General features: G+C 48.2%; 1 protein-coding gene and 1 long non-coding RNA gene across 3 annotated transcripts in view; one reads left to right on the forward strand and one right to left on the reverse strand.

The window, feature by feature from the left end:
* The window catches only part of LOC146335923 (uncharacterized), a 3,667-nt gene extending 751 nt beyond the window's left edge, over positions 1-2,916 (reverse strand). The window contains exons 1-3 of the long non-coding RNA XR_014785821.1: positions 2,881-2,916; positions 2,657-2,756; positions 2,018-2,155 (exon numbers count right to left, since the gene is read on the reverse strand). This is a non-coding gene — a long non-coding RNA (uncharacterized LOC146335923). The remainder of the gene's footprint in view (positions 1-2,017; positions 2,156-2,656; positions 2,757-2,880) is intronic.
* A 7,420-nt stretch (positions 2,917-10,336) lies between these two features.
* Positions 10,337-80,179, forward strand: CMKLR1 (chemerin chemokine-like receptor 1). Of its 2 annotated transcripts, XM_084820487.1 has the most exons (5): positions 10,337-10,451; positions 19,075-19,154; positions 36,617-36,862; positions 43,367-43,574; positions 74,366-80,179. In XM_084820487.1, the coding sequence occupies exon 5, from the start codon at positions 74,369-74,371 to the stop codon at positions 75,455-75,457; it is 1,089 nt and encodes a 362-aa protein (XP_084676613.1). In that variant the 5' UTR covers positions 10,337-10,451; positions 19,075-19,154; positions 36,617-36,862; positions 43,367-43,574; positions 74,366-74,368; the 3' UTR covers positions 75,458-80,179. The 2 variants fall into 2 exon arrangements, with proteins under 2 accessions (XP_084676613.1, XP_084676614.1); XM_084820488.1 differs by lacking the exons at positions 10,337-10,451; positions 19,075-19,154; positions 36,617-36,862 and adding an exon at positions 42,798-42,997.
* Positions 80,180-118,772: the final 38,593 nt, after the last annotated feature.

Consider the following 118,772-nt stretch of genomic DNA (forward strand, 5'->3'; position numbering starts at 1 on the left):
TCCAGTTGTAACGTCCCCTGGCTCTGAGGCTCTGCAGCACCCTGAGGATGACTTGGATGCAGACGGGTCACAGGTAACCCCACTTCAGGGGGAGCCCTCAGCAACCCCTTCTATACCCGCTGGGCCAGAGGACGTTGCTCTCCCATCATGCGACTCTGAGGATGACTCCCCTGCAGCTTGCCCTGCTCCTCAGCCAAGCTAGGAGCAGGAGACGACAGAAAGTGACTCTGGGCCTTTAACAACCGCAGTTGGTACCCAGCAGAGGCAGCGCCACTGAGAGACCAGGCTGTGCCGGCCTTCTTAAGGCCTCAGTTGACTGCAGTCCTTTGCTGGGACAACAACCCCTTGTGGGAGAACCTTCCAGCCAGCACTGCGCGCCGTGCGCTCTCCGCGGCCCTGCCTCGGCTCCAGCCTTGTCGCTGTGGATCCTGCCTTGCCAGGTGTGGCCCAGAACAGGCAGGAGCCACCGTGCGCAGACTGCCTCCCCTGGGCCCCACGCCCGGCCAGGACACCAGCACTCTCCGCCAGGTCCTCCGGCATGGGGGCGGCAACAAGCCCCAGTGAAGCTGGGGTTGCCACGCTCACTGGGCAGCATGAGGCGCCCCATGTCAGAGTCCTACATAGGGGCAGAAACCGCGGCTGCACGCACAGTGGGCATCTCAGCCCTACTAGTACAATAAAGTGGGCAGGGCAGCCAAGATGAGGATAGAAACCAGGGGTGTGGGATCCCTTTCAGCCTGAGGGCTGAATTCTGTTTTCCTTTGGCCCCGAATTCTTGGGGGCCATGTTCCAGGGGTGGGGGTGGGGCCAAAAGCAAAAGGGGCAGTGCCAGAAGTGCAAAAAATGCCTGCACATTTTATCTTAAAGCTCCTCCTGCCAACTACAAAGCTATAGGAGAGGCTATAGGCATCCTCTATTCTTTCTGAAAAGAACCAACCCTGTAAGGTAGGCCTCTCAAGTCCATTTTGCAGCTGGAGAGCACAACAGAGAGGACATGGCTCACTTGAGGAGGCTGCTTCATGGCTCTGTGGCCAAGTGATGCAAAACACCCAAATGGCCTTCTCCAAATCCCTGACACTTTTCTCCTGTGAAAGTGCACCCTGGCTGATTTGTGTCTGGACTGTTTTGATTTTTCCTTTGGAAAAGGCCCTTCTGTTCTGCTGCCTCCCCGGGACTTCCTGCTTCTTGCGGCGTCTACCGGGGCGGGGGCGGGGGGACCGGTGGGGCTGACTCAGCTAACCGCTGGCTGCCCGTTCAAGTTTCAGGAATCTGGCACTGCCTGCCGCAGCCTTTGAATGCAAATGTGGCTGGGGCTGAAATGGTTCCAGCAGCCCCTTTCAGCCGGATTTTCTCTCCCTTTTGCAAAGCTGTTTGTTGCATATGTACACAAATGTGTACTGAGACTGTCAAGCTGAATGTCAGTTGCTCAGAGGGAGATGCCAGGAAGTGGTGGGACAGGAGTCTGAAGCATGTGGTGGCAGTGATGCCGAGGATGGGATGCAATCTATAACAGTAACAGGGGATCTCTGTCTGTCAGCACCAGAGCTCTCAGCCCATGGAACTCAAACACTTGAAACTTGGCATGCATACTAAGCCGACTCTAGGGGTGTGCACACTGGATTTAATTTGTTTTTACAATGCATTGATTAATTTTAATTAATTTAAATATGTCCATGTGGTTGAAGCCTGCAGCACTGCCTCCAGTCACTAGGTGGCAGAGTTCTGCAACCAATGCATGGCTTTGCAGTTGATAAGTGTGAAGCCGGGGATGGGGGGGACTCTGAGGGGACGGGCTATACAGCTGCCTCCTCCCCCTGCGGTGGGGACCCCCCCCGCTGGGGAATAGAGCGATGCACCCTGTGGCCCCTCCCCCCTGAGTGAGAGGTCTGCAGCTTGTTGTGTCATGGTGCCGCAAGGCTCAGAAACATCATTTTGCATTTATGCCATCTATAAGGGGACATGAGCCCCGCTGCCCTCAGACGTATTGCTGCGCCCACAGGGGTGCCCTCACGCCAACCTGGACGGTGTCCCTTTGAGCCTGATCTGGGTGGAAAGCTGAGCCGGAGACCGGAGGAGTGGGCATTCCGCTTCTGTGCCTCTTCTGTGAAGGGAAATCATCTCTCAAACCCCGAATAATGATGATAATAGCAGCGCTCTGCAGGAGAGTATAAATCCTCCGTAACAAACCACTGGGAGGAAAAAGGGAGAGAGGGGGAGAGAGAGGGAGAGAGAGAGAGAAACCCCTCCTCAACGCATCTGCAAGCCAGGTAATTTGACATTCTGTTGCTGGCAACCCTGTTGCAGTATTAATAATCTTTGGGTGTAAAATTACTGCATTTTAAAATTTCATTACGTCTTTATGTCACGGGACATAAAGCAGAGGAAAACCTAATTAAATTACCTCAAATTATTGCCTCTGCCGCTTGCCAGAGGAGATGGGGAAGCACAATAGGGAATTTGGGTGCGTGTGCGCGCGTGTCGGAGAGGGAGAGGGAGGCGGAGGCGTGTGCGCGCGGTTGGGCCTTTTCTGGGAGCACCCGGCTCGATTTGATCTGTGTGGCTGTGGAGCCACAGACCTTCCTCGGGGTGGGCCGGGGGAGCAGGCGCGCAAGTGGGGGACAGTAGGGAAAACGACCGCTTTGCCACGGGGCCACACCTCGAGGCGGGTCCCGGAGGGCCTGTGTCGAACCCGGAAGGACCCTGGCTTTTCTGGCCGCCGAGTCGCCCCAGCTGCCTTGTACCGGCCGGCAGGGGGGCTGGGGGCGCCGAGGCCCGCGGGGCAGCGCTCGCGCCTCGGAGAGCTCCTGCAGCGTTCTGGCTGAGGCCCTTGGCAGATGCGCTGCCCCACGGACCTCGGAGCCCCCAGCCCCCCCGGCCGGCCGGCCGGCCGGCTTCTGTCTGTCCGCTGCCTGCTCTGGCTGGCAACGGCGCCTCGGGCCTCAGGCTGAGAGGCAGGGCCAGCGCCCGCGTGGGGGGGCCCTGCCCCCCGGGCCCCCTCCCTCGCTCGCTCGCTCGCTCGCTCCCTCCCTCAGTGAGCCCGCCATCTCATCCGCCACCGGCACCAGCACCTGCCCCTCCCCCCCCCAGCACCCTTGCCTGGGCCAGAGCGAGAGGCAGGTGGAGAAGCAGGTGGCCGGGGGGAGGAGCGACTCCAGGGGGCTCTCCCAGCGGGCCCTGCTGGGGTGTGGGCCCTTGGCAGGGCAGGGCCGGGCCGGGCCGGCCCTCGACGTCAGCCCTGCTGGGCGGGGCCTTTCTCCCATCAGCTGCTGCTACCGGATCCCTCGGAGATGCCAGCGACCGAGCCGGGCCTTCTGTGCGCAGGGCGGAGGCTCTGCCACGGAGCTTTCGCCCCTCCAGGCTCGAAGGGCTGTGGGCCACCGCATGGCAGGCGCATGTGTGCGTTTATGCCGGGGATGGGACGGAGAGGCCCGTGGTGCCGAGCTGCCAGCGGCCCAGGTGCTGCTTCAGCTGTCTGGCCGGGTCCGGCGAGGGTCCGAGCCCGGGGCGACCCGCCCCCTGTGCTGCGCCAGCGGCACTCACTTCTCCCCCAGCGTCGCGCGCCTGCGGTGCGGTGCGGTGCGCTGCGGTGCGCTGCGGCACATCCCCTCCTCGCGTCCTCTAGCGGCGAGGCGCCCTCTCGGCCCCAGGGCCGCCGCCCGGCCAGGTGGAATAGAAGGACCCGCCCGCTCGCAGACGCCCCGCTTGTTCTCCGCCGCCGTTCCCCTGGCCAGCCAGAACATGTGCCGGGGAAGCAATTTCTTTCCCACAGTCCATGCAAGATGTGGCTTCATGCACCGGATCAGCGGGTCTTGCGTGCGTGTCCATTCCCTGATGGGTCTGAATGGGAGGCTGCGCTCTTCCGGCATGCCGCCATGGCGGGATGTGCGGAGGCGCACGGAAGGAGCCGCCGCCAGCCAGAGTGGCTCCCTGCCAGTCAGCTTTGCCTGAGCTTGTTCTGGGGGGCCTCCCCTCATTTTTATCAGGCCCCCCCAGCAGATCTGGGCGTGGCGTCTGGCCTTCCTGGAGTGGAAGAGGGCCGGGGGGTCTCTGTGGCATCGGCAGACTGGCGACATTCCATGTCAGGCTCTTGTTGTTTCTCTGGTGCCGACAACTGGGGCAGCACTGTGGAGCAGAACTCTGCAGCCCTCAGAGAATCATGGAATAGCAGGGTTGCAAGCGGCCTATGAGACCCTCAAGTTCAATCCCCTGCTCAGTGCAGGGATCCAAATCAGAGCCTCCCCGACAGATGGCTGTCCAGCCTCGTCTTGAACGCCTCCAGTGTGGGAGAGCCCACCGCCTCCCTAGGGAATGGGTCCCATTGTCGTATTGCTCTAACAGTCAGGAAGTTTCTCCTGATGTCCAGCCGGAATCTGGCTGCCTGTCACTTGAGCCCATGATTCCGTGTCCTGGGGCCATTGAGGAGAGATCCCGGCCTTCCTCTCTGTGACAACCTTTCAAGTACTTGAAGAGCGCTATCCTATCTCCCCTCAGTCTTCTCTTCTCAAGGCTAAACATGCCCAGTTCTTTCAGTCTCTCCTCACAAGGCCTTGTTTTCAGTCCCCTGATCATCCTCGTTGCCCACCTCTGAACCCTCTCCAGCTTGTCTGCATCCTTCTTAAAGTGTGGTGCCCAGAACTGGATACAGCCCTCCAGTTGAGGCCTAACCAGTGCTGAGAAGAGGAGAAATAGTACCTCACGTGATTTGGAAGCGATGCTTCTATTAATGCAGCCCAAAACAGCACTTGCCTTTTTTGCAGCCACATCACATTGTTGGCTCATATTCAGCTTGTGATCTACCACAGTTCCCAGATCCTTCTCGCTTGTAGTGTTGCTGAGCCACGTATCCCACGTCTTGTAACTGTGCATTTGGTTTCTTTTTCCTCGGTGCAGAACTTGGCATTTATCCCTATTAAAAGTCATTCTGTTGTTTTCTGCCCAGTGCTCCAGTCTATCCAGATCACTTTGAATGTTGTTTCTGTCTTCCAGGGTATTAGCTATCCCGCCCAATTTTGTATCATCTGCAAATTTGATCAGCATTCCCTGCACCTCCTCCTCCAAGTCATCAATCAAAATGTTGATAATAAAAATCCTGTCCCAGAGATGCAAGTTACACCCAGAAGGCTCCTTGTCCCCTGGAACTCCTGCTTGGCGCATCTCCCTCGTCTGTGTCAGCACCACCTGTGACCAGCATTGGAATGAGATAAGATCCCCTTGGTACTGGGACCAGTGGGAATCGGCCTACCCAGACAGACACCCTACTCAGGAAGCATGCAGAGCAGAGGGATCTGGCGCACCCCACCTGGTCACACCTCCCATCCCAGAACTTACATTCCCCATGGTATCCCAGGAGCAGACACTGTGACGGGCCCACCCCAAAGAGCAGACTACAAAGCACAGCGTGCATCTGGCAGCATGAGGCTTCCCATCTCTGAACCCTACTTGGGAGGAGAATTAATGCGCATATGATCAGGGCCCCACTGTTCCTCTGGGATGGAAAGCAGCTTTGGCAGCCGCTGCAGAACCTCCCTCTTGCTGCCTGGCTGGTGCTGGTGTGATCTCACCTTCTGCCTGGTCTTGCACTCTATCTCTGACTCCTCGGCTGGACAGCTCCCCATAGCGCTTCAGCAACCAGACCTGCTCTTTGGCCTGCTGGGCAGCTCCCAGGCCCCCCAACCTGTAAGCCCAGGGAATTCCAAGCCATGCTGGGATTCTGGATTCCAGTGTGGATTTCTCTGCATGCGCAGCAGAATTGCCTAGGGCCCTGTCTGCAGAGGCCATTTCGAAAAGAAAACCTTACAGTCTAAGAAGGAATCTAGACTGTAAGCCGAAGGAAGGGTCTGTGTCTACCTGGCTACCTCATCCTCTCTCTGATGATTACCGCACTCTTCTTACGTTCTTACACCGTGTTCCTCTTTGCATCCACCCTCTTCGCTTCTCATCTTAACACTCTTCACTGCTCCCAGTTTTAATAAACACACACAGGCCTCGTTTGCCTTGTTCTTTCAATGGCTTCTCTTGGTGTCTACTGCGTGGTTATATATCATTCACCCAAAGCAAGCCCCCTGCCCCCCATGGCAGATCTGACTGGCCTCTCCATGTCTCCCTGGCCCATAGTCAGGAGGCTTCACAGAGCTTCAGCTATTGGGTAGTACAGAAATATAATAAATAAATAAAAATAGTCCTCCGCCCCCACCTAAAGAACTCCCTTGTTTCCAGTCCATTCCTTTTCTTACAACATCTCCTCTTATTTCATCGAATAGAGGGTTTCCCCTACTTGTTGTTGGTGGTGAGATCTTTAACTTCACTCACAGAGGTTTAACAGTTGGTCAACATTCCATTGCTGATGTTTTCACTGTGAGTAGCCTAGAAATATTTGCGAACATTCTATGACACCACTGTGGTGGAAGCCAATGTCTTCAGGGGGCTTGCAGGTGACAGCTAGGATTTGAAGCCTATTTGAGATGGATTTGAAGCCTATTTGGAACCCCAAGATAACTTGTGTGTCTCCCCCGCCCACCGCCCCCTGGGCATGATAAAAATGACTAATCTGTTTCCATTCTCTTTAGGACAGGTTTCTTCCCCCACACTTGACACCCCCCTCCCCAAGGGAAATGCCTCCTACTCTCTTTTTAAGGAGGGCTCGCGCTATTGCTGTAAAGCCCTGCTGGTGTCGTGTGTCACCAGCAGCCAATCCTGCCGCTGCCAGGATGATATATGACCACGAAAGACGTTCCGCTCCGAAGAGATGGGTCTTCCAAGAGGAGATTCAAGAGCAATTACAGAACTGAAGACGGAGAACATGCAGCATCTCAGAAGGCACTTCTCCAGTGCCAGGTATAAATGCTGGGAATAAATCATAGGCAAACACCATGTCTGTAACCCTGCCTGTTGCAAAGACTCTCTGCTCTTCCCCCCAGCCCCCCTCCACGCACCTCTTCCTATTGTCAACAGCTCTCCAGCTTTATCCAAAAATCATATGCGGAACCTCTCCTGCTATTGTATCAAACCCTCCCTGTCATGCTCTGTGTTAGATGCAGGTATCTAGTCCTCAGCTTTTAAAGCGCTGTGCCTCTCCTTGCCTGCCACTGTCTACTTACTTATCTCCCCTGATCAAACTTGCTTTCCATGTTCCACATAAGCTCATTGCCAGGAAAGCACCCCCCCCCCCGAAACACCTACAAGGGGTCTCCTCACGCTCTCTCCTTCCACATCCCTCCGGATACCCCACTCTGCTCAGGAGGCCTTTCCCTTTTCCCTTCAGCCCTTGAAGCGAAGTGTGAAGGCCCGTGTTTGTATTGGCTCTCCGCCTTCGTAGCTCCCACTGCTGTGCTTCCTGGGGCCTCAAGCAGCCAGCGTTTCCAGCCCGCACAGTGCACGGAACTTTTCTTATGAGGTGGAATATAAATACTGAAATAAAGAGAGGTGACAAGTGGTTCAGGCTGCAACCAGGTTTCCGGTGCAAATGTGAAACTGCCGTGCCCATCAGCACTGCAAACAGCAGGGCTGCCCGACATCTCTGCAGCAGCTCTGCTCAGTCCTGTGATGTGACACACCAAGGACTGGAGCCAGGGGCCTTTACACGCTGCCAGCATTTCTCACTCAGAAGCAGGGAGAGGGTGAAAGTTTTCATGAAATTGTCCACCCCCATCTTTGCTGCCACTACTTGTTTCAGGATGTGGGCAGTGCTGGCGGCAGCAATTAGGTTCTAACTTTCTGGGGAGCGTCGTCTCCCCCCCCCCCAGCTTCAGAATGAGGATAGGAAACATCGCCTTCCCTGTGAACTGGCTTTAGGACCATGCCACATCATCACATGGTGTTATGAAGCCTTATCGGAAGGACGACAAGGCTCCCCTGGGGGCCTCGTGCATTGTAGATGAAGGAGGCTGATGGCTCTGATTTCGGTGGGCTGTGAATCCATTCCAGGTTTCAGTCAGAACCAGCCAGAACTCTAATGGAGCTATCCCAAGTGCTGAACCCATTTTGTGGGCTTCCCGTAGGCAGCTGGTTGGCAGGTGGTTGGCCTCTGTGTGAACAGAATGCTGGACTGGATGGACCCTTGGTCTGATCCAGCAGGGTTCTTCTTATGCTCTTTTTGTCCTTCCCTATCCCCCCCAACAAATGTTCAAAAATAAATAAATTGAAGACGTCAGCACAGCACTAATCTTGATAGGATAAACGAGTCCCTAAAGTCTAGTGAGTGAATTTCCCTGGAGGGAATTTGGGTGCTTTGTCTCCTTTTGCTGTTCAGAAGCTACCTGCCTCTTTCCAGCCACACTGCACGCCCTCCATCTAGCAGAGCCCTCTTTTGACTGCAAGGCTCTGATGACGCCTGGGGGAGCATTCATCGCAGGCACCGGGGTGAGGAAAGGAACCCAAAGTGAAATTGCTGAATTACTTTTCCGTTGTCTCTTGATGGCAAGCCATAAATCACACCACAGAGTTTATAGAGACTTTATGTATCCTGGGTTAGGAAGAATACAAGGGAGGGGGGAAAAATCCTGAAGACCGGTGACAGATTCATAATAGCCTGCCTGGGGATAAGATTAGCGGAGGATTTGGGTACCCTTGGTTACTGGTGTCGAAGCTGGACTCGGGCCCTTCAAGAGAGACAGGCACCCCCTGGACACGGCGAGCTGCTGCTGGGAAGTTTGGGACTTATCTTGGCAGGCTTTGCATTGCATGTCCAGGAGGACATCTGGGCTCCTCTGCCTGTCAGAGCTGCAGAGACAAGGGAGTTTATGAGGGGCATCTTTGCCCAGCTGCTTTGTAAAAACCAGCTTCTCCTTTTCCTTGGGCAGATGAAGCCAAGTAGCTGCTTCCCTGCTCAAATTAGGATGCTTTTAGCCCCCCCTTTTCATATTTTTTTATTGTACAATTCTTCCTTCCTCTTGCTCTCCCCCCCTCCCTGAGATAAGAACATCAGAAGAGCCCTGATGCTGGATCAGACCCAGGGTCCATCCCGTCCAGCATTTTGTTCACACAGTGGCCAACCAGCTGCCCAGGGGAAACCCACAAGCAGGGCAGGAGTGCAACAGCAGCCTCCCGCCCATGTTCCCCAGCGACTGGTATACGTAGGCATGCTGCCTGTGATACTGGTCATGACGCCCAAAAAAGGATATTGTAGAGCTGGGAAAAGTGCAGAAAAGGGCAACCAAACTGGCTGGAGTGTCTCCCCTAGGAGGGAAGGTTACAACAGCTGGGATTGTTTTATCTTGGGAAAAAAGGTGAGTGAGGGGAGACAGAACAGAGGTGTACAAAGTTATGCCTGGCGTGGAGAATGTAGAAAGGGAGAGATTTTTTTCTCTTACACTACTAGAACCCAGTGGGGTCACCCATGAAGCTGATGGGTGGGAGATTTCAGGACAGATAAAAAGAAGGCCTCCTTCACACTGCGCAGAGCTAACCTACAGAATTTGCTATCGCGAGATGTAGTGATGGCCACCCACTTGGATGGCTCTACAAGGGATTGGGCAAATTCCTGGAGGAGAAGGCCAGCCATGGCTACTGTGCTTGAGGGCTATGTGCTACCTCCAGAACCAGAGGCTGTATGCCTATGTACAGCAGTAGCTGCAGAACATGGCAGGAGGGTGCTGTTGCACTCATGCCCTGCTTGTGGGATCCCGGTCGACAGCTGGTCATCCACTGTGTGAACAGAATGCTGGACTGGAGGGACCCTGGGTCTGATCCAGCCGGGCTCTTCTTGCGTTCTTATACTGGAGGCGGCATGTAGCCATCGATAGCCTTCTCCTCCATGAGATCTCAGAGCACCACGATTCCCACAGCTGCTGGAGGAAGTGGGATGCTGGACTGGATGGACTTTTGGGCAGACCCAGAAGGCCTCTTCGCCTCATTCTCTTTTTTTCGGAAGCACAGCACTCCCTGATGTGCAGCGAGAGCGAGCACGTGCCCTCCTTCCAGCTGGTGCAGGGGGTCTCTCTTCAGCCACGCTGCTGCGGGGGGAGGGGGGCGCACGTCCTCTTGGGAAAGCGCTGCTTTCCATCCATGCCTCCTACAGCCTCGCTGTTTCGGCCCGAGGTGCTGCTCGTCAGCGGAGCTTCCCTTCTCTTCCTCGCTGATGCCACACCTGCATGTACTCTCCACAACCCTGGCGTCTTGGGAGCCTGAGTAGCTAACGCCCGCCCACCATCAGAACCGCGTTATTCATTTTTAGCAAGGACTTGGTGAGCAAAACTGTGTGTGTTCTGACAACCCCACTGCTGCTTCTATTGTCTTCCTATTTTTATCCCACAACTTGCCCAAATTCCTGCACAGCAGCCCATTTCTTGGTTTTTAGTTGTTTCCCCTGTGGATATCCAGGGGTGCACCTGTTCTGCATGAGGGACAGCATCTTTCCTTGAGCCAAATTTCGCCAAGGTGACGCACAAGATCATGAAACAACTGACAGCCCATCCGTAAGCGATTAAGGCCCCACGCAAGCCTTCCCCAGCAAGGTGAGTAGTGAAAAAGTCCATTTCGCATGAAACTCTAAGCCCTGCCCTTTATTCGTACGAGACCCCCTGCTGGAAGTCCCACCCCATCCCCAGAAGTCCCCCCTCTGGACGTCCTGCCCCAGATGATCACCTGACGGGGGTCATGTGACCCCTGTACAAACTCGTCATGCCACCATGGACCAATAGGAAGAGGTTTTAGACCAGTGCCATAAATGGGAGCCCAACCCCGTCTGCATTGGCCCAGTGGGCTCTTGTGACCCCTCTGTGAAACTGCCCTGTCACAACAGACCAACAGGGGGAGGTTTTAGTTTTTACTATCCCACCCTACCAAATGGGGGGTGGGATAGTACTAAAATAGGGCTCCTTTAGATTTTTTCCCCTCCACTTTATAAGGTAGCCACAGCTTCCCCATGCACCAGGGTTATATGATTCAAAGTGTAGCAGATTTATTTCCCATTGGGAAAAAGTAAGCATATGGGGTTTGGGGTTTAGCTGGAGGAGCTGAGGGAGTTGGGTGGTTCTTTGCAAAACCTAAGTATTTGCAGAGGCTTTATTTAACCATTTGTTTCACTCCCTAATCCAACCTCCGCTTTTGCACCCTGTTTGGAGAGGTTTGATTGCTTCCTCCTTTGCCCCATTTAGGTGCCAGGGTTAGGTTTTTCTCTTTAGCCTCTGAGATACATTTGGCTGATCTTAACTGAATGTTGTCTCGTGGTGTTTCATTGTAGTTTTAGCAGTTGTTGTTCTTTGTCTATGATATGATTGTCAGCCACCCTGAAATCAACCAATATAGGACAGTATATAGTTTTTAACACACAAATAAGGAATATCATAAAATATTATATTTTTCCTTATACAAATGCATAAATAGATTTGTCCAAACTGGCCAGCTCTCTGTCCGTGGCGTCTTGGAGGGTGCAGAGAGAATTTGGCAGTGGGTGGGAAGACAGAAGAGGTTTCTTGCCCTGGGCTGTCTTACAGTATAATTTTGGGCGTCATTCCCCTCATGCAAGGGAGCAATTTCCACATCTCGGACTTGGAGAAGCTCCGAAGGCATCACGCCTCAAGTGCTAATCTGTGGAGGCAGCCCCTGTGCAGAGTATTCTTCCTTGCCCCCAGTCCTTTCCGGTTGCAGGCAGGGCACCATTAATTTGAGAAGTTCAGCTTCTAGGAGACATTGCAATTATTTGTCCTTTTGCGTGAGTGCTGAGATAATGTCTTGATGAGTTTTGCTTGGAAATAGGCTGAAAATAAATTAAAATTAAGGGATTGGATGTGAGGATCGGTGCGCGGCTTAATCAAAGCCTTTTGTTCATGAATTGGAGCAATCGGGCGCCCCTCCTGTCTTCCTCCTCCATCCTTACTGAGGCGGAGAGTCTCTGGTTTTGTCAGATGCCGTGGGATTCGAGCCACGAGCCACGTGGATCAAGGCACTGCTCCTTGTGCCACCCAGTGGCTTAAGGGGGGAACCCGTAGTTCAAGCCGAGGCATAGGTACCACAGTGTCCCAGAATCCTCCTGGCCCTGGGGATTCAGGTGACCCCAGACAGCCCATCCAGAACCTCTGTTCGATATAAAGCTCTCAGATCTGAAGCCCTCAGCCCTGAGGTCACCTTGCTGGCTGGCAGGACTATTGGTCTTCCCGCGGTCTGCCTGCTGGCCGCCCAAAGATAGCCCCCTCACCTCCCCAGGCCTGAGAGCCAGACGTGTTGTCATGAGCGATGTCTCACTGGGAGATATTAAATGTGCCGAGGTTAATATTGTCCCCGCAAAGGCTTTGAGATGGGTGGGGGGTGTACGTCAAATCAGTCTCAGTCCCAGCTTTTTGAGGGCCCGTGGGCAAGGCACTCTCGGTGGGCCCCCTCCCTCACTGCATCTGCCCGCTCCTCCTCCTCCTCTTCCTCCTCCCCCCCCCCGTTTGGCCCAGAGCGAGAGGCAGGCAAACAAGCAGGTCGCAATGGGGAAGAGGAGGAGCAACTCCAGGGGGCTTTTGCCTGTGGGCCCCTGCTGGGGCATGGGCCCTCGGGAGGTGCCCAACCACGCCTACCCTTGACTCCGGATCTGCATGAAATAAGTGTCTTGGTTAACCTTTGGGGAGAAACCTGGACAGATCTGGTGCCTAGATTAAGAACGTAAGAGCCCCGCCTGCTGGATCAGGTCATAGGTCCAAGCAACCCAGCATCCTGTCTCCACCACACTGGAGGACAGCGCAGTCAGATGCCTCCGGTGAGACCAGCCAGCAAGGCACGAAGGAAGAGCCCTCCTCCTCTTGCTGTCTTCGCTATGCCACCCTTCCTCCAAGGAGCTCAGGGAGGTGTGCATGGCTGCCTCTTTCATAGCAACCCTGCGAGGTAGGCATTGCAGAGAGAGATTCCCCCCCCCCCCGTCGGCTTCATGGCTGTGGCCGTGGGGCCCCCCCCCATCCTGTCCCTTCTCCAGCATCAGAGTTCTGGTGCTGGAAGACTGAGGGCTGCGGAACTTTCTATGGGGCAGGGATGGGGGAGTGTGAGGTTGGACTCCCCCCCCCCCCGAGGCTGGTGCTCTCTCTCTGTCTCTGACCTTGGAGGGAGAGGTCCAATCGATGGCCCTTGGAAAGGCCTCCCAGGGAGCACGGGATTGTGCCAAAAGTTAGGCAGTGGAGGCGGGTGGCTCTGATGTCAGTGGGGCGGTAAATCCACTACGGGTTTCAGTCAGAACCAGTCACAACTCTGAAGGAGCCATCCAAGGTCCACGCATATAAGACCGACTCTGGTCTGCTTGCACTGCCTATATGCTTCTGAGCTCAATTCAAGGTGCTGATTTTAACCTATAAAGCCCTGCACAGCCTGGGGCCTCAATACCTGGTGGCAGCCTCTCCCGAAATGAACCTACCAGTATGCTAGGATCAGCATCTAAGGCCCTCCTCCAGGTGCTTCCTCCAAGGGAAGCTCGGAAGGTGGCAGTGAGGGAGAGGGCCTTCCCAGTGGTGGCCCCCCATCTGTGGAACAAGCTCCCCAACGAGGCCCGCCTGGTGCCAACATCGTTATCTTTTCAGCGCAGGTTAAGACCTCTCTCTTTTCCCAGGCATTTGGCAGCACATGATGAGTTTTGATCGGTCCTGGATGTGTCTTTAGCTATGACTGACAGTTCAAAGCTGTTTTTAGCTATATGCTGTTTGTGTATATTGCCTGTGTGCTTTCATGCAAGTGGCGTTTAAGCTTTTTAGATTGTGGCTGTACTGTTATAGTGTGGTTTTAAGCTTTCATATTTTACATTGTTTTATGCTGCACTTTGTGGTTTTAATTTTTGTGAACTGCCCAGAGAGCTGCGGCTATTGGGCAGTATAGAAGTGAAATAAACGAATGAATAAGTGAATGGCATGAATGTAATCAGGATACTGGTTACAGGATGCTGATCTTGCCTTTGAAGAGTCTGTGAGCCTCCCTCCCTTGCTTTGGGGTGTGAGATCGCCTGGGAGCCAAGGTGGGGTACCATCAGCCAAGGAAAAAGCGCCGAAGGGGAAGGGATTCATGCTAATAAATTCCTGTTAACAAAGGACGGGGCAATATATTTAAAATCTCTGAATATTTATGGGAAACTGCTCGGTGGGTTTTCTTCACGTTTATATCAATGTCCCAAGGTGAAGAAGGCATTAGATATTCACCATTAATCACGGCACCACTGAACACATGGGAGGGCCCCCCGTCTGGGAATTTAGATTAACTGCTTGTAGCGTTGGAGAAATAGGGGATGTGTGACTGGTTCAGAAGAAACAGGGATCCTTTGTGCAGAAAGAGCCTTTGTTTTATTATCGGAGCTGGCCAAAGGTGTGACTTTAAGCAGCTGAGATTGCACCAGCCATTGTGCATATGCGTTCAAGACTCTCTCTCTAGCCATGAGGACTAGGATCTTACTTATTTTATATAAAACTGAAAAAAGGAATTCTTAGGATGGTAGTCTGCAGGTTTTGTGCAGTTACCTGGCATCATGCAATATGTATAGCATGCCCCCCTACAAACCTAGCTGTCTGATCTAAAATAAGTATGGCTCAGCTGTTGAAGGCAACAATTCTTTCTGTTGAGGAGTATGACAGAAGTTTATAAAACTACAAGCGGGAAGAGCGGTTCCCCTCCTCTCAGCACACTAGAACACCAGGGCCAGATCTACACCTCATGCTGTATAGATACAATCCCATCATGGTGACACTATATCCCTCCTGTGCATTTATACCCCGTAGCACACACAATGACATCTGTTACGGTATTTTGGATAAGACAGAATAAAGAGCAGGAAGTAACGCTAGAAAAGTGGTGCGCGGAATGGGTAATGTGCCCCAACTTATCAGTGCACTTCAATACCGATGAAAAGCGCGAGTGCAGATGTGGCCCAGGTCAGCCAACGAGACCGATGAGCAGTAAATCCAGGGTTGTCAGCCAAGGGCAGGAGGGACCTGCTTGCTCGATGGCTGTCACAGACGAGCAGCTGTCAGAGAACAGAGGTGGCAACACCAGCTCAGCGCCACAAACATGATGCTACATGGAGATTCAAAGCCAGGCTTTGAAGAGCTGAGCACCCCACCCCCGGGACAAATGGGTCAGTTTCACTCTCCCTAATATTCTACATTTAAAAAACCCCTCAAGTTCTTTCCAGCCTGAATATGAAGAAATTTGCACATTTTGGTATGTTCTTATAAAAAAAATGAAATGCAATTCTTGCCCATTTTATGGTTTTCAGTTTTGGTTTGGGGAGCCTTCCAGAGAACTTCAACTACTGGGCAGAATAGAATCTTAACAAGCAAACAAAGAAATTCTCTTGTTCTGGTTTTCCCGCGTCAAGTAAGGAGGTGGACTAGATGGTCTGGAAAGTGCTCTCTGACTCCGTGATTTTATGCTGGGGGAAACTGTTAGATCGTCCTCAGCCTCCTGCTGTGCCAAGGAGCTGCTCTCCTGTTCCTTGGGCGTAAGCAATGGGTGAGAACAGTTGTATTTGCATGTGGCATTTAGCAGGAGTCTGCTGTTCTGTGGAATTTATGGCTTGCACCACGCATGAACTTTAAAGCCAGCCAGGTGCCCAGTCTTAACTTCTGAATGTGGCGAGTTCACCTTATCTATCTGGATCCAGAAGTGCATTAAAAATGGCAGGTGAGTGAATCTCCCCTTGCAACACAGGGAAATAATTTATTCCAAAGCTTCTCCTGGAAGTTGTTTCCGCCATCCTTTCCTTTCCCTTTCTTTCTTTCTTTCTTTCTTTCTTTCTTTCTTTCTTTCTTTCTTTCTGTTTTATTTACTAGTGATGGATCATCAGCTGTGTCCTTAATACAACTCATGGCTGTGCTGTTTAAATCCTAGAAATTAAAAACACGACAGGGGAATATAAATTACATTCTGTCCGGAGCCAAACACCCTGCTGTGCCGGTCTTAATGCCACCTGGACCCAGCAACTGCAATCTCCTTGAAAGGATAGTGGAATTTCCTAGGCAGAGAATGCAGCTCAAAACAAAAAGACTCTTGAAACCCGACTCTAAACTTGGAAGCAAATCCTACTGATTTCACTGGGGCTGTCTTCCAAGTAAGGGCAGCTGGGGTGGCAGTTCTCACCCCCTCCAGTGAAGTAGAGCCCATCACCTCCTGAAGTGGTCTCTTCCACTGTCGAACAGCTCTTACCCTTGGGAAGTTTCTCCTAATGTTTAGCCAAAATCTGTTTCCTTGCAACTTCCACCCGTCTGTTCTAGGCTTGCCCCCTGGAGCAACAGAAAACAGGACTAGAACCAATGGGCAGAAATTGCAGTACAGGTTTCCTCTAGGATGCTTTGGAAATTCTACTCCTCCAAATTTCACTCTAGATCTTGGAGTTCTGAATTAACTGGTTTTCTATCCGAAGTGGATCTGATGCATTAGGAATCCCCCCGCCTTTCCTTCTTGATTCCTGGAATTTCCTATAGAACGTTGTGCATGTGCAGTTTGTGATGGTTTTCACTTCCTTCATTTCATCTTTGTCTACATTACTGAATCCCGATATGCATGTGTGGATGAAGCACTGCAGAAAAACAAAGCAAAAACCAACCCCTGTGTGATCATAGGTATACAACGCCATTGAAATATATGATGTATGATAGCACACGAAGAGACGTCTCTGTCCCAAGGAGCTTGTTTGTTGTTGGGGAGAGAACAGGGGGAAGAGGTAGCGAGGGATAACTGGGAGCCATTGTGGGTGATCCATATAGAGCTGGTGGGCTTTATATCATCTAGTGGTAAGAAAGAGGAACTGCAGTTCCTGTCCGCTTCTGGCACTTCCTGTCTGCCTCATTTGCATAGCCCTGGCCAAAAACATCAGCAAAACATTTGGGGACTCCGTGGCCAGGGTGGCTTTTGAGGAGGGATTGGAAGGAATGGAACATTAGTACCAATCAGTGCTCTGGAAAGGAGTTCCAAAGTGTAAGGGTCAGCCAGAGAGAATGGAGGCATCCCATTTAGGGGGCTTTGTGGGGTTATTTATTTATTCATAAAGACATTTCTAAATCTGTACAACCTTTCTGCCTTAACAAGGCCCCCCAAGGCTGTCTACAACTCTGTGCATGCCTAGAGGCACTTTCTTCATTGAATCACATCTTCCTCGGTTGTTCCCGCTATGGAAATCATGGTGCTGGGGCTTGAATAGGAGCTGCATTTCTCCCCAGTAGATCAAAATCTATGGTGGCTGTACCTGTGTTTCACGGTGCAGGGCAGCACATGCCAGATCAAGTCCCCAAGGGTGAAGGAACAGGATGTCTCACCATCCGGGGAGATCTTCTGGTTAGAAAAAGGAGCGGGCATATCCCTTCTCTGGACTTGAGCGGCCAGGCTCGGATGGCAGGCGACGGAGCCCGCTTGCAGCGCGTGCCGTGAGTGCCTTTCCCTGGCTTGCCAGCTCCACCTGGGCTGGTTGACCCGACTAAACTCAGAACAGGCAAGTCATTTGAATCTGCTTTCTTGGGGTCGTTCAGCTTGACATCGCTTCCTCTAAGGCCTGGTCACGTTGTGCTGTCTCTCTGGTTTTCGCAGCACATCGCCAGCCAGGGCTGCCGACTCGGCAAAGCGCTGTCTGGCATCAGGGGTGAACTTGGCCACAGCGGGCAAAAAAAGCAGAAGCTCGCTTGGCTGCAGAAGTGAGCTTTTGATTTAAGTTTTTCTATTCAGCACAATTCCGGCTGCCCCGGAAGCCTCTTAGAACTCTTTCTGAATTCCAATAGGAGCCAAGGCCTTTAAAGTGTGTCTTGTTCTACTGCCGATCCAATTGTTTATTATTATTATTATTATTATTATTATTATTATTATTATTCTTATTATTATTACATTTATGTCCTGCTTTTTTCCCTCTTGCAAAGAACCTAAGTCGGCTTACATGGCCCTCCTCCTCTCCATTTTATCCTCACAACAACCCTGTGAGGTAGGCTAGGCTGCGAATCAGTGACTGGCCCAAAGTCACCCAGTTGGTTTCATGGCCAAGTGGGGAACAGAACCCAGGTCTTCCAAGTCCCAGTCCAGCACTCTAACCACTACACCATACTACACCACACCAAAGACAGATGTTTTTTCTGCTGTCCTTGAGTGTCGATTATGTACAGTGCTTCCGTCGGTGCTGCGCTCCCTTTAACTCAGGCCAACTCTGAGATTTTTGAAGGACAAGTTCTTCGAAAGGACGATTAATCAGAAGGTGCAATACCCGACCTGCAGAGGGCTTTAGGGTGTCTCCACTCCATCTCAGTGTTCCCCCATTTTTACCCTCTCTGTTTCCTCAGTATTCATTGCTCCTGGTTCCCACAAACCTAAGCATGCTGGGTGGGATCTCTGTTATCAGGAGACAATAGGGACAGAACTGGCAACTCTTGAATGTGTTCTGAATGTGGCTGCCCTGTGCAGTGAGCCACCAGGATGGAAGCTTGGGCATCTTCTTGGGCAGTCATAGAATCGTCGTTTGGAGGGGTCCCTAAGGTCATTTAGTCCACCCCACTGCCAGTGCAGGAAATCTACTGTTAAAGCACCCCTGTTAGGTGGCTATTCAGCCTTTGCTTCAAGATATCTAAGGACGGAGAGTCCATCACCTTATGAGGAAGCCTATTCCACTGTTGAACAGCTTGTTCAGTCCAGAGTCCGGACATTTTCCCTAATGTTTAATCTCCTTGTAATTTGAACCCATTGGTTTAGGTCCTGCCCTCTGGAACAATAGAAAGCAAGAAAATGGAAAACAAATTTGTTCCATCACCTGCATGACAGCCCTTCAAACATTTGAAAATGGCGGTCATGCCGCCTCTTAATTATCTCTCCTCCAGGCTAAACATGCCAACTCCTTCAGCCTTTCATCATCATCGGACCTGATCTCTAGACCCCTTATGGTCTTCGTCACCCCCCTCTGGACACCTTCCAGTTTGTCGATATACCAGAAATGGGCACAGTACCCCAGGAGAGGTCTGACCAGTGCCAAACACTAGACTTCTCTTGAGGCAGCCTAGAATTGCATTAGCCTTATTAGCTGCCGCATTGCACTGCTGGCACATGTGTCACTTGTGGTCTTCAAAAAGTGTCAAGTGTTCTCAGGCTCTGCAGACTTTCCTCGGTAGAAAGAGCCATACACAAATTTTATCTCTGGCCCTGCGCTTTGTTTTTCAGCTCTGGCTCCTAGTTTGACTCCTGGTTCCTGGCTCTTGGCTCCACTCTGACAGCTGGCTCTGACTACCTTAGAGGAACAGGTGAGGGGTTCTTCGCACTTTGCTTTGGTCCACAGGAAGTACAAAAAAGGACCTAGGAACCTAGGAAGCTGCCTTCCACTGAGTCAGACTAAGTCCATCGTAGCCCAGTATTGTTGACACTGACTGGAAGCAATGGCTGTCCAGGGTTTCAGGCAGGATTCTTTCCTTGCCCTACCTGGAGAAGCCGGGGATTGAACCTGGGACTGTCTGCATGAGCCACAGGGGCTTTACCACTGAGCCACGGCCCCTCCAAGAGGGTGTGTGGTGCTTCTGAGCTACCAAGGGCAACATAAAAATGGCAGTGCAGTCAGTGCCGGAGGCCCCCTGTAGACCAATAGACTCTGGGGTTTGATCCAGTTCAAAGTATTTTTATTCCTGGTCCCCTGGAGAGAAAATGACCAAACAGTAGTATGGATTTCCTGTTGCTGAGCCAGAGTCAGTCTTTGATTGTTGCTGAAAGCATGTCAGCACTGCCAGAGGAAACTGGTTTAAGTGTCATGGCTTCCGCCCCTCCCCACGGAATTCTGGGAATTGAGGGGTCAAAGCAGAGGCTGGCACAACAGAACTGTAACACACCCAGCCACCTGGAAGTCCCCTGGGGGAAGCCAGGACAGGGAAACCAGTTTCAGACCTCTTTTATTCTCTCTGTGTGTAAGAAAGACAGAATTAGCCAAAGTGGAAGGAAAGAATTTAAAGGTATGTCTTCATTACAAATCTAACCCATTTCAACTGTCATGGTTGTTTTCTCCTAATGAAGTCTGAGAATGATGGTTTGATGTGTGTGTGGAGGGTGTGTGGGGGTGGGGTGGGAGGAAGAGGTGCTTCTTTATTTGTTTATATATTTATTTAAAATATGTCTAAACTGCCCATCATCCTATGAATTCCGGGGTGCTGAATGATACGCATACAGATGATTTAAACGACACCCAAATACAGCAAAACAATGTCCTTCACCACAAAATACAGACTGAAAAGCAGCCAAAAACTACAAGCAGACTGAGGCAACCTAGCCATTTAATTACCAGTTCTTCACTACACTGCAATTCCCAAAGTTCCCTTGCAAGGGGGTGGGCAATTTAACCAGTTGCAAACCACTTTCATGTTTGCAGTGCAGGGCAAGATATAGAAGATAGTTTTCTCAGAGAGCTGATGGTGGCTTAAAAGAAGGCTCCTTGCATGCAGAGCATATACTCATCCTACTTTTGCCTCTGCTCAAAAAGGTTTGGTAGGTTTTTGTGTATTGCTTCCAAAAACCTGCAACACCTGTTTGAGCAGAGGAGCCAGTGAGACCAAAGGGGCATGGACATACAGTCTTTCAAATCCTTTTCAACTCTCCTAAAAACAATCGTTTTTTTCTCCAGCCAAACGTGCCTTTAGAAAGTCTGAGTTGCAGATGTATGGAATGTGCTTTATAACTCAACTTTGGATCCAGCTGCCTCTACCTACTCAGCTATAGAAATGCAAGCGCCAGAGCTAGTTTTTGGCAACATCATCAAGATCTCAGACGTGCCTCGACTTGATTCCCAGCTCGTTTTGCTGGTTGAGCTTCTTTTTTATAGGTCAGCGATTGCAACAGTCCTTATGTCTCATTCTGCCCACCCCACATCCCATCTTGGTGAAATCAGCAAAACGGCTTCTTTTGTTCTGGCACGTGGGTTGTCTCTTCTTGTGTGTCAATGCTTTATTTAGCATCAGAGCCAATTCACACGGCTGTGCGTGTTTGCTTTGAAAAGGAAGGTAGCTTTTGGGACGGCGCTTTCAGCAAAGATTCACATGAAAGCCATTCTTGTCAAAGAGCTCCTAAGAGGAGCCCTGCTGGATCAGAGCAAAACCTATCTAGATCAGCTCAGCCACGATCTTCCAATGGTGTCCCGTCAGACGCCCACGAGGAGTGCAAGAGGGCAAGAGCTGAGTTCTCCGCCAGCCTCAGCTGTCCAAAGGACTTCTGCTCCCTCAGAACTATCTAGGGAAGTACAAGAATTTCAGAGAACATCAGAATTTGCCCTGTTTGCACCCTCCAAGTGCAGATTTATGCATTTATCTATTATAGTTTTAATCTTCCCAATAACCAGTGCCTCTGGGTGAATGTGAGCGCATTTTCCAGGCAAAGCTCACATATTCCCGAGCTTGCAATTGCTTCCGCAATCGATCCGTTTATTGATACACAATGCCTGAAATTATTATTATTGTTACTATTGTTATTATTCATGTAGAAAATATTATTAACTTGAAGCGAGAGTACAATTAGTATTTAGAGAACATGATGAATGGGCAGAAAAAGCCATCATAAAGCAATCAACAAAGTGACAAAACTATATACAGTATGTGGTTTAGGAATGGCACAAGAACGGTATTGATATTGAAATGTCATTGACAAAGCAACGCGAGGCCGTGTGGTGTGGTGGCTGAAGAGCTGGACTGGGGACTGTTAGTAGTTTCTTGGCAATTTTCCCCCGGTCCCCTGTCAAGATGAGCTCTTGGGCCTGGCATTGTCTTTTGGCGTCTTTCCACCATCCCGGTAATTCCAGGGGATCGGAGGAGCAGTGTGGCTCTGGGAAAGGGCCTGTCTCCAGGCAGAGTGTATTCCTTGCACTCAGAAGGTTCCAGGCCCAAGCCCATGAGCCTCCTGTAAGGAGGGTGTCGCGCCGAAGGCCTGGGAAAGATCGCCGCCTTTTGATCTCGTGGAGGGGCCAGTCAGCACTCAGCCATTGGCCTGACTCAGTGTAAGGTATGTATGTGGTTAAATATAACTCTCCCACAGTTGGAAAACGTTTGTTTCTATTAAAATGGAGGGCAGAGTTTCTTCTTGGCAACAGCCTGGGTAATTGCATCAACTGTTTTCCTGATATTCTTTTTAGGAACATCCCCCAAGTTAGCATTTGGGAGGATCAAAATCCATCCACCCAAATGACAACAGTGTTTTGAAATGCGAAATAGCATCTGTCCAAGTGTCTCTGTTGTTGGCATTCAACATTTTGCTTTTTGTTTGTTTGCAGGGCAGAGAAAAAGAAGTAGGGGAAAAAAGAGATAACGATTGTCAGTCCTGAAAGCAAATTCCATTTGGGTAGCTGTGTTACAACAACAGTTAAAATGTCAGTTAGCAGCTTTTTAAAGAAAATGTGATTCAAATGACATAGCTCTTTCCAACCTACATAGCTGTTTCTGACCTCACTAAAAGCACCCTCTTAATGTGGTATGCAAGGATCAGAGGATAAATATTTCCGAAGACTAGTTTGAAGTGAACATTTGCCATGTTTTTCGTCTGGTTCCATAGTTACCAAGAAATTTATGCATAAAAGAAATGGCAATACTAACTTAGCAAGTCATAGTTTCCCCTTGGTCTCCTCCACCTTTTCACAGAGTCAAGGGTGGGCCATTTCAAGCTTCCCATTAAGACCTTGCTCAGCTGGATGTCAGAGGCATTTTGACAGGCGGCCCCACGTCAAAGTGGATTTTGCCTAGGCCGACTGTATTCAAAGTGCTTCTGTCTTTCTGAAATGTAGTATATTTCTAGTTATCCAGGTGTCAAATAATCAGTAAGGCATAATGCTTCAATAAAAGTAAGGCTGGCCTAAAATGCCACCCCCCCATGGCCCAATTGTTTTGCAGGGGGGGGGGGATTTCAGCAGACTTTCAAGGAGGGCACTATTGAGTGGTACAGAAATGTAATAAATAAATACATAAATAAATGTGTGTGTGTGTGTGTGTGTTGCACACCTGCTGTGGCAAAAGGCACTTCTCCTTCTGGCCGCCAGCTGGTAGTTGTCATTCTTCCCCCACCCACAAGAATTCTCTTTGTGTGACGGTGCATCATGGCACCGTTGGGAGAAATGGTTCCTGCTGGTGGGGGTGTATGAGACTTTAGTGTTGCTTGCAAAACATGCAAATGTGCCCCTTTCGAAGCTCCGAATGTGAGCACGAGCATGAGCACATATCCACCGAAAACAGATGCGAATTGTCGAACGCATGCTTGCGTTGGTCTCATTCTCAAATCAGCCACACTAGTCTGTGGAGGAAAGTTGCACAAATCAGGGGAGGTTTGTGCAAATTTGGGGGAGAGTTGTGCAATCCCCCGTTCAATCGCTGCTCAATTAGCGCAAGTTTCCCATTATTGGAACGAGACAAGCGGCAGGATGATAGCATTGTATGGAAGACGGTGACCAGGAGATGGGTGTGCCCTGCTCAGCCTGCTGTCCAGGGGCAGTTGATGGGCAACTTCAAGGCCCTCCAGCTCTTCCTCCTGAAGGTTTTTGATCTTTAAACTGGACTTGGGCCAGAGAAGGCCTGTCTGCGTCGTCGCCAAATGGAAATCCAAAGGCCTTGGCTCGGACAACAGGGCCTCCCCTGAAGATCATAGTGGCCTGGGAGGCTGACATGGGAGGAGACGTTCCTGGAGGTCACCTGGTCCTCAGACATAGAGGGCTTTGTATACTAATGCCAATGCCTGCAACGTAGCTGGGTGATGGACTCGCAGCCAGGGCAGACACATCAGCACAGGCGTAATATGTACGTGGTGAGGCACCCTGGGCTATAACCTTGCTGCTGCATTCTGCACTGGCTGCAGCTTCCGAACCAGCCTTAAGGGCAGCCCCACACAGCACATATTGCAGTAATCTAAGCATGACTATCCAGTGGCTGTCGAGAATGGTTACCCGGTGAGACAGCTCCTCCTTTACTCACCCTGCATTGCTCCTCATGCCCAAAGACCCACAGACACTCGACAAATTCCTGTCGAGTTACCTGGCCCTGCCACCCTAATTCGACATGATGGAAGCGGCAGACCTTTAAATGTCAGTGCTAACAAGGCACAGCTTTCAAAATAGCATGGTTTCTTTGGGAGAAACCCAAGGGAGAATGGCCCTTTGGCGATAAATGGAAAATGCCTCCCTCGGTTGTCACTGTGAGCTTCAGCTGTCGGAATCTAAAGGCATGCGTGTTTTTGGCTCAGCAGCTGTGCCGTTCACACCTTAGGACAGGGCTGGGGAGCCTCAGGCAGGGGGCCAACGCTGACCCTCCTGGGATCCTGGTTTTGGCCCCCCAGGTTCCCCAGACAGCCGCACCCACTTTCCCTGGGCCTCCGCCCCTTTCTCCCGTGCACCGATTGTTTGGCATTTTCCCAGCTTTTGTGCAGTTTTCTTCACAATTCTAAAAGGTGGAAATTAGTGGGAGTAAAAGCTTTAAGCTAAAACATGCTGGTTTTTAAAAATATTTTTGCACCACCCCCTTTGCCTTTGATCGCACCCACCGCTGGAGCTTCTTAGGAAAAAAAAAATTAAGACAAATTAAAACAGGACCACGTATAGGGTTCCTAGGAAAAATTAAAACAATTTAAAACCTGGAAAAACTGGAGTTCTTTGAAACACAGCAAACTGCATGGCCACCACCTTGGCTTGGCTTTGGCAGCATCAAAAATTCATGCAAAATTCATTTCTGACAATGCAGCAGACTGTTTTGGGGAGGCCTTGTTTTAATGGCCTTTGAGCTGTTTTAACTGTCAGATTGTAATTATTTATTTAAATGTGGAAGTAGTATATTTTAAATGAATTTAAATGAATTTTAAATAATATGCTCCTTCTTAGAAATTGGATTTAATCCTTGGGCCAAAAGAGGTTCAGTACCCCTGGCTTAGAAGAAGCAGCAACCCACAGAACACAATTTGCCTATGAGCTGAGGTTTGTTGGACTCCCCTGAGCCAGGGCTAGCGTGCCCTCTTGTGAGTTGCCCCCAAAGAGGACATGCATCATCAAAAGGGAGGGGGAGTGGTTTCCCTGGTGATGGGATGCGGGAGGTGTGTGCCTCCTCTCCGAAGGGCATCCTCTGCTCCCTGCCCCGCCCTGCTCACTGGCTCTAATCGAGGCTACCCTTTCCTTCAACTCCTGGTGCAACCTGAAATCTATTTAGTACCTAGCAGACCAACATTCCCCAACCTGCTGCCCTGGCCATGCTGGCTGGCAGTGATGGGAGTTGTAGTCCAACATGTCTGGAGGGGACCAGGTTGGAGGGGGCTGGATCCAGTTAACTCTGCACAACTGCTCAGACTAGCAACTCCATCAGAAGACTGGTGCAGGCCTCAGGGGTTTCACATTATTCACTCCCCCCCCCCCCCACGCACACACTTTCTGGCTCATTTGACATCCAGCCTGTCAATGGGTTTTGGAAGGATTTGCTCACACCTTTGTGACTTTTTGGTCACTCCGTATAAAGATATTCCCCTACTGTGGCTTTTGCATCCTTTTTTCTAATGGGCCAGCGAGGCTTCATATGACTTTTGCCTCCTTTGGCTGGCAGAATCCTTTCTGGTCCCCCTGTGCAAATCCACTCCCCCAGCAGGATTTGGCTTGTGCCTGGACAATTCTTTGTGTTTACTGAAAACTAGGTGTGTTGCCAGGGGGGTGGGGAGAAGGAAACATTTCAGATGGATCTTTCAATTGCAACCATGATCATGAGTGGAGCCTAGAAACCAAACCCTATGAGGAACAGTTCAAGGAACTGGGTATGTTCAGTCTGGAGAAGAGATGATTAAGGTCATTGGAGGTGGGGGGATTCAATTAACATGGGGGGGGCACACACATGATACAGGTCTTCACTTTTTTTTTAAACTACAGTATAAACTAAAGATAGAACCAGACTAAAACTTGGGGGCAATGCAAAGATTTAAAATAGAGTAAAGGTGTCCCCAACCAGTCGTGTCCGACTCTAGGGTGCGGTGCTCATCCCCGTTTCTAAGCTGAAGAGCCAGCGCTGTCCGAAGACGCTTCCGTGGTCATGTGGCCGGCATGACTGAACTCCGAGGTGCACGGAACGCTGTTACCTTTCCCGCCGAGGTGGTACCTATTTATCTACTTGCAATTTCTTGCTTTCGAACTGCTAGGTTGGCAGGAGCTGGGACTGAAGACGGGAGCTCACTCTGTCACGCGGCACTCGGGTCTCGAACTGCTGTCCTGCCGACCTTCCGGTCTGCAGTTCAGTGTCTTAACCACTAAACCACCACGGCCCTCTTAAAATAGAGTAACAGATTTTAAACAGCAGAAACTTTCCATCAAATTATCTGGGCACTTCATGATAAAATAAAATCTAATATCACCATATATATATATAGATCTGGGTTCTAGACCCCACTTGGCCATGGAAGCTCACTGGGTGACTCTGGGCCAGTCACAGACTCTCAGCCCAACCTACCTCACAGGGTTGTTGTGAGGATACAACGGAGAGGAGGAGGATAATGTAAGCCACCTTGGGTTCCTTGCAAGAGGAAAAAAGGCGGGATATAAATGCAATAATAAATAAAAAAATAAAAAATATATAGTCAAAATGTAGCCCTGCATCCACATATGGCTGGGGGCAGGGGTTCTACTGTCATAATGAAAGCTCGCATCACCACCATCGTGCCCTCTCACAATGCCCCAGGTAAGGTAATGCCCAGGTAATAAGCAACTTCTTATAAAAAGGCCAGGTCCTGAACTTAAACCTGCACACAGCCGGAGGTGAAGACTGCCGGAAGACATTCGACGACCAGACAACGCATAGAAGACTGTCTATGGCAGCCATCATGGATCATGGTGAGGGGTGCCTCCATTGCGGTTGCTCTCTGTCAGCATGGCACCCAGTGGGACCCGCTGTGACTCAATGATGGCAACCACTGCGAGGAGTTCTAGGCCCGTTGATTAGCCAGGCCCATCTGTGTTTGGGCTGCACGACGGGGAGGGGGCTTCTCTCAGCCCAGACTCAGACTTTCTTCAGGGAGGCCTTGGATAGACTTGACTTGGGAAGCTCTCTTTCCAGTGGATCCTTGCCAGGCCTCACTGAAGGACTGCCCCCCCCCCCAACCTGGCAGTGCAGGCACAGCTGGTTGCCTGAGCTGGAGCCGGGGAAGGCATTTTCCCCAACTGAACTCAAACTGGCCCTGGGCGGGAATTGTCTTCTCTGCACTGCTGTGCCTTGGTCTGTAGCTCTAGACAGGTTAAAGGGGGTGCTTTAGTGTCAGGATTAGATCTTAATAAAGTCTAAATAAAAATTTAATAATCTAAATAAATTAATAAAATCTAAACAGAATTTAATAACACCTAAATAAAAATTGTCTGAACGTACATATTGTTTTGTCTTGGGTCTGGGGGCAAGCCTCTTTTGTAGTCTGTACATAGGATTCCAGTTGGGGCTTGTCCATTCCAGTTAACTTAAGGGTACTAGCTGTTACTTGAGGGAATTCCTCTCTTGGCTCACCCGTAAAAGTTGGCCGCCTTGAATGGGATTTGGTCATAAGACATGATTAGCATTCAAGAAAATGTTTTCCAGTGCTCAGCTCAACGCGTGCGTGCGTGAGTTTGAAATTAATACCTCATAAGTGAAAGTAATCCAAACACAGAAAATGTTTTTCTCTGTTCCCCAGACAGCCACATCCACTTCCCCGGGCCCTTCTTCAGTTGGGCCACAGATCAGGGGCTCAGAAGTTCTTTAGAGGCGGCCTACAAACATTTTTAACAAAATCCAATAAATAACTCAATGTGGTGGCTGCCTGCCACAGAACGAAGCCAAGAACTGGCTCAGCACCCACAATACATGCTGCCTCCCCACCACCCACCGCCATGTAAACACACCTGCAGGGAGGAAGGGATGAGCTGAGCGACTGCCCACGGCAACAGCATGCGGCAACGATGACGCGTGGCGGGGCTGTGAGGGCGGCAGGCGCCCCGGCACTGGGCGGGGCCCTAGTGGTGGTGGGGCCGGCAGTGTCAGTGACGGGCCCTTCGGAGTCCCTGGAGCCTTAGCAGCTGCCTGATCATGGCAAGCCTGCCCCTGCTAGGTGGATTTCTGCTGTTCCGTGATTCTCATTTTGACTAAGTTGAATGTGCATGTGAATTTGAATGCATTACAATGTTTTGTAGAATGGAGTCAGAAGCCACTTTGGGAGCAGTAGCTGGAAAACCTCTGCAGATCCTGTAAAGCAACAGCGCCACCAACAAACAGCTGTTACAGAAATGCCCAGACTTCCCCAAATGCCCCATGACCTTGCATATCTATTCTGGACGTGTTCGTGGTTTGGGAAATTGGGAAGTACAGACCAATATTGTGTCTGAAGGTCTTCGGCTTTTATATGGATTTGGAGAATTTGTTGGAGGGATTCCACCATCTCCCCGCCCGACTGTATTCATATACTTTTGGATCCTTGAGATGTTCAAAAGAAGCATGTTGGAAGCGGAGTATTCTGTCAGGGTAGCCCGTGTTGCTGGAAACAATGACATTTTGGGGCTGCTCATCTCTAGGGATGTACGAAAGTCACTTACCTTTAGCGAAATTTGATTTGCGGTGGGGGGGAGGTGCTCTGTCCCTCCCCCCGAAATTCTGGCCGGGGGGGAGGCGCTCCGTCCCTCCCCCCTGAAATTCTGGCTAGGGGGGGAGGCGCTCCGTCCTTCCACCCCCGAATCCTGGCCGGCTGGGCCAGCAAATGGCGGCCGTAGCCACTGCCGTTTGCGTCCCTGCAGTCAGCTGTGATAGGCTACGTAAATGTTTACGTAGCCTATCACGGCTGAGTAAAAAAAAAAAGCGTGTACACAACGCTACGTAGACGCTATGCTATTTGTGTTCCCCTTATTTTCGCCATAGTCTATGTAAATGTTTATGTAGACTAGACGTGCCAAAATAAGGAACGCAAATGGCGGCGCCCATGGGTGCCGCCATTTGCGTACACGCGGTTTGTTTGTTTTTTACTCAGCCGTGATAGGCTACGTAAACATTTACGTAGCTTATCACGGTATTTTTTAAAAATCTAGCCGTGATAGGCTACGTAAATCTTTACGTAGCCTATCACGTTTTGTTGTTGTTTTTTACTGGAAATGGCGGCGGCAGCTGGTCAGAAGACCCGCCGCTGCCGCTGTCGCTGCCACTGCCCCACTGCTGGAGCCGCCGCCGCCAGGAGGATTCGCCCAAGGTAAGTCCCGTCCCGGGGGGGGGGTGGCAGGGGGGTGGCAGACCGTTTTGCCACAAATTTTGGGGAGCCGAATGCGCTGGCATTCGGCCTCCCCGAGATTCGTAGCGAAATTCTCTGACATCCCTACTCACCTCTGTCCTGGGAAACGTCGCATATACTTCTTCAACCTTTCTCTATAGTGGAGAGAAACCCATAAGATGTTGGCTATTGACACTCTAGAGTTTGCTTTCCAAATATTTTGCAGTATTTTGCAAAGATTGCATTAAAAAATGGATGCGTTTTAATACTCTCTTCTAGCTCGATTTCGTGTTGCCCTTCAAGAATTTGTTCCTATGGAGGTGGGGCTTCAGTTAAAATACCATTTTTCCGATCCCACTGCAAAGAGTAGATAGGATTGGATTTAAACTTAAGAAGCAATTGCTTAATCAGATTGATCCCAGTGTAGAGTTTTCCCCACTGGCTGCATTGTAAGTAGACATTGATTTCCCCAGTAATGGCAATGATGAATTTTTAACTGAGATCTTAGGGTTAACAAGCAATGGGTTTGACTTGCCTATGGGAGTTCCTAAATTGAAATTGCCACAACCAGAAATTAAAACAACAGCTGCCCACAAAACTCTTATTAAGAGTTGTTTCCACAAGTAAGTTCCTCAAATATCACTCAAGAGCACTCTAGGGACCAGTGGCTGATTTCCTTCAGAAGAATTTAACAGGAAGAATTTGTCTGCTCATTAATATATATTACCACCCCTACTGTCTCTTAACATGGATGTTCCCAAGATAAAAAGCATCCTTCCAGTGAAATAGGAACATATATGTGGATTTCTGCTGGATCAAACCAAGATGGCATCTTGTCTGGCATCCACCTTCTTTCTCACAGCAGTCAAGCAAATGTCCTGAGAAGACCAGAAGCAGGACATGAAGATGGCAGACATCTTGCTTACCAGCAGCTGGGATTCAGTGGGTTTCTGCTCTGTATCCAGAGGTCTGATCCAGCTGTCACAGCTATGAGGCACTGATAGAGCTATCTGCCAATGACTGCCATGCATTTGTTGAATCCCCTTTGAAAGCTATCTTTCTTGATGGCAAATTAGTAGGGAAGGATGAATTTCTCCACAGTGCGCTCTCCCACACTTGATTTTTAAAAATTCTTTCCATCCTGTTTATGAAGGATTTTGTGCATTTTGGAAACTTCTTATCCAACAACAAACTGACCCAAATTCTGACCCATCTGCACCAGACAGATTCAAGAGGCACAGCTCTCGACAGGATAGAGAGGATCATGATGTATCTGCCTGTCATGTCTTTGTTAAAGAAGAGGTGTCAATCCTAACTCAGCGCATCATGGATGAATACACAGAGATTAAAATCCAGATTTTTAAGAGCTAAGCCCTCAAAGCCCTGGGCCTGGATGGACGAATCGGCCAGTTTCAGTTTCTGCCATATTCAATTTTTCTTAAAATCTCAAGTTCTTTTTGTTCCAAGTATGGAGATGTTTGCGAATGTTGACGAATTCTTATCAAAATCGAACTGAAACAAAATGTTCACCCCTCCCTAGGAATGCCTCTCCTGAGGAAGTATATTATGATGGAGTTGGAATACAGCACTCTTCATCCCCAGCCAGCATGGCCATCAGCCTGTGGCTGGGGATGATGAGAGTTGTAGTGCAGCACATCTGGCAGGCCCCAGGTTGGGGAAGGCTGATGTAGATAGATAGGGAAGATGGTGGCTGAACAGATGTTCTTCCCTTTCTACAGCCCACCCATGCCTCAAGGAATGTAGGAGGAGGGCTTCTTCCTACCAGATCTGCCCATTAGCCCAGCATGGTCCTACATCAGCCTAGCTCAGTGTGGTGCCCTCCAGATGGGTTGGACGACTCTCAACATCCCTGATCATTGGCCTTGCTGGTGGAGGCTGATGAGTACTGTAGTCCTAAACATCTGGAGGGCACCGAGTTGGGCAATGCTGGCCTACCCTGATGGACAACGGCTCTCCCAGATCTCAGGCAGAGAAGGGTCACCTTTGACCCCATCAGCTGGTACTCATTCTTTTAACGGGAGATGCTGGGACCTTCTGCATGCAAAGCTCCACCCTGAGCTATGGAAGGTGTACAAAGCCTCCCCAGAGTATCTGGGTGTCACATAATTTCCCTCCCTCCTCAATCCATGAGGACTAGTAACATTTTTTTAAACTACTAAACTAGGGAGTCAGGTGTTTTTTGTTGTGATTTGTAAAGGGTTTTAAGATATTTTGGAACTTCCTTGAAGAGCTTGAAATGACAATTTCTATGGAATGACAAGCGAGACGTGTCATTAATTGCACGCATGGAGAGAGCTGAATGTTGCAAGAAGAGGGTCATGCTGCTTCCCATGAAGAAATGTTATTTTTGGCTCGCCTTTCAATTCTAGAGAAGAAAGGCAGGTTGGAGAAGAGCATCTGGAAATTGTAAACCTGGCTGTTTGGGAGGCTGTAAGTGAGTGCGTGTTACTGGCAGCAGAAGAGATGCTTTTTTTCTTTGTTCTTAACCCTTTATGCCAGGGGTTGCCAACATTTTTGGACCTGTGAGGTGTGGGGTTCCCCTGCTCTATGCAACCCTTTGTGTAAATTGTGGCACATAATCCTACTTTGGTTACTTGGTCAATCTCATCAAGATAACAGGTGGGACCTCTCCCCCCTACAAGAAATCAAAATGTTCTTCAAGCAAAGGGCTGGATGTGCCTGATCTCGTCTGATCTCAGAAGCTAAGCAGGGTCAGCCCTGGTTTGTACTTGGGTGGGAGACCGCCTGGGAATCAGTCTTCCTCCATTGAGCAGGGGGTTGGACTTGATGGTCTTGTAGGCCCCTTCCAACCCTATGATTCTGCATCTGGGTTGAATGTGGGTTGTCCAAGGCACTGCAGTTCAAAACAGGAGCCAATATTTGGTCCTCTCTCCCAAAAGTCTGCAAAGGACCCTTGGGTTTGAACTCTCAGAGAAGGAGAAGACCTCTTCCTGATGGAACAGACGAGATGGAGAAGAGAGTGCCAATGCAAGAATTTCTGGCTGTTGCATGCAGAGGCATGATGTGCTGCATGGGGAGGTAAGAGGAGGGGGCAGAGGTCACCGCTGACGGGCTGCGGAAAAGCTCAGCTGGGGGCAATGTGGAAGAACGCTTAACGGCCAAGTGGCAAAGGCGGAGCAGAAGAAAGACAAAAGGCTGTGACTCATTGGCCTTGAAGATGGCAATCAGCTTATCTGGACTTCCTGCTCTTTGATGCCTTTGGGGAAAAGTCAGTGGGCGAGAGCAAGCGGACAAGACTTCTAGGGTGGTGTCATCACGTGCCTCGGCACAAAGTGGGAAGAGTGTGGCTCAGGCATGTCCTCTACTGGGGTTGCGTGTTGGAGAAGGGAATGAGGGATCATAGCACCTGGGCAGAGTAACCCATGATCCTCCTGGCTTGAGAAGTCAGGTGGTGCTGGAGGGCCAATCAGATGCTATGGCAGGATACAGACTTGTCCAGGCCTGATGGTTGCCTTCAGTCACAGGAAAATGTGAATTGACCTTATACTGAACCCAGTACTGCTCACTCCAGGATATCAAGAAGAAAGGGGCTTTCTCACCCTTGCTACCTCAAATAGGATGGTTACAGCAAAAATGGACTGTGAAGAGCTCCAGACGGATCTCTCCAAACTGGGAGAATGGGCATCTAAATGGCAAACGTGGTTCAGTGTAAGCAAGTGATGCACGCTGGGGCAAAAAAATCCCAGCTTCAAGTTTGGCCTGATGAGATCTGAGCTAGTGGTGACCAACCAGGATAGAGATCTTGGGGTTGTGGTGGACAGCTCAATGAAAATGTCAACCCAGTGTGTGGCTGCCGTAAAAAAAGGCAAACTCCATATTAGGCATAATTAGAAAACCAATTAAGAATAAAACTGCCAATACATACTGCCCCTATACAAATCTATGGTGCGGCCACACTTGGAATACTGTGTCCAGTTCTGGTCACCACACCTAAAAAAAGACTATGTAGAGCTGGAAAAAGTGCAGAAAAGTGCAACTAAAATGATCGCGGGGCTGGAGCATCTCCCCTATGAGAGAAGGTTACAACAGCTGGGCTTGTTTAGCTTGGAAAAAAGGAGGGTCAGGGGAGACACGGCAGAGGTGTACAAAATTAAGCGTGGTGTAGAGAATGTAGATAGGGAGACATTTTTCTCTCAGAATACTAGAACCCAGTGGGGTCCTCCCATGAAGCTGACTGGGGGGAGATTCAGGAGAGATCAAAGGAAGGGCTTCTTCACACCGCACAGAGTTAAACTATGCAATTTGCTACCACAGGATGTAGTGAGGGCCACCAACTTGGATGGCTTTAAAAGGGGGTTGGACAAATTCCTGGAGGAGGAGAAGGCTATCAATGGCTACTTGTCTTGATGGCTATGTGCTACTTCCAGTACCAGAGGCAGTGAGCCTGTGTACACCAGTTGCTGGGGAGCATGGGTGAGAGGGTGCTGTTGTGCTGATGTCCTGCTTGTGGGTTCCTGGTCAACAGCTGGCTGGCCACTGTGTGAACAGAATGCTGGACTAGATGGACCCTCGATCTGATCCAGCAGGGCTCTTCTTATGTTCTTGAAGTTCTTCAAGAGGAGAAAGCTTACCACAGACAGCCTCATGAATTATGTGGGGTATCATCATAATAAATAATGCATTATTATTTTGATTAAATTTATATCCTGCCTTTTTGGTCTGCAAAAGAAGCCCAAAGCTGTATAAATTATGCAAATCAAATACATTTGCTTCAGGTTCCTTCTTTTGCAATTAGGTCATGCTGCTAGTTATGGGAGGGGAGCAAAACCCTAATGCACCCATGCTCTGCATGCCTCCCCCCAGCTTCTGCGATATCACCCAGGATCGCTTGTCGACTTTGTGGGATGTCCACACCACCCAAAGCAGAACCTGTATCAGGTGCCAGAGCAAAGAGCAAAAGGGGAACGGGATTGCGAGATTGGAGAGAAAGGGAGATGCATCAGGTCCTGTGCGCGGGGGTGGCTGTGTTGTGCAAGGCACTTGGCACCAGCGCTGCCGAGATCTCTGCTTGCCCATTTGTGGAAATGTCACAGTTTTCTCAACACATAACTTTTAGAAAGATACATGCGGCAGCCAGAGGCAGAGGGGCATTCCGTCAGCCCAAATGTCTTTGGGACATTTCTTTTCTGAGGATAAACAGAACGTCTTGGTTGCAAGCATCAGGTCTTTTGCACGGCTTTGGTCCAGAAAGAGCAAACACTTGGGACATCCGGCCCATGGCAGACACCAGGCAGGGTCCAGCTCGCAGCTATCCCAATCAGGTGCACCATTTAGGGAGGGTCCACAGAGGTGCCCCCCCAGTGGGATACACACCACAAATGTCTATTCCTCCAGACCACCTCTGTTTCTGGCCCGGTGTGTACGTTGAGGGCCAAACTAAGGGTCAGTACGGACTTTATTTTAAATGTGTGCTTAGCAGCTATGGCTTTTGTTCATTTTTAGAGCAGGCACAGGAGGTCAGATCCAGATCTTAAAAGCCTCCCCTGCCACACACACACACACACGCTAGGGTCTTGATCCGGTTCGGCCCCCCTGTGCCCATTTGAAAGTAAGAATGAAAGAACACATGGCTGCTACAGTCAGATTTCAAATAATGTCGTTTTGGCCCCAGATGTGAAGTCAAAAGTGTGAATGCATTTGAAGCAGTAGAGGCTGGTGGCTCCGATTTTGGTGGGGCTGTAAATCCATTCTGGGTTTCAGCCAGAACCAGGCAGAACTGGACAGGAGCTATCCAAGGTGCCAGACCTATTTTAAGGAGAGGGGTTAACATATTGGTTAGCTCCTTTAGAGTTCTGGCTAGTTTTAACTGAGACCCAGAATATATTCACAGCCCCACCAAAATCAGAGCCACCAGCCTCCATTGATTTGAAGTATCTAGTTATTCCCCCCCCCCCCGCCCGCCCGCCCCCATCTACATAACAGGTCAGGATAAGAACTGGGGTGCATAGAAAGTTTTTTCTTAATCCTCTCCCACTCAGGTTCCTGATGAAAATCCCCTATTCCCAAAACTCTTATTTTTAGGAGAAGAAAAAACAGATACATCAAATGCATCCACATCTTTAGTATCAGCTCTAGTTTGTCCCTGAGTGGGGCATGATAAACAATGACATGATCTTAGATCCACCTTCCCCGACATGGTGATGTCCAGATGTTTTGGACTACAACCCCCAGCATTCCTGACCATTGGCCATGCTGATGGGAGCTGAAGCCCAAAACATTCGGAAGGCAGCAGTTTGGCAAGGCTGGCATAGGTACTTGGTGCGTACCCCTGTGCGGTTTTTGTTAAAAGATAATTTGGCCTGTGTTGGAACATTGCTAGATGTGTTGAGCCATACCCAGCAGGGTTGTTGTTGTGAGGCGAACTCAACGTTTGCAAAGCCACGCGGCACATTTTAAGAGGGGAAATGATTAAGAGCATTAATGAGCAAATCCAGGCAGCGCTCTATGGCAGGTGCAACTAGAGCTAATTTTGCGATTGCTAATGAACTTCCCGGTAGTTTTGCCGCCCTCCTTTCACCATCTCACATATCAGCTCATCTTGTATGCACCTCGGGGCAGAGGCTCCTCCCATGGGAACGTCGGGCGTAGAGGGCGTGTAAGATCAGCTAAGTGGTGTGCGGAAAGGAAGATCGGCTCAAACGTGAAATTCCTCGCGTTCGAGGAATGTGTGTGAAAAACGGATGAGGTGCGTGCAGCAGATATTTCCCGCTGGCTTGAGGCTGGGGTGTTAGATCTCTCTCTCTCCTGCTCTGCAGGCCTTTGTGGAACTTGAAACCCATTGCCTCAGGAGGCTGCCACCTTTGTCATGCCAGTGTACACGCGCTCGATTCTCAGGCACAAACACTGCAATTTTAAACATCCTTCATTAAGAAGTAATTGAATACGATGGGACTTACTTCCACTGAACACTGCGGGACTTCCTTCTAAGTCAACATGCACAGGAATACACTCAAAGGCTGCAATCCTATGTTCACTTACCTGGGAGTAAGTCTCATTGAACTTACGGGGGCTTACTTCTGAACAGGCACATACAGGAATGTATGTTGTTCTTGTCCCGAGGCACCTTTAACCTTCACAGCTCCTCCCTTGCTATTGTCTCACCCCACCTGATGGATAGGTGGTTCTTTTGAACCCTTGTCTGATAAAACGGGCCAAACTCTCTTCAAAGGTTCTCTCTATTCCTCTGGGTTTTTCCTGAACACAGCCTCAGGCGAGAGTCTGGCAGTAACTCTTCCTTTTCCTTTAATGAAGCAACCGCTCATTAGCTCTCGGGGCTTGCTTTGCCAGCAGGACCATCGCCAGCTTTCCTAGGTCACTGGGTTACACCCTCTCTCTTCCAGCTGCTGAAGACAAAACCTTGCCAAATTCTCATCCTGAGATTTTGGTGTGGCTTGTTTCTCTCCACACTATATCCCCACCGTTTCGTCTTCCTCCGTAGAAGAAACGCATTCTAAAGCATGCCTCTTTCCCCTTGTAGAAGCCACTTCACAGACCATGTGGAGACAGAGAGGAGACCCAAAGGTTTTCTGACCACGTGCAAAGGGTACTGGCTGCGCTGAATGATTTCTGGCACTGGCATCTTTGAAACCACCGGAAAAAAATCCCCTTTCGGTTGTGTCTACATTTGACAGGCGTTTAGAGAGATCTACACCATTTCTCCTTCTCCTGGGAAAGAAAGGTGTGAGCAGCAGCGAGGCAGAAATGCGACTCATCTAATCCAAAGGTATTTCTCTCTCCTGAAGAACCTGTTTTTCTTTGATCTAGGAAGCTCGGTATATTTAGACCTTGATCAACCCTGCAGAACATGAGCTATTGGATCAAAAGAGAGCTTTGCAAGACTTTAGCTACCCTAATAATTAAGCAAGGCCAGCGTTGCTCAGCCGGAAATTTGGAAAGCGAAAAAAATAAGTCTGAAATGTGGTGATTTTGCCATTTAGATTTTGATCTTGAAATTTGTTCCCTTCTCCCAAATTTAACTTTTGAGTTTCAGAATCAAGATGTGATATTAAACGTTTGCTTGTTTCTCTGTCCCACCACACACGTTTCCTGATTGAGTGAGTGAGTGACTGAATGACAGAGTGAATGAATGAAGTACAAATTGGACTCAATGCTACTTCAAGGTAACTGTCAGATACTGTCAAATGTTGTCTCCTATTGAAACGTCACTGGATGTCAGGCACAGCCAGATGTTGAACAACAAATGTATGGAGAAAACTATTTGCCATCAAGCTTTGCAGAGCAGCGTGTGGAGAGTGGGGAGTGGGAAATCTGTTGTTGGCTCTATAGCAGCCACTGTGTTGCCGCAGGCCCCTCTCGAGTAGACCTCTCTTTAGCATTCCTGTGCTCACATCTGTTTATCTTGGCTTCAGAATCAGTTCTCCTTCTCTCCCCCCCCCCCGCACTTTCCCAGAGCTGCTGTCCAGATCACCAGCCAAGTAAGCACGTTTTCTCCTGTTTTGGCTTCTTGTGAAATAGTTAGTTGGGCAAGAAATCTACAGAAGGGGTGTAGGTCCCAGACGCTCAGCTGGTGTCTTTGCTGTGCTGCGTGCAATGCAAAAGTGTTTCCCTCTTGAAAGCTGAGCCGGCTGAACAAGTGTTGCAAAGGCATTCCCACAAAGTTCCCAGGTCGCTGCAGTCGTTTAGCTCTTGAGCTCTTTTTAGAATACAGAATCACAGACCTGGGGAGAACCAAAATATCACTTAGTCCATCCCTCTGCATTTTTTTTCTTTTTTTGTATCATTCACTCTCTTTCTGACGATCATATGTGCAGGCAGGGACAAAGAGTTATGTGGAAGCCCCTTCCCTGGCAGTTGGGAAATTCTTTCATTCTGCCTTCTGAGATGTCCAGACTGATGCACTTCCAAGCATATCTTCTGAATCATAAGAGCTAGAAACTGGCTTTTTTTTCCCTTTAAAGCAACAACAGTGAGCATCAGCTGACACAAGTCCTGCTTGTGGGCTTCTCATCACCATGTGATTGGCTGCTACTGAAAACAAGATGTCAGGCTAGATGGATCCTTGTTCTTATGTGGCTGGCTGGGGAATGCTGGCTAGGGGTGAATGCTTGGAGTTGTAGTACTTTTTCTGTCTGAACATGCATAGGATTGTACCGTTAAGAAAGTTATATCCCATCTTTCCGTTTCAAAACAGCTGCTTATAAACAGATGCATTGAAAACAGTATGACACACCTGGTATTCCCAGGACTTTAAATCGTGCATCCACTACAGTGTCTGTCTTGTCTATCTATTCATATATCTATATGTATGTAGCCATTGATGTGTCCGGTGCTTTACAAAGTATAAGAGGGCATGTTCTGCCCCATGGAGCTTACAATCCGTCATTCAACACAGGTACGCTGTGCTTCTGTAGTATCATGGAGCTGCACGCAGCTGTTGAATGGGATCCAGATGTCAGAGTCAGGGAAGGGCCACAGCTTAGTGGTAGAGCACCTAGATTGCATGCAAAAGGTTACAGGTTCAAGCCCTGGTATCACCAGGGACGGAAGGGACGGAAGAGACCTTTCTCTGTTGTGATGACAAACAGATGATGAAAAGAGATGCTGTGGTCAAAAAGAGGATTGTCCATTCCTCACCTCCTGCAGAATTCTCCAGAACATCTGGGGCACTGTGGGTAAAAAAAAATAGTGGCTGCCAACTGGGAGCTACTGAGAAGAGCTCTGTGCTCCTGCCACCACAGGTGATGACAAAAAGAGGTCTGTGGTCACTACAGAGCAGGGTCTCTCCCATCCCTTGCTGAGACCCATGGAGAGCTGGTTCCAGTTAATGCAGACCAGCCTTCCTCAATTTGGTGTTGTCCAGATGCATTGGACTAAGAACATAAGAACAGCCCTGCTGGATCAGACCCAGGGCCCATCTAGTTCAGCATTTTGTTCACACAGTGGCCGACCAGCTGTCGACCAGGAACCCACAAGCAGGGCATGAGTGCAACAGCACCCTCCCACCCATGTTCCCCAGCACCTGGTGTACTACTCACTGCCTCTGATTCTGGAGGTAGCACATAGCCATCAAGACTAGTAGCTATTGATAGCCTTCTCCTCCTCCAGGAATTTGTCCAACCCCCTTTCAAAGCCATCCAAATTGGTGGCCATCACTACATCCTGTGGTAGTGAATTCTACAGTTTAACTCTGCGCTGGGTGAAGGAAGACTTCCTTTGATCTGCTCTGAATCTCCCCCCAGTCAGCTTCATGGGATGATCCCACGGGGTTCTAGTATTTTGGGAGAGGGAGAGAAATGTCTCCCTCTCCACATTCTCCATACCATGCATAATTTTGTACACCTCTACAAAAGGTCTTCCGTTACCCCCCTTTTTTCCAAGCTAAACAATCCCAGCTGTTGTAAACTTCTGTCATGGGGGGATGCTCCAGCCCCTCAATAATTTTAGTTGCTCTTTTCTGCACTTTAGTTGCCAGGTGATGGAAGATGTAGTCCAACACATCTGGAGGTTGAGGAAAGCTGGTGTAGAACCTCTTTTAGCCTGAGAGCCAAATTCCATTTTGGAGAAGCTCTCCAGTGCTGGGGGCGTGATCAAAATTCCCCCAGTACCAGCAAACATTAGCGTAAGGCTGTTACTGCCAGTAACTAAGCCTTAGGAGGGATATTTCAAGTTTTAAGACTGGGGGGAGGACCATGCAAAGGCCAGGGAACTGCCAAATGTAGGTGGTCAGGGGAGAGGTGGCAGGGCTGGGAAAGGGACATCCATTTGGAGGTGCCAGGAGGGTCATATTGTCATCCCAGGCAGGCTGGATTTTCCATGTGGGACTGAGGTTCAACCAGAGAGAACTAGATGGGCCAATGGGCTGTTGCGGAGAAATAGCCACGAGCCAGGAAATTCTGCCGTTGCTGAGGCCTAAATGAGAAAGAGCTGAAATATGACGACTTTTATAGTCCTCCCTTTTGAGAACAGCCAGTGGCTGGCCTGGGTGGGTGGGTGGAGCCAGTCTGGCACCTGAGAACCCGCTCCTGCCCAGGGAGATGCTCCCAGAGCCACCCTTCTCCGTCAGCCACCAGCAGCTCATGGCCTTGGCACAAACACAGCCTTAGCAGAAAGGCAGGCTGGCCACAGAACATCTTGCTGCAAAGCGGAACATTCTGGCCTCCCTCAGCCACTGTGGGGGCGAGAGACACCTTGAATCCTTCACCCTTTTCATCTCTGCAACATAGATGATCCACCAGGCAGTGCCAAGAATGCAATTATTGTCCTCATCTTCCCCAGAGCCCGCTTGGCTTTGCGTTCTCAACTCTGCGGCTGCAGATTGTGCAGAGGCAGCATTCATTCCCTCGGCAGTTTTTCATCACAGTTTAGGTTCTCCGCCTCCCCCCACCTCTCTCTCTCTCTCTCTCTCTCTGTGTGTGTGTGTGTGTGTGTGTGTGTGTGTGTGTCCTCCACCTCTGTTTTGGCAGGTGACGGAAACAGGGGCCAAGGGCTGAAGAGCTTATCCCTGACGGGTCTAAGTGAGGAGGCTGGATGAGATCAGCCTTGGGAGGGATCAGATGCTCTGACTGCTCGCTTGGACCACCTTGGTGTGTTTAATGAGAAGGACTGGTGTCCTATGAAAGCCAAACTACCTTCAGCAACTTCAGCTTTGTCCAGCCTTTATTGGATGGTTAATTCCTTTTCTAAAGAAAATACCTCCCTTCTTCCAAGAGGCTGGAGGTGGTGTATATGGTTCTCCACCTACACTCAGTGGCTCAGTGGGGATTTGTACCGCAGGTCTCCCTACGTTCTTGTCCAACATGCTTGAACCTCTGGAATGTCTTGGCATGCGCTTGGAGTGGACAGGAACATCTACTGAATGCCTTACCACAGTGGGTTCCCTGCCCTGCCTTTACAGGTGACTCTTTTCTGCCAACCCCATGTCCCAGGGTTATGGCAGGATGCCCTGTACATCTAGGCCCCAATTGTCCATTCCTCACCTCCCCCAGAATGCTCCAAAACATCTGGGGAATTGTGGGTAAAGAAAATGCCGGCTGCCAACTGGTAGCTACTGAGAAGAGCTCTGTGCTCCTGCCACCACAGGTGATATCATAAAGAGGTGCTGTTACCTCATAAGAACTGGATCACATAAGAAATGTCAACCCCTAAATCACCCCTTAGTTCACCTCCTCAATTTCGTTCATACCCATGTGAGAACTTTTGGTTCAGCTCTAGTTGGTACTTGAAATGGAGGTTCATGTCAGAAATGCGCCTACCAAGGTTGACCAGTGGAGGCTGGTGGCTCCGAAGTCAGTTTGGCGGTGGATCCACTCCGGGTTCCAGTCAGAACTCTAAGGGAGCTGTCCAAGATAGGAAAGCTGGTGCTTGAACATGAAATAGAGAATCGTGGTTCTGAACATGTTCACCAGTGTTCATCCCAATGTCTCAGTGTTCATCAGAGATGCCACACAGTCTTTTGCATTTTCCTCCCCTTGTGAAAGTGAGTCAAGGTGGTATTTGATGAACCTCATACATAGAATGTTGCGTCTTGAGCATGGGCACCAAATTCCAGTCCAGTAACCCAATACTGAAGAGAATTACAGACAAATGCCACAGAGGTGAGTTAAACGAAAGGCCCTATTTCATTCATTCACACAAACATTGAACAGAAGTTCATGTAAACACTGAATGGTCTTTTGTTAACACAGAATCGATTTTTCTCTCTGGGCTGAACAATTGAACTGAACTGAGTTCCTCTTTGCTTTTGGAAATATGTGTGCTATTGCTGATGGTAAACAAAAATTAAAATCATTTCCTACTCCCCAATCTTAATTCCCCTTTCTATAACAGTCCTCTGTACTCATGTGAAGGAGATAAAACAGGAAGGCACAACAAGACAATAAAATCTTGTTTCCCCAGGAAGCCCGCATTTCCTCAGAAGATTATTGGGGCCCTCAATGAAAAGACCCACATTTTCTTAACCCTCTGTTCCTCCCCTCCCCCAAACTATCAATCAATTAAAAAAGTGTATTTATAAATAATATTTTTTTGGCCTAAATAGAGCCAGCAAGATGACTTACAATTAAAATGTAAAACAATTTGCAAGTTTAAAAACAATTTGAAAACTTAAAAAAAAAATATGCCTCAAGCGGAATTAAGAGCTGGAGAGAATCTTAAAAAGAGAGTGTAGAGCTAATCCATTTTAAATACCCCGAAGCCGTATGGAACACAAACGGTTTTACAGCTCACCTAAAACTGAACAAAGAAGGGGTCAGCTTAACTTCCTGTGGGAGAGACTTTCATGGGTGAGGTGCTGCCACAGAGAGGGCCCAATCCAGTGTTCCCACCAACCCACTTCCTCTTGGTGATGGAACACACAGAAGGTCATCTGTAGAAGATTGTACGTTATGGCCAGGTTCATATGAGAGAAGGCAGTCTTTCAGATATCCTGAAAGGAATTAGCCAGAAAAGAATTCTGTTTCAAGATGGAGCTGGAAACAGCATTTCCTCCATCTTGCTCCAGTTTAATGACAGTTGGATGACTTGCTTTGTCAAGAACTCCAGCTTCATCTGAACCACAGCTGTCTTGGTGGCTGGCATGGCACACACAGACATGGTGGTCCAAGGAGACCATGTTTGTCTTCTTAGCTGACAAAAGCCACCCTCACGCATGACTCACTACTAGATGTGGCTAGCAGGTTTCTATTCCTGTAGGACTCCAGCAGGCCAGGTGGCACGCACGGCCACTCGCTCGTCCAGGAAACGAGAGAACATTTCTCCTGCCTGGTGTCTTCCTTGAACGCAGGCAAGAGAGCTGACGTCGTTGCGGAGAGGGGGGATGCCACTTTGTACCAAGTCTTGTACCAAGACCTCTTGCTTTACAATAAGTGAACTATGTACTTCCTTCCCCTATATACATATGGTAGGTGGAAGTTTAAATTGGATTTTAAGAGAAAAAAAACTTGCAAAAATTCCTGGATTTCAGGAGAAAGCTCCTGGCTTGGTTCGCAAATGCAAACCAACCCAGGGGCTCCAGGAAAATCTGGCGAGCTCAAAAAGGGGCGAATTTGCCTGCAATGGCCATTCCTGGCTTGGGGTTGGAGGAAGGCTTCTTCCTTGTGCTAAGTGCTGAATCTGCATGGCAGTGATTGCAAGGAAGGATGGGAACCCCTCTGTGGTTTCCTAACAGACACTTCCTCCCAAAGCGAGCAGAAGGGCGCTTCAGCCAGCACTGTGCCAGGCTGCGCCAGAAGCCCTCCTCGCCCTCATCCCTCTCTCTTCTTTGATAAAGGGACAGCTGTCACCACTGCTGGTCACGCCAAGAGACGACAACTAGCGACGTTTCTGGGAACCAGACAGTGAACATTGACTTTGCCCACCATTCCATGAAGTGCTGATCGCTTTCAAACCAAGCTGGGCGACTCCAGGAGGTTGTTGACAGAACCCAGAAGCAATTCCTCTGAAGGGCGGGCCCAGAGCCCAGAGGTGCCGTGCAACAGGTGAGCTGATTCCCAGCCGCTCCCCCCACCCCACCCCCCACCACCATTGATCCTACGTTCCTTGCAAGGCCAGATCTGCCACCGGTGGCTTGGCAGTCAGTGGGGTTGGAGGAGGGCTGGGCTGGTCCCCAGCACAAACAAACAGAGAGATGGAGGCAGGGGTCTCCAGCCGGGTTGGGGCCAGGGGCACACTGGGCAATTTGAAACAGTGCCCTGGGCAGTGCCAGAAATGGACTGCTGTAGGGGGCTGGGGAGCCAGTTGCATCAATGCCTGGAGTGCCCCCCCCGATCTGTGTTAGTGTGTGCACGCGCATGAAGGTGCACCCTGTGTGTGTGCTGCCCACTCTGGCTTCTGTCTCTCCCTGTCTTTCTGTCTCTGTGTGTGTCTTTGCTATTCTTCTTTTCTTCTTTCCTTTCCTTCTCTCTCTCTCTGACTCCTTCCTTCCTTCCTTCCTTCCTTCCTTCCTTCCTTCCTTCCTCTCTCTCTCTCTCTCTCTCTCTCTCTCTCTCTCTCTCCCTCTCTACCCATCCCAACTTATCCATTTATTTGCATGGGCTGAGAAAAGCCCCCTGCTGAAAAACAGTTGGAGGGAGGAGCAAAACTCATCCCTGCCAAGGACCCTGTTGGCTGAAGGGTCCTTGGTGCGGGGTGCACTTGCCCCCCCCCACAGCTGCCCAGGGGGCTTTCTCACTCCCCATATAGGCCTGTAGAGCAATTCCAAATAGGCTTGTATAGGGAGAGAATAAGTCCCCCAGCCGAAAATTGGCTGGAAGGGGGAAGGACAAAGATCACCCCCCGCCAAGGACTCTGTTGTCCCAAGGGTTCTTGGTGGGGGCTGCCATTTTGGGGGGAGGGGGGCTTTTTTGCTCCCAATGCAAGCCTGGGAGGCATCGCTCCATGGCTTATAGAGGGAGTGGAAATAGCTTAGCAGGTGTTGTGCTGGAGACCCGCGGGTGGGGGCAATGCCTGTTAATTGATGGCCGGCTCCAGCTGGTGGTGATCTGGGGCCTTTGCCGGTGTCCCAAGATGGGCCCCTCCCTCACGCCCCAACATTGCTTGCATCCCCACTTTGCGTGGAGTTCCCAAGAAGCTTGGCAAAAGCAGGGCAGGGCCTCCATTTCTGCACCCAGCCTGTTCTGGGTACCGAGGAGCTCATGGAGTGTGCTGGGGCTGACCCCCCCCAATCCAAGGTCTGGAAAGCAGAGATGGGAAGCCTTAGGGCCCTAGGCCAGGACAGAGCACTTACCCTGCATGCAGATGTCCCCAATTCAATCCTTGGCGTCTCCAGGTACAGGCAGATCTCAGGTCACTGGGCCAGGGAAGAGACCTGCCTGGAGCTGATGGACAGCAGCACTCAGTCAGCGCAGAGAACAATGGGCTCTCTCAGGGGTGGGCAACTTGTGTCCCTCCGGATGTTGCTGACAGCAGAGGCTGGCGGTTCCGACATCGGTGGGGCTGTGAATCCATTCTGGGTTTCAATCAGAACCTGCCAGAACACTAAAGGAGCTACCCAAGGTGCTGCACCCTAGCACCAAAATGGGTTCAGCACCTTGGATAGCTCCTTTGGAGTTCTAGTGGCTTCTGACTGAAACCTAGAATGGATTTTCAGCCCCACCAACATCAGAGCCACCAGCCTCCAATGGTTGCTGGACTGCAACATCCACCAGCTCCATTCATTCATTCATTCATTCATTTATTATTATTAAATGTCTCACTCACCCATCTGGTCAGTCTCCCAGCAACTCTGGGCAATGTACAATAATAAAAACAGTTTAAAAACAATAAGATTACACATTAAAACATCACTTTCTAAAATTACCCTAACCCACCCCAAAAGCCTGCCTGAACAACCAAGTTTTTAATGCATGGCAGATGCTCATTAAAGAGGGGGCATGGTGGAGTTCCCTAGGGAGGGAGTTCCACAGAGTGGGGGCCACCACATAGAAGGCCCTCTCCCTCGTCCTCACCAGCCTAGCTGTCCTGGCTGATGGGAGAGAGAGAAGGCCATCCGAGGCTGATTTTGTTGAGTGGTATAGTCAGTATAGCCAATCTAGTCAGTATAGCCAATGATGAGGATGATGGGAGGTGCCATTCAAAGGCCCCTGGAGACCCCCATTTTGCCCCTTCCCCTGGGCTAGCTGGACAAACAGTTGGACTCAGGACAAGGCATCTTCATAGGTAATGCCATCAAAATTGATCCTAGACAGAATTGTTATCTCCAAGGTTTATCTTAATGAGATCTTAATGATATAGGGTGGGATACAGATGTTTCGAATAAATAATAATAAATATCTCCTGCACTGCTAGTCCATGGGTTGATTTTCACACCCATCCAAGAGCCCTCCCTACAATTAAATGCATTTCTTTACATTGCTGGCTGAAGCTTTTTCCACAGTTTGAGAAAGATATGGGCCAATTGGAAGGTGTCCAGAGGAGGGTGGCAAAGATGGGGAGGAACTGGAGGCCAAGTGTTGTGAGGAAAGGTTGAAGGAAATCGGCATGTTTAGCCCAGAGAAGAGATGACTAAGAGGCAATCTTCCAAATATTTGAAGAGCAGTTGCATATGATAGTGCTCCTGAAGTACTTGAAAGGTGGTCACAGGGAGGAAGGCCAGGATCTCTTCTCGATCATCCCAGAGTGCAGGACACGGAATAATGGGCCCAAGTTACAAGAAGCCAGATTCCGGCTGAACATCAGGAAAAACTTCCTGGCAGTTAGAGCAATACGACGATGGAACCCATTCCCTAGGGAGGCGGTGGGCTCTCCCACACTGGAGGCGTTCAAGATGAGGCTGGACAGCCATCTGTCGGGGATGCTCAGACTTGGATTCCTGCATTGAGCAGGGGGCTGGATTCCATGGTCTCATAGGCCCCTTCCAACCCTACCATTCTATGATTCTATGTTTTTAAGCAGAGGCTGGATGGCCACCTAAGGACATAAGAAATACCATGCTGGATCAGACCAAGGGTCCATCATGTCCAGCATTCTGTTCCCCAGTTGCCAAACAGCTGCTTGTGGGAAACCCAAAAGCAGGACACAAGTGCAACAGCACCCTCACACCCATGTTCCTCAGCAACTGGTGTCCATAGGTGTACTGCTTTTGATACTGGATTAGTAACCACTGACAGCCTTCTCCTCCATGAATTTGTCTAACCCCCTTTTAAGGCCATCCAAATTGGGGGCCATCACTACATCCTGTGGTAGCAAATTCCATAGCTTAACTATGCACTGTGTGAAGAAGTCCTGCCTTTTACCTCTCCTGAATCTCTTACCACTCTTCATAGGGTGACCTATTCGGGTGCGTTCTAGGATTATGAGAGACAGAGAGAAATGTCTCCCTATCCGCTTTCTCCACACTAGGGATGTACGAAACTCACTTACCTTTTCGTGGATTGATTTGCAGGGGGGGAGGTGCTCCGTCCCTCCCCCCAGAATCCTCGACGGGGGGGAGGTGATCCGGTCCTCCCCATCGGAATCCTGCCCGGCCGGCTCCGCTCCGCGGTGGCTCCACAGAGTAGCTGGCCAGGGCCGTCCGCAGCTGGATTTCCAGCCACGGACAGGCTGGTGCAGACGCAAATGGCGGCTGCCGTAGTGGCCGCCATTTGTGTCCAGCCAGGCTGCTGTGATAGGCTACGTAAGTATTTACGTAGTCTATCACGGCTAACCCCCCCCCCCCAAAACCCAGCGTACGCAAATGGTGGTGGCTACGGTGGCTGCCATTTGCGTTTCCTATTTTTCGCCGTTCTAGCCTACGTAAATATTTACGTAGGCTATTACGGCGAAAAAAAGGGGAACGCAAATAGCGTAGTGGGCGCTATTTGCATTCCTTTTCCCCCTGCTGTTCTAGCCTACGTAAATTTACGCTCCCTGGAATTCATGGCGGAATTCTCTGTCATCCCTACTCCACACCATGCATAATTTTGTACACCTCTATCATGTCTCCCCTTACTTGCCTTTTTCGAAGCTAAACAGTCCCAACTGTCAGAGATGCTATAGTAGTACATAAGAAGAGCCCTGCTGGATCAGGCCAAGGGTCCATCTAGTCCAGCATTCTGTTCACACAGTGGCCAACCAGCTGCCTGTGGGAAAACCCCAGGTAGGACATGAGTGCAACAGCACCCTCCCGCCCATGTTCTCCAGCAACTGGTACTGAGTCTGATCCTGGACATAACATACAACCATGAGGACTAGTAGCCATTGATAGCCTTCTCCTCCATGAATTTGCCCAATCCCCTTTTAAAGCCATACGAACTGGTGGCCATCCCTACATCTTGTGGTAGCAAGTTCTATAGTTTTACTCTGCACAGTGTGAAGAAGTCCTTCCCTTTATCTGTCCTGAATCACCCATCAGCTTCATGGGATGACCCCACTGGGTTCTAGCATTATGAGAGAGGGAGGAAAATGTCCCCCTATCCACTGTCTCCACCCCATGCTTAATTCTGTGCACCTCTCTCATGTCTCCCCTCACTAGCCTTTTCTCCAAGCTGAACAGTCCCAGCTGTTGTAACCTTTCCTCCTAGGGGAGTTGCTCCAGCCCCTTGATCATTTTAGTTGCTGTTTTCTGCACTTTTTCCAACTTCCTGCACGGGCAGGGGTGCAGCCTAGATGAGTTTTGGGACCCTTCCAGCTCTATAACTCTATGGTAGAAAGAAGCTGCTTATGCTTTTCAAGGGGAGGGCCACTGCTCATTGGTAGAGCTTTGCATAGCGAAAGGTGACAGGTTCAGTCCCCAGCACGTCCGAGGAGGGCACGGATAGGTCCCGATTTGAGAGCCATTGCCGGTCATCGTAAGCCAGGCTTCCTCAACTGTCTGCCTTCAAGATGTTTGGGCTTCAGCTCCCAATAGTCCCCGCCAGCATGGCCAATGCTCAAGAATGGTGGGAGTTGTAGTCCAAAACATCTGGAGGGCACCAGGCCAGGGAAGGCTGGTGTGCCGAGTTTGATGGGTCAATGGTCTGGCTTGGTGTAAAAAACAAAGGGGCAAAAGCAGGAGAGCATCCAAAATAGAGCCATGAATAGCAGAGCAATGCCTCAGGATGCTGAAACAAATACGTTATTTTTTAAAAATCCAGTGAAAAAAACTCACCAGGGTGACCAGAGTCACCAGGGAATTTCAGTAGGAGATATTTATTATAAGAATTTCTGCACACATTTTTATAACCCTCTGAAGAAGGTGTTACAATACAAATAGACTGAAATGTGTTGGGCTTTTTTTTTTTTTACAAATAAAATCTTTGCACACCTCTACACCACCCTATAATCCTTCATTTAAAATGGGCCTTTCTGCTTCCATTTTAAATGCAGGATCACAACAGACTCCCTTTACACACGCTTCCTTTCCCCCCTCCCCTTCCCCCTCCTTCTCCCCCTTCCAGATGTTTCATTGATCTCACTCCTCTTCTTGTGGCTTTTCCTTTTTCATGGAGGGAACTCAAGCGGAACACAAGCGGGGTAATTTGATAGCTCACTATCTCCGATCTATTTAAAAATGGAATAGAGGTCATTTAGCATGGGAGACGCCCTGGTGGTTGACGACGTCATCTAAAGGGCCTGCAAATTTCTGCGAGCGAGGCATCTCAATAGCAGGATGAAAGCTCCGTGTGAAGAAGCCCTTTGTTTCAGCATCCTGAGACGTTTCTCTTGTATTCATGGGTCTGACTTGGTGTAAGCCAACCCCTGTGCTTGAAATCCACCATGCTGGGTTTTTAATCTATCTATCTATCTATCTATCTATCTATCTATCTATCTATCTATCTATCTATCATCTATCACATTTCTATACTGCCCCAGAGCCAAAGATCTCTGGGCAGTTCACAAAACTTAAAACTTCAAGGTACAGTGTAAAGCAGCATAAAATATAAGAGCTTAAAACTACAATATAAAAGTACAATGAGCATGACACTTAGCAGCAATGCAGAGATTTAAAATACAGATTCAAAACAGCAGAGCTAAAAGACTAGAATGCCGAAACGCTAGGAAAATGAGAAGTCTTCACCTGGCACCAAGAGGACATGTATTTATCTTATTTTGTTCCCTACTGTGAAATAATTCTTTAAAATTCCCTCTTTAAAGATAGGGAAGTTGAAGTGAAGTGTAACTTTTCCAAAAACCACCCAGAGAGAGGTTGGCTGAGTAGCAGCTGGCACATGCGTGTTTCCCAATCAAGGTCCAGTCGCTGGACAATTAGGTCTCTGTTAGCGGTGGGTGAGCGAGTGACGTTCGAGGTCACCAGGATTTCCTGAATGTCGTCTCCCCACTAGTCTTGTGCCTGATTCCCATTTGCGTTAGCGACCGCTGTTTGCTATGTGCAAATGGGAAACTTGCACAAATCGAGCAGTGATCAAATGGGTGATTTGTGCAACTCCCCCAAATTTGTGCAAATTTCCTATCTTGTGCAAATTTCCTCCATAGACTAAAGCAGGGCTGATTCAGTCTATGGACGAAATTTGCGCAAATTAGGAAATTTGCACAAATCCAACTGGGAATTGGGAACGAGACAAATGTGAGCATGTGTTTGACAAATTGTGAATATTTTGGGTTGACAAAGGCTCATGCTTGTGTTTGGGGCTTTGAATGGGACATGCTTGCATGTTTTGCGAACAGAAACAAAATGCTCATACATCGTAATATGAAAGGTCATAGAGGATAGAGAGGTGAAAAAAGAGAGAACTGGGGGGGAGTCATTGTGGGGTTTTTCCTCTGCAGAAGTGACAAATTCCTTTGCAACATATATTTGCAGTGGAGGGCAGAAATTAAGGAAGTGCCACAGTTTCTGGAAACTTGGCTGTGACAATGATTTCCTTTCTTTCCTTGTTCCTGTTGTTACAATGACATCTGTTTGTAGCCCCCCCCCCCTTAAATGGATTCCTCAGGGCTGGTTTTCATCATGGCTTTGGCATTGCAGAAACAAGCATTTCCTCATTTAACATGAACATGCTGTTCGCGGATTTCAGTCCTATGACATTGGGGAATTTAGACACGCATGGAAGAAGAGAGAGTTGGGAGCAATTCTGCTTTTCTCCAGCTGTGCCTTTTTAAGTACTTCTTTTGGAAGGCAGGTTGATGTTTACACAAAAGATGGTTACATTTTGTCAAGAGAGTTGAGGATGGCTTGAAAGAGGGATCGCTACATGTGGCATGAGACACTCATCCTGCCTTTGTTGCTCTGGCAAACAGGTGTGGCAGACTTTTGGTGAAGCCTCCAAGACCTCTTTGACCAGAGAGGAGACAAAGTGCCAAGAGAAATGCATATTTGTATATCACAGGAAGAGATGTCGCTGTCAAGCCACTTTCAGCTGGGGAAAGATGGTAGTTCAGTGGCTGAGGAGATGTTTCCTTGCAGAAGGTCTCAGGTTCAATCCCCCTTGATCACTTCAAAGCAAGGTGGGGGACATCCAGCTGCTGCCATCTCAATTTCCCATGGGTGCCTCCGGCCCACAGCTGGGACTTTCTTAGGAAATAAAGATGGTGGCTGATGCTTTCCTTTGCAGCGCTCTCAGCCACCAAGAAACAGAAGGGACATGGAAAAATGCCCTTCTGTCACTCCTGTCTGCAGAATGTGGGTTGGGGGTACTAAAGAAAGCAGCAAACAGTGCAGTGTGTGTGTGCGGGGGGGTGATGGCCAGGAAGAGCAGCAGCAAGCCAGCTTTGGACGGGGGCTCGATGGAGTCGGTTTGTGCTGGTGCTGGAAACTGGGTGCACAAGAGTTGTTCGTTGTGTTGGAGCTCAGAGCCTGCCTCCGTCTTGGCCTTGGCCTTTGGGGCAGGTGGCTGGTCCTTTGTGATGAGCCACGCCTCTGTGGCAGCTTCTGTGGTGGTGGTGCCGCCGAGGATTGTTCCTCAAAGTGCCAAAGGTGCCCACAGGCCCCCAAAGGTGGCCTTCCCTGGACTAGAGGAACCCTCTGTTGTCTCTCTGCAGAACACCACTGAACAGCAGATGTGGGGGGGGCAAACAGCGCAGCAGGGCTGCAACATTCCGACTCTGTGTATGGGTTCCCCGGAGGCATCCAGTTGAACCCCATGGCAAGCAGGATGCTGCACCAGTTGGCTTTTCTTCTGACCAGCGCTTATGTTCCTTTGCACTGGTTCTGGGAGCTGGCCTCAGCTCCGCACTAGGGTAGCCAGCATCGGAATTTGGGAGTTCTTTGAATAAGCCGAGGCGGTGGTGCCTGAAGAATGGCACCCATCCTCTTTGATTGCTCACTCTTGTCTAGAAGACAGAGACAAGAGCCGCCATCCCCAGGCTGAAGGGCTTTTTGGTGCAAAGTGCACCGTTGGTCATCGGAAGTGCGGGGGAGGAATGCGTGGGGTTGGACTAGTCCTCTGAAGCTCAGCCTGTCCAAAGCAGCTGTGATGACTATGTTACAGCTGTTGGTTTCCTGGGAGCCGTTCCCTGCTCCACTGGAATTTCTCCTGGCTCTGTGACTCTCCTCAGAGGGAGTCCAGGGTGCTTTTCCACCGCACAAATCTCTTAAGGCTCGGTGAGGAGAACAATACAAAGCTTACTAACAAAGAAAGAACAAAGCACATCTTCAGATATACTCCTTCCCCTCTTAGCTGCCTACTCAAAATGTGTGCTGTTTATGTTGATCAGCCAGTTACAGAAAGATCACTCAGCTGAACAGGCTCCTTCCTTTATGAGTTTTTATTTGATTAGGCCCCAGGAATTCTGCACTGTTGCGCCCCAAATTCTGCAATGAAAAAGCTGAATTTTGCAACTTGTGGAAATCGTGCCCATGCGTGTCTATTTGTATACTTTTGCTTAATTTATGCTGGGAGGTTCCAGACCTTAAGAACTACAAGTAAATGTTAACTTCCACCAAATTGTGGATATTGACAAGGTTTTTTTCCCTCTCTATTTCCAGTCAGTGTCATTTTTGCGTGTGTTCACACATTAGTCTATTCTATCCTATTTCCATGTAAATCTGCATTTGAAAAAAAATCACAAAAATTTAATTCCTCAAGTATCCCGGTGTGTATATATATGTGCATCTATGAGAGAGAGAGAGAGAGAGAGAGAGAGAGATTCCCATGGCCCACCCTGAGTGGGTCTAGGCAGCTGCCAGTTGTCCAAATGTGCTTCCTTCTGTTAATGGAGGAGAGGATTTGCCCCATCCCAGCCTTTTAGGGTTCTTCTGGTTCGCTCGGCCACTCCTTCTGAGCTGCAGCTTAATTAGAAGAATTAAAAACCAACCCCAACACCGAAGTGGGCACCGTTTGCTGCAGCTTTTGACTCCTTCCGTTCCTTTGCATCTCCTCTCACCGCTACCTAGCCCATGTGCACGAGTGCACTGCTAAAACGTTGCAGAAGTCTTGATGCGATTGTATGTGCCTGATTGCACCAAGAGTTTTGCTGCTGTGTTTTGCTGATGCCCACGACTTCTCGAGAGCACTTTTAAAACACCCTGCAACAAGAGTTGCGATGCAGCCTTATGTATAATCTCTCCAAGAGTGCTTTTTTGGCAGTGTTTTTACTCAATGGGCACTTGCCCATCGGCAGTATAGGGGTTGAGAATGGAGACACAAATGAACAGAAGGAACTAAAGCTGCGGCACAACAAAATTCAAAAAACAGAACAGAGGTTTCCTAATGAATGCATCAATTCCTCTTTGTGTCAAAGACCCAGTACTTTGGAACTTCCCAATCCGGGGAGAAATTTGGATGAGGAGAATTTTGTCTCCCATGAGAGCATGGTTTAGATCTCCGTGGAACTAGAGCCATATGTAACAACGCCCTGCTTCTTGCACTCCAGAAAACCCACTCTAATCCTTATATGCCTTCATTGCCCTCACATGTTCGGGCTCTTTCTTCATAAGGTCTAGAAACATGCTATTGTGAAATGAAAGCTGAGGTTCTAGGAGTGCCCTCGACACCAAATCTGGCACTTGTGCAGGATCCTAAAATACGCTTAAGCCTTCTAATAGGACCCGTGGAAGTAACCAGGCTTGACAGCACCTATCTTGAAGTGGCAAATCTTTTCACTGACTTAGCCCATCCTGCCCACATTTGTGGGGAGAGATGCCCCCCAAAGAGAACCATTGCAATGACCTCGCCTCTGAGACATTCAACAACCTTTTGTTGCCAATTGTTGGGTGGTGACCTCCACGAACAGCTGCCCTCTGAGAGTTGGAGCCCTCTCTCCCTTGCAAATCTCTGAGGTTCGATTTTGCAAGAAAGGTTACCTGCCCATAAAAGGCAGACCCACGCCTGCATTTCTCCCTGTGCAGCAGACGGCAGAACGGAGGATTGAAGATGGATCTCGGGAAGTGCACGGTGTGCAGAAAAGCAGTGCATTTTATCAGCCTCTTTTACAGTCTGCAGAATGCAAGGCAAGGCTAAAATTAATAGCAGCCAATATAACAAGATAATAGAAGATGAAGGGGCCTTTAACGATCTCACGAGCAGGCTGGGGCTCGTTTTTGCTCTCAACCAATGTATCGCATTGCTTGCAACTAGGCATGTCGAAGAAATCCAGAGCAGATTCATATGACTTTGGATTTCTATGAATTTGACCCAAAGGTTCTGCAGTGGGCATCTACTGAGTCACGTGGATTCTGTGGACCTGCAAACCATTTTTTTTACTGGAATTGTACACAAATTTAGTCATATGGAAATATGGATGCTACTGGAAAATCTGCTAATATATATATGCCATTTTTTGACACACACCCCTCACAACATTGGATACATCTCTGAACTCTCTTCAGCATCTACTGTGTAGCTCTGTGCATTGCTTGTATGATGACCTAAGAAAAATATGCAAAATGTCACGTGCCAGGTAAATGTTACGTCAGTTGCAGTAGACCTTTCTGCATACTGTTCTTAAGGGGGGAAAAGGTCAGATTCAGACGCCTGACAATCTACGAAACGCACTAAAGATGCCTGACAATTTATGAAACACGTACGAATGGATTAAACGAAATCTGTGCAGGCCTACCAACGACCCAGCGTTATCCTGTTAAGGAATGTGTGTCTGGAGGCTTAGCCAAGTCCATCTCTTGCAGAATTAAGCTGGAAGTGTATCTGATAAAACTGATCACTGATCTTTATGAGACCCAGTGCTCTGGAAATAAGTCCTGCACTGGCACTGGAAGGCAACATGCTGAAGTTGTTTTCACAGCTTGTCCGGTTCTGGCACTCCTCCATGTTCCTTTGTTTCTGTGGGTGCCACGACAGACTGCAACACTTCCTTGGTGTTCCAAGTCCTGTTTGACCTAACCCCAAAGGCTGGACTATCAGGCAGCTGCCTAGACCCCCTGTGGCCCGCCGTTCCCCAGGGACTCAGGGCAGGTAACAGCAATTTCTGTCTTTCAGACTGTGTATGAAAAGTCAGTGAAAGGAGAGCAAAGAGGTCACCTGGTGGGTTTCCCAGGGTTGGGCATTTCAGAGGTGGCTCTGTGTGTGCCACAGCAAACAACCTCACCTCTGGGAAGGTGGGGATATGGAGCAAGGTCTTCCCTTTTCCTCTGAGGGGTTGGGGATACACCCTAGGGTATGGAAACAAGTCAGAGCATTGTAACACGGCCCCTGGTGAGTAGGGGTTGTTACAAGTATGTGTTGTTGCATGTGGGAAGGAGAGTCTCAAGTAACGCACATGAACACCGTTCATTGAGCCAGGGGTGTTGAACGCCTCTCAGCCCGAGGGCTGAATGCCATTTTGGAGAAGGTCTCAGGGGTTGCATTCCAGGGGAGGGTGGAGTCAACGGCAAAAGGGGCATGGCCCAAATACAAGTATATTGTTGCTTACTGCTCTTACAGCCAGTAATCAAGCCTTTGGAGAGGCATTTCAACATTTTAGGATGGGGAAAAGCATGCCCAACCTGGGAAGCCACTGAACAATCAGAGGTTGTGGGAAAGGGCATGAGAGGAAGGGAAGGGGGCATGGAAACCCCAGAGGTTTCCCCTGGGCCTGAGCTTCTAAACCCTTGTGCTAAGCCAATACACTAATTGGAGAGAGTTTGCAAGGATTCCATATTCAGCATAGCTGCTGAATAATCCAGAAGTCTTCTTTGCACATCAGGGACTACTTGGAGGGGTTCATTGACTCTTGTGGGGTCTGCAAAAGATGGTGTGAATACCGTTCCCTAATAGTCAAGGCCAGGGTGGTCAACTGGCACCCCTCAGCCTAATATCAAAAGCCCCCTCCAAGTGATCCATTCAGAACTCTGGAAAGAGTGATCTTCCTCATTCCCCCCGCAGCCTGCTGAGCAGGAAGGAAAGGAGAGAGAGAGGGAGATGGAGAGAGAGAGAGAGAGAAAAGGGGGTGGCCCTGCCCACTTTTGGCATGCGGCCCCTGCCAAACTACCCCGGTATGAATGTAGCCCTCAACACTACCCCCAGAAGGCTGGCCATCCCTGTCTTCGTAGTCTTTATGCTGAGCATAGAGTTCACATCCTTGTACAATAATTAAGGATGCAATCGCTAGACAGTGTCTACATGGCCATAGGATTTGTCATTTTCTGGGAACCGGCCTCGGAGCCAGCCCTGTGAGGTCAGTTCCCAGAAAACCAACTCCCTGCCCCGATGCCTCATAGGCAGCGTGGTTTGTACCCAGCTCTGAGCTTGCAAGAGCAGTGTGGAGCAGCCAAAAGGGGGGCATTCCTGGGGGCGAGGAGGGAAGGGGACAGTGGAAGCACCATCACGGTGCTTCCTGGGCATTGTCCGGCCTCCCCCCACCCCGCTCCGAGGCACCCTGGCTAGACAGCCGAAATAACTGCATAGCTATGAATGCTGGGTGGCCAGAGCACTCAGGAGAAGTCTCCGAGTTTGGAGGTGTCCGACTATCCCCATAGGATTGCGCTCTAACTTACTGATCCAACAATACCCAATCAGAAAATAGAGGCAGGACACTTCTGTAATTCATAATTACATTCAGTTGGGTGTAGGGGTGTCCCATAAGGTGCCACCCCTACAGCCAATTAAGTGTGATGGTGGACATTCTCCCAGGATGGCCGAAAGCTCCCATTTCAGCAGTGAGGGGGTTGTTTGTTTTTAAATAATGTATGATCAGGGCAGAGGGCTACAGGTCACGATGCGTCTGTAATGGGTAACTCATCATAGGAAGAGTTCTTATAATTTGTATACATTTGGCCTATTTGTTCTGCTGGAACAACTCGCATCTCTTTGTCCGCGGATCTCTTTGGAGTCAGTCTGCCCTTTGCGGCACTTTTCTTGGAACAGGAGCATCCCAGGCCAAATCAGCGATATGGCAAATGTGGGCATGCGCGGAACATGTCTGGTTTTTGTTATTTGAATGCTAAGCGTGTGTGTTGTGTGTATATGGGGTGAATCAGGACTGCGGTGCATAGGGGGCGGGTGAACCCTCCCCCCCGCCCTGTTGAAGTCCCGATGTGAACAGATCCTTCTGATGCTGCTCTTTTGTCCTGGGAGAGAAGCGGCCATCAGCTTTCGGATGGAGAAGGTCCCTGGTTCAGTCCCCGAGATCCCTATTTAAAGGGATCTTGGGAGCAGCTGCTGTGAAAGACCCCTCTCTCAGGGGCTCCAGGTCATTCCCTGAAGAGAGGTCCTCCATAGAGGATGTGACAATCACCTTCTCTCCTCTATTGTCCCACCTTGACTGGCCTGTTAGCATCCTGTGGTGTTTGCCTCCTCCTGTGACCAGTCTCTGGGGAAGAACCCTAACCCAGGCATGCAAAGGGGAGGCCTGATGCTGAATTTGCGTGCAGCGTGGCCTGCGCGTAAGGTGAAAAGCAGAGCTGTTCCCTGATTGAGGATCCTTTTTGAGAAGGGGGAAAACCTTTTCTCCGTCAGCACAGAGCCCTCACCAGGGGCTGGTACTCATCCAGGGAAGCGTGAAACAACATTTTGCCTCCCCGTATCTTTCCAGCTGGCGGGCCGGGGCTCGGATAGCACTTGGCCGATGCCAGCAGCTTACAAATACGCAGCAAGCGCTCTTGGGCACAGAACGTGCAGGAATGACAGATGTTTGTTCCCAAAGGAGCACCTGGTGCTGAGTCAAAGGGCCGTCTCTGCAGAGATACGAGCAGGCCTTCAATTACACTCCTCATGCCATGAGCAAAGTGGTTCTTTCAAAGGGTGTCTGCGGTTTTTCCTTCCGTCTCTTTTTCCTTTCCTTTTGCATTTAGGGCTTCTGCACAAACCCAAATCCAACAACCAACTTGGGAATCGAATGGCTTGGCTTGAAAAACATGATCCAATTTCAGTTGGGGGGGGCGCTGGCCAAAGAGGGTGTTGCCTTAGGCAAGAATAGATTAAGCAGTCTAGAAGGGCCGCATTTTACAAAGCCTGCACCATGGAGAGATGGGCGAAGCCTGGGGGGCTGATCACACCCACACCCCCCATGACTGACTCAGGCCCATGGGCTGTATGGGCACTGAAGGCCACATTCACGGAAGAAGCTGCCCTCTAACAACCCAACAGGAAGCAGGCGGGATAGCAAGGCACTGCAGGAGCAGGCGAGCGCTCTGTGTCTCTTTCCCAATCTCGAACGCTTTTGGTTCCCCTTCCTTCCAGCTCGTAAAAAGCCAGCTGCTTGGTCACCTCTGGTGAATATGAATAATCTCCAGGTGACCAGGCAGGAAAAAGCTTCTGAATATTGGAAGATTGCAGTCTTAGCTGGTTGGAATCTGCAAGGGAGGGTCAAGCGACCAGGAGGCAGCAAGCAAGACCCGTTTACTTGCTTCCTGCATGAGGCCTGGCACCAAAGGACAGTCGGGAAGCAAAACAGAGACCTGGGGAAGAACCAAGGACAACTCCTAGGCAGATAGAGATGTTTGGACGTTGTTTGATCCATGCCACGTGTGTTCCGCATATTGTCAGGCATCCTTTGTTCCATCATCTGCTCATTGACGGAATCAGATATTTTTTCCCCTTTGGAAAAACGCGCAAAAACGTCTGCTGCAATTTATGTAGCTTTCCCTGGCTTGTAACATTTTCTGTGTTTTTCTTAGCTCAGTGTACTATCAGTGAACAGAGCACATACACACACACACAGTTGCTACGCAGCAGAGGCTGAAGAGACATTGGAGATGTAGAAGAAGTTCGTTTTTTTAAAAAAATTGCATAAACATTAGTGTATTTTCTAGTAGGTTTCATACGACTAAATTTGCACAGAATTCCAGAAAGTTAAAAAAGGATCCGCAAGTCCACAGAATACATGTGACTTGGAAAATGCCAATCTGCTGCAAAGTATGTGGGTTGAATTCATAGAAATCCAAAATCATTTGAGTCCATTTCAGATTTCTTTGACATCCCTAGTGACAGACAAGGTGTTCTGAGTTCCAGAGCCAGAATGGAGTCCCTGTATCGCCATGCCTGACTACTTCCTGTCCTCCTGGAGGAGTAGAAATCGTAAAGGGGTTTTTATCCCCACCTGGTTCTGCGCTGTGTTACCATCCACTTGTCACCTGATGAATCTTTTGTTGTGTTTTGATGAGAGGGGGAGGGATGGAGATTGGGTCACTGAGAGCTCAGCAGCCCCTCAACAGGATCAGGGGACAAACACACACACACGGGTCCTGGCGATGGAGTCCTGGTTTGGAATCAGTCTTGAGGGTTCTTCAGCATTGGACAGTGGAGAATGGCAGCTCCGATGTCAGTGGGGTGGTGAATCTGCTCTGGGTTTCAGTTGGAACCAGTCAGAACTCTAAAGGAGCTCTCCAAAGTGCTGTTCCTCTCCCCAAAATGCATTCAGCACCTATCCGCTTCTCTCCCTCTTTAAAAGATGGTGTCTGGACTATTGACACCACCCACTAGGCTGCAACCCAGGTGTGGGCGGCGAGGGATCCCTTGAAAACCAGTGCACGGATTGCTCCAGCTCCTGTGCAGCCAAGATATCATGGTGGCCGTGGTGGAAACAAGTCAGAACCCCACCTCCCTTCTCCTGCGTGTGCTTTGCAATCCAAGGCTTCTTGGGAGAAATCAAGCCAGCCTCTGGGAACAAAACCGGCGTGGCCATAAAAATGCATGCAAGCCGCTTACACTGCACACCGAGCTGGACTGATGAGATCAGCGTCAGAGGGTTTTAATTAATGCCTGGTTCGGATATTTATTGAAGAGGAAATTGCTGCTTCCAGCCAGTCACTTGCTGCTGATGGCTGCTGAATTGGAATTGGGGAACGGTTAGGAATTCAGCACAGGTGCAACACACCTGGCATTGGCTGGACTGGAGTGGCTCATTCTGCAGAGAGGTGCCCCATTTATGCCTGCAAAATGCTTGCCGTGACCTCTCGGCTCTTCTGAATCTAAATACAGCCTCTTTGCATGCCCATGAGGTGCCATGGATTCTCTGCTTTTGCTCGTTTCTTGAAGATGAAAGCAGGTTTGCCCTTCTGTTGGCGCTGGCCCGTGGGCCGCCAAGCTCACAGGAAGCCGCATACGAATCCCAGGCACCATCTGGACCAGGGCAGGATGGAACTCTGGGGCAGATCCATGACAGGATGACTTTGCAGGCAGCAGCAGTTGCAGGCTAGGATCAGAGCCCCAAAGCCTGCGCGAAGGCCCACCTGGAGCAAGGGTGCAGGCAGAAAGAGGGGCACCTTGGCAGGGAAGCTAGCAGAATGGAGGAGAAGCAGGTGGAGGTAACGTGCTGGACAGGGGTGCCAGGAGCAAGGCTAGCATCTAGGCATCATCCAGACCTAACCTGGAAGCATTTATAGGGTGAGCAAGAGGAACCAACAAGCTGCCAGGGATGACTTGGGGTTGGATCCATGCTAGGGCCTGAAAAAACAATACCGTTTCTCCTTCTTCCACTCTGTGGCCTTGAGTGGCTCACGCATGCACAGAACAGGAGGTTCTGGGTTCAAGTGCTGGCACACACACACACCCCCTTTGGGGCCAAATCACACATTATGTTCATGATTTTTTATAGAAAGCATGCTTAAATTGGCCAGTTCTATTTCGAAGAAAAGAAGCTATGGAATCTGATAAGAAACCAGCTAGATTCTGGTTGAAAATCGCCTCTCCCTGGCTGCAGGTTGCCTCTAAAGTTAACAGTAAACAGCACATTTAGGGGCAAATAGCAGACTGGGGCCAGATTCAGTAGGGATCTTGTGCAGCCTCCCTATCTGGATTGAGAGCACATTTTGGATTGGGTCCCTTCAGCTGCCTTTTCTTCAGGATCAAAGTGACCGATTTAAGCATGCTTTTAAGAAATGTAATGCGTAGTTTGGCTGTTAGGTCCCTAATCCAGGAAAGGATTATACAGGCTTCCCCTACAGTGCCATAATTAGTAATGGTTCTGGGACCAGTTAGTAAGTTAAATGCGAAAAGCAGGAGTTCAAGTGCTCCTTGCTTATGCCTGTATCCACATGGGAGTTAAGGGGCAGAACTGCCAATTCAACCTTGGCTGGGTTCAAAATATGGCAGGCGTTAACAACTTATCCCTGACTTGGGATCTGGGAGCTGTGTGAACTAGTCCCAAAATGGCCAGCCTGGATTGAAAGCAGCAGCAGCAGAAACTGGTTGAATATATCGGCACAACAAAGCAAGACCCAGATTTGTGTAGGTGGAGACGATATCTGCCAGACCCCCAAGGCAAGGAGAGATTTCACAGATGGGTATCTTTGCGCCATTTGCGTAGCCTTGTCCTGACCTCACAACCCTGGGTTTTCCTGTTTTTCCTTTTGTTCTTCCTCCAGCTCCCAGATATCATTTGTGTAGAGCTGTGATGCTGAGTACACAAAAGCAGCTCGCCCCGTACCAACTCTACACACATCCTTATCTCCCTTCTGGAAAGTAATGGCTTTGTAAAACAAACATAGAGAAGTGTATAATGCATCTGGAAAGATAAATGGGCTTTTGGGCTCAGAGAACTGCGCCAGATTGCTGGTCCCTGGTGGGGCAGTGGGATGAAAGCGGCAACTAGGGAGGAGATGGTGGGAGAATCAGGCAGACCCATAGTTGGGGGCAGGGAGAGGATCTGGGGCTGCGATGCTTGCTGCTTCCTCCCAGATAAATAGAATGAAGATTTGAGTCCTCTGAATCCTGCACTGCACCACTTCAGTCCCAAGTTATGCAAATTACAGCCACAATTTGTGCAAATTATGCAAGTTGCGGCCATACTTTGCACAAGTTTCTATTCTTGAAAAAATTTTAAAAACTGAAAAAAAAGTTCCCCAATTCCAGAAAAACGTGCAGCTGAGCTCATAAATGCAAGCTGAGCCAGGGGCACCATGGAAATTCGGTGAGCCCCCAAAGGGCCGGATTTCCTTGTGACAGACATTCCTAATGGAAATACACATGAATTTCATGTGAACAATTCAAGAGAAGAATTGACCAAATTTGCAACTTTTTTCCTCTTCAAGAGAGAAAGAACATAAGATTTTTTTAAACAATTGAATGTGGGAGAAAGTGACACAGACAGATTTGGTAATCCCTAGGTATATTTGAAGAAGTCTTTGCAGGGATCTGAACACCAGACCCTTCTTTGATCTTTTCAAAATGAGAATGGAGCCCGGTGTCCTTGATGGAGTCAGGGAGGGACGATCATAGCATACCGGAGGGAAAGTGAGCAATTGCCAGGAGAGCCAGATGGAGGGAAATTAATGGAAATGTTAATCCCCAGCTGTTTATTTGGGGAACGCATCACGCGGCTCTTGCGGTCACAGCGGCCCCACGTTCCTCCACATGTGCAATTTGTTTTTACTGCTTTGTCCTTCATTGTGTGCGTGGGTGAGTTTCCCTCTCTGGGGAAGGCCTGGCCTTCACACTTCTTCTGTCTGAACCTGGGGAGACTTCTATAGGATTCTCCTAAGACTTCAGTCCTCGGGAAGAAATGGATCATAAGATCGCCAGGTCCTTGAAGTCCAAATGGGATTGTAATTTTGTAGTCCAGAAGCAATGCACAAGATAGGGGTGGGTTTAGTTTTTGCACTTTTGCACTTCTCTCCTTCCACCCAAGTGAGGGTTTTTTCCTTCCAGCTTTGGAAACACCCCAGGGTGGGAAAGGCCGGCTCCCGACCTACCTCATTTCTCCATGCACATTTCCAAGGAGATGGCACAGTAACAGAGTTAGTCTTGAAGGCGCTGCCAGATGCTTTGTTTCCAGGGTGGACGCCCTTTGGATATATATTCACCTTAAGAGGCCACTCAGCGAGTCCTCTTGCTGCATGGATCTCGCCTCTCCTCTGGGACTAACTCAGCCGAACTAGAGGCCTCCAACCAAAGCACTGGCTGCTTATTTCAAATTCATCCGTGAATGTTACCCTTCCTCACCTCTGCAGCTCCTGGGCACATACGCTTCTCCTCTCCCCAAGCTTTCCTTGCCCTTCTAGACTCCTTCCTCTGGCCTCCCCGTCTTCCTTTCATTGTTCTGGGCCACCCTCTGTTCTTCTTCTCCTGTCCTACCCCCCCCCCCCCGTCTCTCGGCCAACACATCCTACTTCATCTATCTGCTTTGGTCTTTCTGCCTGCAGCATCGCTCCGTAAGGTCAGCTGTTTGGCAGGCTGCGGAGAGGACAGTGCACAGAAATGACCGTCCCTGTTGGCCTGGATAGGGGGGATATCACTGTGATGGGAAGGAGGATGCGGGGGGCAGGGAGTTCAGCCCCACACACCATCCTTCCCAAGAATATAGTACTCTCCACAGCCTTGGAGAGTGTGGTTTATATGGAGAGGACAACGTGAACCATCCTGCTCATGAAGGCGTGTGTGTGAGTCGAGGCCGGGGTCTCTGATTTCGGCGGGGCTGTGAATCCATTCTGGGTTTCAATCAGAACCAGCCAGAACTCTAAAGAAGCTATCCAAGGTGCTGAACCCTATCCCCGCACTGTGTGCAGGCATGTGTTTGAATGGGAAGAAGGTGGCAGTGTGTGTATATGTGTGTTGGGGGTGTGTGTGCCAGTGCCAGCCCTTTCTGTGCTCACTGCCAGGTGCTGGCTCTGGCCACACCCACTGGCATGTGTCCCCTGACTCTCTGTCCACCACCACACCTGACCCTTAGGGGCAAAAATGTTGCCCTCTTCTGCTCTGGTCCAGCGTCCTGTCCTCACCAGTGGCCAGACAGATGCCTCGCGGTCAGGGCTCCCCAACCTCTTTTGGGTCAGTGAGTACATCCGGAATGTTGATAGAGTATCGTGGGCACTGTCACAAAATGGCTGCCACAGGAAGGCGCATGCCCTTTCATAAAATGGCTGCCATGGTGGTCATGGCTGGTCACAAATGCTCATTTCCCAGAAGGCAAAGTGGTGCGACTAAAAGAAAAGTAACTTGCCCAAGAACCGAAGTACGAGGCAGAGATGGCGTCTGAATTCCAAAGCACAAAACCGCACTTTTGAACCCAAAGAAAGATGGTGCTGAAGGGCAGCCCTTTGCTTTGTAGCATGCCCGCCTCCCAGTTAAAAAAAAAGATGAATGGAAAACCTTAAGAAATAAAATAAAAATCAGGAGGGGCAGGGCAAGTGGTAGGCACCAAGAGAAGACTCTGAGGGCATGTTGATGCCCATGGGAACCATTTTGGGCACCCCAGCTCTAGGTGGCTTAGAAGCAGACTAGTAGGCCCAGTACTGCCTCGTTGTACGTCCCATCTGGCATTTCAGAGGTAGATTTCCACTGAACATGGAGGCTTAATTTAGTTATCATGGCACAATACCTGCTGAACCACTCTTGAACCTGGAGGGAACTTTTAGTGGTTGGTGTCAAAGCGTGGGCAGTGGGAAACACGGGTCATGTCTGCCACTGAAAGGGAAAGAAGTCAGAAGTCCCATCCAGCTTGCTCAAGTTCTCTGGTGTATCTGGCATAGCTCTTTGGGTTCCATTCAATATTCCTCATCTTAATAGATGCCATATAATAATTAGGAAACAAGATCTTACATGAGCTTTGATGCTTGTCTGGTCTTCAGTCATTGACTTTTCTGAGAAGGCCAATATAAATATAATCATGATTTCTTTTGCTCATACAAAGGCTCCATTCATTAAGGAAGGTGATGTAACTGTTGGAGACAGAGTCCATGCTTTAGCTTCTAAATATGAAGCGTTGACGACAGAAAGTCTGAAGGCAGATGGGTGTGAAGGAAGAAATGCATTGGCTGCATCCAGCTGCAGGAAGGAACTTGGCCATCTCCACGTTTGGGAACAGCACTGTCCCACCAGCCGCTGTGTTTTATGAGTGTTGTCAGGATCACAGGCTAGCTAGCAGGAGCTTAAGACCTCCAGCCAGATGTTCCTTCCACATCTGCTTACCATTTCCATTAATCACATGCCCGGACCGCCCTGTAGCCAAATTCCAAGAAAAAGCCAGTTTGCATGCTAAATCTGGATTGTCGCTGTTCTCAAGTTTTGCCGGCGGTACCTTTTTCCTCTGCCCCACTCCACCCATCAAAGCAAACTCTGGGAGGTTGCCGGGTCATAGATGCAGAAGGAACAGGTTTATGCAAGTCTGTGTTGTTTCTTGTTAAAAAAAAAAGGCCTTCTGTGCACCAATCCAGCTTGACAAGGAGGGAGCAGCCAAAGCAGAAGCACAAGGAATAGTTTCATACTTAGCATTTATACCATTATTTGTCGTGTTTAGATCCCTTCTTGTGAATGTTCTGTGTTGGATTGTCATTGTGGTGGTGAAGTCGTCTCCAGTATGGACTGGCTGAGCTGGCAGCGTGGCATTACGTGTTCATGCGTTCAGGGAACGGAGGCACACAGGGGCAAATTTGTGAGGGAACTCTGAGGAAATGTCACAGCGCTTAAGGGTACGAAGGGCTGTATGTTGGAGCACGGGGGTGGGGGGAGCATCTGGTTAAGAAAGACAGGTTGGGACAAACTTGGCAGTGGTGTCAGAAGCAAGAAATAAGGTGGAGAGAAAGAGGCAGGAGGAAAAAAGACAACTTTTTGTCCGGGGTTACTGAGGCAGCCAAGGGGGCGTAGGGTGCTAGATCCACCCCTTCCACGAGTGGGCAATTCTTCCACTTGTGATTCTGAATGTGGCTGAAGACACAGCGATCCTATAAGGGGGCAAAAGGAGGCAATCAGTGGTGGGCTGATTTTCACACGCTGACTTGAACTAACCAGCAAATGTTTAGCTGCGGTCTTCTAGTCACGTGGCTTGCAATCCCAGCAACGACCCTGTAAGGTAGGTGAGTATTATTACCCTCTTATTGCAGGTGGGGAACAGAGAGCGAGAGAAGGAGGGAGGCTTGCCTAATGGCTCAGGGGACCTCATGGCAGAGGGGAGATTCAAACCTCCCCCAATTACAGCAAACTCCAGCCAGGCACAGCTGTCTCTCTGTGTCCTGCCCTGTTCATGCTGCGATGTGGCAATATGCTGTTTCTCTCTCTCTCTCTCTCTCTCTCTCTCATCCACTGACGGTGTGAGGCAGTAGTAGGATCACACCTGAGGATCACACCTTGCACTGACACACCCCTGTGGCAAAAATTCTACCCTTAGTAAAAAAAAAAAAGGGTCTCTACATGCATAGGCCTCCCCACTTCGCAGAATTCTAATTGGCCAGGACTCCTAAAAGCATGGAGGAGCTGAATCTATTGATCTGTATTCTTGTTTCTGTATTGCTTTTGTCTCATGAGTAGGGATGTCAGGGAAATATGCAATGGAACCAAATGAGTTTGGGTTCTGATGAATCTGACTGGTGGATCCTGCAGCAGACCACTTGCCTCTCTGCTGGGTGGATTCCACCAACTCGCGGACTGTTTTTCTAAGTTTCCTGATTTTGCGCACATTTTGTTGTCAAAAATACACATTTTTTAAAAAAAGAACCCAGCCCAAAATGCATATTTCCCCATAGGCTAATGTGTGAAAATGCACATTTTGGGGGATTTTGTGCATTTTGGGGAATTTGCTCAAATGCGCATTTGGGCAAATCCGGGAACTTGAACAAATAGATTTCGTCCATGGGCAGTCTGTGGACTGAAAGGCGCCCGACAATCCATGAAACACAGGTGGAATGGATTTTACACCATCCCCACATCCCCACTCATGAGCCACTTTTTGTGGAAAAGCAGCATAAGAATTAAAATGGTGACGGTGATGTCTGCATGGAGGGGCCCTTTCTTGCCAAATGAAAGAACCCATGCCACCCATACCAAATGGACGGTCATGGTATGTGTGTGTCTTCGTGTGCAGCTGGCAGCCACAATTCTGCTTCTCTCATGTGTTCACTGAATGCATGGGGGGAGGGGCTCATATGCACCCCCACTCACACAGCATGCACACAGCTGGCAGAGCCCAGCCCGAGCCTCCCCCCGCAAGCCAGTTTCCTGTGCAGACCACCATTCACCACGGCCATTAAAGGAACACTTGCACTATTATTTCTCCCCAAGGTCCTCCTCCTGATTACAGGGTGGTCCAGGGATGCCCAGCCTTTGGGTTTTGAGAATGTTGTGGGTGTTTGCACAATGTGGCTGCCATGGGGGGCCTTTCCCATTCAAAAATGGCTGCCATGGTGGGCATGGCTGTTCCCAGAAGCCAAACTGGTGAGACTAAGAGAGAAGTCACTTTCCCAAGAACTTAAGTACAAGGCAGAGGTGGGGGTCTGAGCTCCAGAACACAAAACTGCTCTTTTGAACCCAAATAAAGATGGTGCTGGAGGGTAGCACTGTGCTTTGCTACATGCCAGCCTCCCAGTTAATTTTCTTTTATTACCAAAAAATCTTGAGAGATAACATACAAATCAGGAGGGACAGAGAGCCTGATGGATGCCAATGGAGGGGGCTGTGGGCATACTGGCAACCAAGGGAAATGTGTTGGAAACCCTGGGGGTAGTCCATCTCCGGTTGGCCTACTGGACTAGCAAGCTAGAGGACAAGCTGGGAAGAAGAAGTTCATGGTGCTTTAGCTGGATGTCCATAGGTGAATCTGGTTCTGGAGGCAATCAAACTGTCCAGCATTTGTTGCCTTGGGTTCTGTTATTTCAGAGGGTGCCTGTGCATTGAGACAGAACAAGTTGGTATCAGCTGGGTCAGTGGAAAAGGTCTTGCGGTCTCACCTCTCCCTTGGATGTCTGCCTGGTTGAATGGTGTCAGATGGAGTCAGTCTTTCTGCCCATGGTGTGGATGGCAGAGTTTAATTGGGAGAAGGGGTGAGGAAAGGGGTAGCTCCATCTGCAGGCAAGGCATGGCTCAGCAGGTTTTCAGTGCCTACCATTCGCTGCCACGGAGGTGAGGGACCCTGTCTGCTTTGCCAGCCGAGAGGCCTGCGTTGGGCGGTTCCACTGGAAAATGGGAAAATGAGGGATCTTTCCTTACAAAACCACTTTGGAGTTATTCCCTGTCAGACGGCCACACAGCCTGCCCCGTTTATTCCAAGGTGAGCTGTCCAAATTATTAGCTGTGCAGCCTGTGGGATTGTTGTGGGAGGGTGAATGTGGTGCGCTGTTGTTGTTTTAGCTAAAAAGGAGAGGTTTGGGTGCTTGCTTGGTGGCCAGCAATGGTGGTGAACATAGGCTGAGTCAGGGAGCTTCTAAATCGGGACATCCTGTCTGGTGTTTGAGCGAACGTGCTGAGGCAGCAGCCCACACCGCTCAGCAGATGCAACGGAGCCTTCTCCAACTTGGTCGTAACTCTCAGCAAACAGTCGCAGCACTGGATGGCAGAGCCCCCAAGCAACTTCACCTGCCGCAATTCCACTTGTAATGCTTTCATTGAAAATCGCCGCTCCTGTCCTCTGATCTTGTGGTGTCTCTCTATTGCTTCACATGTCAGATTCGCAGAGCCTCCAATGTCTCCTAAAAGAGGTATGGGGCATACTCGTAATTCCCCCCCTTCTCATCCTTTGGATCACTGGCTGATCCCCTTTCTGCCCCGGTACTACGCATCGCAGGAGGCTGTATTCTGCTTCTGTATGCGGAGTAACAATATAACGCCCCCGCCCCCCGCCCCGCTTGCCTGATAAAGGGGCTGCTTAGAACGCCTCCTTAAACAGGAGCGCTGGTGGTCAGCTGCATCACACCCTGCTCTGCTGATATGGTTAGATCAGTTCAAGGCCATCATCGACTCTTCTTTAGCACTCTTGGCAGAAGAGATTCCAGGAAAGCCGACGCTGCTCACGCTCATCCCTTCTCACTATCCTGGCCTTACTTCCCTTCTGCTCTTTTTGTTGTCTCTTCTCCTAGTGCCAAATTTAGATGCTAAGCTCCTTGGGCACAAGGACTTGTTCTAAACCCCATTTGTTTATCAGGCTTTTGCAAGGTTAGTTGTAGAGAGCTCTGCTGCAAGGTTGCTGGCATATAGTCCAGCAATATTGGGTATCAGCAATATTGAAGATGGTTGGAAGTCAGTCCAGATATTCCTGTATCCATTTGGAGCACTGTCCAGGCAGATGTGATTTTAAGTGGCACCCAGTGAGAACAAGAGGGGATTATGGGTCTAACTGAACAACTGTTTGTGTGGACGCACAGCCCAAGGTCTGCAAGTCCGTACATGCTGGGTTTGCCTTGTGATAGTCATGCCAATGAAGGGAACTTGGTTCTTGAAGATGTGGAATCATATTCCAGCTTATCCATGAACCAGAGGGCCTTGAGCCAGCCATCATCTGTCAGCCTCAGTTCCTCATCTGTAAAATGGCAATAAGATCGAGGCATATTCTAGGGTTGTCATAAGATTAGGAAGGAAAGGCGAATGAAGTGCACTGCACAGTAAAAGCAGAGATAGCAGATAGGTGGAACCCCTTTGAGAAATTTTACTAGTCTTAGTGAAAGTCTCTTTTCTTCAATCAAAAATGGTTTTCTCCAAGCACAAACCTCCACATTTACTTTTCGATTTCATCTTTAAGGTGATGTATTTCACTTTAGGTGACATTTTGCTTTAAGAAGACGTTTGCCCCCTCCATGGAAAAATCCTTCATCTGCCCTAGACTCCCAGCCAGATATACCCAGTGCTGGTGAGAAGGCAGATGAAGACACCCACACCTTAGCTAACAACCAACATTAAAGTTTTCTGTGGGCCCAGCTTGGGGTATGCAGACCCCCCTGTCAGAGTCTCAGATTGCTGACTTTAGAACCAGGAGCCAGATGTCTTACTAAGCCTCCCCCAACCTCGTGTCCTCCAGATTCTTTGGACTACAACTCATAGAATCATAGAATAGTAGGGTTGGGAGGGGCTTACAAGGCCATCGAGTCCAACCCCCTGCTCAGTGCAGGAATCCAAGACACAGCATCCCCAACAGATGGCTGTCCAGCCTCGTCTTGAACGCCTCCAGTGTGGGAAAGCCCCCCACCTCCCTAGGGAATGGGTTCCATTGTCGTATTGCTCTAACAGTCAGGAAGTTTCTCCTGATGTCCAGCCGGAATCTGGCTTCCTGTCACTTGAGCCCATTATTCCGTGTCCTGCACTCTGGGATGATCAAGAAGAGATGCTGGCCTTCCTCTCTGTGACAGCCTTTCAAGGACTTGAAGAGTGCTATCCTATCTCCCCTCAGTCTTCTCTTCTCAAGGCTAAGCATGCCCAGTTCTTTCAGTCTCTCTTCATAGGGCCTTGTTTCCAGTCCCCTGCTCATCTTGGTTGCCCTCCTCTGAACTCTGTCCAGCTTGTCTGCATCCTTCTTAAAATGTGGTGCCCAGAACTGGACACAGTACTCCAGATGAGGCCTAGCCAGTGCTGAGTAGAGGGGAACTAGTACTTCCCGGGATTTGGAAGCGATGCTTCTATTAATGCAGCCCAAAAGAGCATTTGCCTTTTTGGCAGCCACATCACATTGTTGGCTCATATTCAATGCCAAGATCGTTCTCGCTTGTAGTGTGGTTGAGCCACGTATCCCCCATCTTGTAACTGTGCATTTGGTTTCTTTTTCCTAGGTGCAGAACTTGGCATTTATCCCTATTAAATGTCATTCTGTTGTTTTCTGCCCAGTGCTCCAGTCTATCCAGATCACTTTGAATTTTGTTTCTGTCTTCCAAAGTATTAGCTATCCCGCCCAATTTTGTGTCATCTGCAAATGTGATCAGCATTCCCGGCACCTCCTCACCCAAGTCATTAATCAAAATGTGGAAGAGCACTGGGCCCAGGACTGAGCCCTGCGGTACTCTGCTCATTACTTCTTCCCAGTTTGAGAATGCCCAACATCCCTGACCATTAGCCATGCTGGTTGCAGCTGATAGGATTTGTAGTCCAAAACATCTGGAGGACACCAGATTTTATTTATTTATTTATTTATTTATTAAATTTATTAATCATCCATCTGGCCGGTCACCCAGCCGCTCTGGGCGATGTACAACAATAAAAACAGTTCATACAATAAAATTCAACATTAAAAACACCACATCTCTAAAATTAACCTAGCCCACCCCAAATGCCTGCCTGAACAACCACGTTTTTAATGCGTGGCAGAAGCTCATTAGAGAGGGGGCATGGCGGAGTTCCCTAGGGAGGGGGTTCCACAGAGTGGTGGTTTGGGACGCCTGCCTTCCTCTCTTGCCGGCTGGACTGCCTTCTCAACTGTGTGCCAGCACCGCCACTGTGGATGTCCAGAGGGTGGTATTGCAGCCCCCAGTCCGGAGATCAGGCTGCAGGGGGCCAGTAGGGTTCCTTCCACTTAGCCCTATAAAGCTGCTGACTCCATTCTGAGATCAGCTCATTGCTAAGGGACAGGCTGCTCTTGGACCCCTAATCCCCTGCCTACATCCGGGCCACAAATGTGAAATTTCAGTGCTTTCATTGGAACTCTTTTCTGCCTGAGAAAGTCCTTGTGACCCTCACAAGAACTTCCAACTTCAACTCAGAATTTCCCTTTAGGCAAAATTCAGCAGAAAATTGAAGAAGAAAGGCCATTTCTACCAGTAAACTAGAAACTTTTCTGGCTCATTTTCCCACTTGCGTTGTTCTGTTTTGAGCAGGGTATAACACTATTTTTTTTTCACATCTGTATTGTCTTGGACATCAGTTTTGCGTATTGCAAGTGATGCTGTTAGTTATCCCTATTAAAATTTCAATGCTCACATGGGCCTTTATTTTAGCAAAGTGCGTGTGTGTTTCTGTGTGTGTGTGTGTGTGCATGAAACATATCACTCTTCTATTTATTATGTATTGAATTATTTAAACAATGTGCTCTGCTTGCCAAAGTATTTTTCCCTTTGTTAAATGACAGCTGGAAAACATTCCTCACGATCCAAACATCGTTTTACCTAAAACAATATTTAGCAGACTTTCTGGGTTACCCTGTCTGTATTGACCCATCTGCCACAGAGCCCCTCCTGCAAAGGATTCTGGGGCATGCCCTAGGGGGATGCTCAGTTCTTAGGAGGCATCGACCAGTCCTGTTGAGCCTCACTGTAGCATGCACTAAGACTGTTACCTAGAACACCTCTGTTACCTGTGTCTTGCTGGAGGAAATCACTAGTGATCAGAACCCGGCGTCCTCCCATGAAGCTGACTGGTGGGAGATTCAGGACAGATCAAAGGAAGGACTCCTTCACACAGCGCAGAGTGAAACTATGGAATTCGCTACCACAAGACATAGCGATGGCCACCGATTGGATGGCTTTAAAAGGGGGTTGGACAAATTCCTGGAGGAGAAGGCCATCAACGGCTACTAGTCTGGATGGCTATGTTCTACCTCCAGAACCAGGGACAGTGAGCCTATGCACACCAGTTGCTGGGGAACATGGGCAGGGGGGTGCTTTTGCACTCCTGTCCTGCTTGTGGGTTTCCCCTGGGCAGCTGGTTGGCCGCTTGCGAATAGAATGCTGGACTGGATGGACCCGCGGCCTGATCTAGCATCAGGGCTCTTCTTATGTTCTTAAGCTGCCCTGAACTTGGCCTGCAGCTCTGTGCTGCTGGGTGCCCAGCTCACCGTGCAGGAGGTCTGAGGTTCAGTTTCTGGCATCTCCCTTTAAAGTAGGAGTGCACACCTTTTTGGCCCCAAGGGGCTGCATGCATGTCAGGGCAGGCGTCAAAGGTCAGCATGGTTGGGCACTTGCCGGGGGCCCACACCGCAGTGGGGGCCCACTGCCAAGAGCCCCTGGACTTCCGGCTCCTCTTCATCGTTGCAGCCTGCTTATTCGCCTGCCTCTTGCTCTGGGCCAGACAATGGTGGTGGGGAGGAGAAGGAGCAGCAAATGCCTCTCCCTGCTTGCTCCCTGGCTCTCTTCCTGCCAAGCAAGCAAGCAAGCAAGTGGTAGCACTGATGGGAAGGAGGCGGAGGACCAAGAGGAGCTGGTGACCCTGGTGGGGAGAAGGTCGACTCACTGAGGGTGGGTGTCTTGCCCAAGGGCCCTCAAAAACATGGAGTTGGCACATCTGCATGTAATGCTGTCTTGGAGGTTGGTGGATACAGGCACAGGCACACAGGCACAAGCACACACCAACATATATGTTTATTCCTATTGCGATTCAGTCTCTCCACAGCCTTGGAGACCCCCTGACAAAGGAGGTGAGGCGGGTGGCTACTAAGAAGAGGGCCTTTTCTGCTGTGGCACCCTGGTTGTAGGATGAGCTTCCCAGAGAGGCTCGCCTGGCGCCTACATTGTGTTCTTTCTGGCGCCAGGTGAAGACCTTTTTATTTTCTCAGGCATCTTAGTTCTTCAGTTTCTGTTTTAAATCTCGTGTTGTATTTTAAATCTTTGCCCTGCAGCTAGGTTCTATTTGGTCATCACTTGCAGTTCAATGCATCTGGAGAGCCCCAGATTGGGGAAGGCTGATATAAGGCTTGGAATCTTAGTTATAAACATGTAGGTTCTATTTGGTCATCACTTGCATTTTGATACTGTAGTTTCTCTGTAGGTTTTTAATGTGAACCGCCCAGAGAGCTTTGGCAATTGGGCAGTATAGAAATGTAATAAATAAATAAAATAAACTGTACATACATATGCATACCCACCCACCCACCCCATATCAGTTGTGATACACATTGGTCCTTACTCACCGTGGTGGGTAAAGTGCTCTCAGTATGAGGATCTCTCAGGCAATCTACTATAGAAGTCTGCCAGTTTTCCTCCATTAAAGGTTGGAGGACATAATCCTACATGTTTATAACTAAGATTCCAAGCCTTATATCAGCCTTCCCCAATCTGGGGCTCTCCAGATGCATTGAACTGCAAATCTTGTTATCATATAGTCTCCACAGCTGTTTGGCTAGAGTGTTTCCGAAGCTGTCTGGGCTTGAGAGTTGCAGGTTCTTGTGCCGCCATGGCTGAATTGTAAGTGGATTCTAGGTGTTTTATTACATTGGTTTTATTTGAATGACTATTTGAGCTACTGTGACAATCACAACTACAGCGCTGAAGAAATCCATAACAAGGGATGAGTCCATGACTTGTAGTTAATGGAGCACCTCAGATGTCTAAGAGCAGCTGAGATGACAAGCAGCATATGGAGGAGAAATTCATAAAGGCAGCACATAAATACATAAGTACATTTGCCCTTGTCAGGGACTCTGGAAATATATTTAGGGTGGTGGTGGGGGAGGCAGCTCAAGGCAGTCTAATATTAAATTAAAAATCGAAATCTAAAGGGATCTCAACTCTATTGAAAAGATACAGGTAATGATATTACGGAATGGTGGAAGAATTAGAAGCTCACTATTCAAGGTTCTCCACTCTCAGTCACAACTCTGTCTCCCTCTCTCTCACTCAGCACATCAGTTCAGCTCCTCCCTCCTTAGCAAAATTCTGCTCTGAAAGTACAGAAAAAGAGAATGGGTTGCACCTGGGTCCTAGAGAATGGGTTGCACCTCTGCCTCTTCTTTATCAATTAGTCTTGACTTAGAATGGCCATATTTTTTGCCTGATTGCCCTTGGGGGGACGCAGCCCCCCAGCCAATCTTAGGAGGCACCTAGATGTCTCAGCCCCCCCCCTTTTCTGGGGTTTCTGGTCCTAGTTCACTGTAAGTTGTGTTGGCACAAAGTTAACATTTTGACCAATCTGTGTTCCAACAGGTCATGGAGGTTCTTGAAAATAGTTCGAATGGGTATGACTATTACTATGATCTGGATCATTTCTTAATCACTGAAGTCATCCCTACCGCGGAACCAGCCTCTGACGCCAAGCCTATTGTTCAAATCCTCACTGTTCTCATCTACAGCGTGACCTGCCTCCTAGGCCTACTGGGCAACGGTCTGGTCATTGCAATTATCACGTTCAAGATGAAAAAGTCAGTCAACACCATCTGGTTCCTGAACTTAGCAGCAGCTGACTTCCTGTTCAACGTCTTCCTGCCCTTCAACATTGCCTACACGGCCATGGACTACCACTGGATCTTTGGCAAAACCATGTGCAAAGTCAACTCCTTGCTTCTCAATCTCAATATGTACACCAGTGTGTTCTTGTTGACTACCATCAGCTTTGATCGGTGCATCTCAGTGGTTTTCCCAGTCTGGTCTCAAAACCACCGGAATCCAAAGGTTGCGTGGTTGCTTTGTGTTGTCATCTGGGCTCTTGGCTTTTTAATGAGTTCTCCCTCTCTTGTTTTTCGAGACACCAGAGCAGTTCTCAACCATGTCAGTTGTTTTCACAACTTCTCCTTGTCCAGGTCTCCCTCTGACTACCAGCTTGGTGAAATGAGACATACAGTAGTAACTGTCACTCGGTTCCTGGTTGGTTTCATTGTACCAATGACCATTATCACAACATGTTACGTTGTTATGATTTTCCGGCTGAAAAGGAACCGCCGCACCAAGATCAAAAAGCCCTTGAGAATAATCATTGCCATTATAATGACCTTCTTCTTATGCTGGTGTCCCTACCATGTATTCAACCTCCTGGAAACACAACACCGCTCTCTCTCAAAGGACAGGGCTCAGGCTTTATTCAGGATTGCAGTGCCTATTGTCACTTCCATTGCAGTTTCCAACAGTTGCATGAACCCTGTCCTGTACGTCTTCATGGGCCAAGATTTCAAAAAGTTTAAGATGACTATGCTGTCCAGGCTGGCTAATGCACTGAGTGAGGACACTGTTCACTCATCTCTCCCCCGTAGGACCTTCACAAAAGTCTCTTCAATGACTGAAAAGGAAACCATTTTACTCTAAGCTTGGGAACATGTGTATAGATCATGAGCTTTTGGTCTGACCACAGAGACAGAGAGAAGCAGTTGAGTGATGTGTAGTGGTTTCCAAGTAGAAGCCAGTGCTCCCAGTGGGGGCCTTGTTGCATTATTTTCAATGGTTCCTAAAGGAGCAGCGATTTGTCTTCATGATTCTGTGTATTTGTGATCACAAGATGGGATTTGGTGAGCTGGTTGTCCTTATGAAACATATCTGTACAGTACTCTCTTTTATTCTCATAATAGCCTTGTAAAGGTTGTATCATAAGCACTTGCCCATATATCCACATAAGCAAGCTTCATGGCTGAATGGGGATTTGAACGTGAGTCTTCAAAATCCCTAAACTCTGCATTGCATCCTACTAGTCCTCAGTAATAAAAGTGTAGGAACTATGAAATAAACACCCTGTTGTTCATGCTGCCCTTTCCAGGCAGCCTTACAAAGGGTCAGTTGCCTTCAAAGCAAAGAGAGCACTAGAGGGTTAGGATTTTATAAAAATAATGACAGTAATCTGTGTATTTGCAAATCTGCATGTGGAGCAGGTTGCAGAAACAAGCCCACAGGCTGGCAACGCTGGTTCCCAAACAATGCCAATACCACAGATTCATACTACCACAGACCGCTTAGGAAGCCCACCAGATCACATGCAGCTGGTGTCAACTGGAGCAAACCCGCTCAACAAACCTGTATTCCAAAAATCTGTAATGTATTTTTTCCCCTAAAGCTTTTTTGCACTTCAAAATTGGACTTTCCTCAAGCCCGCTGATACCTCCCGTTGGTATGCAGTCGCTGCCATTTTGGCTATGAAGGGATCCTCACTTGGAGGATAAGCTTGCCATTAGTACAGAGGGTGGCTCAGGTGCCAAAGAGTGAAAAATGAGATTTGGGGGCAGGAGGGGATGTGCTAAATGGATATATGGTGCTTTGGTCCTCCACCAAAGAGTTTATAAATATCCTTCAAGATCTCCTTCAAACGTTTAACCAGAGACTCAGGCTGAACCTTATGCCTGTACCCAGACAATTCTAGAATGTTATATTTTGTTCTTCTGAAAGAGCTGGATGGAGGCAAGAGGAGAGGCATAGGCAATACATTAGAGAAATGATATATTCGTAGCCAATAACACAGGACTTGTAGCAACACGGAGTACAGCACCGTGATTCTCCAGACACCAGAGATGTACTCTGCCCGCTTGTTTTCAAATGCATCTGTCAATGCATGAGGACTAGAAACTTGCCTTTTTTAAAAAAGAAAGCTAATATTCACAGATTTCTGAGCTAGTTCTTACATTCTACCATGTTCCATGTGGGCAGAGACACAGGAGATGAACATCCCTGGGTTCCCTAATACATATTCTGGGGTATGCCATTTTTCCCAACAGAAGATTCGATTCTAATGGAAGCTGTGTGTCTGTGTTGTTGTTTTTCCACTCTATAAATTGTGCTTCAGGGGTTCATTGTTTCATATAGCCTGTCAAGCAACTTTCTTGCTCTTCTTGTTGTCTTTTCTGAGAGATTTCATAGTCCATTAATAAATCTTTCCTATAAAAGGTGGGCTGAGCCATTCTGGCTATCCAATTTCATGCACAGTTAATTTGGGAGATAATTCATGATTTTTCCCGCCACTGACTGGACTGACGCAGTGAGCAGAAACCAGCATTGGACTTCCATATAGATAGGTCGATTTCATTGGCACAATATCCAGCAAAATCACCTTGAATTGTACATGGAAAGAAATGGGGAGTTAGGCCGGCCCTGTGAAATGCTTCTGGTGTCCCACTCCCACCATGTTCTGCATCAGCTCCAACTTCTGAACGGTTCTCCAGTACAGCAGCCCCACATCACCCCCTTTCTGTTTCAGCTTCTTCTTATTTTGCCCCCAGAAAGCAATATTTTAAAGTGCTCATGGAATATACTTCTGGTGAAATGGGACAGAATTCCTGATGGACCAAATCGATTTCCTCTTCTTCCCCACTTCCTATGGGGTAAATGTCCCTCTTTGAAGCTTCTTTGAGGTAACTGAGGGAAAAGAAAGATCTGTAAAGGCTTTTTCTGAGATACGCGTTTGCCTTGTAGAGATTTAAAAATAATAATTATTATTATTTATATAGTGGCTACCCCACCCTTAAGCAACTTACATAACCTACAGTGAAGGAGTCGGACAGGCACTGACTGCAGACTCATAATTGAAAAAGCTGACAAACTAAAAAGCCTCTTTACCTCTTCTAAGCTAAAATTTCCACTCTGAAGAAAAAGAGTTTTTAAAGCTTCTTCAGAGGTAAATGTTCTTCTTTTTCTTCAGAATTCAAAAATATCTTTTGAGGAAAAATGTTCTTCTCTGAAAGAAAAGTGTTCTAAAGCTTCTTGTAAGGTAAAAGTTCCTCTTTTCTTCAGAATGGTAAGTCCCCCCCCCCCCCGAGGTAACCCTCTCTGAAGGAAAAGAGTTTTTAAAGCCTCTTCTGAGGCAAAATTTTATTTTCCCTTTGGAATATTAAAGCCTGTTCTGAGGCAAAGGTTTCCCTCAGCAGGGAAATAAAGCTGTTTCAATGAAGTCTCTTCTACGGTAAAAGTTCTCTCCGAAGGGAAAGGAAGACCCAGTTTGTCCGGCCTTGTCCCTTAATTTATGTGGCCACCTTGCTAAGCCAGTCCAGGCTAATTTGGGGGTTAATTTTTGGGGGTGCCGCTCTTTCTGGTGGCAGCTTCTGACAGCAGCGGTCATAGAACCTGCTGGGCCTCCGTGGGGTGCTGCCGCTCACTCCTCTGTAGCATGCGAATGACGACGACGACCAACCATTAGTGCGGTGGTGCTTTTTAATCTGCAGAGTGTTTAGCACATTTTAGCTAATTAACCAAAGTGCCATAGAAAAAGGGCAAAGCCCATTCCTGGGAGGGAGATGAGAAGGCGACAAATGCTGTCATGCACTGAGGCAGCTGGCTGGAATTCCACTGGGGGACCAGAGTTGCTTCAGGATAAGGATGTTGGAGAAATCCACAACAGATTCAAATGTGTTTGAATTTCTCTGAATTGGACCTGCGGATTCTGCAGTGGACTGGCTTTTTCTGAATCTCACAGATTCCACAGATTTGTGGACCGTTTTCTTACATTTGGGGGGGGGGATTGTGCTAATTCGCATTAGCGCTACTGTGCATTAATGCAAATATGCACTCGCGCTAATGCACACATGCACAAATGCATATTACTTACTGTGCATTAATGCAAATTGTTGCTAATGCACACTTGTACAAATGTGCATTAGTTCATGTGCATTTGCACAAGTTGCATTTGTGCTAATGCACACTTGTGGTAATGCACTAATGCGCATCAGCACTAATGTGAATCAGCATAAGTAGAATGAAATTCTGGTTAAAAAAAATCTGATTTCGTCAATGAGCAGATGATGGAATGAAAGACGCCTGACAATCCATGAAATACAGATGGAACGGACTTAACAAAATCAGTACATCACTATTCAAGGATGAGGGGAACCAATTCTCTGTTGGGCCACTACACAAAACTGAGAGAAAGATGGAAGGTGATTTTCTGGCGAGGGCTGGTAGGCATTTTGTGTGCACAGATAAGCAGATACTCCTGCCCCCCACCCCAATTCTGTTCTTTTAGTGTTCCATAGCTTTGTGCTACCTGGTGTTGCAATCCTCCTCAATTCCAGTGAAAAATATTTTTTGAATTGGAGGATGTGCGGTTCACTGCAGCTTTTAGATCCTTCATTTCCTGCACCTTGGTAAAACACTGCCAAAAAAAATCTCAGTACAAATGTACCATGTACAATCATATCAAGATGGCTTTCTTTTGTGTGTGCAATGCTTTATCCATGTGCATAGCTAATGTACAGGGGAAGGAAGACACAAGCCAACCGAAAGCTGTAGCAAACGGCACCTGCATGATGCTCAGGATAAAATTCGGAAATGAAAAACTGAACAATGGAGGATTTCTAATGCATCCCTATATTGTGGGTGATGAGTAGAACTGCTGCAGCTCTTGAAAGATGTCTACCTCATAAAATAGTGCATTCTTTGTATTTTTTAAATGTTGTTTTTCAAATAATTTAGTCTCTCCTAAGATATTGGGGTGGGCAAGTGTTGAGGGGAGGAGAGGGACTGAAGCATGCAGGAAATACTTTTGCTGCAAAAATGCACCTCTGGTCTCCGTGTCTCAAGACAGTGGGCCATGCCGAATTTCAAACGGTTCCCCACAAACATGAGGACTAGGTGCTTCATTACTTGACATGAAAGTGGGGATTGGCCCAAAGCCAAACTGCATGATGAGTGGTGTCACATGTGCATAAGTTAGGTGGCCTGGGTGGAGGTTTGTACTTGTCTACATGCAGGCTGTCCTTGTTCATGGGGTGCAGTGGGTGACTGGAACACAGAGACTGAAAGAACTGGGCCTGTTCAGCCTTGACAAGAGAAGACTGAGGGGAGACATGATAGCGCTCTTCCAGTACCTGAAAGGCTGTCCCAGAGACGAAGGCCAGGATCTCTTCTCCATCATCCCACAGTGCAGGACACGGAATCATGGGCTCAAGCTACAGGAAGCTAGGGATGTACGAAAGTCACTTACCTTTTCACAGCTTGGCTTCGCGGTGGGGGGGAGGCGCTTCGCTTTCCCCCCCGAAGTTCAGGTGAAGGGGGGGAGGCTTCCCGCCTCGCCCGGCCGAAATTCAGGCCGGGGAGAAGCACCCCGTCTCCCCGGCCACGAAACAAAAAGTAAAAAAAAAAAAAGAGACCCCGTGATAGGCTACGTGACGATTTACGTAGCCTATCACGGCTAGATTTCCAAAGTCAGCCGTGATAGGCTACGTAAATCGTCACGTAGACTATCATGGGTGACTTTGAAAAAAAAAAAAAAAGCACGTATGCAAATGGCGGCGGCCCATGGGCGCCGCCATTTGCATTCCTTATTTTGGCACGTCTAGTCTACGTAAAGATTTATGTAGACTACGGTGAAAATAAGGGCAACGCAAATAGCGTGTCACCCGTGATAGGTTACGTGACGATTTACGTAGCCTATCACGGCTGACTTTGGAAATGTAGCCGTGATAGGCTATGTAAATCGTTACGTAGCCTATCATGGGTGTGTGGTGTTTTTTTTTACTTTAGTTTTTTTTTTTTGCAATGGCGGCGGCAGCAGCTGGTCGGGAGACCGGCGGCCGCCCCCGCCCGCGACGAACCGCCGCCAAACCACCGCCGGGAGGGACATCGCCAAAGGTAGGTCCCGTCCCGGGGGGGTGGCGGGGGGGTGGCAGAGAATTTCACCACCGATTTCGGGGGGCCGAATGCGTTGGCGCTCGGCCCCCCGAAGATTCGGGGAGAAATTCTCCGCCATCCCTACAGGAAGCCAGATTCCGGCTAGACATCAGGAGAAATGTCCTGACTGTTAGAGCAATACGACAGTGGAACCAATTGCCTGGGGAGGCGGTGGTCTCTCCCATGCTGGAGGCGTTCAAGACGAGGCTGGACAGCCATCTGTCAGGGATGCTCTGACTTGGCTTCCTGCACTGAGCAGGGAGTGGACTCAATGGTCTCATAGGCCCCTTCCAACCCAACTATTCTATGATTCTATGATTCTGCATTGATCTACAATGTTAAAGAAAATCTGCATGGTTGGTAATTCACATGAAATTAAACTGGGCTGAACTATTTCATCTAGAGTTTTTATTGATTGGAGGTGGGGCAGGGTGGGGCGGGGCAGGGTGAAAAGTGAATTAATAAAAAGGATGTTTTCAAGGAGAATGGGGGAGGTGGAGTTATTTATTCATTTTTGAGGGCTGTTCCATTATTCATAAGATGAGGCGGTGGAGGCTTTTATACCCTGCCCCCCCCCGTCCCAAACAACTACAACTACAGCAACTACAACAGCTTTGCTCCCGTTGCTTCAAGCAATGGCAGAATTGTGTTCCGCATTTGCCACGGAGTGGTCCAGTGGCATAAGTTCCACACCATGTTGTGACTTCGTTCATAGCATAGGGGAAATTGTAGGAAAACAAAGATGGCTGCCCCTACTGTTCTCTGCCATCTCGCCTTACAAAAAACAGTACTGCCTGCAATTAATAGAATTCTCACATAAACACACATTTATCTATCTATCTATCTATCTATCTATCTATCTATCTATCTATTATTACATTTCTTATCCACCCAATAACTAATGTTCTCTGGGCAGAAACTAAAATGCCATAGAAGAATTAAAAATATAAAATACCACGCAAATATTTTAAATAATAAAATACAATATCATTCAAAACAATAAACAGCACAGGAATGGACAAAACAACCATAATAACCTAGATTCCTCTAACATCCCTACATCACTTCTGCATATTCTGATTTCCATGTATAGATGCACATTTAGGAACAATGACTGCAGTTTAAATAGAAATACGATCCGTTTCACCGTAGTGGGGAAGACTGTGATTGGGTGACTTCTGAGTCTGTTATCCAGGAGCTGCTGGGGCAACGTTAAGGCCCCTGCTCTCCTTTCTGATGGTTCTTCATCTTTAAACTGGACTTGGACTTGGACTGGACACAGCCCTTCAAATAAAGGATGCTTTCAAAAGAGGACTGTCCCCAGGCAGCCCTTCAGAGACAGAACTCTCCTCTGTGAAGTAGGACACATGGTCTCTAAAATGCCTGGGAGAAAAGAAAGGTCTTTGCCTGGCACCAAAAAGACATCAAAGTAGGTGCCAGATGAACCCAATGGGGAGTTTATTCCATAACTGGGGTGCCACCTCTGAGAAGACCCTCTTGCTTGTAGCCACCCACCTAGCTTCCTTTGGTGGGGCCACACAGAGGAGGCCTCTGAAGATGACCTAAGACTCCAAGTAGGTATACGTAAGTGAAAAAAATCCCCCCATGAAAGTGTGTGTGTGTGTGTGTGTGTGTGTGTGGAGACATTCAGTCCACACTAATTTAAATACATATTTTAAAATGTTTTTGCTCTTAATACCATGCTTAAAACATACTTTGATACAGGTTTTGAGCCAAAAACCATGGGTTGTATTCAATGGTGTTGTTCCATCAGCGGAAGGGAATTATGGGCAGAACAGATTTCCCTTCCCCTCTGTGGAACCTTGCATCCCCCCACCCCCATCTGCTCAGGAGGGTTGGAGGATCTTCCACAACAGATCTGAGCATGTGAGGTGCCTCCAGGCGGGAGGAGGGGACAGAGATGTTCCATCATGCAGAAGCCCCATTTGTGCCAGCGAAATCCACTTGCACAAGGGCTGGATCCAGCCCTGTGTCAGAACATTTGGGACATTCAAAACTGGATTTATAACAAAGTTCCCATTCACACATTATGGGAGGTGTGAATTAGGTCTGTTTGTACTGGAATTTGCAGAGATCAGGTTCCGCATGCGTCCCTACCTCTGCTGTGGGGCCATTTTGTACCTGACTATGCTTCATGGCCCTTGAGGCTCTTGCAATTTGCAAAAGGCCAAAGTAGATTCCTTAAGCCTGAAATCTTTCCAGGCCTGATTTAGAACAGCACAAAATGGCTCTTTACCCAGCAGGATTAAGCTCCTCGTGCCGTAGCATCACCTTAAGTGCATCGCCAAATGTTTTTGTTTGTTGAGCGCACTTTTTACAACCCTTTTACAACAGCCACCGGAGCTGCAATGGCAGCATATAACCGGCCAAGTTAACGAGCAGATTGACTGCTGGGGCTGGATCGAGGGGGCTTTTAAGCAAGGAAAAGCCCATTGTCACTGTGTCTTGGGTGCTGTAAAACCACGGGCAGAAAGGAGCCACGTGCGCCAAATGGCAAGCAAAAGCAACGGAAAGGACGTAACAAGAAAGAGGCTTTGGAGAGAGATTAGCACAACAGACAACCAGAGGAATCAATAGTTGGCTCTCTCTCTCTCTCTCTCTTATAGATAGGCACTTGCTGATGTCTGGGTTTAAGAGACTGCTGGGCTGGAGATGGTAAGAACTGGTCTTTGACTGAGGCGATTGTACGACTCCAGTGCAAATTGGCTAGGTGATTCTCTGAGCAAGAATAATTAGTGCTCCAGGAAACCACAAGCCTGGCTTGTGGTTTCAGTGCCTCCTTTAAGGCTTAGTTGTGGGCAGTAAGCTCTAGGCGGCAACGCGCTGGCATTTTTGGCAAGTGCAGGCTGCATTGGGTTCCTTAGGAGGAAAAAAGGTGGGGTATAAATGAACTAAATAATAAATAAAATAAATGTTCTGATTCGTGTTATTGTTATTATGGTTAACTACTTTGAGAATTGTGTGAAGATGGGGTATATAAAATGAATTAAAATATATATTATTATTAATTACATTTATATCCCACCTTTTTTCCTCTTGTGAGGAACCCAGGGCAGTTTACATGGTCCTCCTCCTCTCCATTGTATCCTCACAACAACCCTGTGAGGTCGGTTAGGCTGAGAGTCAATGACTGGCCTGAAGTCACCTAGCGAGCTTCAGTGGGGCTGGAACCCAGATCTCCCGGGTTTTAGGCCAACACTCTAAATGCTGCCCCACTCTGGCTGTCAAAATGGCTTCACTCAAACAAACTTAATCATTAAGGTTATGTAAGGCAAGAGAATTCTGTTAGAGATCTTTAGTCCCTCCTCATGAGATTAAAATTCTTAGGGTTCCCTGGGGGGAAGGAATTACTACTAAACCAGTTTAGGTCTGTAGTGTACACACCGTAAAGAATCTCAGAGATACAGAACCTGGGGTGTTGCTTACCCACAGCTCAATATCACAATATGTATATAGAGCTCATTACAGGTTCTTGTGGCAGAAAACAAAACAGCGTTGACTTCAAATTTTCAACGTACGTTCTTAGTTCTAAGTTGTATTTTCCTGGGGGTTGTGATGTCTAACCCCCTACCCCCAAGTAGAACTGTAGGGCATAATTGACATTCTCCAAAATACAGTCATGCTCCGGGAGACCACTCTAAATTATGCTCTCAGTGACAAGCAGAACTAAAAGGTGCCACTTATTCCCCAGAGAAATGAACCCAAGTGCATGCAAGATATAGAGCATTTCTACTTGAGGCTTTTATTGCACGTTCATGATTGGTCACTCACGGAAGTTTGTGAGTCTTTTGCACAACTTCATCAACCTTCAGGGTGTCTCCTCGCTTTCTGACCTTTATCCCAGTTGTAAAAAGATCGGGGATAATGTGGTAATAAGCGTCATTCCACTTTAATGGCCATGTGAAATTGTGCTGTTCCGCTATATCACAGCACCATCTAGTGGCTGTGTAATGAAACATGTACAACTTGCAGAGAAAGGAAGTCCTGGAAAAAAAGCCCTTGTCAGCCTGTGTAAGGAGCCAATTTTAATCCCGCAAAGAATCCAGAAGTAGAAGCTGAGGTAAGTTGCGGGTCAAAAAGCCTGGTGTGGAGAAGCCCATAATCTCAAGCTCTTACTGCTAGAATAGCTTTCTGCCACCTGGTGCCCTCCAGATGTATTGGACTACAACTCTCATCATCCCCATGGCCATGCTAGTTGAAGATGATGGGGGTTGCAGTCTAACACACCTGGAGGGCACCAGGTGAAGAAAGGCTGTGCAAGGGGATGCTGACTTTATTATAGAACCCGGCCATTCGTGGGTAGGATAGGTATTTTTGGCTGCTGGTCTGATGTCTGGAGAATAGAATGGCTCTTGAGAATACCAATTCCATTCACCCCCCTTTTAGATCAAAGGTTTTCAAGGACAAGATGGATTTTCTACCTTGTTCCTGGTAAGGAGGGAAAACAGGCGACTCCTGGATGCACACAACGTTTCTTCAGTCACCTTTTGTTTCTCACAGCATCTGCCTCTGTTCTCTGTTTTTACAAGGTTTTGAAGCATTTGTGCTCACGTGCATCACCAGAGCGCATCTTGGGAACGTGGTATGAATAACGTGGTGTTCTTTTCTACTCTGAGCATCATGACATTGCGGGTAATAACAACACATTCCTTCTCTGATTGGCGGTTATCACCCATGTTTCGTTTGCAATGGTAGATCGAGATGGAGTCACAACAGGCAGAAGCAGCAGCTATGGAAGCAGAACAAGCCAGAAAAATGCCTGTTTCTTCCCTGCAGGACCACTGCTGATGGTGTCAAGGAGGAGACGGTGGTGTTTAGCTGCTTGGGCATGCCAACTGTGAAGACCGTAGAGGCGCAGAAATCCACAATCAATCTTGGTTTGAATTACAAATATATTAAAGTTTGTTTGATCAACATCAGGATCGTTACGCAGTCAAGAATTGAAAACCTACCAGATTTGACTTACAACTAGTTTCAGGTTTCCGCAGCACCACTAAACCCAGCATGTGCAGGAGCTGGAAAGAGACAAGGCCTCTTGGTTTGTGACGCAGAACTGTGGGAAGATGATAGACTTTGATAGTACATGGCCAAGCATCACACATCTTCTTTCTGTGTGGGCTTTTGATGAAAGGAATCAGTTCACACATGTCCTCAAAGAAGAGGCACAACCCCCCCTTTGACACTAGAGAAGGATTCAAATACATGAATTCAAATACATGAATCCTCTCTTCAACTCACAACCCGCTTCCCCTGTTGCTGCAGTCATCATGTTGCAATTTTACCGCACACCGTCTATATGCTTTCAGACAGATCCCTACAGTCATAAAGGCTAGAAACATGAATTTAGAATGATGAAAACCAAGATTTGTCAGGGTGCTGAATACTACACGTAACCCAGTTGCATGGCGTGATCACAAAGACAGAGAACAATACAGCTGGCTGCCTAGTTGTAAGACAGAATATGTCCCCATTAGGGATGCTGGAGAAATTTGAGACAGACCAAAATGAGCTCAGATTTCCAAGCATCCAGCCTGCAGAATCTGCTGCAGACCAACCTTTTCAGGCTGTGCAGAGTTCGTGGACTTTTGGATTTTTTTTTACTTTCCCCAAATTTACACATATTTATTTGTAGGAAAATACACACATTTCTCCCCTTCATGGATCACTGCCTTGTTGTGGCGAAGGGGCTTGCGTAAGTCAGTGAAGCCATAAGCTATGCCGTGCAGGGCCACCCAAGACGGACAGGTCACGGCAGAGAGTTCTGACAAAATGTGGCCGACTGGAGAAGGAAATGGCAACCCACTCCAGTATTCTTGCCAAGAAAACCCCATGGAACGTATCACCAGGCTAAAAGATATGACGCCGGAAGATGAGCCCCTCAGGTCGGAAGGTGTCCAATATGCTACTGGGGAAGAGCAGAGGGTATTTCCAAGTAGCGCCAGAAAGAAGGAAGCGGCTGGGCCAAACCCGAAAGGACACTCAGCTGTGGATGTGTCTGGCGGTGAAAAGAAAATCCGATGCTGTAAAGAACAATACTGTTTAGGAACCTGGAATGTCAGATCAATGAATCAAGGTAAGCTGGAGGTGGTCAAACATGAGATGGCAAGATTGAACATCGACATCTTGGGAATCAGCGAACTAAAATGGACAGGCATGGGCGAATTTAATTCAGGTGACTATCATATCTACTATTGTGGGCAAGAATCCCTTAGAAGAAATGGAGTAGCACTCATAGTCAACAAAAGGGTGGGAAAAGCAGTACTGGGGTACAATCTTAAAAATGATAGAATGATCTCAGTACGAATCCAAGGCAAACTATTCAACATCACAGTAATTCAAGTCTATGCCCCAACCACTGATGCCGAAGAAGTTGAGGTTGATCGGTTCTATGAAGACCTACAACACCTTCTAGAACTAACACCAAAAAAAGATGTCCTCTTCATCATAGGGGATTGGAATGCTAAAGTAGGAAGTCAAGAAATCACCGGGATAACAGGCAGGCATGGCCTTGGTGTACAAAATGAAGCAGGACAAAAGCTAATAGAGTTTTGCCAAGAGAACATGCTGATCATAGCAAACACTCTTTTCCAACAGCACAAGAGGCGACTCTACACATGGACGTCACCAGATGGTCAATATCGAAATCAGATTGATTATGTCCTTTGCAGCCAAAGATGGAGAAGCTCCATACAGTCAGTAAAAACAAGACCTGGAGCTGACTGTGGCTCAGATCATGAGCTGCTTCTAGCAAAATTTCGGCTTAAATTGAAGAACGTCGGGAAAACCACTAAACCGTTCAGGTATGACCTAAATCATATCCCTTCTGAATATACAGTGGAGGTGAGGAATAGATTTCAGGGATTAGACCTGATAGACAGAGTGCCTGAGGAACTATGGACGGAGGTCCGTAACATTGTTCAGGAGTCAGCAACTCAATCCATCCCAAAGAAAAAGAAATGCAAGAAAGCCAAGTGGCTGTCTGAGGAGGCTTTACAAGTAGCTCACGAAAGAAGGGAAGTGAAAAGCAAGGGAGAAAGGGGAAGATATACCCAACTGAACGCAGAGTTCCAGAGAATAGCAAGGAGAGACAAGAAGGCCTTCTTAAATGAACAATGCAAAGAAATCGAGGAAAACAACAGAATGGGAAAGACTAGAGATCTCTTCAAGAAAATTGGAGATCTCAAGGGAACGTTTTGTGCAAAGACGGGCATGATAAAGGACGAAGAAGGCAGGGACCTAACAGAAGCAGATGAGATTAAGAAGAGGTGGCAAGAATACACAGAAGAACTATACAGGAAAGATCTGAATGTCCCTGATAGCCATGATAGTGCGGTCACTGAACTTGAGCCGGACATCCTCGAGAGTGAAGTCAAGTGGGCCTTAGGAAGCATTAGTAACAACAAAGCTAGTGGAGATGACAGTATTCCAGCCGAGCTATTTAAAATCCTAAAAGATGATGCTGTTAAAGTGCTGCATTCAATATGCCAACAAATCTGGAACACTCAACAGTGGCCACAAGACTGGAAAAGGTCAGTTTACATTCCAGTTCCAAAGAAGGGCAACGCCAAAGAGTGTTCAAACTACCGCACAATTGCACTCATTTCACATGCCAGCAAGGTGATGCTCAAAATCCTACAAGCTAGGCTTCAGCAGTATGCGAACCGAGAACTACCGGAAGTACAAGCTGGGTTTCGAAGAGGCAGAGGAACTAGAGATCAAATCGCCAACATTCGCTGCATCATGGAGAAAGCAAGAGAATTCCAGAAAAACGTCTATTTCTGCTTCATTGACTATGCTAAAGCCTTTGATTGTGTGGATCACAACAAACTGTGGCAAATTCTGAAAGTGATGGGAGTACCAGACCACCTTACCTGTCTCCTGAGAAACCTGTACGAGGGTCAAGAAGCAACAGTAAGAACCAGACATGGAACAACCGATTGGTTCAAAATTGGGAAAGGAGTACGACAAGGCTGCATATTGTCACCCTGCTTATTTAACTTATATGCAGAGTACATCATGAGAAATGCTGGGTTGGATGAATCTGAGGTCGGAATTAAGATTGCCGGGAGAATTATCAACAACCTCCGATATGCAGACGATACCACCCTAATGGCAGAAAGCGAAGAGGATCTCAAGAGCCTCTTGTTGAGGGTGAAAGAGGAGAGTGCAAAAGCTGGTTTGAAACTCAACATTAAAAAAACGAAGATCATGGCATCTGGCCCTATCACTTCCTGGCATATAGAAGGGGAAGAAATGGAAGCAGTGACAGATTTTACTTTCTTGGGCTCCAAGATCACCGCAGACGGTGACTGTAGCCATGAAATTAAAAGACGCTTGCTCCTTGGGAGGAAAGCTATGGCCAACCTAGACAGCATAGTAAGAAGCAGAGACATCACCTTGCCGACAAAGGTCCGTCTAATCAAAGCTATGGTTTTCCCAGTAGTAATGTATGGCTGTGAGAGTTGGACTATAAGGAAGGCTGAGCGCCGAAGAATTGATGCTTTCGAACTGTGGTGCTGGAGAAGACTCTTACGAGTCCCCTGGACTGCAAGGAGGTCAAATCAGTCCATCCTCAAGGAAATCAACCCTGAGTGCTCGTTGGAAGGACAGATACTGAAGCTGAAGCTCCAATATTTTGGCCACCTAATGCGAAGAGAAAACTCCCTGGAACAGACCCTGATGCTGGGAAAGACTGAAGGCAAAAGGAGAAGGGGACGGCAGAGGATGAGATGGCTAGATAGCATCACGGATGCAATGAATATGAACTTGAGCACGCTCCGGGAAAGAGCGCAGGACAGGAAGGCCTGGCGTGCTATGGTCCATGGGGTCACGAAGAGTCGGACACGACTGAACAACAACAACAACAACACACATTTCTGCTGAGGAAAACTTGAATGGAATGGGGGACAATATGCTAATTGTTACGTGCTAGGGTAAATTATGTAAATTGTTGCAAACCCTCTTACGGAATTATTTGCATATTCTTCCACATAACGAAAACAATCGAATCCGTCTGTGAGCAGATGACAGAACAAAAGGTGCGTGACAATCTGCAAAACACAGACGGAGCGGATGTCACAATCTGTACAGCCCTAGTCCCAATGTGGGTGCAAGAGTCCACCCTGCAGCCTCTTCACACCTAGTATACAGTTGGAGAGGGCATATCCAGCTCGTAAAGGACGCTGGGAATTTTAGTTTGATCAATACACTGACTATCCTCAGTGCTGTTGATCCCCAGCTTCACCACTCACAGAACCGCGATCCCCAGGGTTCCCTGGGAAAAGTGAATGACTTTTAAACCAGGTTAAGTGTGTAGCATGGACAGATACACACATAATTGTAAAGCTGAAAATATGATTTTGTCCCTTCGTTATTATTTTTTCACTGACACTGAGAAGTTTTCAGGTGGCCAGGACTTACAATAGCGAGACTTCATCTGTGAAAAATCTGAGTGCTGTCAGGGAGGAAAGATATTGAACTGTTTATGCTGCTAGCTTTGGCTAGAAAATGAAATGGGCTCCGCTTTGAACCAAAAGCATTCAGGACCATGCCCAGGTCGTACGCTAAGTGAATAGCAGAGAGATGAGTGCCACCTGTTGGATATTCTGCCCAATAACATGGGGTTGGGGGGAAGCATATTTTGGGAACACAAAGCTGCCTCTAGCAGTTCATCAAGTCCAGTATTCCTTGATGTATTGCCTACTCAGATTGGCAGCAATGGCTCTCTGGGGTTTCAGGTAGGAGACTTTCCCATGCTGGGGATTGAACCTGGGACCTTCCTCATGTAAAATAGGGGCTCTACCACTGAGCTATTGTCAATTCTCTAAATACAAAGTAAGATTCTAGTCCTCATGGTTCTGAATAAACAGCTGGTTTAAATAGGAACAAAGGAAGCTGCCTTACAAAGTCATACTGTTGGTCCATCTAGCTCAGTATTGTCAACATTGGCTGGCAGCAAGGGCTCTCCAGGGTCTCAGACAAGAGTCTTTCTCTTACGATGGAGAGGTTGACCATGGGACCTTCCGCATGCAATGTGTGTGCCCTCCCACTAAGCTACCATTCTTTCCTATATAAGAAGCTGCCTCAGGCAGAGCCAGTTGGTCTATCTTTCCCGTTGTTGTCTACTTTGAGCTTTTCTACACAAGCCATTTATCATGGGCTCATCGTTCCCTACTCATGCTTGTTTCCCATTTCTTTAGTCAATGTCATGACCCTTCAGTTTTGCTTCTGCTTTTCAACAGCACTTTCAGCAAGTTTTTTTTTTAGAGCAGGGGAAGTGCAGTATTTAATTGTAAAGGCAAAAGAAAGTATGATTTCCTCTTGTGCATTTGTGCTATTCTGCTATACCACAGTGCCACCTAGAGGTTATGCAGCAGAAAAGCGAGAAAAGATAGATAGTACTGTTTGTGTAGTGCTTGGATCTCAGTTCTGAGATGAAACTGAAAGTAGATACAGTGCATTAACAGCCTTGTGTAGAAAAGCTTTGACTGGGAGCACTTCTCTAGGGTTTTCCCTATCACCTGTGCTCTAATAACCCTTTAAAATCGGAGATGCCAGAGACTGAACCTTGCACCCTCTGTATACAAAGCCTTTAAGCTATGGGCTTCCCAGGAGGATTGAAAGCTATAAATAATTTAAAAATGGGTCCTGTTTTCACCCAGTTACTCTGACTGGCCTCACCACATTACACGCACCACACAAATGATTTTCCGCAACAAGCCTTTTAGACTAAAATACAAGGACCTCATTTTTAAAAATAGCTGCATTATCCTATTTAAAGAGCAACAGGCTTACTTTTGTCTTCCCTTCCCAGTTGATCCAAACTCCTTGCCCTTACCTTTAAAGCAGGGGCTGGCAACATGTGGCCTACAGCTGTTTTTCCCTAGAGCTCCCATCATCCCTCCCCATTGGCTATGCTGGCTAAGGCTGATGGGAGTTGTAGGCCAAAACATCTGGAGGCCATACGTTTTTGCCTACAGCTCCCATCATCCCTCCCCATTGGCTATGCTGGCTAAGGCTGATGGGAGTTGTAGGCCAAAACATCTGGAGGCCATACGTTTTTGCCTACAGCTCCCATCATCCCTCCCCATTGGCTATGCTGGCTAAGGCTGATGGGAGTTGTAGGCCAAAACATCTGGAGGCCATACGTTGCTTAGAAACTTTCCATGGTGGTGGCATGTTGGTTTTTTTTTTAAAGCAATCAAGCCTGATATGTGTGTGCAGGCACTGAAAAGGCATACAATATAGTACTGGATGCTGAATGCAGTTGCTAAAGAACCCCAGCTGTCCTTAAAACACACACACACACACACACACAATGTTTCTAGGCCTTATGATCGAGAAAATATGCTTGCGAGTGTATGGCCAATGTGATGAAATGTTGGGAACCACATGATGTGCTGAATAGTATTTTCCGCAGTCAGGAGACAGGTTCCATATCTGGTGTCTTGCTCTTTTCTGGTAGAAGCAGTATAAATTATGTGAAACAGTAACAACTGCTGGGGGGAACTATACAAAAATAATCTGGCTATGTAGAATTCAGCTTTTGGAGGCTGCAGAATTTCTACATGTTTAGTGCAGAGTATGCGTGGCCCTTGTTACAGGTCTCTAGTTAATAACATAGAACAGAGAAGTGTGTTCCTTAGAGTTGCCAGCTGACCAGAAATGGCAGCCCAGCCTTCTCCTGTGCATTCAACAACAGCTTAATTTGCAGAAATCAAGAGGTCACAGCATCTAGTTAAGCATCATCACCTGCTAATGTCTTCAGGCCAAGCTGCTGTCTAAAGGCACAGGAGCAGAGCCCAGTATGAAAAGTTGGCAACCTTTCTGCTGCCATATTGTATGCCCGTCTCACAGTGCCATAACACTTTGCTTGATCCATGGGCACTAAGGAATAAGCTGCTCAAGGACTCCAGGAGGTTGTGCTGGCTTCTCTCTTTCTCTCCGGATTTTAATACATTGATTATCTTTTCCTTTGAAATCTACTCCACCTGTTTTTAAACAGCAGGCAGGCAGGAGGGAGGGAATTCACTCATTCTTCATTTGGCAGCTACGGGGAGTCTTTGTTTGCTCTCTTTCCACTGTACATAATATTTAATTAAGTGCTAAAAGGGACGGTCCCAGAATCCTATTAACTCGACATGCATGGAGGTCAAAAGCTTGTCTAAATCATACTGAAAGAACAGAAGGTTTTTTACAGCTGGTAGGAGAGAGAGCTGTCCTCTGTGCATACCCACTGCAGAAAAATGTCACTCACAAACACGCATGTCCTCTCTGAGAACCAGCAGCCACCGTGGAAAGCACTGCCGAGGAAGCTCTGTCTGTAATGTGTGTTTCAAAACACCATTTTCATCCTACCCCAATGAAGCCCAAATCTAAGTTTGAAGAGACCAGAATTAACAATCATGGGCACAATCCTATCGATTGCGCCCTCGATGATCAGAAGCTCCCAAGCTTGGAGGCGTCTGATCATCCAATGCAGGGTGGGAGGAGCAGCAGAGCTGATCTTTGCCTCCCTGCCCTCCCACTCTGCAGATTTTGCTAGACCGTCTTTTCAGTCCATCTAGTCAGGGTGCTTCAGAGGGGGAGGGAAGGAGGCTGTAAGAGGCCCAGGATAACTGTTATCCTCGCGTCTCCAGTCTCCTCCCCTCCCCACCCACTGGAATGCCCCCTTTCCTCCTCTACTGAGGTTGCTTTTCTGACCTTGGAGGGCAGCGGGTGCAGTTCTTTCTGTGCAGGCTGCAAGGGTTCAGGGTCGGATCTCTAAATTATACTATTACTACTAAACCCGTTTAGGTCTCGAGTGTGCACATCACCGTAAGGAGTCTCAGAGATACAGAACCTGGGGTGTAGCTTACCCACAGCTCAATATCACAATATGTATATAGAGCTCATTACAGGTTCTTCTGGCAGAAAACAAAACAGAGTTGACTTCAAATTTTCAGCGTACATTCTTAGTTCTAAGTTGTATTTTATTGGGGGTTGTGATGTCTAACCCCCTACCCCCAAGTAGAACTGTAGGGCATAACTGACATTCTCCAATGTACAGTCATGCTCCAGGAGACCACTCTAAATTATGTTCCCAGTGACAAGCAGAACTAAAAGGTGCCACTTATTCCCCAGAGAAATGAAGTGAAGGGATTTTTTTTTTCTAATGGGAATCCTGCAGTTCTAGATAAAGCCACTTATCTGATTGCCCCACCTTGTATTGCTTCATGGCACAACGGTGTGCTTGGAATCGTGTCAACAGCAGCTTACCAAGCTGGAGCAAGATGGCAATTCCAAATGTGCCACTCCCAGGATGGGGAAAGGTGATATTCTACTTGCAATGGCCAACTTGTGGTCTGTGGCCCAGAGACCAGATCTAGATCCATCTAGAAAATTTTAATCAAGGTACGATGAAACATGCTGTTTCTTACAGCATCTGCCTCCTTTCCCTCCTCAATCTGCCATCTCAAATTCTATACTGAGGGTGCGGATCAATCAGGCAACGCACCAGCTGACTGTCATACAAGACAATTGAACTGCATCCCCAATAGCTCAGTGGCAGAGCACATGCTTTGCATGTAGAATGTCCCCATGCCAGCACTTTCTGATTCAGTGTAAGGCAGTTCTATGTGCTCTTCATGGAATCATGGAATAGCAGAGTTGGAAGGGGCCTACAAGGCCATCGAGTCCAACCCCCTGCTCAGTGCAGGAATCCAAGTCAGAGCATCCCTGACAGGTGGCTGTCCAGCCTCGTCTTGAAGGCCTCCAGTGTGGGAGAGCCCCCCACCTCCCTAGGTCATGGGTTCCATTGTCGTACTGCTCTGTCAGGAAGTTTCTCCTGATGTTCAGCCGGAATCTGGCTTCCCATCACTTGAGCCCATGATTCCGTGTCCTGCGTTCTGGGATGATGGAGAAGAGATGCTGGCCTTCCTCTCTGTGACACCCTTTCAAGGACTTGAAGAGCACTATCATATCTCCCCTCAGTCTTCTCTTCTCAAGGCTAAACATGCCCAGTTCTTTCAGTCTCTCCTCATAGGGCTTTGTTTCCAGTCCCCCGATCATCTTTGTTGCCCACCTCTGAACCCTCTCCAGTCTTGCTGCATAGAGGCCTGCCCCTCATCTCATGTTATTTCGCCAGCCCATCTCCTTCTACAATCCATCATCCTTGAAAACAGCTTTCCAAAACTGATGAGTGGTACATAACCCTCGGGTTAAACCACCAGCATAAAGACCACTTTGGAAAGCTAATATTTGATTTCTGTCTTTCCAGCTTGTTTGCCTTTTTAATATAACACAAACCTCTTCCACATACAAATACAGCTGTCCCTACTGCATGGAACTGTTGCTGCTTGCACACAGAAGATGGAAGCTCTGAGTGTTCCTCCTTCACTCTGCCATGGCTTGAGAGAACATTCCAGTTTCCTCACTGCAGTGGAATGGATGTGTTCAGGCCTCTTTGCACAGTCATCTAGCATGTGCGTCTGTGTGAGAATCTTGTGTGTTCTGGCTCCTTGTCTGTGGCCAGCTGGTTGTCTGCATCCATGGGGAAAGTATTTGCAATGGCCTGCTGAAACATGGAAACCTCTGCATTAGGACTTCATGGTTTCTGTTTTATCCCTCTAGCCGGAAGCAGCCAACAGAGTTGCATGGAGGTCCTGACATGTAGTCCTTTTGCAGCATCATTTTGTTATATTTTCTTGTGCTTAGGAGGCAGAAATCCTGCACTGGTTTCATAAATAGTTAGAAATTCCTAGCTGTCGAGATCTCATCTATGCAAGGTCCGGACATCAATCAATCAATTCAATCAATCGATCAAAGTCACATTATTGATTTCAAATCCCGACATGTAGTAATTTTTGACAATTCAACAAGCAAGCTTGAGACTTCTACTTCCCTGGTCCAGATACAAGAAAATACAATAATGCTGATACTCAGAAAGTACTGCATGTCAGGATTTGTATGCAACACTGTTGATGTTTTTGGCTGGAGGGCTAAAGAAGAAACCACCAACAGCATTGCATAGAGATCCTGATGTGATGTAGCATTTTTAAAACAACAGGAGTATCATATTTTCACCTGGACCAGGGAAGCAGAGGTCTTGGGCTTGATCTCATGAATGTTCAGGAATTGCTCCAAGTCAGGACCTCTGAGATCTTAACATGTAGCAATTTTTGACTACCCATGAGAGGTACTTTGTAGCTTCTGGTGGCAGCTGGGTCTTATGTTTCGGTCTACTCTCATCTCTCAGAATGGCCCTTACATTGCCTCGATGCCCTGTGTTGGAATGTCTTATGAGGCAGTGCTCAATATGGCTGCATCTGCTTTCTTTCTCTTCCCGGCTGTTCTGTTCCGCCCGGTTCATTTATTCTCTCGACAAGTGGTCTACAATATCTCCCTCTGTATTTGTGTCAGCATGATGTGTTCGCCCTCTGATATGATCAAGCAAATATTCCGTTATGCTTATTTGAGAGAGAATTATTAACGACAGCGACAAGATTGCTATCTGGTTTGGAGCAATTTACATCTTGCTTGGCTTTGTACAGCTGAGGATGACATTCCTGTCTCTACTTGATGGCATTTTCAAGTGCATCTCTTGTGCGTGCTTGCAAAGGGCGTATTGTTGCCCCTGCTCAACATCTAGAGAAGGGTGGCTCAGGCTCCCAGGCATGGAGGAAGGATGGGAAAGAGTAGATGGTAGAATCTAAGGAACTCTCCATTCACAAGGTATGATGGCTCTTTTGCTGGGGACTTGGGCAATGGGAGGTGGGAAATGGCCGTCACTGAGCACAGACCTAAAGAGGGAATTGCTGAGGATCCATCCAGGTTGGCAAAAACAGCTCTTAGTAATGTTGGTTTGGACCTATATGGCACTAAATGGACAGTGACCAAAGTAACTGAAGGACCAGCTTCACCTTTGTGGAACAGCCCCTAATCTGAGATCACAGGTAATTGGAGCACATTATGCCAATCAAATATCATCTGCACAGGTTGCTTATTCATGGCTGGGCTCCTTTGAAAATGCTGGCATTAACCTTTAAGCCCTTTATGGCCTAGGACTGTTCACCCATATGAACCTGCCCAGGTTTTAAGATCAGCTGCACCAGAGAGCAGACTCCACCTCCACTGGAAATATAGTTGGTGGGCGTAGGAACTGGGCTTTCTCTGTGGTGGCACCGCAGTTATGGAACTACCTCCCTGGGGAGACCTCACCTCTCTTCTCACTTTCAGGTGATCTGTGAAATTTTGCCTAATATACATATATTTTGCAAGTATTTTACCTACTATAACTGGTATACCAACTACGCCCTTATCTGGACAGAGATAGCCTAGCTACAGTTATCCATGCTCTGATAACTTCTTGCCTGGATTACTGCAATGCATTATCCATGGGGCTGCCTTTGAAAATGGTCCGGAAACTTCAGCTGGTCCAAAATAGGGCAGCAAGATTGTTAACAGGGACTGGCCAATGAGATCACATTATGCCAGTACTTTTCCATCTGCACTGGCTGCCAGTCCATATCTGGGCCTGATTCAAAGTGCTGGTATTAACATTCAAAGCCCTTAACAGCTTGGGGCCAGATTATCTGAAGGATCGCCTCCTCCCATATGTGCCTGCCCGGACCCTAAGATCATCCTCAGCAGTTCTTCTCTGTGAGCCCCTGCCAAAGGAAGTGAGGCGGGTGGCTCCCAGGAAGAGGGCCTTTTCTGCTGTGGCCCCCCAGCTGTGGAATGAGGTCCCTAGAGAGGTTTGCCTGGCACCTACGTTGTACTCCTTCTGGCACCAGGTGAAGACCTTCTTATTCTCCCAGGCATTTTAGCATTTTAGCTTTCTAGACTTTTAGCTTTGGTGTTTTAAATCTGTATTTTAAATCTCTGCATTGCTGCTAAGTTTTATTCTGGTTGTATTGTTATATTGTGGTTTTAATGCTTTTATGTTTTATATTGTTTTATTCTGTGCTTTTTGGTTTAATTTTTGTGACCCACCCAGAGAGCTTTGGCTATTGGGCAGTATAGAAATAAATAAATAAACAAACAAACAACACACTTTTGGACATTATTTTCACTAATATATGCATTTTTGTATGCAATTTTAACTGGGAAACTCCTTGCCAAATTTGGAGAAGTGTAAATTTGGAAGGCAACCCACATTTTGGTTTGCGTATTGATTCAAAAGTGTGAAATTAGCTAAGTTCGCATTGAAATGTGAATTTAACAGAATCCCACCCCCCTTGATAGCTGCTCCAAACATATGTTAGGTTTGAACATGATAACCTGTACTTCTTTCTTTTCTTCTTCCTCCTCATCTCATCTGTCAATTTGATCAGCGCCGGGAAGTCCTGCCACCGAGGCTGAGAAACTGACCCAGCTGGAAAAGGGAGACTTAAATGAGCTGCCATGGAGCAGAAGGTCTCTCACATTTAGTGCATTAATCGTGGAGCCACCAGGCTGGCCTCAAATCAGCCGGTTCCATTTATCTTATAATCATGGAGAAGTCTCCAAATCTAAGTTCCAAGGTGGCCGTTTCTGGGAATTAATCCCGGCCTTGAATAAATCATGTCACACAGGTTAATGAAACTGGAGCGGAACCCAAAGCATGAATTGTAATCAGCGTGTCAGGCTGGTGCTTCTCTCCCAATCATAACAGGAGGAGAAGAAAAGAGATTTAGTGCTCATGGAGGCTAAACAGACCATTCTTAGCCCATCTCAATTTGAAATAAGCTGATTCTGGGGGCTGACGGCACCCTCCTCGCCCTTACAAAAGATTGTTGCCAGTCCATCTAGTGTTTCTGGTTGATGCCAGGTTGGTCCCAGAGTATAAGAAAGCCAAAAAAGGTAAAGGGATTGTGTTGAATCAACATCTCCTCCGAGGATCTCAGAGATCAGCATCCAGGGGTGAGGCTCAAACCTGTTTTGCTTCAGAGAATGGAACTCACAAGTTGCCAGGACAATTATCTGGGTTTTGTTGTGTATGCAAGCTTTAAATAGGGATGTCCATCTCTGGGAAATCTGGCCCTTTTGGGGGTCGATGGACTTCCGCAGCGTGCCCAACTTGGCTTCTTTTTGTGAGCCGAGTTTCCCTGAACTCCGGGGACTTCTTATATAAACTTTTTTGATCTCAGCTGTAAATTGTGCAAATAGAGATTTGTGCAAATTACGATCGCACATTTCGCAAATTTGCATAATTTGCAGAAATTATGGCTGCAACTTGTGCAAATTGTGGCTGCAATTTATGTGAATTTGGAAACACTGAAAATCCACTAGCTTGACTCACTGCAGACCAAATCAGGCCAGCTAGCAGAAGACAGAACGGCATCCAGGGGGCCGAGCCGATGGAAGCTCATCGAGCTCCACTCCCCAGGTGGATTCCTCGGACATCCCTAGCTTCAAAACTCGCTTTGGACAGGGGCCATGTTTTCATGTGTCACAGCTGACAGGCCTGCAACATGTGAGTAGGGATGGCTGAGAATGTGGTTCCGGTTCATTTTTTTATAAGAATTTACCAAAATTTGCAAATATCTCCGTATCTGAAATGGAAAGAACTTGAGTTTAGTTTTTTGTTTTTTTTAAAAAAAAATCAAATGGAGAAATGGAAATGGAAAGATTCCTCCAGCTCTGAGTGCTTAGCTCTTAAAAGTCGGTGTTGAATTGCTGTGTATCCATCCATATTAGTGCTGATTTAGGGTTGGCATCTCTTTATTCTGACAGGCTCCTCATCTTCGACAAGTATATGGCAAGTACGTACATTGTGGTCCTCTCCATGCTGAGATTAGCTGCACCTTCTGAATTTGGTCAGTGCCAATTTTTGTTTCAGTTTGGCTTTGGTAAGACTTCACCAAAATTTGCAAATTTCTTCATCTTCAGGAGGGAAAGAAGTCTGGGATGGTTGAGGGAATGACTGTTAAGCTAGTTTAGAATTTGTAGTCTAGACAGAGAATGAGGTGAAATAACTCGGGTTAATGTTTAACTGGCTGAAATCACCTTTGTCTGCCATTTTTACGTTGGTGATGAGTAAAATCCTCTCCCCATCCACACAGTGTATTCAAGGACGGTAGGCAAGCCGTCCTGGTTGACTACTCAGTCTGTCTGGCCAAGCTGTGCTTTATAGAGGCCCCTGTTCCTGCACAGGGACCCAGGTCTTCCCAACCCTAACCCTAACCTGAGGCTTAACCCTCTGTGCAGGGTGACTCTTTGTTCATGGCAAAGAGCTACTGATATATTTATTATTTATTATAATCAATTTATTATAATTATTTATTACTGATATATTTATTACCTTTCTATATCTCCCAGCAGCCAAAGTTCTCTGGATGGTTTACAACAGTTAGATGAAAGCAGTGTTATAATGGTCAGTTTTGAAGAGCGTGCCTCATCCTAACAGTCTCCTGAGAGATGTTCTCAAGGAGCCTGCATAAACTCAGGCAGTGGTGTTGATCCATATCAATGAAACGAGTTTTCATTTCCTTCCAGAGCAGGTCTTCTGTAAAGCAAATGGGTCTTAACTGCCTGTTGAAGTCCAAGCCAGCTCAAAACACTGCACATTACAACAGGAAACAATGTATTTTTGCCAGGAAAATCCAGTTTTCCCCAGCTGCTGTGAGGATTGCAGCTATGCTCAGAGTTTACAGAAACATCTGAGATGCTGGCAGATAATGGCTGCATCCCTGCTAGGAAAAGAAGTGCTGGCACTATGTCCCTGTGAGCTCTGGCTCCAGCACATCATTGCAGGAGACCATCAGAAGAGCTCTGCCAGATCAGACTGAGGGTCTCCTTATTCCAGCCTTTCCAATCTGGCACCCTCTAGATGCCTTGGACTGCACAATCCCCAGCCAGCTTGTTGGCCCATGGTAATGGCTGTGGAGGTTTCTTCAGGGGGCTGGGAGATGGCAACCAAGGATGGATGTCCCACCTTGAGGGCAGGCATCTCTCCCTGCCCTCAGAGAGGATGGTTCCATGCACTGATGTGGCCTCCGGGTCGCCCTCCCAGGGACCATAGGATGGTAGCTTAAGGATCAGTCCTCAGTCCTCACTTGCATACTTCTTGGTTCCAAAGGGGCTTTCTTAGTCCCCATGGACCATGTCCCCAAGCATTCTGTGGCAGCCATTCTTACTGAATCCCTTCCCCCTCCCTTTTAAGTTGCCTCCTCGGAGTGACTCAGAGCTTTTGCATTGCCTCTCCTCCCTGTTTTAATTTTCCGTAGCTGGTCTGTTGTGGTTATGTTTTGCTGCATGATTACACACCATTCTCCGAGTCCTTTGCAACGTCTGGGTCCGTTCCAATTGCACATTATTGTAAACATTTGGGGAGATTATTCTTGATGACATAAATGCCATTTTGGTCTAGCGTGTTGCTTTCTGTAATTACTGGGTGGCGTGTTTCTCTCCCTCCCCCCCACCCCAGTTAGCTGCCAGGCTCTTGAAATAAAGCTGTATGTGATTCCTTCGATAAATCACCCCCCTTTGTTTGAGTATTGGATGTGAACAAAACAAAAGGAAGAAATATTTGATCACCGCTCTCATCTTTGGTGCTGCATTGCTTGGTTAGAGCCCCTTTTAAAATATTACTCCTGTATTCCTGCAGATCGTTGACTGTAAATTTTACAGAAAATAGTAAAGGCGATAAATAAACATGTTTCTTTTGTTGGGGGATGAATGTTACTGCTCCTTGGATTTATCACTTTCATCGCCTGGTACATTTTATTGCTTTTATGAAAGTATGAGTGGAGGGCTCTCTGGATTATATTGTTAACCATCCACCCCCCCATTTAAATAGCAGCAAGAACTGGCTGCGGAGTTGGGTGGTGGGGAGTGAAATTCTGTTTCCCCCTGTTAATTAGAACTGCCTTGCTTTTAGAACTGAGGCTGTTTTATTATTATATCTCCCCTACTGTTTGTCACACACACACCCCACACAAATCACAGCAAACCTCTGAAAACAGAATAAGTAAACAACAAGCTAATTCAAATAATACAAGAACTATTTTTGTTTTATGTTTTTGTACAGGTCCCATAAGAAAGGTCACACTCCTATGCATGAAAAAGAGGTCATATCAAGTTCTTTGCAGCCAGAATCACTCTTCTCCCATTGATAAGCATTTGCTTTTAAAGTCCAGATGCAATAAAGCTTCAACAGTTTTTCCAGAGCCAACTGCCATGTGATGGCAGTGGCCTATTTGTGCTGCTGTCATTGGGGAAGAAATCAAATGCAAAGGACATTTCCCTGGGCCTATGGTACCCAAATTGTGAGATGTCACCTCATCACCAAATTTTGGCTTTCTTCCTTAAAACAGCCCAGCCCACCACCAAACCATTTCACAATTAGGGATACATCCAAAATTCTGTGGAGCTGAACTTCTCCCTAGATTCTGGAGTTCCAAGGTAGCTGGTCTTTTCAAGGTGGAAATAATGCTTTAGGAATCCTCCATGGTCCCCCCGCCCTTATTTCTGAATTTTAAACAAAACACTGTCCAGCAGAAATGCACCATACAACAGCTTGATGCCTTTCCCCTCTTCTACATAACCAGTGTGTGCACTGATAAAACACTGCCCCCAAAGCAGCTTTTAATGTAACAGTATATCTCAGTGGTGTTGAACATCTTTCAGCCCGAGTGCCCAACTCCATTTTGAAGAAAATCTCATGGGCTGAATTCCAGTGGTGGATGGGCTGAAGGCAAAAGGGATGGGGCCAAAATAAATAAATAAATGCCAGCATATTTTAGCTTAAAGCTCTTACTTAGGGATGTGTGATTCAGCAAAACTCCATATTCTGTCTTGAAGCTTGTTCCGACTCCAGTCTGTATCAGATTGAGAGCTTTGTTTTTTCTTTTCACATGAAAATCTGTGCATATTTCTCCAGATGTACGCATCAGTTGTGCTCATTTTGAAATGTATGCATTTTTGAAATGTATGCATGCTGCCAAATGCATTTTTGGGGAGGGGGGCATGAATCACATTGCAAGCTCGGGAATGTACGGACTTTGACCACAGATTGTGTCCGAGTCCATGTTCGGTCTGGTCAGTGCGAATTATGTCAGTGGGTAAAATCCTGATAAAAAATGAACTGAAACAAATTTCTCATACATCCCTGCTCTTACTGCTAGTAAATAAGCCTTGGGAAATACATCTCAATCTCTTAGAATGGGGGGAAAGCTGCCTTTAACATTCCCATGTCAGGTGCTGCTGGGGCTTGAACCAGCAACCCTTGGCTGCCTGATGTGGCCAGGGACCAGGGCTGCCAGTTGGAGCCTCTTCCTGGGCTGTGATTTGTTGTCAGGCTTCTGGCCTGTCTCCGTCTGCTCAGGCCGACCCGGCCATTGGCCCTTCCTGGACAGCTTCCTGTTTGAGCTGGGATTTCACCTGAGCAACAATGAAATAGGGGCGCCCTCCTTTTTATCTGTGAAATATCAGCTGTCGTGTCATTTTGAGCCCCAAAATTCTCACCGTTTGCTGTTTTAGTTCTGCATCACTTCCCTCCCTCTTCAGAAACATTCGCCCACCCAAAGTATTTTTAAAATTTACAGGGAGATACAGCAAAGGCTTGGATCCGGAGGTAGCGTTGCTACAGCAACTGCTCAGTAACTGACTTGGCCTGCTTCTGCTTGTGACACCTTGGGAGGGCAATGTTCTGAAAACAAGGAAAACTAAAAGCAGCCGTCAAAATAAAGCTGGTTTTCTGTGCCTGAAAGACATGTTTTAAATCAAAACAAACAAACAAAACCAAGATTAACATCACATAAAGCAGGAACAATGATCATGGATCAAGCTAGAGGAACGTTTTAAAAAAATCCAGGCAGGCTTATGAAAATGCACTTTGGTCCTAGGGCCAGCCTTACCATGAAGTGATGTGACAAACTTGCTTCAGGTGGCAGATTTCAGTGGCGGTGCTGTTTTGCAGCACCCAGAGACCACCTCTGTCAATCCAAGAAAGAAAGTAGCTCCACTCCAGAGCTAAGGGGTATCTGTAAGGTTTTGTTTCTTTGGACCATACTGATCCCAAATACAATTTGTCTAGCTCAAGGTTGGGAAGTCATGGGTTGCAGCTTGGACCTGAAGCCATAGTCTGAGGCCAGTGTTTGTTAAAATATTGAGAACCTCATGTGCCTTTCATTAAAAAAAAGCTACTGGCTTTAAAGAGAAGTTTGAACACACGACTGACTCTGTATGTGCGCACACAAGCAGTAGGGCTGCAAAAATAATAAAATTTACCTGAAGAACTTAAAATCTTCCAAGTTTATTCATAATTTTGAACAAGTGTAGAAGGTGAAGCAGCATTCCTTTTGGGCAGAGGGAAGACTTAATCACCACAAAAAGCTGAATTCCTACAAGCAGAGTACTCAGGGCTCAGACCTGCCAGAAAGGCATGTGTGGTTGGTTTGGCTGCATTCAAAGCTAACCCTGGAGGCCATGCCTTCGAGCTTGTGGTCTCTGAGGCCAGTCGCTTAACACAGCAGATGCCGCTGTGTTGACCAGCCATGGGCAGAAGGCCAAGCGCGGACCAGCCCAGGCCAATCCAGAGGCTTCACACTGCCAGCCGACGATGGGCCCATTGCCGCATCTTCGTGTTCTCTCACTGGGCGAGGCTTCGCATGCTGAAGTTCCCCGGCATCTCCAAGTAGGGCTGGGAATGACCCACGTCTGAATCCCCAGAGAACTACTGGCAGTCCGTGTAGACAGTACTGAGCTAAATGGACCCAGGGTCTGACTCAATACGAGGCAGTTTCATGTACTCCTGCTCAGGCAGAAATTTCTTCCGGGGGCCTCCCTCAGCCTGCCTCTCTCTGCAATTGGAAACATTATAGGATCTTCTGAGCCGCAGAGGTAATGTGACTGGATGCCGTACAGTCAGAGGTGTCTGAACTTTGCAAAAGGGGTGGTTCTCCCCTACTGGTAGCCTTTCAGCTGGGGTGGAGTTTTGCACTGCTCAGCAGATATGCAAAGAGAAATTCTGAAATTAGGAATGCAGGGTTCATCTTAACAGGCTTGTTTTTATACTTTCTTAAGGGCAGGATGAAAGAGAAGATCTCTCTTTCCCCCCTGCCCCCATTTCCGTTTCTGGTGTTTGTAAAGTTTTATTTATTAAAAGAGCTGCATTATAAAGGCCAATGAGGAAGACAGGTTACATAAATCGTATTTTAAAATGTGTGTGCTTCTCCGAAGAGCAAGGCCGCTGGCGTATGAACAGAAGAGTAGCCTTGCAGAATCCAATCAAAGGCCCAACTAGCCCAGCTTTATGGTTGCAGGCAGATGCTTCCTGGAAGCTTACAAAGTGGCTGTGGCCAAAGCCGCCAGGGTGGGGCTGGGGAGCGGGAGGTCACAGCCATGAAATGAACACCACAACACAATCAAAGGAATTGGCAGCAAGACATATGCTTCCAAAGGCCAGCCTCCAAAGATGGCACTTCCCATTTCTTTCTGAAAGCCAGGAGAGTGCTAGGGAGTCACTGGGCCTCCTCCAAGGAACTAGTGCAGACTCTTTGGGGCAACCACTGTGACGTCCCTTCTCCACCTCACAGTTCTCACCTTCCTTGATGTGGAATTTGCTGCCACAACAAGTGGTGATGGCCGATACATCAACCTTCCCCAGCCTGGTGCTCCCAGATGTCTTGGACTACATGCTGCGGGAAGCCGATATATGTTGGTCATGCTGGCTGGGAATGGTGGGAATTGTAGTCCAATACATCTGGAGGGTACCAGGTTGGGGAAGGGCACCTTAGAGGATTTTAAAGGGAGCTAGCCAAATTAATGGAGGAGAAAGGTCTATCTATGGCTGGGGGGTTGAACCTGAGGCTCGTTGGCCAAATCTGGCCCACCTGGGAGCCAATCCAACCCTTTATGGTTCCCCAGAGAGCCACACCCACATTCCCTGGCCACACCCCCTTTCCCTTGACTACCAATCGTTTGTTGGTTTCCTGGCTTTTGTGCAATTTTGTGCAGGGTTTTTTTTTTTTGCAGTTCTGTGCAGGTTTTGTGCAGTTTTGTTCATTTTCTGGCTTTTGTGCAGTTCCCCCCCCCCATTCTAAAAGGTTGAAATGCCTCTCCTGAGGCTTAATTACCAGCATTAAGAGCTTTAAGCTAAAAGATATTAGCATTTTTTGTATCTTGGCCCTGCCCTGTTTGCCTTTGGCTCTGCCCACCACTGGAATGTGGCCCCTGAGAGTGTCTTTGAAATGGGATTTGGCCCTCAGGGTGGAAGAGGTTCTGCACCCCTGATCTATGCTTAGCTTTCACAATGGCTGTATGGAATGTCCAAGTTCAGAGATAGTGTGCCAGGAATACCAGTGGGTCAAATGGCAGGAGAAGCTCCTGGAGATTGTAGGAGGCAGGATGCTGGACTAGATGGCCAACCTTGGTATGATATGGAGGGGGACAATTTCTGTGTTTTTATTAGCCATGGCGGGAACAGAACCTCCATGATTGGAGGAAGTCCACCTCTGAGTGTTCCATGATAGGGGGCTGTCAGGGAGAGAGAACTTGACTTCCTCTCCTGTTTGTGGGCTTCCAAGAGGCATCTGGTTAGGCACTGTGAGAATGCTGGACTAGACTAACCTGATCCGGCAGGGCCTTTCTTCTTATGGCCCAGAATGGACACACACATCCTTTTTCACCTGTCTTCTGTCTTCTCTGGTCCTCTTGCCCTCCCTCTCCTTTGCTTCCCCCCCATTTCTGTCACTCTCCCCTCCCTCTCCTCTTACGCTGGGATGTTCAGCTCCACTAACTTAATGACAGTAGTGGATAATGTGGTCCTATAAATCTGCTGGAGATACATTTCATGATCTTAATGAAATTACTTCAAATAAAAGATGGGCTAAATATGCTTCCAATGTGGTTTTTGGAAAGCAGCACCAAATAACATGCGGGAAGCAAACAGATAATTTGACAGCTGCTCTTGCCAAGAGCAGACAGATTGCATCTCTAACTGCAGGCTCTTCCACTGTCCTCTGATGGCTCTTCTGTGTGCCCTTTCTTCCCACCTCACCCCCACCCCTGGGGCAGTTAAACAGCCTGCTTGGTTGGAATCCACCCTGCAGCCAGTTTGGGTGTTATGGCATTATGGTCATCTAATACTTCCTCAAATGAACATAAGCAGAGCCCTGCTGGATCAGGCCAAGGAACTCTCTAGTCCATCATTCTGTTCCCACAGTGGCCAATCAGAGGGCCATGGGAAGCCCACAAGCAGGATGTTAGCACAGCAGCCCTTCCTGTTCACCAGAGGGTATGACTTTGGGTGGACCTTGGCGTGCATCTTGAGAAGCCAGGTCATGGCATCTCATGGACGGATGAGCTGGATGTCTACTCTTGGAAGCCAAGCTGAGGTCAATTCAAGAAGACAGTCCTAGCAGACAACAAGAGGTGCAGAGGGGTAGTTAGCAGAGCTGAGGGGGGAGGGAGGGCTCCAGAAACCCTAGGAAGCAAGAGAATTAACATGGAGTGCTGTTGCATTCGTGTCCTGCTTGTGGGTTCCTGGTTGACAGGTAGTCGGCCACTGTGTGAACAGAATGCTGGACTGGATGGACCCCTTGTCTCATAGAATTATAGAATCATAGAATAGTAGGGTTGGAAGGGGTCTATAAGACCATTGAGTCCAACCACTACTCAATGTGGGAATCCAAATCAATCGGTCTGATCCAGCATCAGGGCTCTTCTTATGTTTTCATGTTCTTACAATTCCCCAGTGCCCAGTTTGGAGTCTCTTGACTACGCAGTAGTGGAGAAAAATATTAGTTCTCCCCCCACCCCACCCCCTTCTTCCCCCTGTGCCACCCCCCTTGCTTTGACACCTAGTCAAAAGCAGCCTTTGGGTAAGTTATTTTCCTATTTCTGTGACTAGTGCAGACAGCAGAGCTCCCTTTTTTATTATTTCTGCCTTAATAGCTCTCGGAATTACATTCTGCCACATGGCTAATATTTCATGAGGCGTTTCTATTATGAACTCCCCTTTGTCCATAAATACTGAATCAAGCAAGAAAAGGTCAGTGCCGGAACACCCAGACTGTGGGCTCGGGGGAGTCTCTGAGATACGGCAAAGGAGACCCGGCCTACCCACCGCTTCTCTTCTCTTCTCTTCTCTCCCCTCCCCTCCACCCGTTCACCCCCTCAAATATATAAGAAAATAATACCGGTCACATACTCAATGCCAGAGCAGAGCAACCCAAGATGGGGAGCGTCTAGGGAGAGACCAAGCTGGGATCAGCCTCACTTGGTATTCAGCACCATGGTTAGCGCAAGAGGAAAGGAAATATAGCGAGGGGAAGCGTGGGAGGTAAAAGCCGAGAGGAGAGAGGGATGGAGGGACAACCGATCCCCTCCTGGCATAAATAATTTCATTCCCTGAGAACGGCGATCCACTAGCATCGGGAACACTTCTGGGTGCATCCAGATGTGGCTTAATCACGTTAGGAACAATTTACTCAACCAAACGGGCAGTATGGAGGTCATCTTACCAGCTCCTCCCCAAATACAAAGCTGTTGTAAGAGTTACCAAGACAATGTGTGCGAAGTAGCTCACATCCCATCTCATTCCTGCCCTCTTAGCTGCCAAAGATCTGTTTGGGAAGAATTTATCTTCGTTTTTTATAAAGCGCTCCATCTGCCTCTGTATGAACTCATTTGGATGGGCAGTGAAATTTGTCAGCAAAACACTGCATTTTCCCATTGCCTGAACAAAGCACTAGTTATGTTGTGCAAACGTTGGCTTACGTCCCTAGTGCTGGCGCTAGGGGAAAAGGTGGACACCACCCTTGGTCTTCTACCAGAAAAGGCCAGTTTTACTTGCACCCAAGCCACATTTTATTGCCACTCTGAGAGAGGGGCTAGAACGATGCAGTAGCCATGTTTCTTGGAGCAGGAGGAACATCTGCCAGGTGGCCTGGCAGCATGTAAGGCTGGAATGCTCTGATTTCATAAAATAAAATAAGATGAATAAGTAGGAGCTGCGACAAAATGTGGCAGTGTGGAGTGCTCCTGCTCAGGGTTATAGCCAGCCAGCCAAGCAGCAATGCCCCTTTTCTGGTACTCTATTCCCTTCCCAGTTTTCTGTCCCCACCCCCTCCAGCAGTGAGTTAGCATTCTGGGGCCACTGATCATGCTCATATCCTCACTGAACTTTCGGGGGGGGGTCCTCCCCTTTGCGGAGTTTTTTTTTTTTTTCTCCTAAAGGTTTTTGTACTTCTGCAAGCCTGGATGTTTCCGCAGGTCTGCTGATTCCTCCCTTTTGTAGAGGAAGATACATGACATAGTTTCTTGTCATGTTGTATTTAGAAGCAGGATGTTGGGTGGGAAGGCATCCAGTAGTGAAGTACAGATTCACATGTAAGTCTAAAGAGACACCCTTGGGTGTTTGTTTATCTGTGTACATTTCTTCAAGGTGAAAATGAACAAAACAAAATAAATATTAATCCTTCCCCCGGCCCCTGGTGGACATACACTGTTGAATGCTGACCATCGCATTTGGCTGACTGCCAACATTCCCTGGTGTCTTTCAGACGTTTTGGGCACAGTTCATCTAGGCTCACCAATATCTAGAAATGGCTCCACATGCCAGATTTCCGGCCTTCTCTGTGGCATAGACATTATTCAGTGAAAACAATGCTGTTGCTGTAATCCAACTTTAACAGTGGAGAAAGGGGAAGATATACCCAACTGAATGCAGAGTTCCAGAGAATAGCAAGGAGAGACAAGAAGGCCTTCTTAAATGAACAATGCAAAGAAATCGAGGAAAACAACAGAGTGGGAAAGACTAGAGATCTCTTCAAGAAAATCGGAGATCTCAAGGGAACGTTTTGTGCAAAGACGGGCACAATAAAGGACGAAGAAGGCAGGGACCTAACAGAAGCAGATGAGATTAAGAAGAGGTGGCAAGAATACACAGAAGAACTATACAGGAAAGATCTGAATGTCCCTGATAGCCATGATAGTACGGTCACTGAACTTGAGCCGGACATCCTAGAGAGTGAAGTCAAGTGGGCCTTAGGAAGCATTAGTAACAACAAAGCTAGCGGAGATGACAGTATTCCAGCTGAGCTATTTAAAATCCTAAAAGATGATGCTGTTAAAGTGCTGCATTCAATATGCCAACAAATTTGGAACACTCAACAGTGGCCACAAGACTGGAAAAGGTCAGTTTACATTCCAATTCCAAAGAAGGGCAACGCCAAAGAGTGTTCAAACTACCGCACAATTGCGCTCATTTCACATGGCAGCAAGGTGATGCTCAAAATCCTACAAGCTAGGCTTCAGCAGTATGCGAACCGAGAACTACCGGAAGTACAAGCTGGGTTTCGAAGAGGCAGAGGAACTAGAGATCAAATCGCCAACATTCGCTGCATCATGGAGAAAGCAAGAGAATTCCAGAAAAACTTCTATTTCTGCTTCATTGACTACGCTAAAGCCTTTGATTGTGTGGATCACAACAAACTGTGGCAAATTCTGAAAGTGATGGGAGTACCAGACCACCTTACCTGTCTCCTCAGAAACCTGTATGAGGGTCAAGAAGCAACAGCCAGAACCAGACATGGAACAACCGATTGGTTCAAAATTGGGAAAGGAGTACGACAAGGCTGCATATTGTCACCCTGCTTATTTAACTTATATGCAGAGTACATCATGAGAAACGCCGAGTTGGATGAATCAGAGGTCGGAATTAAGATTGCCGGGAGAATTATCAACAACCTCCGATATGCAGACGATACCACCCTAATGGCAGAAAGCGAAGAGGATCTCAAGAGCCTCTTGTTGAGGATGAAAGAGGAGAGTGCAAAAGCTGGTTTGAAACTCAACATTAAAAAAACGAAGATCATGGCATCTGGCCCCATCACTTCCTGGCATATAGAAGGGGAAGAAATGGAAGCAGTGACAGATTTTACTTTCTTGGGCTCCAAGATCACCGCAGACGGTGACTGTAGCCATGAAATTAAAAGACGCTTGCTCCTTGGGAGGAAAGCTATGGCCAACCTAGACAGCATAGTAAGAAGCAGAGACATCCATCACCTTGCCAACAAAGGTCCTTCTAATCAAAGCTATGGTTTTCCCAGTAGTAATGTATGGCTGTGAGAGCTGGACTATAAGGAAGGCTGAGCGCCGAAGAATCGATGCTTTCGAACTGTGGTGCTGGAGAAGACTCTTACAAGTCCCCTGGACTGCAAGGAGGTCAAATCAGTCCATCCTAAAGGAAATCAACCCTGAGTGCTCATTGGAAGGACAGATAATGAAGCTGAAGCTCCAATATTTTGGCCACCTAATGCGAAGAGAAAACTCCCTGGAAAAGACCCTGATGCTGGGAAAGACTGAAGGCAAAAGGAGAAGGGGACAGCAGAGGATGAGATGGCTAGATAGCATCACGGATGCAATGAATATGAACTTGAGCACGCTCGGGGAGAGAGCGCAGGACAGGAAGGCCTGGCGTGCTATGGTCCATGGGGTCACGAAGAGTCGGACACGACTGAACAACTAAACAACAACAACAACAATCTCTTATCCACTGATGCACCAGATTCCAGATAATGCCCCTGGGAACAATCAAAATGGCAGAGAGGAGTTAAGCTCCGAGACAAGAAGGACGAGAGCCAGCGGTGAATCCATGAGCCTCCAGCGCCCTTCACTGCAAATTGCCTAATCCCCTTTGATTATAAGTTGAGGCATATGGCTTTGGGAGCCGGCAGAGGGCTGCCCAGCCAATGGCTGGTATAATATCCATCTTGTTGGTGCTTTAAAAATGCCTGATGAGGTCCACATTATCTTGGTCAAAACCTGAGCAGCGGCCATGGCTAGAGGTGAAAGTGGGGGGTGCCAGAGCCAAAGTGGTGGGGTTGGCAAAGTTGATGTGGTTTTCAAAGTAGGCAGAGCTTTCACAATGGGCCGAGGTCCATATATAGTCCTTGGGCTGCAGATTCCCTACTCTTGACCTCATCCATGATATGTTAGCCATAATATATCCATCAGGGCACAATCCTGTGCTTGTTTACACAGAAAAAAGTCCCATAACTCCCAGCATGGAAGCTGTGGGACTGTTTTCTGTTCAGGCATGCATAGGCTTGTGCCCTCAGCCGCCTTATGGTACCGCAAGACTTTTTATTGTTTTCAGATCATCGCGAAATTTGGGAAATTCTAATACCCCTTTATGTGGCTTTTCCCTTCTCAGATCCAAATTCCATCTGGCTGACTCTTCTAGGACAGCATGAATCCTTTACGGTTTGCTAGCAGAAGCAGTTTATCCAGATGAAGCAGAGCATGGAGGATCTCACACGGCTCTTTCCAGTCATAGGGCAGCCCACAATGGCCTTGGGGCTGTGGGATTCCCCCCCCCTTACCCCCCTTCCAAGCCTGAAGTCTGTGGTTTTCAGAACTGTCCTGTGGCATAGCCAGGATGGCAACTCAGCGACCACTGGAGGCGTTTGCAAAAACTCACCTATTGGAGCACTTCTCCCCAAAGCGAAGTGTTGTTTATTTCCTCCCTTCACCACAGTCACATGATGGGTTGGGTGGGGGCCCAAATTCCCGTTGAGGCTCCAGAGAGCCTGTTTCTTCTTGCTCCAAACAACCCAATTTCTCTCTGTGCGAGTTCATTCAGGCAAATTAGAGCCACCTCTGTGCCACGGATGGGAGCAGCCACCTAAAGAAGTTACTTTTAGAACACGGCCCTGCTATGAGGCAGAGTGGGGCAGCTGCCCTGCTTCTGGCAGCAGCTGCTGGAGTGTGGCAGTTGGCAGTGAGGAGTTGGAGGCCAGAGCTATGTCCTCCCCCTCCGAGCCAGCCTTCTGCCTTCAAGTGTGGTGGCAGAGGAAGCAAGATTCAGCTGCCAGTCCAATTGCCTTCTACACATGGAATTGCGGGGAGTGGGAGCCATCTTGCTCTTTGCCTCCAACAGCAAAATGTCTTGCGAGAATCATGACTTACAGCCTGAATGTACCTATGAACACAGTATGAGTGGGCATCACTCCCGTGAAAGTGTGCATGGGATGGCAGCCTTGTGTGCTGTATTCGCCTGAGCTACAGAAGCATGACACTCATGCCTGGACATCAGGAATAGCGGGGATGAAGGCAACAGGGCACCTCTATGTTCAGAGACAATATACCCTGAATGCCCATTGCTGGGGAGTGGGGGAGGTAAGCCACAGTGAGAGAGGGTGAGTGGCTGGCCCCTGTGGGAAGCCAGGCTAAATGGGACGTTGGTCTGCTTCAGCAGGGAGTTTCTTCTGAGGTGGTCTCTAGCAGGGGCAACAGAAGGTAGATTGGGATCTACTGGTAGACCTCAAGGTGATTTGCAGTAGATCAGCAAGGATTCCAACTCCTCCAGTGCCTTTCCCTGCTCCCTAAAATAGGCTGCTGAAATTAAGGAAGCATGGAGGCAGAAAGGATGAGATGCAGGTGTGGAAGGGTCTGTGGGCGAGATCCAGTGCCAGTGCTGAAAACAATTCCTGGGCACAGCATGTGCTCAGAGGCACACCTTGTTCAGCATCGCCATGTCTGCCTTCCTGAGCCACTAATTTGTGCCTGGTTCTGGTGGGTGGACCCCTCAGGGCACCCGTGAAACACAACATAGGTCTGCCCAGCCGAAGTCCTCCCACCCCAGCCTCTAGAAACAACCATCATCCCAGGTTCTACTCCTAGAGGAAGGAGCTACTGACCAGCCAAAGTGACTGGCCATAGATTCGGGGCAGCTGGAGAGAGCGCCCCTCTACACAGCATGCAATGTATGGAATTAACTTATGGAATTTACTGTCATGAGTACATTGGGGTAATGGCTGAAGGCCTGGCTGTCTTGAAAAGCGGATTAGGCAAATCCAAGGGGAACAGGTCCATCAAGAGCGGTTAGCCATGATGGCTCTAGGGGACTTCATTCGGAGAGGCCGCATGTCACTGCATACTAGTTGCTGGAGAATGGGGATGCACAAGAATTTTGTTTTTGTTCACAAAACATGCAAGCGTGACCCGTTCGGAGCGTTGAACATGAGCACAAGCATGTGTCTGCCAAAAATATTTGTCAATTGTCAAACACGTGCTTGTGTTCATCTGATTTCTGATTCCCAGTTCGATTTGCACAAATGTACCAGCTTGCACAAATGTCCTCCATAGACAGAATCATCCCCACTTTGGTCTATGGAGGAAAGTTGCCCCCATTTGGAGAAGTTTGCACAAATCTCCTTTGGGGTTGCTGCTCAATTTGCGCATGTTTCTCATTCATGCAGAGCAAGCAGCAAATGCAAATGGGAATCTGGCATGAGACGAGTGGCAAGACAATGTTCAGAGAATGCTGGTGATCTTAAACATCGAGTTTCTCTGAAATTGAATTCAGCCCTTTGGTTGAAAAATGTTCGACGCCCCTGGTGGTCTACATGGTCAATTTGTGGTCTTCGCAGAGGTATCTGATGGGCACTTTGGCCTGATCCAGCAGGGCTCTTCATATGTTTTTCTATCTCAACCAGTGGAGAGCATATATGTGACTTTGCATCTCCGCTGCCCCATAACAAGTGCCCTCTCCTCCCCACGCCCCCAGTCCATGATGCCAAAACCATGGCCGAGAAGGCCCACAAAAGACCCTTGACTACACTGTAGAAATATTAACAAAATGTTTGTTTAATGGGCAGCATTTGACCTGAGGATTGTTCAGACAGAGTCCGGCAGCTTTGGGGCCACCCCACAAATGAGGGGGAAAGGCAGAAATACCACTTGCACTAGGGCCATTTGGTCTAAGGGGAAAAAAAACAAAAAACAGAATGAACAGCCCAGAAATGACTTTGCTAAACAAAGGCTCGAAACAAGGCAAAAACAACTCAGCCACCCTGTGAACATTGCCATTGCTCCTCACCAAATACATTCAGGAGCACAAGAGTCCCACTGGAGCCCTCTTTGGCGAAAACCTCAACACAAGAAATGCGGGGGGAAATAAGAAGCGAACGAACACACCATTGAGACACCAATAGCCCCAAACGATGCAAACAGCCCTTTTGGCAACTGTCCATTAGTTTCCCTCCACAAAGACACACACAAAAATAGATCTCTTTTGCAATGTTCTTCGTCACAATGGAATATCTTTGCTGTCGTCAAATATGGATGGAGAGAGAAAGAATTGTGCATCCAAGACTTAACTGGAGTTAGAAAAGAAGCTGGATGCAATATATGGCTTTTGGGCCTACATCCGATGGTGATAGGAGGCTTACAGCAGAATTGTATTATGCGGGGACACCAGAGAAGGCAAGATAGCAATCCTACTCCCTGTCCTCATCCAATGGGGTCAAAGAAGTGCTGTGTTTGAACATGAGAGGAGTGTGGGTTTAAATGTCTGCCCAACCACAAAGCTCCCCGGCGTTTGCCCTCCACCTCACCCCAAACATAATTCTCACTCTGCTTGACCTACTGGCAAAGTGATGGAAATAGGAACTGTGAAGCACTTGTTTTCTGGAGACATTCTTCAGAACTTGAGAATAGTCATAATCTTAATGTCCCAGATGTATGTCTCAGTTGTTGGGAAGTGGAGTGGGACGAGAAGATATTAGACTGTGGAGCTAGGAGGAGCCCCCCAGCACCCACACCTTGAACAGCAGTCAGGAAAAGGCTCCTGGCAATGCAGAGTTAAGGGCTATGGTGGCATCTGCAGCCAGAAGACCAGCCTTCCCCAACCTGTTGCCCTCCAGAGGTGCTGGACTATAACACCCAGCATGGCTGGCTGCAGGATGATGGGAGTTGTAGTCCAACACCACTGGAGAGCGCCAGGTTGGGGAGGTCTGCAGTAGACCGACCCTCCTCCTCTGCCCAGTTTGAACACCTGAACCAGACAGAGCATTGAAGGAGCAATCCAAGGTGTGGAACTGGTTTTGGAGATGGAGTGCCACACCTTGGAGAGCTTCATGAGATCTCTGACTGGTTCTGACTGAAAACTAGACTAGATTCACAGCCCCATCAAAGCTGGAGCCACCCGCTTCCACTGACGCGTGCCATGGCCCCTGCTGCAGAATTTGAAACTTCCCCCACGTGGCAGCCATTCTCCCTTCTAAATCCTCCTCTCCTTGTTCTTTGATCTCTTGATTCCGAAAAGGCCCTCGCGCCGGGTTGGATCCTTCCTTATGATGGTCCACCCAGGCCTGCTTGCATGCGCAGCCAACGTATGGAAGCTGGGGGCAAAGGATGCTGGCTGCTTAGCCAGCTTCATAGGTCAGGGGTGGAGAACCTCAGGCCTGGGGGCCAAATCTGACCCACTGGGGGTCCCAATCCAACCCTTCGGGGTTTCCCAGAAGGCTACGCCCCTTCCCTTCACTCCACCCCCTTTCACCCAACTACTGATAGTTTGGTGGTTTCCCAGTTTTTGTTCAATTCCCCCCCCCCATTCTAAAAGGTTGAAATGCTTCTCTGAAGGCTTAATTCCTGGCACTAGGGAGCTTTGAGCTAAAATACACTGGCATTTTGGCCCCGCCCCCTTTGCCTTCAGCCACACCCAGCTCTGGAATGCGCCCCCTGAGAGCTTCTCTGAAATGGGATCCCTCCTTCAGGCTGATAGAGGTTCTGCACCCCTGTCATAGGTCATAGCTACAAATTCCGGCCTTTGATTCACCCTGGCACTGTCCCTGGCCAAAAGGGAGAAAGGTTCCCCCCGCCCAGGTGTGGTGCGGCTGGGCCTCTGGAGCCCATCTTCACCATCTGTCCTGATCTGGCATGGCTGAACTAGGCCTGACAGAGATGGCCTTGGAGTGCTCGTCCGGTAGCAGTGACTCAAGGAGCCATGGCTGGGTCAGAGAGGGGCAGGGCAGCACCTGGGCAAACCCCGAGTACAAACTCCCACGGGGAAGGAAATCAGTCCAGGAAGGGCATGTGCAAGCACTGTCCCCAAATGCCCCCAATTCACCAGATCCTTTCGGTGGGGGCAATTGGGTGGGGGCACTTTTCAATAGTACTGGTGACTTCCTCTTAGTTTCCCCATTCTTTTTTATTGTTTAAAAATACAGCTCCCCCCTCTACATTCTCTTGCTTTTAACTTTTTTTTTTTTAACCTGTTGCCTTTGCCAGTGGAGGGGCAGCTGAAGCAGAACTGTGGGTATTTCCCGCTCCTAGGGGCAGACATGCACAGGCAGTGCTATTTATGCAGTTAAAAAGAAAGAAGGAAAGACAGACAGACAGACAGACCATTTTAAAACAGTAAAAAAGGAAAGAAAAAACGAAGAGGAGCCTGCCAGAGTAAGCATGCTCTTCCCCACCCAAAAGAGTTCAAAATATTTTCACCCCAATCCCCTGAAATTGTGGCCATATCTTCGGGGGGGGGGAGTATCAAAATGCTCCTCCCTGTTTTAGCAAAACAGGGCAGCCATCAATGGTACCAAGCCCTACCTAAATAGCCACACAGCCCAACTGGATGCCGTAACCCCATCCTGATTGGCACATTAGCAAGAATGTAAAGGGTAGTGCTGGCCTGGAAGCTGGTGTTCTGCCAATACTAGGCGGCATCCAGCTCCACTTTCTGTCTGTCTTCTCAGCTAGGAGCTTGGGGGGCAGTGGGGTTGAGGATGCTAGGGATGGACAAATCTTGGACAAATCTTCGGTTTCACTGTCTGTAATGCTTCCATTCTTTTTTCAAGCATGAGTTCATCCTGTACTTTTTGTACATATTTTTCTACTTCCATTTGTGAGTTTTTTTTAAAGTCTGTATGAAAATTTGTTCGCATTTTCATAAACACAAGATTTCGCAGGCATTACTGTGTGCATTTGCCCACCGGGTATATGCCTTTTTTAAGCAAACAATTTCCCCCAACATATTCCTTTTTATATGCTATTATCCATAATGCACACAGTTTGGTATGCAATACTCCCTAATGTTTTGTGTGCATTTTTCGATTGGAGAACTGCCTTGCAAATTTCAGAGAAGTGCAAATTTTTGTATTCTGATTCATGTATTCTTTCAGGACGTGTGAATAAGGTTGGTACTTATTAAGATGTGCATCAAATGAATTTGTTCCCCATCCCTGCTGGAGCTGTGGGTTTGGGGATTCATCCTTGAGGGGTCTGATTAGAATGAGAAGCCCTCTTCCTAATTCCAGTTTTCAAAGGCTGAGGCTACCAGGTGAGTGAGATGCAGTGTGGCTTAATCAGCCACACCGTCTCAACACTAGGCAAAGAAGCCCGCAAGTAGGGATGCACCAACTTTAGGGATGGCGGAGAATTTCTCCCCGAAACTTCGGGGGGCCGAGCGCCAATGTGTTCGGCCCCCCAAACAAGTTTCGGGGAGAAATTCTCCGCGCCCCCCCGCACCCCTCCCCCCGGGACGGGACTTACCTTTGCCGAATGTCTCTCCCGGCGGCGGGTCCGGCCGGCGGTTCGGTGGGTGTTCGTGCGGGGCGGGAGCGGCAGCCAGTCTTTCGACCAGCTGCCGCCGCCGCCATTCCAATAAAAGAAAGAAAAAAAAACGCCCCCGTGATAGGCTACGTGACGATTAACGTAGCCTATCACGGCTAGATTTGCAAAGTCAGCCGTGATAGGCTACGTAAATCGACACGTAGCCTATCACGGGTGACTTTAAAAAAAAAAAGCGCGTACGGGTAATGGCGGCCCCCATATGGAGCCACCATTCCCGTTCCTTATTTGGTTGCTGTAGCCTACATAAAGATTTACGTAGACTACGGCGAAAATAAGGGCAACGCTATTTGCGTTGCCCTTATTTTCGCCGTAGTCTACGTAAATCTTTACGTAGACTACAGCGACCAAATAAGGAACGCGAATGGCGGCTCCCTATGGGGGCCGCCATTAGCGTACGCGTTTTTTTTTTTTAAGTCACCCGTGATAGGCTACGTGACGATTAACGTAGCCTATCACGGCTGACTTTGCAGATCTAGCCGTGATAGGCTACGTTAATCGTCACGTAGCCTATCACGGGGGCATTTTTGTTTTGTTTTTTAAACTTTGGAGTTCGCGGCCGGGCGAGGCGGGAAGCCTCCCCCCCGGCCTGAATTTTGGCCGGGCGAGGCGGGAAGCCTCCCCCCCCGGCCTGAACTTCATGGTGGGAGCAGCGAAGTGCCTCCCCCCCACCGCGAACAAGCTTCGACGACAGGTAAGT

This window comes from Heloderma suspectum, chromosome 13, assembly GCF_057233095.1.
Source record: "Heloderma suspectum isolate Gila_16-S chromosome 13, 16-S_ref, whole genome shotgun sequence".
NCBI lineage: Eukaryota > Metazoa > Chordata > Lepidosauria > Squamata > Helodermatidae > Heloderma > Heloderma suspectum.

Bases quoted from the DNA above. Each gene is read 5' to 3' on its own strand.
- CMKLR1 (XM_084820487.1), top strand. From the start codon at position 74,369: ATGGAGGTTCTTGAAAATAGTTCGAATGGGTATGACTATTACTATGAT.